This window comes from Battus philenor, unplaced genomic scaffold (genome assembly GCF_028537555.1).
Source record: "Battus philenor isolate CCGP_79_NKW_IND1 unplaced genomic scaffold, ilBatPhil1.0.hap1 SCAF_11, whole genome shotgun sequence".
Lineage (NCBI taxonomy): Eukaryota > Metazoa > Arthropoda > Insecta > Lepidoptera > Papilionidae > Battus > Battus philenor.
Window position 1 is genome coordinate 12,244,041 of NW_027181673.1, and position 144,179 is coordinate 12,388,219.

General features: G+C 33.5%; 1 protein-coding gene across 1 annotated transcript; it reads right to left on the reverse strand.

Annotated features, from left to right (window-relative positions):
* Positions 1-9,617: 9,617 nt before the first annotated feature.
* On the reverse strand, positions 9,618-110,506 carry DAAM (disheveled-associated activator of morphogenesis-like protein). The gene is made up of 21 exons (XM_068771675.1): positions 110,324-110,506; positions 97,868-98,013; positions 64,306-64,464; positions 46,544-46,672; positions 24,887-25,051; positions 23,336-23,554; positions 22,291-22,431; positions 21,172-21,400; positions 20,719-20,946; positions 19,789-19,928; positions 19,102-19,251; positions 18,410-18,544; positions 17,936-18,010; positions 17,050-17,373; positions 16,659-16,798; positions 15,712-15,873; positions 14,726-14,905; positions 13,851-13,974; positions 13,257-13,493; positions 11,718-11,900; positions 9,618-11,140 (listed from the first exon to the last, which is right to left on the reverse strand). Exons 2-21 carry the CDS (start codon positions 97,913-97,915, stop codon positions 10,832-10,834), a joined length of 3,477 nt encoding a protein of 1,158 aa, XP_068627776.1. The 5' UTR covers positions 97,916-98,013; positions 110,324-110,506; the 3' UTR covers positions 9,618-10,831.
* Positions 110,507-144,179: the final 33,673 nt, after the last annotated feature.

Genomic DNA, 144,179 nt, shown 5'->3' on the forward strand with positions numbered 1-144,179 from the left:
GATCACCGCTTTTACTCATTTTGCCTGTTTTATTATTGAAAAGTTAGTCACAATATTCGTTATTAAAAACTGGAGCAGGATAAATTCTTAAAGAAAACCATTAATGTACATAAAGAACTATTTAGGATATATATTAAATAAAATAAACAAAAGACAATGATCGAACCTTAGCTCGGTAAGTTATTATTATATTATATACGCAATAGTATATTTATCATCATCATCTTTAACTGTGGTTCAACCGCTGCTGGATATAGACCTTCGCATTAATTCAAAAAGACCGGTTGGAAGTGGCCTGTATCCGGCGTCTTCCGAATACCTTAACAAGGTTGTATGACTACCGGACGTCTAACGCAGACCTAACCTGTCCGTGGTCTCCATTCGGAAACCTCAATGTCCCAGCAACCATTATTTCTATATGCTATGTGGCCCGCCTGCTGCTACTTCACTTGCCAATCTGCTTCGCGAAGTAAGTCTTTTGTTGGGTATAAATAACAACGTATCGATGACATATACAGTCTTGTCGAATTACCTGCTGGTGTATGTGCATATTTAAAAATTAAAGGGTATAGATGCTTACACATATGTTATATCACCATCATTATCATGTCCGCGCTTACACATATGCTATATCACTATCAACATCATATCCACCACTACCACACTCAAAGATCGCCACGAAGACCGGTTTTGTGCTGCTGGCATCAATCAATTTCCTGCAACCTTAACCATAGTTAACCATACCATACCGTCAGTCTACCTGGTGCAGAACCTTTCCACCTAAACGGCTGACGGCTGCACGATGGGCATACCCCGCCCATCACCACTTCAGATGAGTAATTCTCCGAGCTTCGTCGATGACCGTGGTTATTCTACAGATCTTCTCATTTCTGACTCGAACTCCGAGATGCTCCGAGCATAGGCTCTCTCCGAGTTCTAGTTCAAGTTTGACTACTCTCCGAGGTCTATCCATCTCCATTGAATTGAAGTATACATGAAACGTAATAAATAATAATATAGAAACAACAATTTTCATGAAAATATATAACAATATTTCACATGAATTGATATTAAACTCTGTAATAATTTATCAGTCTTCTGTGTAGCGGCCACGTGCGTATATTGAATAATGCAGACGTATCCATCCGTTCGACCGGCGTTGTCTAAACAACGTGTTTTTATTATATTTTTCTTCTTATAACAAATATTGTTTTATTTCTGTTGTAGAATATATCTATCGCGCTTGTATTTTATTAACTTCCTCTTTGTTTGAATTCCGAATTCAATATACGCAATCTAATTTCGTAATTTATAATGTAAGAATACAGTTTTGATATAGGTATAGAAGCTTTAAAACGATGAATGTAGAGCTCAGCGAAAAGCTTAAAACCTTTTCACCTATTTCCAATCATTCTGTATAAAGTGATCACTCTGAAATATACAACATTTATATATTTTTTTCTTTTGGAATGCGATGTATTGAGTTTGGGATAGAGTATACCATATATTAATTGACAGCAAATGGACTATAAATTCACATCTTTGAATTTTTCACACCTATAAATAATCACCTTGTATGAAGAATATAAAGGGTACGTTATTATCAAGTCAATATACGTGCGATAGGCTTCGCTTTGAAATATTGAACAAAAATTTTCCTTAAAATATTTAGAATATATATACGGTATATATATATATGTATATATGTTACGTCTACAATCACGTAGCAGTCTTTTCATATGAAAAGTTAATCATTTTCTGCCTAGTTGCTTTTTAACGTTTACAAAATTTAATGAAAGATCTCACGGCGTGAACGTTTTATTAAATCGTTTATTTGCCGGAAATTATTAATGTGTTTAACATATTTTGATGGTTATTATTAAAAATTGATTATTAAGGTTAGACGAATATTTATCAAATAAGTTAATTATAACCATCAAAATTATGTATGAGATGTCAGTAAATCTGTCATTACTCTGCAAAAGACATAATTGGGTCTATTTCTCTGACATTCCTTTTAATTATATGACACTTTATATAAGGGGGAACCGGAAAGTAAAGTCGCTTTAATAATTTAAATTTATATTTCTAATCAACAATATATTTAGCTTCGTTATCATCAACCTTTTGCCAGCTAGTATATAACGTCTTAAAAGAACGACACTACCAAATGACTATCAAATATCGACATCCGCAGAAACGACACTACTTTCCGGTTCTCCTAATATTTCAGTCATTTAACTTGTATATTTTGATTTGTCCTCTAAATAAATAACTTCTGATTACTGTCACGTAAAGTTGGTGTCATTGAACATCAAGTCGCAAAGCATGATCATTATAATATTGCAGTTTAAGAAAACATATAAATAAATAGACAGTTTTTACACCATACCATAAAATGAACTGCTAGGTCGTTTTACTTCAAAATTTTAAAAAAATATGTCATGAGCTCTCTTAATACTATCCCTAGCTATAGACCCATTACAGTAGCTTTATGTTATCGAATTATCTAGAATCATTTATTTCGCCGTTGACGGAGCGTGTAATGGAAATAAGAATGGTCATGGTTACTTACGTAAGTTAAATATATTAAATGGTAATATAGCTCTACATATTCGCTATTTCATCATTATATATAGGTCTTTAGCTAACCGCATCAAGCCTCTTCCATTGATTTTGACCATGTCGGTTCATCTAGTGAGGGGCCCACCCACACCGCGTCTACCGGCCGTGGACGGCTTCGCCGCGGCCGAGAACCTTTGAGCCACAACAGCTGAAATAAGATAATACATATTCAAATAAATTTATGATTTGGTAATTACTTTATTCTTTCTAGATTAAATGAATATTCCGTATCTACAGACCGATGTGGCTAAGACAACCATGGTCAAAATATTAAATTTAAAAACACGTAATATTTTTAAAAGCAAGGTATATCGTTAAGCATATTATAAGCACTTTGCACGATCATTATCACTTCAGCAATAAGTAGACCAACAGTGGTCATAGGTCTCCCTCTTAAATAGCCACTTGCTCGATATTAAGTCATATTTGTATAATCTTTAAACGTAAAGAAAAGACAGAAAGGGCAGGCTCAATGTTTCTTGGACATTCTCTGTCAATCTAGTGAGGAAATATTATTATAAATAAATAAAACATAAAAAAATTATTTAATAGTAAAGATTAGCTAAAGCAAGCTTCTCCTGGTTAAATAAAATAAATAATAAAAAAGGACTACACTAAAGGACGAAAATTTACAGAATTCTATGGATATTGTAATGCACTTTTTAACTATATATACAACGAGATCGAGGGATAAGTGCTTATCGGTTTTAATACATAACTTTTGCAACGAGCCGCGGACTCGGCTGGACTGGCGATCGACAGAGTGCCCTGTAACGCTTCCATTCTGCACGACCATCTGAAAAACCGTTACTCGGACATCTGTACTAAAACTAATAATGTCCTACAATACTTACGTCCTTCAGTACGTCTAAAAATAAGTACACGCACTTGCTGAAAAGCACGTCAACAAGAGTCCTGCCAACGTAAGGTATACAAATAGTAATAATAATCTTTATTGAGTACGATAACATAATAGAGAGAAACAGTTACAATTGTTTATGGCTAATAAAATATGAACAGCGATAGATAACAGAGAATTGCGATCGTATATCTCAGGTTCGATTTTCAGGACTGTACTCTGATGTTATGTCTTATTCACACTTTGTTCATTAAACTTACCACTGCTCACAAACACGTTTTCAGAGAACGGGCAGCAGCATCCTTTGCGTACCATAATTCCTCACTGTCCAAACAGCCTACCAACAGTGGTGATTATAATTTATCCCCCCCTATGTAGATATCTTTGGTGGAGGCCTTTCTCTTGCAGTCGACGTCTATAGGCTTAAACGTTGACGAATAAAACATGATTAAATTACTCCGAACATGTTTATTCAGTGCTATGTCATTTAGTAAAATAGATTTTAGATGTAAAGATCCCTAATTGACACACAGAAATGTTAAATGATCTTTAATTTTCTTCAGATATGTTGTCTACGCTAAATTTAATTGTTATCACAATATCTGAATTATAACCAAATTCATTCACATACTCGCTTAAAAATTTTTTGATTAAATATTAGGAAATTTTCAGTTGGACTCTGAAGATTTTATTAGATAATATTACATCACATAGGATTTAATAATACATTTATTTGCAAGTAATAAACCAACTTACAGGTAAATATAGCTTGCATAAAATAGTATAATCACATTCTTACTTAATCTAGGTTTATCTTAATTAACAATTACAAAGATTTTTCAATAAAATAGATAGCACATCTCATACTGAAATAAATAGAGACAAAGTAGTTCCAAAATTATTCAGTTTGTTCAAAAGAATTTTTACAATTATTTTTATCAATATTACGTAAATGTTTGCAGATATTTTTTAAATTCACTGTCAATAGACTTAGGCAAAAAGACTTGCATGTAGTCATAACGATTTCGTACGCTTAGTAAAAACCTTTTAAAATTAAAATAACTAAGCAAAGGAATAAAGGATAGAATAACTGTTGTGTTCCAACAAAAACCTAAATCGTTCAGTTTAATGAGAAGTATAACCTAAATTAAAGCAGTATATAATAAAAAGGGTTTTTCTATTTTCTTAATCATTATTCTGTGTTTACACGTTTATTTAATTTATTCTCTATTTAATGTACAATAAATTCAAAGGGCTTTATTGTTTTTTGTTTCAGAGTTCAAAGACAAAAGTAATACATAATCTAGTTGTTCCTAATATTAACGAATATAAATTACATTTGTCTTAAAAAAGATTACTTTATAACAAAGGAATAACTGCGTAGTTACCACTATATGCTTTGAGCATACACGTTATGAACACGCCTGAATCACAATCATTACCAATCTCTCAGATATTTATAGGATCCTTTTTGGAAGCGGAATGTATAGCGTATTTCGTTGACTTTAATAGGATCGTCCGTCAGCCTTCTGTGTAGACATTTACATCCATAGCCAATACTCCAGGACCTTAAGGCTCCAGTGGTCACATGTTCTACGTGCCTTGGGGCACACTGCCATTTCAACTTGCCAAATCCTGATTTTGAAAAAAAAAGAAAAATTTTGAAAATTGAGTATGGAAGACTACATGTCTTGTGTGTGTTGTGTGTTACATACGTAATGCCATGCAACCCGGTATCAATATTCAAGGCACGGGAACGCGAGGCGATAACCGCTGATGCAGCACTACGTGATCGGAAATATTGTTATGAGAAATAGATTTCAAAGAAGACACTATTTTCATACTTCGAAGTGTAAAGTTACATTAATAAATATATAAGTTTAATTTGTAATTTATTCTTACTAGAATAATTGTAAGTAAATTGGTTCATTTGATTCCTTTGGTTGTAGCGATCGTAATATAGGTATAAATAATGACCACTACACAAAGAGAGTAACAAAAAAGTATTTTATCAGCATAAAGCTTTAAAGAAAATGTTATCGACACGTTCACTCATTTCAAGCCTTTACATGTATAACTAATCGCCTTGTATGTATCCTAGATAGCCGGATTCATTTCGCTTTAATTTCGCATTCATTAAAGCGAAAAGGGCGAGCGAATAATAATTATATTAAACAACCTCACGTACAGTATTGAGAATAAAACAAACGGATTTTACTCCGAAATAATGAGCGAGAATCCGAACTACACGGATCTTTTATTATTTCATTTGAAAACATTCAACTTCATATGAGTATTTTCAAACGAAATAGAAATAATGAATTGAATATGAACGCTGAATTGCAACGTACATTTTATAATTTATTTTATTATTTTCCGTGTATTACAACATACACAATTATTGATAACTATTAATAATATATATAATCTGGCCTTTAATACTGTTATAATAAATAATAAACAAAATATTACTTTTGAATTTGTAATCTAACATTTTTAATATTTTAATACGCTGTAAAATATTTTGTGATATTAAAATAGAGTGTATAAAGAGAAATGAATCGCTGTGATTAAATTATATGAAGTAGGTATGTTGCCGAATACAATTTTTAAAATCGTTCATACGTTTGTTATTAGTCAAATATTTATGTACTGAAGTATAGATAGGTACAATGACACCTCGCCTGTTTATGACTGAAAAGAATCTGGCCGTCCAAGTAGTGGTCAAACGAAAAAGACTGTCAAAGCAAAATATTTTATTTTGAAAGATAAAGATAGCACCTAAAACCATGTCATGTATTTAAAAAGATGCTTTAGTACTTGCAGACTTTAGGAAATGCACTGGTGGTTTCTTAATTGATAATTTAAAAAAGAATAAGTTAGTAAAATCAAAACAACTACTTTACTGCAAAGAGAGGATCCAGAAAAATGTTACGGTAAAAAATATTTTATAACTGGCCAATATTTCAACAATGAAAATGACCGAATTTATTGTGAAAACTCTGAAGAAGCTTCCTAATTAGTCAACAGAGTAGAACGTGGCTATAATCCGATTTCAGTGATGTTTCGGTGGGGTATTAACTATGAAGGAGTGACTGCGCCATATTTTTGTATAACAACACCATGTTCAATAACCAAGAATGGTCTTTCAACAAGTCTCGGTGCCGGGTCATAAAGCTCGATCCACATAATCTTAGTGAGAAACCAACGTTCTGGACTTTATCGGAGCTGACGATTGGTCGTTATCTAGTCCGAATCGTAATCTACTGGATTGGATCCACTGGAGATTTCAGGTCAGTATTAGGCAGTAGGCTTGCTCTTTGCCTTGATAATTTGGAGTCCCTAAAACAATCCATATTAGATTAGCAGTGAAGAATTTTCCCGTGGAAAGGGTTCGTGCTGCTATTCATAACTTCAGTGTCAACATTTAAAAGATTTTATTGCAGCCAATGGAGACCACTTCAAATAAGCTTTATATGTATTTAACAGTTTTATATTAATTTATTAAACTGACAAACTATAACAGTACTAAATGTTACTAATAATTAAAAATTGTTTTTTTTTTTAGTTCTAAAGAGTTAGTATCTTATTAAAAGATGTTTGTAACACTTTATCAATTTATTTAACACACGAACAAATTTTTATTAGCGCTTGAGTGCGAGCAAAAAGGACGTGCATTCGTCGTAGGACTCTGGGGCGTAATGTGCTCTGCGACCGAGTGAAAGCGGGCAATAGAACAAAGGCGCAAAAGAAACAAAAGAAACAAAAGTAACAAAAGGTCTGCGCCCGCGTCACCGGTGCGTGCATGTGCCCGCTGCACTAATTCGGCACACTAAGTTCGCCCGTCGGCTACGCTCGCCCACAAAATCTTACACCTATTATTCATTCAGACATCACATCAGTGTATATGCGACTCCCACAGTTCGAATGCATGCATATAAATAATCAAAAGCAAGATTTTTTGTGTGAAAAAACACTGTTTAAACAATATATACATATCTCTTTTTCATAATCATAAAAGTTAAACTTTACATCAAATATATTATATAACGTATTTGTATGTTGTTAGTTGTACGTATAATACAAGTGCTATTGCTTATTAAATTCCAGTCTAAAAAATTCCGCGAAAAATAAGAAATCCCTTTATTTGTTATTCAGTAAATATTTGACATGAAATATTGTGCGCAGCTTAAACATACATTCACTAAAGATTTTATTATAAACTTGTTATTAAATTTCTTATTAATTTCTAATAGTTAAATTGCAATTGATATTCAAACTAAGGAAATAATATTATTTAATGTTTAACGTACTATACGTTACGTAACCAATAATGATTTTTTGTGATTAGATTGGCAGTAGCTTATACATCGTAATGGTCCCACAGCTGGGACAATAAACGTCTGAGAGAGAAATCGAGAGAGATGGTACGAGACTCAACTCGTGTCATCACCATTCCAGCCGTAAGACATCATCTACTGAACATATATTTATATATTTCCAGTTGGACAGCATTGATCTTTAATCCAGTGATATGTCGGTTTATTTAGGATGTTCCTCCCCTAGCGCTTTCTGAAGTGGTAACAATGTTATTTGTATAAATTCTCTTATAGAAACTGTTTGATGTGTGGATAGGCCCTCTTGGACACCTCCGAATAACAAATCTAACCTCGAAGTCCATAGAAACATCATGAAGCCTCCACCTAAGCCAAAAACGTTGACGGCCTCATAAATAATGTACCAGCTCTATATGAAGGTACCCTCGAGGTATACGAAGCCCTCACGTCTATTAGCTGCAGAGTTTATGCAAAGCACCGACAGAACCTTAAACGCGGTGTCGATTTAAATATCAACAATTAAACATTGAACTTGTTAGTTAAAAAATTCCTTTAATGTTATGAGCGAACTCGTACATGTCTATATATAACATATATATACATATATATAGACATGTCCGAGTTGATTTTTATTTTTGATTTGGTAACTCTTATATTCACTTTATATTCAACTTCTACAGTGGTTCGGAGTATTCCACCGATGCATCTTTATATACACTTTACAGCAAGCCACGGCCATGGAAACTTAAAAAAAAGCATTCTCTAAGGAACAGCATAGCAGTACATTTCAAACAAAAAGATCATTTCAGTTACGATAAAGGCCATCTCTTCTCCTAAAATGTTAAATGAAACAACATTTTTATTTTATTGCTTTATTTTAAATAGGGTCTATGTATTACGTTACGCCAATTACAATAATATACTATAGGCTTAGGCAATACTGAACAAAACAATAAAATTTACACATGAAAAACGTTCCATAGTTACGTTATTTGAATAAATAATTATCTTATTCCTGTTTCCACGTCCCGGTAACAGATTTGATCGTACTAAACTTATATTTACAATTAAAAAATAATGTATACACAAAACTGATATTAATCTCAAGGACATAAGATTCAAATTTATTCGATACAAATAATTACAGTACAAAACTTGGTCATGTAAATATATCCAAAAGAGGAACGACCTCCTCGTCGATTACAAAGGGTCTACAAAATCACTTTAACCTGATACGCAAGGTAACTTCAATTCCCATACAAAACATTTGTCAAACTTCCATTTGTGCCTCAATAGCGTTTAGTAATAAAAAGCGTTTATATTGGAGCCAAGGTATGTTCCAACATTGGAAGACATTTGCGCATCAAATAAAAAAACCGATTCAAACTATTCACTGTAAGTTGCTTCTTCTTTTCTACCAATAGACGCCCACCGCTGGGCAAAAACTTCCCCTAAAGATCGTCACGATGAGCAGTTCTGCGCTGCCCGCATCCAGCGACTTGCTACCCACGCCGCGGCTCGACTCGTGGTCACCACTCGAGAACCTTTCGGCCCTCACGACCATCGGTTGTACCAGCGATGTGCCCCGCCCACTGCCACTTACACACACACACTGCCACATACGTGCAGTTCTTTAAGCTACGTCGGTAACCTTGATTCTTCTGCGGATCTCTTCATTTCTCATTTTATCTCGCAGCGAAAGTCCGAGCATAGCTCCTCATTACACTGGTGACCATGAGCCTTCTTATAAGACCCACCGTTAGAGACCACGTCCCGGATTCAAAAGTTATCACTGGTCAAAGACTTGCGTCTTCAGACAAGTATTTACTATTGAGGCATAAATCTGAAACTGTCAATTCCAGAATTCCAAAACGTTCAATTTAGAGCCTTATTTCCATACGCTTTAAGTATAGTAAATTACGCTTACATTGGTGCATTATGCGAGTACAAAATCCGTGAAAAACCTAATTAAATGTTAGGTGAGTAAATGTCGGTAGATGGCGTTCATTTCTATTGTTACATACTATAGATGAATTCGAAATTATTTCTGCCAACCATTTCAATTGTTTTTTTTTTATTTCAATACTGTATAAATCAAGTGATATCTAATTATATTTTGTATGCATATTCCCTTAAAACATTTTTGTAAGATCATTATGTTCTAGAAAACTCTACAGGAATTACTATGAATAAATTTGATTCATTTCTATGTTTTTGTAATTAGAACATCAAAATCAACATGGAGAATTCAATGTAAATGATATTCCAGCCCCACGGAATATTTAATCTTATTGTTTAATACACAAAGTGAAAATTGGACTAAAACCCAGTCTTCTGCTTTTCAGTCAATATTAAATGTTAAAATTTAGGCATTACATGAATACAAAATGCGCAAACTTTAAAATATTCGTTGTTTATCAACTAAAATTCTTTTTCAAAAGTTCAATTTTTACTTTTTACGTAAATCTTCCAAAATGGCCGGTCAAAAATCTATAAAATTAATAGAAACTTCAGACAAAAGCAGTCAACGTATCTAACTACTTATCTTTTAATTTTTCACGAGATATATTTCAATCTATCATCTAACCTACATATTAATAAATTGTATTTTGATTCGCACAACTCCCACTGCTGATATTATGAACTATCTCATGATTTTTTCTTGGATGAGAGAAATTCAGAGAAGTTCAAAAAGCAAACATTAAATTTTCAGTCAAATGATTCGCTTAATTATACAAATAGAGTTCAAATTCAGATAACACTGACTATCGTCATATAAGATTTATTACAAATGAATAGATTCATAAAACAATCGACGCACAACTAACGTTATCGACACTAAAGTCGACTAATGCACCAAACGACACTAAACTTGTTTGCACGCCTCTAATCCCCTACATATTGTGACTCACGAACTTCGCTATTGATTACTGGTAAATATCACTCGTTTGACTAATTTCCAATTCACTCTGTTATTTACAAAAAATTCCGGATTCAATTCCGCAATGAATCAATTCTTCTGTCTTTCTCTCGAATCCTCTCGACACACTCCTCTCGGAGGGGAATCGCGTCCTTTGTGAGCTTTGGTGGTCTTCCGTGACCTCTTGAACTTCGCCACGTCGTCTCCGAAGACATCACCAGTCCGCAACGCGGATATCAGGTCGTCGAACTCTCCTTTCTGTCCATTAGTGAGGGTGCTATCACGGGAGCCGTCGCCATTTTGATGGCCGTTGCAATCCGCGTTCGACTTGCCCAGAGATTTGCCCACGGAGCTCAGTAAACTTGACGCCTGTTTACGTTCCATCGTTCGCTTCTTGAGCTGTTAACGAGGAAGAAAAATTATGAATATGTTTTCTTAAATATCCTCCTCTTTTAGTATCTCAAGAATTTGAATGTTCTTTAAATACACGTTAATTACATTATGTTATTATATAATATTAATTTAATAAATACTTAGTTTTTAAAACGTTTTGGCCGCCTTTATTTTATTGCATTAATGATAGTTTTTAGACTGGAAGATGAGAGAAGTAAATTGATATGAGTTAAAAAAAAACACATTATAGCTCTTTTAGGTATAAAAAATGACAAAATATTTTTTGTTGTTTTTGAGCATACTAAAAATTACCAAAAATAGATTAAATTACACTCACAAAAGGCAATGGGGGCCACGCGAAGCGGCTGTTATGGTGTGCAATATGTATAATAAGTTTTTAATTTTATGTCCAATGTGTAGCGGTGGACATCTAAAGGCTTAAATAATTATGATGTTATTCAGTGCATAATTATTTTTGATTTTGGGGTAACCAACAGCTTGTCTAGCGTAAGGTTAAAGCACACCTTGTGTGTGTGGGTATGTAGAAACTTCGAGTTTAAACTAGAGGAGTTACAAGCGTTACCTCTTGCTCGTGTCGGGTCCTCCTCTCCTCGTCGTCGCGTCGGCGTCGGGCAGCGTCGCACTCAGCCCGTGCCTCGGCCAGTTGCCCCAGGAACGCGTCCATGGCGCCGAACAGCTGTTCTGGAGACGCACTAGGCTCCTCTCCGAACGCATGAGCGCATGCCTCCAACCGGTTCTTCATATCCTGCTCACAAATTTTATATTACATTATATATTACACTAGTTGTGAATAAGAGCATATTTTGGCAAACAAAATTTGATACTGATTTTAAGTTAGTAAATACGTGTGAGAAATCTTATTGGGCTAAGAAAGATAATTAAGAGTGGTAATTTTTTTTTTTTGCTTTATATAAAAGTTAATATTAGGTAGTCTTATGGTAATAATTTAGCACAAAATAACCCTAAAATGTATATAATTAATACGAGTAGTAGAGTTTTGGCCATTATGTGGTAGAGGTAAAGACTGAAACGATTCTTAGAAAATAATGATACATAATATTAGTAAAGTAATGAGATGCACTTGGAATCTACTGTATGACGGGTAACGTTTCTTAGTCTCTCAGGCGAAATTATCTCAATTCTTTGAAATATATTGTACTATTTAGCGATCCTGTTTCTAGAATGTATACAGCTAACATAAAGCAATCGAATGATAGTTGATGCATGAGATGGTATGGTATGGTCACCAAGGATCACCCGGAAGAGGTGCTTTTCGTCACGCTAGTTCACGCCCGCCATAAAGTGGCAGGGACTTTCTATATTTGAATTTTTTTTTCATCAGACCTCTTTATTTGTTATTATATTTTGTTTCTTTTCTTTCATCAATGGTGCTTACGAACTTCTGGTATAATTGCTACTGAGAGTTCAGTATACTTTTAAGAAACTAACTATAGATATTGCACTCTTAATTACTAGATTAAATTCAATATAAAATCAATACACTGCTTTCTTAACAAAATAACACTTTCGCGCGACCTTTACAGCATTCATTGAACCATGTGCCCACGACACTAACGCCGCTATTTATAAATCGATGTACCGGCTACTACTTTTTCTAAAATTCATCATTAACATTATATCAACCGAACGCCCACGTGACTAACTTTCCAAAGTTAATCTACATCAATTACCATCTGCACAAGTACTTTCACCTCAACAATTAATTTTAATTATTGCTTCAACATAAATCCAAAGCAATTTCGTATGTGTTACTTTATTAATTTACGCCTATGTGTACAAATTCAGAGGGGGGTTTAGAGCATGGATGCACAGACTGCGGCCCGTCGGTCGAATATTGGTGGCCCGCCGACAGCAAAAATAATACTCTCGTACATTCGAAAAATATTGAATTCTATTCCAGAATAAAACCAAAAAAATTTAATTATCCATACTTCTGGCGGCCGGCTCGCCATCAGTTCATGATTTGCCCGAGTGGCCTATATGCTTAATAAGTCTGTGCAACCATGGTTTAGAGGATTACTTTTCGCCCAGGATGGTCTACAGTTAGACCAAGCCTAGGTGTAGGTGGTGATGGGTGTACCTGGAAGAGATCTTCGAGCTGCGTGAAGGCGCAGGAGGCGTGCGCGTGGAAGTCGCGCATGACGGGCACGAAAGCGTCGAGCGGCGGACCGCGGCCCGCGTGGAACTCCAGCTCGCGCGCCACTTCGCGCAACCCGCTGCGCAGCGCGCCCACGTCGCGAGCCAACTGCTCCACGCACACCTTGCCCGCCGCGCGCACGTGAGGCAGGTCCTCCTCCAGCAGCAGCACGTCGCGGAACTGCCCCCGCACAAACATACAATCATATATTTAACACGTAACAGTTGAAAACTACGGTGAAATTGAAACCTTTTGATTTGTGATTGCTTATCAAGGTAAAAGTTTTAAACAGATAAATGTATAACTTTTCTTCGACCGAATTCTCATTGCGGCCCTGAAGCTTGCAGCTTGCTTAAGTTTAAGCTATTTCTTATTAATCTTTTAAATAAAGGTATACACAATAAAAAAAAACCTTTAATGCAAGGGCCAGTAGATCTAAAAATTTCAACAGATTTATTCAGACTTACTTTAAGATTAAAGTAATGCATGCCATATTTCTCAAAAATATAGATTTATTTATAGAGAGATTAAGTTCACCTGTGTCTCCAGCAACTCGACAAGGAAGTGGAGCAGTGTTGTGTTACGCGTGACGCTTGACTTGGTGTCGGCCAGCTTGTTGAGTGACGTCAGCCGAAAACCTGACGCGTTGCCCCGAGCGCCGCTACACACATGCACATGATTTAATTGTAAATAACTAAATGATTAAACATAAAGTAAACAACTTACCACAACTTAATGGTCAAAAAAATTTAAAAGTTCATAGAAAAACATTCAAAACATTGGATAAGAACTAAATAATCGGCAAAACCAATGTACGAAGTTCACTTAAATGAAAATGTTATAAATTTTTAGTTTAGCTTTCTTTAAGAATAATAATAATATTATCACCAAAATTTGTATTAGTAGAAGCTTGTAATTATCAAATTTCATTTTAGTTTACCTTGAAATTGAACTTGTCAGATTATAAGTCATTAAATATTAAATAAATAAGTAAATAAAGATTACACAAGCATCTCAAGCCAAGCGAAGCAATCTGGCAAGTTTAGATTACAGAAAATTTTAAATGAAATTCAATAATTATAAACTTGCATCGATAAAAACTTTTTTGTTAATATTATTAAAGACAACTTTTCAGTGTTATTTCATACCACAAAAACGTTACTAATTTTATGAAATATGTGTATTTTTTATTAAAAAACCTTCGGTGACATTACACGGACGAACTCGGGAAATTAGAAGCTTAGAGTTGTCGGTAAAAGGGCGGCGTGTGACACCACTGTACAAGGCTTTTCAAAACTCAGAAATATAAAGCCTGTATAACTATGGAAGCGGAGACTTGCATGTTTGGCCACAACTCCCCCCTCTAAACTATTAAAAAGAAAAAGAGTGCAAATGAAGTGTGAGGAGCTCACCGGTTCATGTAGTTGCCGAGTGCGAGCACGATCTCTAGCAAGGCGCGCAGGCGCCGCGAGCGGGTCATGTCCCGGGCAGCCCGCAGCACAACGGAAGCACGACTGGTGGCCTCAGCCGCAGCGCCGGCGAACTTCTTCTTGAACAGCAGCGTGCGTACGCGCTGGGAGTAATGTGGAATTCTAGACGACAAAAAACCATATTACTTCGACCCAATATCTTATACCTGGAAGCTCAACGTAGGACATCCACAAAGTGGTCACATGATCTTGTTCAGGGTTCAGAACTACCCTGGGTGCAAGCTTTTTTCATTTCATACTGGTCTTGTTAGAATAAGGAATGACAAGTATCTAGCAGGGAACATCTTATGGTTGAAATAATAATCATGAATGTTAATCTATATTTACATAGTTGTACATCTACTCAAATCGATTTCGAAAATATATTATATTATTAGATAACTTATAAAAGTTATCTAATAATATAATATATCTCTTATTGTTATAAAACAATAGGAGAAACACAAAAATATCGCCTCTATTAACAACCTATTTTTATTTTTGCTCCAGTGATATCAAAAGAAGTTTTAATATGAAAATCTTTTAAACCAAATTGAAAACATACAAAATACATTTTTTACATTCATACACGTACTATAAAAGAACTTTTATAACGATTTAGGTTAAATTTTATCGCCTATATAAATTTTATTTTCAAGTCATCCTCGAATTCAAGCTGTAATGACAAATATATTAAGTGCATGCATTTGTGTAGCATATATGTTGATAATTATTTCTATTATTTTGTAAAACAATTATATATCTGTTCGCATTATATGAATAGAAACTACATATCTATCCATACATATTGGTTTTTTTCACCCAATCAACCAAATAATTTACACAAGTTAAAAACCAGTATAGTAAATTAGTTTATTATAAGTACATTCTATTACTAGAATATTATTCTATTTTAAAACGATAATAACTTGGATATTTCGTAGAGAAATCTATCAGCTCGCGCCATATTCTCCAGCTCGTCCTGGTGTTCCTCCAGCAGAGCGGCTTCTTCAGCACTGGGCGTGAACTTCAGCAGCTGTTCCACCATATCAATCGGCAGCTGTTCGTCTTTGTCCATTTTCAAGATCGCTCTGCAAGATATTTAAAACATCTATGTAATGTATTCAAATCAGTTACAATTTGTTTCATTATTTTTATGAAAAAAAACTTGAGTTCATAAAAATAAATATAATTCATAGTGGGATTATTTTAGCTATGCTTAAAATGAATAGCAAGAAATTAAATCAAGAAAAATTTAATTTGAATAATGAAAAGATAATTGGATGGAAATTAAAAGGAGTAATATATATAGTATAATACATTTATACGAGCTTTTAAAATGCAAAAAAGCATCATATTTAAATGTAAGATAGTAAGCGCTCTTGACCCCGTATACAAGACTAAGTGATTACGTAACGCAAAATTATATTACGATTATTACATGTTTTTCTGAGCCAAAACTTGACAGCGCCTTAACCGAAAATTAGACGAATATTTTATTTTCAATATTTATGTCACCGTTTTTGTTGTCAAGAAAGATTCTTATCATAAGATAAAAATAGAAATTATGGGAGGAAAACAGTAAAAAATATTTTTTGTCAAATAATGAACAGAGTAAAAATGAAAGTCAATTAAACCAAAATAATAAAATTATTAGGCTTATTTTTGGTAAAGGTATTACAATGAAAATATCAGATTATTATTAAAATCCTGCTCAAGAAATAGGAAACATACAAACAATAGTTTATATTCTTTGTTATGACGATAAATAGTATAAATGCTATGTATAATCGTAATGTATACATAATAATAAATAGTGGAGCAAGGTTTAATTGTTGTTTACATATCTGTCTTCTGTGTACTAACGAACACTCACCGACAAATCTCTTCGTCAGTCATTTTCAGCTTGGATAGCAAGATGGTACAGTTCTGTGCCCGACGCCCGTCAATCACGGTAAGGATCTTGGTGCGCGGTTTGGCACCCAGCTGCCTCAGATCTTCGACAGATCCATCATTCTGAAATTAACGTGATGGTCAGAAAAAATCAAGAATTATAGTGATTACTTTAAATGTCATACTTAGTTAATTTTTAAGATACGTTTACATTACATTTTAATCTATCAATATGAAATATTAACTTTAACAAAAAAACAAGCCATTATTGTCTCCTGTCTTAACAATGCAAAATTACAAAGCTTATAAGTATAACAAGAGTTTTTTTTATTAAAATTATCACTTTACTCATGTTGTACAAAAATATCTCTCACCTGTACACCGTTCTTCTGGTATGCGCAGAACATTTTGTCGATGGAATGTAAGTCGATGGCCGTGTAGAGCCTGGTATCATCCAGCTCCTGCCATATCGTGCCGTGGAGTTTCGAATCAGGTAGTTTACTCCAGTTGAAGCTCTTCAAGGGGTTACCCGGAGTGGGCACGTGTTTCTTCGGACGTGGTGCAGGAGTTGGTGTGGAGGGGATGGGTGCAGACGGCGGTGGTGGGGCCGGAGGAGCGGGGGGTGGTCGTATGGACGGTGGAGGGGGAGGTGGTGGAGCTCCGCATGATTCTATCACCGCGCTCTTCAGATTGCTCACCTGAGGAAGATTTTAATCACATGTTCAGCAAATCCACATATTAATATTTGTTCTATACGGCGATGATCTTTGAGGTAATAAGTAAAGAGGGTTTATGATATAAAGAACGTATGCATATAAATAACCACTTTCTATATCTTTCGTAGTATGCTAGGCACATAGAATTTGACAACGACATAATTCGATTGCTTTTAAATTAATATCAGTTAAATTATATATCCTTCATTTTTACGTTTAAACATAAACATATATAATATAATATAATACATTATAATCTATACCAAATTCTGCCAATCTAAAAAGTCCGCCAATACTAATTGTTTTACCTACGTCAATAATATAGGTAACTTGGTCGTTGTTGCTAGATAAAACAAGGAAATACAATATAAAGGTTGTAACACGGCCAGTGGATCAAACTTGTTAATCATTGTACAGATAAGAAAACAATGTCATATAAACAGCTCGTCGTCGATGTAATATGTTTTAAGACACATAAAACTTACAAGAATGAAAAAACTATAAAAGGAAATGTTTTCATTCTATTAAGAACACTTTTAATTACCTTCGCATCATCAGGTATGCTGCCTTCACTGACTAGTTTTTCAAACCTGGCTCTCTCCGTCCTCTCGTGGTTTAGCTGCAAATTTAATTTCAGTCAAGCTATAGCCATGGTGTAAGGTGACATATAAGCACAGATCATGACCAAATTTGTTTATATTTTTATTAGGGCTCACCAACTTAAATATTTACTGTCGCCATGTTTAAACATAATTTAAAGAATATAACTAAAACAGTATATATTGCAGAAAAAGGCTATATGTGCAATTTTTTTTTTTTTTTTGAAAACGAGTGAAAGAAACTTTTGTATGCGTAAATGACTACATATAGATTCGTGTAACCCACTCATGCTCGTTGGAAGACGCTGTAAGTCGATAGTTTCCGACCAGTCCTATAGAAAGCCTATGAGTTAGATCTATGTCCTTTTAAGAAATAAAAAGCCCTCAAACATCGTATAACCGCATCGTCCACATTGTACCTGTTGCTCCAGCTGGTTGGCTCTCTCCGTCCACTCCATATGTGCGGCTGTCTCTCTCTCCAACCTCTCCTTCATTCTCTTCACGACTCCCTCCAATTCCTCTCTCTCTTGCGACTGCTCGTCCAATTGCTTCTCCTGTAGGTTAGCGTTAACATGCGCATGGGGTGAAGAATGAGTTAGGTGCAGGTTTATCTCTGATATCATTAATTAAGTTTTGGAACTACATATGTTAGAATTTTGGACTCTGTTATTTATCGAATGTTATTATTTGTAAGTTTTTAATATAAACTGGCTTAATATAACCAATATTTTTCTAAAAATTTTAACTATTCACTAAAATTAAAAAATAGGCGTGATGGGAGAAAATTATTGAATCGTGTATATATACTATATATTTCAAAAGAGAAATTTCACAATAAAAATGTGTCTTTATGTTAACGATTTAAAAATAATGTACTAAAGTGTAAACAACAAAATTTTGAATTAATGTTTTATTTGCCATGAGAATGGTGTAGTGAATATCAATCAGTAAACCACATCCGAAATAATAATAAAAAAATCGTAAATGTATCATTACTGTTATTTTATTTTATCTAAAGCATATTATTAATTTTATAACTGGCCACCTCGATTGCGTTACTGTGCGACCCCAGCCACAGCTGCCACGTGGAACAGAAAATCAAATATATTACCTTCTTGGCCAGTTCGGTAGCCAAATCCACATTCTCCCTTTCCAGGTTCTCTGCCTTAGTTCTGGCCGCGACCAGTTCCTCTTCCTTGGCCAGAAGATGCACGATCTCGCCGACATTGATTTCCAGTGGAGCGATGTCGGGATCATACACCTGTAAATGTTATTATGATTCATTAAAACTGTCATTAAATCTTTTTATAACAGAATAAAGGATTATTTGAAACTATCTGTTATAAAAATATAACTACTTGTCTTTTGTCTTCTAGTACTTTAAAACACACGCACCGACTTTTACTACACTATATACATATATATATATATATATATATATATATATATATATATATATCTCCTAGATATACATGTTTTTATTATCTTCTAAAAATGTACAGTTCTTCTCTAAGAAAAGTGGGTTAACTTTCATCCACATTTAAACGCTTTTTTTTTAAAAGGAGATAATCCCCAGACGCGCCCACTTTTAATTTTTCTTCTCTCATCTATACTAAGCGACTTGATGATACAAAAATATAAATTTTTTACGAAGTCCATCAATTAAAGACATCTTAAACTTCAGCATCGCATTGGGTTGCACACCTTGGGTAACCAGTTTAACAAAAAATGTACATGTTTGAAAAACTGTTACAACGTGAAGTGTTTATTTACAGAAATTATAGAGCTTGATGTATACCTTGGTATTGTCAGAGGCATCGTCCTTGAGGCTGCCCTGGTCGCTGGCGGCACGGCTTCCAGCGGCCGACTGCTGGAGGACCAGCTGCTGCACTACGCGGTCCAGGAGAAGCCAGTGCTGCGAGTGTGGATTGTATTCCACTGAAAATATTTAATAGATAAAGTTTTTTAATACAAGGAAAAACTCGCGTGGAAAATGATAGGTAACCTAATGGGTGTAAAAACTTTCATTCGATCAGTCGAAAACTAGGAGGTAGTCGAAGAATAGAACCGTAGAAACAATATCTATATTCTCTGAATTAGAGAGTCTTTAAACAATTATATGTTAAAAAAGAAGATTCGGGACTTAATGGCGGAAGAATTGACGTAATTATCTTCGTTATACTCTTTACTTACTTTATTACGTATTATTTTATTATATATTATTATAGGAAAACTTAATAATACATCCACTGCTGGACAGAGAGCTTCTCCGTAAATTTGCAATAGCAACAGCCTGAAGCGTCTTCCAACGATCTTGACAATATCTTCCGCCCCCCATTGTATCCCCCTGCTGCCATCTGTTTAGAAATTTGTGTCCCCAATTCCACTCCAACTTGCCAAATTGCTGGGCTCTACCGATTACTTTAATTCTTCTACGGATCTCCTCGTGCCTGATTCGATTTCGTAGAGATATGAAAGAGAAAATTTGTAAAAAAAAAGCCATCTCTACGACACTATGAGGGACTATGAGCTCGTCAGAAGGCGCTGGACGCAGGCTGCTTATAACCGGACCAATAGGAAAGTTATGATATAGGCCAATGTCAATCATTACAGTGAACCTACAAGGGCTAAAGGCCGGTCAATGTGTGGATCTTTGGGGGAGGCCTGTATCTTGCAGTAGGCGTTTATAGGCCGATATATTGATGACGAGTGGTGTGTATGTACTCACGAGGCAAAAGTAGCATGTGCTGCAGCAGCGAGAGCAGGTGCGGGTAGGCGGCCGTGTGGCCGAGCTTCCGTCGCAGCAGCTCGAACATGGCGGCTGCGCTCTTCGTGTCCACGTGCTGCTTGTCGAACCGCCGCGCCAGCTCGCGCTCGTCCTCGCTGCGCACCATCTCGAAGAACTCGATGTGCCGGTCGAGGGTTTCGTTCTCGTATTTGCGTAGTTTCTCGATCACTGAATAAAACAACAAATAAGTGACCTTCACTCTAAAACTTATAGGACATTCAAAAATCAACTATCAATTAAAACAAATCTATGATGACACTATTGTTGTATATGTTGTTCAAGGTATACACATTGAATGGCCCAAAATCCGGAGGACGCTCCGACAAAGAGTATCAACCCACATCACCGAATTATAGCTAATTATTGTTCAAATCGTAATTTTCGTAAGCTCACCAGGTTGTATCCCCAGCATGAGCAACTCGTATCGGAGATGCAGACGGAACTCAAGGCTGTCTTCCCCTGGGCCGTAGTTCAGAACTGCGTTTACAAAGGACATAATGGCCGTTTTGAGGCCCAGGTCGTCACGGTATGCGCCCGTACTGCGGTCCAGCTCGTTGACAATGCCTTGGAAGCGTGCTCGCTCACCAGCATACTTCTGGTAGTGGACCATTGCTTCTAATACCTGCAATAAGAATTTATGTTCAAAACTACTTTTATTTACTTGCCTATAATACAAAATAATTTATTTTCATAAAAGAATTAACATATTAATAACTTCTAAAAAACTAATGATCATATGATCTCAGAAAAAACTAATGATTCATATTAAAGTAATAAAAATATTCCTTTTAACGTATTAGGGAGTCTGAAATTGAGGTATTATAAAAATTGATATCGTTTTGATGTGTAAGCAAGCAAGCAGATGTCGGTTTTTATTTGTGTTATCTCTGATGATGCTTTCCCCGGGGGCTTTTGCAGCTTCATCTAAATTGAGTTCGCGGACTTAATAAATAAACTACAAAAGAAATCCCACGCCCCGATTCACACAATACCAGTGAAATACACCTATTACTTTATTGTATACACTTTTTCAAAACATTATAAAATGTTTGAACCTATAGTATCGACTCTATATTTATCATAGACTTGATGTGAGAAACCAGTCTGTGAATTTCGTATAATTATATGATAGAGCTTTGGCTCTATCACATAATTATCATATTACTTTGGTAATACATTAAACAGGATTTTGCTAGACAGAAATATTATGCCATTTTGTACAAGATATGCAAATTATGTGGGTATACATAATTGCTATTTTAATTTCACAGGCGTTAAGTCATTATGTGCATCAAGATAGTTTTTTTCTGGCTAGTCGAGTCATAATATTATCACAACAAAATCTTTAAATTTAGAATGCTGGTCACAAAAGATGATTGTTAATTATTTATTTAGATTCTTTTTTGGAACAATTATGACCCGATTAGGTATATAAAAGACCAAAACTTTACAAATTTTGAACTATTTACAAGTACGTACAAACCAATATGTTCACAAAACTTTATTGCTTACCTTCTTATGACCGCCGGGCACAAGGCACACAGCGCCTAGTATCTCGAGGGCGGCGACTTTGGTCTTCACGTTCTCCGTGTCCAGGGACTGCGCGATCAGGTCGATGCTGGTGGGGTGGGCCAACACGTGCGCGCGTCCCGTCTGTAATGCATGATGTTATTCAAGCACAAGCTGCTCAGCCGTAGCTGTTAAACTACGATATACTTTTTTAATTATGTCAGGAACATTTTATAAACTAAGTAATCCAACAGACTTCGCCCAGTCAAAAGTTGATGGCCTGAGCAATTCATTAAAGTCCATAAGTGACAACTTCCAAAGGACATATTAAGATAAAGGACAACGTTATTTCCTTGTCGCAGTCAAAGAGTAAAAAAAATAAGTAAAACATATTTCAATTACGAGTAGATTAATTTACATATCGATTTAATGTATTATAATGTGAATGTGTTTTCTGTTTTTGTAATTAACCTTTAATAATAATTTATTTTCACTTATTATAAAATTACACCATATCTTTTATTCATTACATGTTTTTATATATTTTTATTTATTATTGGTTTGTTTAAACCAAAAAAGGCATGTTAGGTTGCACGCCTTATTTGGTTATGATCGTCGCCAAAAGTTTATCAGCTAGTAACTAGTATTTTAATTTACTTCGTGGTAAGAAAAGTTTGTTTTTATTAAAGCCTTCGATATTTTCCCATTTTTGATACAAAAAGAAGCCAATAAATTTGATGTGCTTCTTATAGGCTGCATGTAAAATATAATATCACTTTTATCAAAACTCTAAAGGCAATCTGTATTTAAAATTCCTATCGATTGAGTGAGAGAGAACTCAGTTCTTGATAGTATACAATAAGAGGTAACATGTTTCCACCGAAGTCCTTCTAATTCCAGTTTTACGAATTGTACTTAGCTGATTATTGAACTAAAATATTCACCCAGTAAGAGCTTACATGACCCACGCACACAGCTTCGTCAAAATTAAGACGTAATACAAACTCCAAATACAAAATATTAATTAGGATAGTACAGAAAATCTTACAGAATTGTTCATGAGTGCTTTGATGCCGGCGATTAGGTTGTGCCTGGTGAGCGCTTCGTCCCTGGGCGCTCGCTGCAGCGCCTCGAGCAGTGCTGTAAGGCCTCCCTGTTTGATGAAGCGGAGGACAAAGCTGTGTGCTCTCGTCCGGAGCGCTGTCTTCAAGCCGTCAACTAGCGCACACGCTTCTGCTGGAGTGACGCTTTCCGCCGAAGCAAACGCCTGTAATATAAAAATAAATGCATACAGAAGTCTAAACAACTCTTGCATTTTCAAAGGTCCTTTCGCTCCTTGCCGTGCCTAATTGCTCAACGATATGAACACTTTTTTTTTCCGAAATATTGGCATTTCTCTTACTGCTTTTGTAGTCCACTACTATTCAATTTTTTACCTAGATTTAACAATCGACACGTGATGTCTACGTTTGGCCCGACGGTCTATTCACGAGCCTAGCTCAAGCCATATTCATATTTTTGCCAAAATTCTCTTTACTAGTCGGACTCCTTAAAGCACGACAAGGGAATAAGAATCCATTAGATAGGCAATGAGAACCTTTGAGACATAATGCTCAACCCGTATTAAATGACAGCCCAAACCAAGGTTCTCAGGGATCAGGTTACTTCATGAAGCATTTGGCTAAGCGATTTAAAAACTCAGCAAACTCCTAATAAAGAGTACGTAGCGACTCTAATCGAGAAACCTAAGTCCTCGAGTTTTGCTAACTAAAACAAGATTTAGACGCACATGCACGCTCTACCATTTCTAACCCGCAGAATCTTTAAAGAACAATGTGGCAAGGATGATCGTCCACTACAAAAAATAAGTATAAAATGGTGTATGGTTACAATATGATAAACACCAATTTCCACAACCGGAACGAAAACATGTGACATTTGTTTATATCCACGGGATTTATTTGATTTTTTAGATTATGTCGTAGGTCAAAAAGAGTTTGAGAAAAGACTTGTAAAAAACACACCATTACGTCAATATTCTAATATACCCTTGTTTTCATAACTTAAATATTCGAATCTAGAATAATCCATTTAAATTTGATTATTTCGGTCATTAGAGCAATGACCCGTGAGTTTAGTTTAAGAGACTTATCCTTAATATTGTCGCAAGTTATTTAATTATTTTTTGATAATACAAAAATATTAATGAAAAAAGTGTGAGGTCCGAACATGACGAAAATGCAGCTCTTTTCGTTTTTTGTTAGTTTTTTTTTTGTTTTTCTGCCATATGTGAGGCGGGGATGTTACATTTCGGGTATAGATAATTTTTCAGTTTTTTTATCCTGCTTCTTTCTTTACTTACAAATTCTTTCACACACTTTCCTCATCTACATTCCTGGTTACCTTAGCTTCTTATATCACAGCACAGTTTTTTTATATTTTGTATCAATTATTTTTCGTAGTTACCTATAGTTTACCTCACTCTTTTCTTACATTAATCTTTTTTAATCCTTAGTTTTGTTCTTGTCGATTGTATTTTGTACGTAGCTTGCAGAACCTAAGGACACCGGTTTTGTTACATGTAGTGTATAAGACTTACATCAGCGATCTCTCCAAGGGCCTTGATGTACTCCTCGACTTGAGGAGCATTGGCGAGGGGCGGAGCGCCTGGCGGCGGTCGGCGGCTGCAGTAGATCTGCCATTTTTTCGCAGCCGGAAGCTCCATCATGGCCGCCTTGTTTACTGCTGTCAGGTCCAACTCTTCCTGTAAAATAAGTGAATTGATCAACAAACTGTTCCACATTCCGTACACTTCCATTGCTCTTTCCGATGAGCAGCCACAGTATGGTCGATTGTTATTGAAATAAAACGTATCACTAAATCATGGCATATTTTACACTACTGCAGACATTTTTTAATTAATTGTTTATCTTTTTCATGTTCTATATTAGTGTTGCTCAATTAATTTTTTTTAATTACAGTTTTGAATGTGTAAGTGTGCGTGTTATTATTGTGTGAAATAAAAGTTTATCTATGTATTTATCATAATTCTTTTTATATTTCCTTCATAACTATCGAACCTAACTATCTTGAAACGCTTTGCCGGAATTGACGATGACTTGTTTCCGTACTAATCATTTATTAACTCTCCACAGGTAATAAAAAAAGAGTTCAGTTATAGATTTGACTCGATTAAACAAGAACTGAAAGATTTGTTAAGATCCTCGGAAGACGCTGGATGAAGGCCGCTTCTAACTGGTCCTATTGGAAATCTATAGAAGACTACTACATTCAGGACTGTTAGTTCTGCGGCTGACCATACGAATGATCATCCACATGGTCAGCCGCATTTCGTCGGTGGTTATTGATGCCTGATGAAACATCCAGTTGTCTGTGGGTCCGTCTTATACTTGATAGAGAAATACGCGGCCATTATAAAAACATTATTATAACACGCGATTGTTGCCTTAAAACCGCAGCATTTCTATTAGAATCGAGATGGACTTCGCTATTAAAGCAATGTTTTTTTTTTCTTTCAATTTTTATCAAGTTTAGTAAATGGTACTTTTACTTGCTGCGAATCTATTTCAGTGTAATATATAATGAGCTAAAGACTAAATCAAATTATACGACTTACAAGAATATCGATTAAGATAATTTAAAAACTTTAATAGATGCTTAAACTCGCATTGAATCTCGACTCAAATAATTAGTCCTTGGGAGCATTCACCCAAATTCTCAACCGAAATCACCAAATAGGAATATGAGTTCGGTGGAATCGGCGCTTAAAAGTGATTAAAAAATGTAACTCTAAAATACCGCGCCTTATCTCCAGTCAAATCGGCCGCCCAGTAGGTCGGGCGACCGAGATGCATAGAAACCCTATAAGGAATAAATCGGAAACGGGTAAGTTATGCGGACATACTGCGCAAAAACGTACCGCAAGGTTGCAGGTGCCAGTTGGTTAGTATTTACTCTGTGTTACATATTAATACTGGACATACAACTTTTTCATCTTCGAGAGTATTATATCGGTTTACTTCACTATGATTAAATAACAGATTAACCATATAACTATTCGTAAGTTCTTTACCTATTTTTTTATTTGAAAAGTAATAAACTTACTCAAGACTCTTTTTTAAGTTAAAAAGATATTTATGAGCCAGGCAACAGCAACCGGCCAAGCGGAGGTTCAGCCCTCTCGGGCGCCTTTGTGGCGGAAGGCTAAGCGGGTATTATCGGCGAGTGACAACTCAAGCTGCGATCCCCTCTCGGGGGCCCTTGAGCTTAATCAGTCCATGGAGCGTTTACAGAAGTGATCTAAGAGCTAGGCGACCTCCAGATCGGATAAAATAGTAGTATAAAGCGGCCTGAGTCAAGGCTGGCCTAGCAGCCCTAGATCTTCGCTACTATGGCCTCGGCTAGAAGTCTCAGGGCATACGCACTCTGCGCCCTGCTACTTCACACAAGCGGAATCTGCAAATGCCGTTTGGGCAGCAGTGTTAGTCCAGGTATAAAAAGTCATTGGCCCCGTCAAAAAATATGGTGCTATATAAGGTTTTATAAATCAAAACCCTTCTCATCGTCACGTCATCTCTCGTTACTTGAAACTTGAGATGAGTGCCGTCATTAACGTAACAATAACATTTAGTTATAGCGTGCTGAGCTCTTTGTCATTGAGGTTTGGCAGTTAATATAAACGACGCTATGATATCTTTCTTTTAGCTTGTAGGGTTTAAATAAAGACCGGTGCAAGATAGGCCTTATCTACTTAATTAGCTTTAAAACAAACTTTACAACAAAATTTTAAGTTGTCTTCGACCACATACTATGATTGCTTGGAAGTGATTGCCTCTAATGATAAAACTGCCGATTGTACTGTTTACAAAGAAAAATCTTTCACATGTACATTTACAAGAAAGGCTAATAAATATCAGTAAACATACATTAAATTGTAATTAAAAAAAATAAAGTAGATTCAAAGAGTTAAAGGATTACCGTGCTATTATTTAATTCCAGTAATCGTAACACGATCTCTCCAAGTAAAAAAAAGACTAAAAATAAGTTCATACTCCAAGTCTTCATATATTGATAACTACTGCGCCTTAATAAAAAGCTAAAGCATAGAACAATTGAACCGTATTGTAAATGCTTCACCCAAAAAAATATAAACGAAGAAATGTTTTTAGTGCAGTAAGCTATGAATGGTTACAAGTAGCGAACTGTGAATCTAATAGATACGACAGCACCCGAGAGAAAGCTGGCTGTCCTGAACACGAGCCTAAGAATACGCCGCAACCCGTCGCGAGCGCGTGGACAATACTTTATGGCACTTTCGACAGGAGAAATCGTTGCGATTAAAACCTATTACCGCAAATAAAGATAAGAATTATCAAACCTAATTAGTGTCTGCTATACAACATAATATTATACTTAATCCATTTATAGCTATTTTATTTATTTTATCCATAAAGAGAAGAACATACAGGTTATTATAAAATTATTAGCTGATCCCGCAAACGTTGTTTTGCAAAAAAAAAATAAAGTCTTTAAATAACAAATGTAAGATAAGGGTTGATCGTAGAGGGGTGAAAATTTAGGTTTGTATGTATTTTTGTATGCTGTATCATAATATAATAAAAACCAAAAAAATTGTCTAAAAAATTAAAAATAAAATTTAGGGGTGGATCACCCTTATCACTTAGGGGTATGGAAAATAGATAGTAGCCGATTCTCAGACATACTGAATACGCATGTAAAATTTGGTAAAAATCGGTCAAGCCGTTTCGGAGGAGTTCAAGTTCGAAAACCGTGACACGAGAATTTTATAATATATTAGAAGATATCAAGCGTTTGTAACAATGGTAGGCAACAAAGAATATACTCGTATTATACGATGTCAAACTAAGTTCAGATATCACAATCTTCGTTCAACACCTTGACGCACCTTTACTGTATTCGTAAGACAAGGTATATATCATAAAACGATGATACGGATGCGTTTATATTGGTGGAAAAATTAAAAGAACAACACTGATGTGTAACTGATTAGAAATTGAAATTTTTTTAGCACTTTGGCATCAGATAAAACGGAATTATATTAAAAGTTATTTGCGCATTTTAAATAAACTAGTGCACATGCAAGCACAACGTTGAATTTCTTTAATTTTGATAATGCTCATATATGTTATTCCTTTCACTTGCATATAAAATTAATAAGCTTTAGCCTTTTATTTGCTGCATTAAAGAATTCATTTGGAATGATACCTAGCTACTATCGTTTCCCAACAGTAATTACAATCGCACATTAATTATTTAAATGAACCCAACACTTTCGTGAACTACAGTTTAGTTTTGTATGAAACTCATCATATAATAAACCATCTGAAATATTAGCATAGACAATAATTAACATTTCACTATTTTAATCTTAATTAATGTTACTAATTTTCAAGCAAATGTTTTGTTTTAGTCTCGTCTTGCTACTTTATTTTCGAGTACGTTTATTTTTTTACTAAAGTTTCCATTTACAGTATCTAATGAAATGTCGCTTGATGCGGAGTCTGCATCACGCTCGCTCAATGAACTGCCGCATTGTGAGATGACATTGAGATACTTCCGCGTAACTTCACGACACATTCTTCTGTCGCCAACGCAATACACATAGTGTATTATATCCAATGTTAGCCCTTTTTATATTCCTACTATTGTACATGATCCGGTTTTTACAGTACTATAATCCCTAACTAGCGGCAAATACATATATCTATTTATATATGTACACCAGCAGTACATATTAGTTAAGAGTAAATTAAAAGTGCGAATATTATCGACGAGCGACTGCCCAAGCTGTAATCCCCACAGATCAGACCACATCGAATCCAGATAATTTGAAGAGAGAAGTGATCACACGTAAGGGGAAACATTTATAATTCTTTTAATTCTTCCTATGATACTTCCTCCGGTGCGCTGCTTAAATATACTTAATAGAGATTAAAAATCTGTTATGGAAACAGTGAATTATTAAGTTGGTTTCTAAAAACTACGAACTGCGAAACATATCGATATCGTAATGCTGATTGGTAATATCACGAATTTTGAATTTTCCTTCGTAGAATATGTTGGTTTTTAAATTAAATTCAAGTTCATACTTCCAGCAATATTTTCTAATACCGTTTCGGTAATCGTGAGTTTATAGTATTTCACATAGTTACATTCTAATGAAGATCGAAAATACATCCTTCACATACTTCCTCCGACAGCGTCTTGCAACAGATCGACAACCAGCAAAAAATATTTCTAGACAACTTTACTAACTTAATCCTCGCACAGTGTTTGACCCCTTCACGTTTTCTAACGTAAGAGTAGCAACGATCTATTTTCTTTTACGATTCGCAAGCTGTAGATTTCCTCAATAAATGAAATCACATTCTGCATAATTGAGCAATGACTAAGGCCAGAATTGTGTCGGAATCAATAAAAATTCATAACAAAATGTGCAATTGAAAACTAAATTATAACACACAGTACTGACTTTACTCTTCCTTCGCAATACAATCTATTCTTCTCTGTAAGGCTCTCCTCCTCAATATTAGGACGATCAAGGATAATTGCACATTTATAGTGAAAAAGCTTGGACGTAGATTGCAAAAATCATACGTGGTGATTTCCAGCACCGCGCAGTCTCACCCTTGGCCTATCAGATCATCAGATCTTAAGAGTTTGGAGTAGACCACGATGTGGTCTTAGAGGCCATTAGTTTGGCGTGCTAAGTACCCACTGCTTCTTTAATTTGCCTATCCGCTGGTCTATGACAGTTACATTCATACGGTATAAGTTATATTTAAGTAGGTATTAATATAAGCATCATTTTATATACTTTACATTCTTATTTTTGTTATTTATTTTACAATTAAATAAATATATTACATTACACATCGTAAATACATTTACGTAAGGTTTTCAGTTACTTTTTCAATCAAATAATTATTTATTTATTTTCTCCACTTCTCAAATGGTTTAATAGAAAGAGAATGCCTTCACTGAAATCTCCATTGGACAAAAAGTGTGAAATAAATAAACAAATCACATACAGTACTTAAAAGCGAAAGCATGTATATGTTAAATGTAATTTGCAGCAAAGTATAAAAAACGACCATTAGACTTTGGAAAAAAAAACTTTGCAGCTACCGGACATCCGCTAAACAATTCGTTCAATTAAATCTTTCAAATTGGTACTCTTACATCAATAATGATTTATTAAAGAGTTCTTCGGCTATTTGTGTGAACAAAAGAACGTAACGTATCATTTACATACAAACAAAAAATATGAATTCAATTATAAAAAACACTTTCATTTCTATTCTTACACAAATTGTTGTGCAGCTGGGACCGCAAAGGTGTAGCAGTGACATTGCTAATTAAAGTGACTGCTCGATTAGTTAGACCGCACGTGTGGCGCCACAGTGCCGCAGTGATGTGGTTAGCCTGGCGCTGATCGGTTAGTTCGTTCTTCACATGGTACAAATATTTAAGTAAAAAAAATTACCATCTATTGATATCAATATGAAGTATATACTTTTTATAATAAATAAAATAAAGACTAATAAAGAATGTCAACACGAGACACGTGAAGTTTTTTTTCATCAATAGATGGCGCTCCATGCATTTTACTTCGCGCCATCGCCATCTGTATTCCTTCACAGGGACATCTTACTGTGTGAGGAGTAGATCTTAAATTAATTACTCTCACTTAGATAGTAATACTTTATTTGTTGGTCATTCAAATGGGGATGTCTTAATTGCTTGTACATACTACTACTAGTATAAAAAATATCACTCCTAGTATCTCTGACTATTAGCGGAGGAATCTCCGTGCCTCACCCTGCTTCATTTATTCATGTCCATCTATAGAGGCTCACCACCTCCGCCAAAAATCGCTACAATGACTGGTCTTATGCTTCATGCATCCATTGTAGTGGGAGGGCTGAAGAAGTTTTCTGCCTACCTCTAAAATAAAATAAACTCTCTACTTGTTAACTGTGACAAAAAAAATAACTTTTAAATATAGTGTAATTCTTCTGTTGCGACTTTGATTAGAAGATACATGAGAACACTGTTTTAATTAAAGTTTGATTGTAGTGTATAAGCTAGTGCCCGAAAACCTTTAATGGATATTAAAAAGACCAAAGTATTTATGACAGACCAGTGAGTAAATAATATGGAACGTTTTAAGGACAATAATGACACGATTTTAATATGGACATTCTTTCTTGATTCCAGAATTCATCGTAGGAACTACTTAATACATACTTAATTAGTTATTTGTAGTAAATAGAAAAAGAGGTATATCCGTGTTATGACTTTGTGCTGACAAAAATATTTTCTTCTATTCCGAATGACGTTGTTACGCGGGTATCTTGAATAGAACACAGCCTACATTACGTAGCGACCTCGCGACAAATATGCGAATTAGCCGCATATCAGGGCACCATTTAGTTGTAATTGACGTAATTAGCTCAGATATGTATATCGCGATGCCAGCATAACGCGGGCGCAACTTAGAAAATAGTTTCACAAGAAAAGCACTACATGCTTAACTTAAATTCTATACGAGCTGTTATTTTATTAAGAAACTCAGAAAACTTTGCTCTTTTTTACGCTAGCAGGGCCTAATTTTATGACAAGTGCTATCACAAAAAGCACTGTAAGCATGTAATTTGTAACAAAAATTTCGCATCAAAATCTATGCTCATTGACAGTGACTACCGAAAAATCATAAGACAGTCTCCGTACCGGTTGGAACATGAAATAAAATAACCCACCATAGCTAAACTGTTCTCTATTCTAATCACAGTGAAAATTGTTCATCCACAGACATAAGCGCTGCTATAATACCTGCTAGGATTTATCAATAGATCTATCGACTCAAAGCCTCGAAGAGAAAGATCCGTATCAAATAGCTGCAGTCCGTCTTCCAAATTTCTACGCTTAGTAAACACAAAGAAAATATCACATAGTAATCTAACCACTCTGGACATAAAAATTAAGTCTGTAATTTATATGATATGTTACTAGCAAACCTATCCAAAACATCCTCTTTTCATGCTAGAAATATCAAGGGTTTACCACGACAGAGCAAAACTACTTAGAGCTTTATTATAGAATATTCACTTATAATAACACCTTGTGAACAGTTCTCTCACTCAGTCATCTCACTTTATAGCTGTGGTTCTCCCAAATCAAAACATAGCTTTCATGACACATATAGAACATAGATAGTCTCTATCATGAGGTTTCTTCTATAATGATCTCATGACAATCCGAAAAGCAAACATTTAGAATCAGATTGCTAAATGTGATTCGTGTGACATCCAGCTCTTGCGTTAAATATAAATATATATAGTCCGCCAAAACTACCTAAGAGTTAGTAGGTTCCCCATTCAGTTACGTAACGAACGTATTGGCCGGAGCCTAGATTTCTAAAACAATTATCAAGGTTAGTTATTGTGAAGAAGTTTAAAGTACCTATACCGCTCTCTCCTTTAATTCTGTGACGTTGTAAATGCCAAAGGTCAAACATTATTTCTATATTATTAAAAGCAAAAACATCTAGAATGCAGTAAAGGCGCAATAAATCTATTCTTCGAACTGACAAGAATTCTCATTCGTGTATTCGCATTGAACATTTTATGTGTTACTGAAATTGAGTAAGCACGCATCAGTCAGCTTTCTATCCAGCGGACTTGTTAAGTCGCTACGGTGTATCATTATTGCTTTCGCCGGAGATCTGTGCCTAGAAATCCTGAGAAATTAATACCATCAAATATCTGTACGGTAGTTAATAGACGCGCCTGACCAGTTCTGTGGAGACCGCTCTCTGTAAGGGTTAAGGCTGCATTGCACTAACGGTTACATGATATTTTTTTAGAGAAACATGGGAAGTCTTGTTAATTTCTATTGCATCATGTTTATCGGGAAATACCTTTTAATGTGGATTTTTGTGAATACGATCAAAATAAATTCATTCATTCATTCATTAATTCATTCTTTCAATTATCTACTCATTCGTTCATCCATTCGTTCATTCATTCATTCATTCATTCACGTCAGTTGGGAAACATCCACTGTAAGCCATAGGCCTCCAGCAAAGATCACCACAAAAGCTGGTCTTGTGCTGCTCGCATCCAGCTACTCGCCACTTGGTTACTTTACTCTCTACTCTTTACTCTTTACTCGTGGTTGCGTACCCACTCCCATAAAATAAGACAAAATTGTAAAGAAAAAATTCTATGCAAAAGTTAAAAAAAATTAACTTTGTCAACTTTTTTTAACTCTTAACTATATTTTACATTAAAAACATTTCACAATAGAATTATCAATAATCCATAAATTATTATTTAAGATTTTAAGGTTTAACCCATATAAACTTTACCATATACTACTATATCATATACCATATACTACTATACAGACTATACCATATAAACTATATAGAAGTAGAATCGATGGACGAAATCGAAGCCTTCTATTATAAGTCTTACTTTGACTTTGGCCTATCGTTACTATAAGTATTATGTACTGAAACTTGATATTAAAAATATAAGTGAAAATTTTTAATAAAAATTTTCACTTAGGCTTCATAGCACATGAAAATATAAAAGCAGACAAATTGTCTATAAGCATTCACTCTACCCATCTACTGGTAAAAAAAAACTTATAAAAATAAAATAAAATCCTAAAACGCTCAGTGCATACACCGCCTACACCGGTTTCATGAAAGTTACCGCAAGATGAAGCACGTCAGAAGAGGCAGGCGTCACCCAAAGCGGTCGCAATTTACGTAGCGCGCAGGGCGAGAGAAACCAGCGCGGAAATTAAAGTCTAGGGCACTTAATACGTCTCAAGGTTTTACTATCGCGTTTGATTACGTTGTGGATGTCTGCGAAATATTGCGATATGTTTTCCAACTACAACTTCATCGCCCTCATTATCTACTACTATGTCATACTTCTTATTCTATTACTTTTGATTATATGCAAATGGGAAGTTATTGAATGCAAGATGATTGGTTGTAGGGTAAGTCTTTTACATATATTTTCAATTACCCTGTATAAAGTAATCACTCTGAAATATGTTACGTAACTTTTTTTTTTTCTATTATAATGCACCAGATCAACATTATCACGTCAGTTGTATTTCATGAAAATATTGTAAATCGGGTAAAGACGAAAAAGCAAAAATTCGCGGTATAAGACATACATTACTTTACATGTTTTTGTTAATTACTATAGAATGATCAAACCCTTGGCTGATGGCATAACAGTTGTAATAAATAAACAATAAACACCCATACTATACCATAATAAATAAACAATAAACAACCATAAACAACAAACGAAACTACTTCAACAAGGCAAGTAAAATGTTTGTGATTTTTTTCTTAATCAAAATTTAAAGGCTTATGATTTCATTTGACATTAATATTAATACAAGGTTTAACTTCCAGATGAGACATACACACAGGAATTTAACTGTGGTCAAAACTCAATCGCGAATGTTGCATTCACCACAAATCCATCTGGTTTCGAACTCTAGAATCGTATTCGTGAGTCTAACGTCCTCACAGACCGACAAGTAGTGCAAGCAGCCGAGTTATGTGGAAAATGTATCAGCGCCAGATCGACAGAGATCGTGACTACTGCGAGGCCGAGCATAAATATTAACTCATTAGGAGCGGCGCATTACGCAGCCCCGGGTCGGGCCTGACCATCGCCATTCGAATTAAAGTGAAGCCTTCGTACGCATTTTTCTAGTGGATATCAACTGTCACTTACGATCCATAGTAGCTGTGTCTTTATAATCAGGCAATTTTTACGTGCCAAGAAAAAGAGAAGCAAGATAACTTTCGTATGAGTATAATTCGTATAAGCGAGATATGAGTATGCAATATAAATAATTACGACAAATTTATGCGTAAAATTACGATTTTAAAAACTGGACATTGTTGGCGATGTTAAAAACAAACAAGATAATGATTAAAATAATAATAATAATTAGTTCAACTTACTTTTAGGTAGTTAACAATTTAAGTTAATAAATAGTTTAAGTGCCTTCGTGAACTATGTAACAAGCAAAAACGTGAGCAATAATTTTTTTTTTCGGAAATATTAAATGTAACAAAAACAAAGGCTCGGACCCTATTATCTGTGCAATACAGATCCTAATAATTATAATTTTTAAAATATTTTTGTTAAAGTATTCGTTATCGTCTACACTGCCAGTTTAAATTAGAAAAGCTTTCCGAGTTCAATTATTTAGGCGCTCAATTTGTGAATTATCAAATTTTGGGCAGAAATAAATCCTACATATTTCAAGCATCGCCCTAATGGATTGAAATTTCTTTTTTTATAAGAAGGTTTCTCTCCTAAATTTCAATGTTGTATGCATGTTTATTTTAAAACTTGTCGAAAACTTTAGTTACAATCAAATATATTACTAGTTTAACCTTATAGCCTGAGGTGTGTTTGTTTAGAACATTAAAAGAGATCATGAAAATATGACAGATGAACTAAAGTACGACAGTGATTTAGTCAAGCTACACCGACGAGAAGTAATCAATTGGAATAGTTCACAGCGGCAGGTTGATAAATGTTACCATCAAGTCACGAACTAGTCGCCAACCGGATTCTGTTCCTTACATTCTTATGCCCGTTGCGGCAAATGTGGAGGATTAGTATCATATAAATATAATAAATTAATTATAGTACAATGTAATAAAAACACAAATAACTATATCTCTTACTGAAAATCAGCGTTGCAGTATGGGTTAAGCTATACTGCAGTAGATAGCTGAGTAAAGATCCTTTCTGCCGATATTACTTTTAATCTAAGCCAAGCCTTATAATCTTTATGAGTCATATAATTTAAAGGCGGCTATGGTACCACTGCCCCTCCGCGAAAACTGTAATTGACTCTAAGGCAAACAGATCTCCTAACGAAAATTATGCATAAAAAATTAAACATTTTCTTTTATTTTAACTGGTGATAATGCAAGAAATAAAGAAGGCTACATTTCGAACATAGAATGAATAATGTAATAGGAACAACATTTTACAAAATATAAATAATGCAATGAAACATCATTTTGACAAAAATACAGAATGAAATCAATCGAACTTGACCTCAGTCGAGCGTTGCATTGCCTATTAAAATACTTTCGCGCACGCGGTGCTTGATGTTGTGCGCGTGAGAAAACTATTACATTTGATATATCCCCGTTTTACTTTTTCGACCCTGATAGCATCCTAATTTCTCTATTTATTACTTCACATAAAAACTGCATGATATTTAATTAAAATTATTTCTTAGTAACATGATAATAATGGCTGTAATTGTTTCGATAAAATCTTAGAGTAAAGCACGGGTTTGGTATCTAAATACAATCGACAATTTCCCCGGGGGTAACGCAAAGGCGATATACGATAGAGAGGTAACGGAGAACATTAATACTGAAGTGTGTGACTATGACGTGATGTATACTGACTTTTGACATGCAAACACCATTAAGAAAATTAACGATTATTAATGTGCAATGCCTCATTCTTGCTATGTCTATATAGATATGTTTATATAGATTATTTTTATATAGATTTGATAAATATATAAAGAAGCAATTCCTAACCTGTAGTAAGCATTCCTGTATGTTGAAATGAACTTTATATTCAAATTAATTCCCGCATAGAATCATCAGCAATAACCACTTGTATAGGTCATGAGAAGAATGAGAGAAATGTCTAATTTTACACATAAACTTTGAATCTGTGAAATCCTTCAATTTGAAACCATGAGGGTTCCAAACGTGCCTTCGCCTGAGAAGAGCCACCAACAAACTCAGACGGAGTTATCTTTTTCATAATATTCTTAATACAAAAGTAGAGCAATTTTTAAAGGAAAAAAAGATTTATTCTTGACTTACAATTATTACTAGATCATCAAATTACCGACATTATTAAAATTATAACAAGCACATGTTGCTTGTGGAGCAAGATATTATAATAAAGAAAAGAGCCAACAATTGGAACAGCTACGTACTGCAGCACAGCTTAACTACAACGCTTATTTTCAGTAAAAGACACTCTGAATTAAAGAATTGGAGAGAGAGAAAATGAATATAAATTAACATTAAATTTAAAAAATACAAGAAAATAAATAGAAAACAAATACAATTAATTATACGAGTTTCGCCACAGGATGGTAAGTTCAAGTTAAAAATACAAATAACAAACGTATGATATGGTAATTCTGAACTTATAATAAATAATGGTAAATAAAATCAGTCCTCATTCTGATGCTTAGTTATTACTTAAATATAAGTAATAACATACTAAGGCGCTAAATTAAATGTAGTTAATTGTTAACGCATTGTTTTCCTAAAACGCGCTGAAATATGACCAATTCACTGTCATTTCAAATAGCTCATCAGCTGAGCTATGTTGGCTACATCTATAAATTTCCTCATTCCTGATTCTATTTTATGGATAAAGCACTATCCGTGTCTTGTCATCAACTGTGGGCTTGCCAGTGAAGCCTAAAGTAAGTAAAGCCAAAGAGTACACAAAGGTCTAAGGCAATAGTCACACTGCATTGAGAAAGCAATAATTTCATTATACTAGTGATATTCAATTTATGTTTTTAAATTAACCTGACACTGTAAATTTCAAAATAGCATTTAATACAGAAACAATTACAAAGAAAGAAAGAAAAGTTAACGGTGTTTTATGATTCGTGTCATCGTATCCTATCGACAATAAATAATCGATTATGCTCGCGTTTACCTGCTGGCGTGTCGTTGGCTGTAGATAATTCACTAAGAGGTCTCGTAACAACCATGGCAAGGTCTACCAGTGGACTTAATGATGCTTACACAAAATCCATTAATATTAAACGTCTAAACTGATACCACGGATCGGCAAGCGCGACGGTAGATATCCCGCCCAAATGGTTAAGGTAGCAAGACCCTGGATGTAAGGCGTTTCCATCAGGTACTAGTGGAAATTGATGTCGTCCACTGCAAGACATAGGCCCCCTGGTTAAATGATCATGGCATAGGATGAAGAAGTTACGACTGTAAGTGTAAGTAAAACTGGATAGTAGTTATGAGTAGAAGCGATACTAGGAAAATTTTAATGTATAATAGTAAACGTAACAAAACGCAAAGACCTATCTTTATCGGTAATGCTCATAGAGGAATTGTGATAAAAAAAAATTAATCTTCTTAAATCCAACAGGAGTTCTCAACCTTATCTTTATAAAAGAAATTCAAATTCATTTTTATTACGAGCAATTTTTAAACATTTTATTTAAATCAACAAAATCGGGTTTGGTGTCCAACAAATAAACGTTCTTTTAATAAGAAAATAAAATAATTCATGTGCTCCATAAAGTAATTGTTTAGATATAAATATAAAACTCTCACTACGTAATAACAGGGGGAAATTTCTGTAAATTATTTTTGAAAAACCAAAAATTTCAACAAAACTACTATTGTGTCAGTTTGTAACATAGTAGAAATAAATTAAGAATCGAACGCTAGTCATGTTACGAATTACATTTGGTGTACGATTGCCGATCATTGCACGTCGAATCCTGAAATGTGAAAGTGACCGGAGATTACTGCTGACTTTGCTGTATTTAGCTGCAAATCACTTATACAAACAGCTATGTCATCCTCAGCCACGACACTTATGCGTCGATGTACTTAAATTGATTTGACATGATCATGAATTACAAAAACAAATATACTAATATAAATTTATATTTAAATTTGTAAGACACGTAGTGTTTTAAAAGTTAATACATTTGGACTCTGCTGTTTTAGGGACAGATGTGAGTGTCGTTAGGGATGTAAAGAAAACCAATCCTATACATTCAATTGTCAGTCCGTTTTGACCCCGCTTACCACGAGAATTACCCAAATTTAACTGCATCAGTTTTGTGTATATCGTAAAGTGCATCATAACATACACGTAATGTATTCGTTTGTGTAAATTTATTCTTTAAAGACAGCCTTAGGGACCATTAACAAACTAACTTTACAAAGATTGATCAATGAGAGATTTTAATTATCTACATTTCCAAGTAACAACCATCAATCGAATTTAATGATTACTGTGAATATAGGTTTTGTAATTCAGTTCAGGGTTCAGTTAAGTTGAACTATTATGACGTTTACCTTATTTTATACCACTTCTTTAATCTTTTAATGGTTTTTCTTATATTCAACTAACAGCGTTTTGATAAATTCAAACGCTCCAGTGGTTCAAGAGACAACTGTCTGTACTGCTATTGCGTAGTTATTTTTACTGCCAATAAAAAAGTTTTTTTTTAAAACTTTCATACAGGCATAGACGTGGGAATGGCAAGCTACTACAGGCGGGGTACGGTTTCGGTCGAAAATGCACTAAATTTCACAATAATGATTATAATACAACGCTGCTAATGTTTGTACATATTGTTTAAAAGCTAGGAATTTAACCCGTTTGTCTCGAAAAAAATATCTTATATATGGATGCTCTAAAAAGAAAATTTAGTATTTGTGCTATTCGCAAATGCGTCTTCGGTAATACAAAATGTACATAAGAATGTAAAAGACAATTAAGAAAAATATCGATGTACTTAAGTACTACAAATAAAGTTACGCTTATTAGACCTTTCTCAAGGTTTCATAAAATTAGTAAGTCTTGTAAGCAACCACGTATTGTATTCTAATACCCTTCCATTCAATGTCTCCTTATTATTGTTACTGTAATTAAATCTGAAATGAATTGCTTTTTCTTTCTTAATCACTATTAAGAATATTGCAAGTGACCACAGATGAAAAGACTGTACAGGTTTATTGTGAACTTTGCGCAGGTCTGAACGCGTTTCGAATGCTTTTTAGATATTTATAAGGGAGCCTACTCCAATTCTAGTTTATTAGAAATTGGACATTTCTGTTATTCTTCCCATTACGTACATAATTCACTGTAAATGATCCTATGTGGATAATAACATAAATAAATAAATAAACATAAAGTTTCAAGCCGAAAGATATTACGTTTAAAAAGTCTTCTATCGGTGTGAAGTAACTTAAGTTATCGTCATTCTCAATGCCTTGACGATATCAAGTGTCAACACGGTGCGTGCACAAAGTCTATAAATAACGCGCTCGTACAAAGCCCTTCGGTCGTAATGCTTACATTATCTTATCAAGCCTGTCGTGTAACTTGACGATAACTTGAGGCGCCGTCGCGATTAGGTCATACAGTCATCCACTGACCTCTCAAAGGACCTTGATACTTTCCCTAGAACCTTCAACACTAATGATCCGAGGTGTGGAGTAGGTTCAATACCGGTATCGTTAATGGATATGTTACAATTCGACTAAATATCGTTGGCAGTTAAAACATCAATAATAATAGTGCTATCATAATCTTAGCCATACGATGTTCACAGCTGGCCATATAGAAGATGCTTACATCTTTCGTCTTCCGACGACATTAATAAAGTCGTCTGTCCATCTTGTGGGAGGACATCTTATGCAACTCTTGTCGGTCCGCGGTCTAAACTATAAAACTACAAAGTCTCGGCAGCTACATGCGGTATATATATATATATATATATATATATATATATATATATATATAGAGAGAGAGAGAGAGAGAGAGAGAGAGAGAGAGAAGGAGCGAGCATAGAATATATATATATATATATTCTACGCTCTGTATGGCCTAGCATTAGCATTGCAACTTTAACTTTATTTCGTCTACAGATTTTTTAATCACTGACTTGGACATTTATACCTATATTTTGAAATATTAAAAAACTAACTTTTTAATTTACACTTTCCTGCCAACTATACAACTTATCCTGCCTTCGAAACCATTACGTCATTAAAAAAAGGTTTAAAAGATCTGTAAAATAAAGCGAAAGAAACAATTAACACTCGAGATAATACCACCAAATTTGTAAACAGACACCCGTCCAAAAAAAACTGACGTGTGTGTTTACATCATAAATCGCCTCATTAGTTCGCGTCCAGCACGCGAGCGACTAATCTGCCATCACCGTCACATCACCGGGTGAAAGTGAAAACACGTTGCGTAACATCCGTCCGTCCATCAATCCGAATTAACATCATAATATCTCAAATGCAATCTATCAACGTCCGCTTTTATGTTCAGTACGTTTACACAGTTTCAGGTTCTATTCCTACATGATAAGGCTCAAAATGGCAGAGCCCGTGTAAATTATATATAAATTATTGGACTACTGTTTAAAACCGGTACAATGGTATTGTACTGGCCGCAATCTTGATAATTTCTCTCCTAGCGGTTTGAACTGAATGCTATTAGAAGGAATAACACCGCGCAACAGTAATCTAAAGTTTATTGCAACAGTCTGATAATATTTTCTTTGTAGACATACACACAATTCCTTAACACTGAAAAGCCTGTAACTTAGAATATACTCGTATAACCAAAACGCATTCAAAATCACTAGATTGATGTGTAAAATATTTTTTTTCAAGAAATTCTGTCATTATGTACATAATCTTTTTCGATATTTAAATTTATAAGGTTATCGAAAAATTAGGTACATTGTTGTTTGTTCTGTTCGGATTTGCATATAAAACTTACATGTGTGCTTGTAATGTTAATAAAAACAACAAAGTGTGCCTTTGTCAAATAGAGTCCTACTTATTACACTACATAAACACTAGGCTTCCTGATAAACGTCAAATAAGTAGTGACGACATACAGGAATAAGTCCAAAGTAACTTTTTTTTTACATTCCGCACCTTGAGTTTATCAGGTTTAATTACGCGTGAAATTCAATAATTATCTATGTTAATATCTACGGCAACCCCCTCATTAAAACTATGAAGTCACTACAAGTCTTTATTTTTTACAATGATTACGCAACTTTTTATCATTTCAAACACGTGTGTGATAGAACGTATTCATTGAAATTCTCTCCTGTTTGAAATAAACGTTATTAGAAGAATCAATAATAAATAATCGCTGTTATCACTAGTAACATTGAATCTTACTAAACAGGTTGATTGATTATGGATGTAAAGCTTTAAATGATTGAATCTATACCTTGTCAACCAACAGAAAGTTTTAAAGGTATTACACGTATTTTCAATCACCATGTGTATAAAGTGATCACTCCGAAACATGTTATATAATTTTTTTTCTATAAAAATACGGCAGGCTAATAATTTCGGACAGTACAAAGATTGCTGGGACAAATAGCATTTTATTTATATAATATTATTACGTTTCTTGAACTAAATTTTCGGATATGGTTTATCTTACAATAATTAACCGGAAAAGAACTACATATTAACCCTTTTAAGATGTTTATATCTATTTCCAATATATATATATAAAGTGATCACTGCGAATTAATTGGAATGCAGCAGTCCAATATTTTTCGGGTAGAAACTATCGATTGTTTGATTAGATATACTATACAATAATTAATAGCAAATAATTTTTTTATTTACCACTTTCAAGTACAAATCAAGTACAATAATACATTTACCACTTTCGCCCTGTAGTGGTAAAGAGTATAGTAATATAGAATTCCACCAATAAGTGGATATCGTAATGACTATTCGCACACTAGCTAAATAAATGAGAACAAGAAAAGCAGTTATTTTCTTCCAGTAACATAAATGAATTATCGATATCGAGTGACTACTTAAAACGGGACAACACTAACAGCTGTGTCGTGTGAAGCTACAACGACAAAGTCCCAAATAAAGCAGAAGACACGTGTTAATGTAATGCGTTCGCGCAGATGATTTCTCGTGATATCAATTTACGCATTTCCAGGTTACGTATATGAACAGAATCATTCCTAGATGACATCGAAAAACTTTGATTTATAATTAATTTATACGTTGAATTAAGGTTGACAATGTTACGTAAACTACGATTGAATTTTTAAATGAAATTATTTAAATGTTATAGTTGTTCCAAAATAAATGCGTTCTGACGAAGATTACGTAAATAGTTCTGCTATTTATAAGTATATAATACTTCCCTTGACTTTTAACATTTTAAAAGTTTCATCATCATCATCATCATTCCTGCCGTGTCACGTCCTCCGTAGGACTGTTATAGATATGATAGGAAGCGACCGCTTGGAAACGACTTTAACTTATTTTTATAAAAAAAAAAAACGACAGCTAACAAAATAAAAATAATTCTGGTGTTATTGGCTTGGATTTGGTATTACTATAATAAATCTAACAAGAAGAAATGCGTAGGTTTATTTGTTAACAGATCTCGTAGATTAATAAACCTACACATAAACCTGCATAGCCTAGCAGATTTGCAAGTTGAAGCGACAGCGGCATAGCATGCAGAAAATACTACGCCTGGAGTCTTAAGTGCTGGAGTGAAGATCTACAAGCGCAGCATAAGATGTTCATCCAACGTAAGAAGATGATTTTGTTAAGATCGTTAGTGATTCAGATCGCTTCCAATCGGTCTTATTGCAAATCTATTGTCGAGGAACACGACCGGTAGTGGGCGTTTTACGGCAGAAAAAACAATGAACAAAATTAAGGCGATTTTTAAAAAAGACAAGATGTATACCGCACATGGAAAAATTACCAGTTTCATTAACTCGTCTTCTTGAATATTACGTCAATATTACCGTATTATTATTTACGTTAATATCGCGTATTTTATACACAAAAAATTAACGTAAATAAAAAATTATAATTCAATATTTTCGAGTAGATACATTAAAATTGTAAACATTCTACATAGATTATGAAAAGCTGTACAAAGACAAATTAAAAGTAATTAATAACTGTGCAATTTTCTCTAAAGCAAGAAATGCACGTTTCAAAGAGCGAGTTTTCACTCTCGTTTGATTTACATTCTCACTAAGACTCGTTTATTATCACTACATACAACACGCAATTCCATGTGAACGCCCTTGAAGGCTAGCTACGTATGCGGTCAGATTAGCAGTATTCATAACATTTACATGGATTTATACGAACTTTTTTGAACACTAATTAGTTCCCTTTATAAAAAAAAGCATTCAATACATGAAGCCGTTTCTATTAACGCCGTATAACGCTTTAGATAAGATATTCAAATTCTGTTTTACAACAAAGAAACTTGAAAATAATTATTATACTAAACGACTATATTAAAACAATATTTAAAGATTTCCTTGTATAATATGACAAAATAAAAAATATCATAATGTAATTTATAAATAAAATAATTGAAGCTTGTCTCTAAAAGCAATGTGCTGCTTGTTGGCTAATTAACCTATCCCTAGATATGAGGCTTATATCGTTGGCGTTTATTCTTCTAGATTGTTAAATCATTTTTTGTTTCTTTATGATATGCTTTAATATAAAAAACTTTATAGTTTATTTTACAATTACATGACTTCATATACATGTAATGCTTTATAAATAGATTTCCTTCTGAGAATTAATTTAGTTTTATTTATTTATGTATCTTTATCTTTATTCTTGTTTATTTTCTTCTCTACCATTAATCGGAAACCCTTCAGGGGCAAAGGCCTCCTTTGGCTTTTTCCTGACGTCTCAACCTATAGCTTTCTATCTCTATGCACTTCCTACCGTTGCTTTTATATCTTCTAACTTACTTTTTCTCCCTCTATTCCTTTTGCCTTTTGGTCCTTTTCCTATATTCGTCCTCAACGTTAAATTTTTGTCTGTATATTAAAATTTCAGAATTTGAATGTCAGATTGTAATAAACAAAGATCGATATTATGTTACGAATTATATCTGAATTTTTTCAAAACCACTTAGAATACTTAGCTCTTACAAAAAATAATTATAAATTATATTAGACAGACGCCCGCGGATTCTATTGTATTTGAACTAATTAAAGTATTTAACTGTGAGAAGATTTTGTGAAAGAGCGTAGAAACTTAGTTATGCAAGTTCACGCAGACGTTGGAAATCGTAGGAATTAAATGTGAATTCTGACACCTTTATGACGTTGACATTCCATCGATGGTCACACCTGTTCTTTCTTATATAATTCCATTATAAATGGATGTCAAATATTATTCGTCGTGATAAATGTAAACATCTTGTTTTCTTATTACATAAACGACTGACAACCACGTTTGTAATTTTTGTTTGTAATTTTTTTTAAATTATAATATCTATTTAAACAGTTTTCTTACAAATTGTGTAATGGCAGACCTAATGCTTTGTAGGCATGTTTACCTGTCAACACAAGGTAGTGTACAGATAAGTATTAGGCAGATGTGTAATGTTACAGAAAAATATCTATTTATTTAATAATTTATTCCATATATACATGATAAATGCTATAATTATTATCTAAATACTAATAAAGACATATTAATGAGATGTTATAATATATACATAAATTGCACATAATCGCACACAATATATACATACACTTTTTTTAGTCTAGCCATAAATACCATGATAAAATAAAATAAACCAAATATTACTTTTGATTTTGGAATATGTCATTTTTATATAGTTTTCGCGGCAATAAATTTTAAAATATTTTGTGATATTGAAATTAAATGAGTGAGTGATGAGTGCATTACATAAAGTAGGTAGTAAATACAATCTTTAAAACCTTCCACACGTTTGGTATTAGTCATATGTTTGTGTACCAGGCTATTGGTAGGTACAATCAGACCCCCTATGTTTGTGACAGAAAAATATCTGGCCGACGGTGGTCAATTTTAGAGAGTAAGGCTTACTCTAAACGCCATGATAATTTGGAGTCTCTAAAAAATCCATATGATCGATAGAAAAGAATTTTTCCATGTAAGAGTACGTGCACCTGTAGATCACTGGTCTCAACTTTTAAGATATTAGTATATTGCAGCCAATGGTATTAAACTAACACACTATAAAAATAATAAATGTTACACACAATAAAAAAATGTATTTTTTTCTTTGTAACGATATTAATGGCAAGGCTAAGTATAATTTTTAATTAGAATAAAATGACGACTATTCTTCTGCCAATAAATCTAGAACCTTCTTTATAAATATGTAAAAGTTTGCAATTATAAGATCATTGTGACTTTTAGATTCCCTTCTCCTTGTGCAACTTTCTGAATCTTGCCATTCTTTCATAGTTGAATTCTTCTGGCAATATTTATCTTGGACTTTGTATAAGCATATTAACAATAAACAAAGGTTAAACTTACCACCAGCTCTGCGAACTTGGCGTCCAGCTCGTCTTGGGGCGGCATGGGATGCGTGGGGGTGACAGCTTGAAGCGCCAAACCTCCCTCGCCGCCCACCACACAGTACGTGATCTCCGGGGGCTCATCATTCTGTAAGCAAAGATATACGGTTATAAACACACTGTTATTTTCACGACGAAACCTTTAAGTAACAATAAAAACAATAAATAAAAATCAAAAGGAACTAAGAAAAACGCAGAGGTTAAAAGGGCTAATGAACAGTCTCCTACTCGTTGAAATGACACGATTACAATAGCGTGCAACATCACCGTGCACGATGCCTTAAAACTTTGTTAAAAAAGAAATGCTTCAGAAAAAATGATAGCTAAGACTGACATATTCGGCCACGACTCTCATAAGAAGATAGAGGTAAAAAATGATTTGCCAAAGGCATAAGAACGTAACTAAACCGAAACAAATGAAGGGAATTAAAAAGACATACGTCATAAAACGATCATGAATGACGAGGGTTCTGACAGTTCATATATTCGTATTTTCACAGAAGAATTTTTTTAATGTTTAATGTAATTGTTTTCGTACAAGGTTTAAATTATATATATGGTTAATAGCTAATAGAAAAGAAATGGTGTGTTTTTTAATAAACTAGATCCGCCTGTTATATTAGCAGAGGATGAGAACCAAGATTTACACCTTTTATCCATAATAAACATCACAAATTACTTCGTTCTCTTACATTAGGTGAGACTGTAATATCAACTTGCTGACATAGACTAACAAAAAGACATTGACAATAGCTTAGATGCTTGTGTCTTGTGGCAATTTAACAAGTATAATATAAGCATGCTAAGCTAATAAAAAGGACGTTATAAATAGTTTATTAATAATTTTAATTGGCTTAAAAATTAAGTAAGTTGGTTTGTATATATGTATGTTTTGTCTATATGTACACATTAACTACCAGTTATTTACACTTCTACTGTTTCCATACTATGGTTGACTGAAAGAAATTGCCTCATGTGATAAGACCGCCCATTATACTTTTTTCTTTACTATTATGCAACTGTGTATATTTTTTTAGCGTGTACCATAAAGTATATTAACTTAACCTACATCATACGTAATTTTAATCTGATTTTTTCTACTTTAATGTTATGATATGTTTAATTCTTATATTATTTTCTATAAGCATAATTTTTGACAAAGATTTTCGTTAAAAATCACTGAGATACGCTGTATTATCACTTATAACACATCCCTCATGATATTTCTGTGAAACAAAAATTACTTTTTGTATATAAAAATCAGAATTATATGCAATATGTTACATGCTGACGGTACTTATGAAAAACTTCCTGCAAATCTGCACACAATGATAATAATATTCAGCGCTTTGTAACAAATATGTACGTATAAAGGCAATCACAATCGAGTTTCGGAACGAGACAAAAAAAAATTCTCATGAATCATGGGTACTGATAACATGCGGTAAATATATTTCGCGGAAATGTTACTACATAAATCATCGTCGGCGGTCACTTATTCCATGTTTATAGCTTGAAAATGTTAAAAGACTTCATAATCTCTTCATATACACATATGTTCATAATGAACCAGCCATTTCGGAATCCACTTCCTTCCAAATTTAGTTTTCGTGAATCGTGAAAATTATTTAAAATAATTTACGTTTGGATTAATTAAAATGCAAAATTGTATAATCTTGTAAAAAAAATCATTTATTCGATTATAGCTAACAAGTGAGATATACATTCAACATACTATCAACCTGTATAAAGTGATTACTCTTAATTATGTTACATTAATTTATTTTTTCCATTTAAATGCAGCAAACCAATAACTTATTGCTGTGCATAGTGTGCAGATACGGATAGTAGAAAATAAAATAATTAATATTAAAAACAAAAATTAATTAATTTTAATTAGTAGAAATCCTTATTTTGAAAACACTTCTTACTATATTATCATTGAGTCATTTATTAATTTTTGAAATCTTTATTTTTGGATATGGTACACCATATTGTAATTGAATGAAAACAAACTATACAGCAACTCATTTAAGGCTTTTACAGCTATATCCAAGCACCCGGATATTCTAATTTCGTTTTAGACTTATTTATGTTACAAGATCTATTGTCGTCATCGTTTCTGTCGATAGACGCCCACTACAAAGTATAGGCCTCCCCCAAAAATATCTATGGAGATTTACCATAATCGCAACGCTTGGCAAGGGGGGGTGGCGATCGCAGTGTGGTATTACGGTTTGCAGAGACCGCTGATACACATCCTGTGGAATCTTCTTTGTAAATAGTGGAAACCTTATATAATTAATGCATAAAGTGTGAATTATCTAAGATCCTATCCCGAGGATCGATCCCGCGACCTACGATCACAAGTCTCAGTCCTCTACCACTGAGCTATCACTACTCACGTAATCTATAGTAAAAAATAATTGCTAGATAAAAACCTAGGATTAAATAATTTCTTACAGCACTTGAATAATCTAACACGTTTAAAGAATGCGTCATTAATTATATCCACGGAAATCCTGAATTGTATTCGCACGGCTAAAAACTATATTAAATGTTTTTTTCTTCGAATTCAACAAACAGTATATTTTTACATATTTACTTATTTGCAGCGAACAGACATAAAGCGTAAAAGTAATTTACACATAATCACTCACGATACACACAGTGCCGCGAGCAGAGCAAGTTTTACGTGTAAATTGCGAATTTAAAAAGCAATTACATTCATAAGAGAAGTCAAGTCCTTATAAGGAAATGCGATGACTGATGCAATGAGAAAAGAAATCAGTGAACAGACAGATGTCTGTTGAACGGAAGAGTTCGGTAACTGTTAAGTCAGTAAGATTTCAGATTTACCTTATAAAATTCATTCAGTCCTTGATTTAACATATAATACTCAAACTATTAGCTAGTGGTAGCCATGCGGTAGAGAACTGAGGTTTGCGATCGTAGGTCGCGTGTTTGATTCCCGGGATACAATATTATATAATTGACATTTTGTGCGTTGATTGTACAAGGTTGCCATAGTTCACAAAAAAGTTCCCAGAGGATCAACAACAGCCTTCGTCCTTCGTCCTTGCCTGCCATAATTATGTACAATACATCCCCCCATGGATATCTTCTAGTGAAGGCCTATACTTTGCAGTGGGCGTCTATGAAACGAAGACTCATTCTAATGTTTTCTTTTTTTTCCCACTATCATGAACTGATGTTATTTGGCAATGTACACCTTCGGGTATGAGGTACGTAAATCTTGTCACAAATTCTCAGCTCGAAGGCATCTTCAGCAACCTCTGCTCTTAATTGCAATGGATCAGATTTTCTTTCAACTTCTACGAGAAAATATTACAATCGGACGTTAACATTGTGTAAGATACATTTGGTTTCTACAGGCGGTATAATGGCGTATTGTGTCAATAATAAAAATCATCATCGCACACTCGAAGGAAATCGATTAAAAATGCAAATACATAACTTACGATCTTCTTAAACCTTTATACGTATTTCCAATCATCATGTATAAAGTGATCATTCCCAAAAAAAATCCATTAATTTATTTTATCTATAGGAATGCCACAGGTCAATCTTTGACAGTACAGTCTGCAGAAACATATAGAGAACAGTGATTAATTTTAATATGTACTGATCCGAAATTTATGGACGCTTATCATTACACATTACATACACTATACACACAATATATACATTACATTATACATTACACTGCGTATTATTTCTAAAAAATTAATTTTTCGCTAAGTGATACATTAATTGACAATTACCACTCTTTTAAAACTTTTACACCTGCATATAACCAATCATGCTGCAAATATATATACACATAATGTAAGTAAAAAATAACGTTGTTCCTTACACGAAGGCTCGATAATAAAGTCTCACATGTTGTAAAAGCATTAAGTATACTATTATCATGTACTTGCGGTGCATGTTTTGTAGTTTAATATGCATGTGAATGAATAGTCCATGTTAACAATAATTTAAATTATTCACAAACAACACATGATTAAAATGACATCGCTTTCAAAATACTTATGTTAAAACCGTCGTTTAAAACTTCATTACAAGTAATAAACAAACTGGCACATAAAAGTGAAATATTAGCCTAACACGTATGTAAGTTCCTAATTTCTTAGGGAAAACCTTTTATTTCTATCTAATTTCAGCCGGTTGAATATATTTTACAATTCTTCGTAATTTCTTTTCGCGCTTTTTGTCTAAAAAGCGCAGTGCAGAAGGTCGCTAAGGCCTAATGGTTCTAGAGAGTAGTTGCAAGCGCAATGAAGGACGACCACACAAGGTGGATAGACGTTAGTGTTTGCAAGACGTCGAGTATAGCCCGCTTTCAACGGATCTTAATAGAAATCTATATAGGAGACATATACCTAGCAGTGGGCGTCAAAAATGGTAATAATGATGATGACTTATTATACAATTATAAACCCGTGCAACACCAACAGTATCGCAGCACATATCTCGATAGCATCAGTACGTCTTCTAAGTCCTTTCCTTTATACTCAAAAACAAACCAACTAAGCCTTCCTATTATAGAGTTCCAACAAACATTACGAGGAGCTGTGTACTGAACTATATTGTTAGTCAATTACACATCGATTTACGCAACCGGTTCTACTTTCTTTTCGATAATTGTACAGTCACGTACGACAGTTGAATTTTTTTTTCTGATAGTGATCCCGATAAAATTTCCTCAACATGACAACAAACCGTGCATAAGACACTATAAATAGTGGTTTAGATACATAAGTGACTGGATTATTTATTCGAATAATACACAAACGGTTTTTTGACATATTCACTATAAAACTTTATGGGTTTTAAACCTTTATTTCATTTTATAAGTTATCAATTTTTAATTCAAAATATTTATTGCGAAATGACTTTTTTGGACCGGACTCTTACTGCTTCCCAAATGGCATTGTAACTTATTTAAATAAAAATGTTTTGCACATACGTCTTCAACGTGTATATATTTCGTTATCGTACATGTTTTGGCCTAAGTAATTAATAAGCCCTAGAAATAAAATTAAATAGATATGCATTAAGTATAAATATAAATAACTTAGAATGACAACAAATCCATTAACATAAAAGATTCGAATTACGACTAACATATGTCCTAGTTAAGAATAGTAAAGTATAAATTACTGTTATGTTTGCGACTGTACTACATGCACTAGATCACGTGTGTTACAAGCATTAAAGGGGCCATTCAGTTTTTAGTCACTTTTTTATTCGACAATTCATTATATAATTGCAGATAAATTCAGTTTTTAGTTATTTTTTTTCTATGAGGAAGCGCGTTACAAGTTTACGCGCTCACTCGTCATTTGTTTGGGCTTGCGCGAGTAGCATTAAAGCATAACATTCTATCTATATTGCACAAAGTTCTAGAAGTATGTAATACAATAAATTCCTTACTAGCATTACTCTGTAACCTATAGACCATATAAACAGTTATAGATTATTTCCCTCATTTTAGAAACTTAACAATCAATATTTACATGACAGAGTAATATTTTACTCATTTACTTATTATTAATCGTAATAAATTTAAAGGTATATTTGAAAGATTTCTGCGACAATGATAACAGAAAATAATTCACATATGTAATGACATTGTGATGATTTGTAATAATAACATTACAAACTAGAAATAAGTATATGGAGTCGGCAAGTGTAATACGAACACAAGCGCCGACAGATTGGACGCCGCGCCTCACGCACAAACAAACGTCTCGCAAAACCATTAAACGTTCCACAGGGTTGATAACCCGAGATTAAACGAATCTTTTTAACAGCAAAAAAAAAACAATTAAGGAGAGTTCTTTCTCTTAAAAAAGACTAATTGACCGAAGACAAATGGAGGGCATTAGCAATAGATTCTCTGTGATAGCCGGACATATGCAGTTGGTGCTTCATAAGAATTTCATTCTTCAACAATGTATGTCATGCCCAATCTTGCGGCTGTACGTTCCCCAACTTGTAGCTTCAGTCAAGAAAATGAACTCATTCATGTTGGACATGGAGTTCTGGTGCTGATGTCGATGTTGTTTGAGATGAAAGTGAGTGGCTAGTAACGTGATGTACTTCAATTACATGTCATGCAGAATCGATGATGTTGAGACTGTTTTATAATTACTTTGTTCTGTCGCCTCTAATGGTCATTGAGGTATAACATTGAACCAGGTCTTAAATAGGAACATAACCACATTGCCGTCTAAATTAAATATTTATGCGCTTTTATGACTGCTGCATATTGGGGGACAGTACAGGATTCTGCCCCTATGTGAATTTGCCTGTCTTGCGATTTCTCCCTTTACAGTACAGATTTACAAGTAGTTCAGCAGTTCGCCAGACACAAACTCTGGAACATTTGTGATTAAGCGCAGCACTTTATTTTGGAATAGGTTGACGATTTCTAGATTAGAGTAGGATAGCTTGCATGCCATATGCCCCATGCTGGATTTGGTATTCCGAAAAAACACTTGACTAATGAAAAATCTGCGAGAGAGTAATATCTTTAAGGATAAGTAACTCGTTGTGGTGACATTTGTGATTGCGAGGAACTTCAGGCGTTACTCGAAGTTCGCAAACTTGGTGTTAATTAAATTATTAATCTCTCTTCACTTAATGTATGATTGTTCGCAACCAGGTTGCCTATTGGGCGATAACATGTATATCTTCAAGGGTCGTCGCTACAAAATACTGTACTAAGGACATTAGTAAAAGGGGTTACAAAAAAACAACACTACTGAGTTTGTGGACTGTCTGATCAAATAGCGTTTGAAGCTCTCGTAGATATAGGCTGAAATATCAAGAGAAGCTTAATTTTACACTATTTTCTCTCAAATTGAAATCTTCTGGATATTTCTTTTGACCTACAGTAGTGATCCAAAATGGATAACATTACAATATGAATAAAAAAGTAGCTGCGTACCAAACCTTCTCTCAGAGACAAAAAACAAGGTTATAGTCTACTACAAGATCACAGCGATGATTGTGTTTAACCAAAGCAAACACTGCTCTGGATTATAAAGTAATGAATGAATAAATACCTTAACAGTAATGAGCCTTGGGAGTCTCAGGTATAAACAATTCAAAATGATTATACAGTAACAAACACGTAAATAGAACTAACTAGAAACTGCTTACGTAGTTAAAGAATGTGTTGAGGAAAACCCAATAGAATTGAATGTGCACGTAAATGGAATAACCTTGCACCCCGAGCACCTACATTGCAGCGACAAAAATAATATCCACAGAGCTGATCAAACATGCATTATCTTGCACGCAATGAATGTGCAAACACAATAATGAGTTCATTAACGGCCATAATATTTAAACAGAGAACAATGGAATATTTAATTGTGTAAATTGTGATGAAGGATTGTTATAAAATAACTAAAACTTTACCTTACGCTCTTGGAACGCGACTGATACATCACATTATGTAAAATCTTCATAACACTTTTTTTTACAATTTTAATTATTCAAAATTGTTAATTCAGTGAAAATTCCGATAATATTATGGATAGCCCCATTGACCTATTCGAATAAAAGCTAAAATAATAATAACACCTTCTGTATAAAAATACAGAATATTTGCAATGCATTTATGCATAGATTTTTAGTTAAAGACTGTCTCTTCTAGCGTTCTCTATCTAAGCATATTCGTTTAAGATATTTTTTTATCTTTTTCTGATATACCAAGTACTAACTGCCAACCCTAGTGATCGACGACACAATATTTTCGTCGATGACTTCACCGGGAGGACATCCCGACAGAGTTGTTTTATCGATGCACTTTGTGTATATTCCTCAAAGCTATATTTCGACCGCATCGTAAACAGAATCAGACGTATATTTTTAAGAAACTCCCTTCCCCTTCTTAAAGCGTCACCTGACGTAAATATAGATCCATTAAAACAGTTGGCTCGTGTTTTATATCGCCGGAAAAGTCAATAAAATTTTAATTACATTTGATTCATAGGTTTGTAGAGTTACATCTAACCAGTAAGAGTTTATAGAGATACGACAAAATGCCCTTTGAACTGTAATTGTGGCAATTAATTATTCGCTTTATGGAGCCACTATCTTACACATCGCGGAAGACACGGTCAAGGAGATATCATATACAACGCGTACAGTAACTTACACATACGGAACAGTGTAATGAATAATATTTATTATCGGTAGCAGTTTTATTAATAACAAAAAAACCTCAGAGGTACATAAGCCCTGTCCTGTTCACATTATCATAGCTTACGTAATTCTAGAGGCATTTCCTTACTGTCACAGTTAATATTTTAAACACGAATATATCCAGCACATCCATCATCTTATTTTTTTACAACCAACGTAATAACTAAAATCGATAGAGGAGGTAACTTACTGGATTCTTCACTTTGGTGCTTTTAATCTTTATTGAAAATAAGCCTTTTCCGCCCTTTTTCTTCGTGTTCGGACTCATCATAATCCTTTTGCTGCAGAACTGGGTAAGTTAAACGGACTTTACATCGTAATATAAGTCATTACGCACTTTAAATAAACGCACTTTACACAAAAATATATTAAAAACACACCAACTTCTATTTTTTTTTAACACTAATGAGAAAGTCAAATGACACTCGAGTGCGCATAGACGATTAAAAGTAGGTGTATTATGAAGTAAACTCGACCGGTGAGTTATTCAATTAGGCGAGCCGTAAGTGGGCGCCGAGCGATGCGTCTCAATCAGTGGGCCGGCCCGCGGCCGTCTGACCGCGGCCCTGCTGCCCACCGACCATTGTCCGCTTCTAATTAGATTAACAATTAAATAGAAGATAATTTATTGACGCTTCAGTTATGAATAGCTCTGGAATTCATTGTTCAAGAGACGTCAACATAAACGATTAGATTCTTTCGTTCACTACACAGGCGGATCGAAGTACCAACGTCTTGAGTTAAACAAATTATGTCATATTAACTATTCACTACAGTTTGTAAAATAAAATTAGTCACTTCTATTGATTATATTAATAGAAGTCATTTGTGTAAGCGATCAAAAAAAAAACAGAGTGTGTCGCCGGCTCATTTGAAGAGAGTGAGTTTTAATTTGAATGATGTCATCAAAGGGCTCAATTTGATTCTAATCCTTTTCATATTTAGTTCTTCTGATGTTATTTTCATAACGTACATATGATGTCACTATAGATGTTCTACAACTGATAATTCAAAGAAAAGCATTTGTTTGAAAACATTTATATTTTTTATCAGAATTCTCCACTTCTGTACAAAAAAGTCCTGAAGTCTCTTAAATAGGAAAATTAAAATGTGACTAAATGTTGAATAGATTTCAAGACAAAATGTCTTAATGTAATAATTGAATTTCTATTGTAAAGACTAAAACGCGACAATTTCATTTACGTAATCTGCGTGTGATAGACATAAAAGTGGCTAACTGCTTGAAAAAAAACTATTTTTTGTGGTTAACCAAAATATGCTCTGTTACCTGATTCCAGAGTGTCTTTGATTCATGGGACTCATGTACATCAAAATGACTACATTTCATATAAAGACTTAGGCAGAAATGTTATTATGTAATAACATAATAACGATAAGTGTCTAAACAGAGCGTTTCGTGTTATATCTTCTCGACAAACGTATAACGTAAAGTGATCTCTTGTAACTCGATGAACTGCTCGGTCGGCAAATTAATTGCTAATGTGTGTTGGGTTCACACGTGAAGGTATGTCTCGCTTTTTTAACTTGTGTCAAACAATAATTTTTTTTGTAACCGCTGGCGTAGTATAGCTTGCAATCATTATGTGCAAGCTATCCATACAATGAATCAATATCAATCCAAAAGCAGGACCGTCAATATAATCAAACCAAAACGTATATTAAAAATAAATTGAGGGTACAGGCATATTATTTAATAAACGAATATATAAATGACAAGAACCCTTGGAAATGATGTCGCTTAGTTGTTTTCATTTAGGCTGTATCTAACAAAGTGTATGTGCGTAAATATGTATTGTTAAACTTTTTTACGTCATCGTTGTGCAATTTCTTCTTACTTCTGCTCCACAACTATAACAGTTTGCGAAGCAGAGTAGTCGAAAATAAAACATATTTAAAAAAAAATCAACAAGATATGTGATAAAAGTTCCAATTTTGAATAAAAGAGTTTTATTTTTTAATGTCATTATGACAATCTTCGGAAGACGCCTATGCCTTGAGCTGCCTCTGTCGGTTGAATAAATTAATATTATATAATATTAATAAATTAATATAATATTATGAACTAATTATATAATCGTGTCAACCTTGATCTCGTAATATCAGACCTTAAACATAGTGACTTCAAATTTAGCTCTGAAAGGATCTTTTTAACAAAAATACTCGTTCTACAAGAAAACACAAAATTATGAAGTTAAAAATTTGTTGTGCAAAAGAATTTTAAAACACAAAATTTTAAAATGTGACATCTCTTATATTTATAAGATTAAAACATATATTTATTATAACATACATTGCACGATCGTTACGCTTTTAAAATTCTTTTCAAATAAAACCAATTCAACCGTATCTAAAACATTAAAATAAATTACACAATATTTCTTCCGAGTTTCGACGCAAAAATCGACCACCTCTGACCTATTCTAAATGCCAGAGCATTTTAAAGCGAAACAAAATTTCTCAAGCCTCCTTTATTATCATAATGATAATAGTCAAGGTTAACAGTATATACTATTGTAGGTCATGAAATAAATTTCCATTGTAACAGAGTACACATCCCGATATTAATAAAATATTAGGTACAGAAATAAGATACAAAAATGTTTACATTAGGGTATAATAATATATATAATTTGATAAATGATACACGTTAATCTATTCAGTAAACTTAGCATGTGCTTTTTGATTTCAAATACTGTAACACAACGATAAAAGTATTTTTCTTTAACCTAGTCGTAGGGCTATAAAATGCACTCAGATAGTTTTTTTAAAAAAACGGTAATGCTTTTTCTCCTTGTATTTATAGACTCCGCAAGTTTTATAGAGCAGGGTGCCAAAGACGCTTAGCCTCGTTGAAGCCTGCGGGAGCCTCCTCGGGGGCTTCGGTCCGTTACATGGAATTATTACCGCATTACGACAGTAAAGAGCGGTAGTAGCCCAACGGTCCTAGGTCGCGGGTTCAATTTACGGGCCACAATCTTATATAGTTCACACTTTATGCCTTAATCATATAGAATTGCCACTGCTTACAATCAAGTTTTCAAAGGATGGGCTGCAGCTGCCTCTGCGTACCATAAGACCACACTGTTTTACCAATTCGCCTGCCATGCGTGGCGATTATGGTATATCTCCCTATAGATATCTTCGGAGAAAGTACTATGCCTTGCAGTGCGTATCTATGGGCCAAAACGACGAGTACTTTTTCTTTTGACATTTACAGATTCCGTGCCCAAACCTTGTATAAGCTTGCGAAGCCTCCACGGAGGCCTCGGTCCATTACACAGAAGACAGCAATTAATTATTCAGCCGAACTCAACTTGACTTTAGTCCCTTTATGGTAAAAATACACATTTTGCATACAACATTATAATATCCTAACTTTATCTCTAATCCTTTGTACACATTTTCCGCTTTAAATTAAATTTTGACATTGACGTAATATGTGACAATGAGACAATCGAAGCACATATTTACATTTTCATTCACCATTAAACCGTACGAATTAATCAATGTACAATAGTTTATAAAGCAAACATTCAACATAACAATGTGGTTCCCACATCAAAATATTATATGAGAACTTGTCACTAAAAGCTTAATTCGAAAAGCACTCAATGAAAAGCAAACATTGATGCACGTGACAAACCCCTTCGGTCTTTATTTGTTTTGTTTAAAGCACAATTGATTTTAAATTTGAGGTCCCATTGTTTATGCAATGTACGTTTATTTTGCATCGTGCTCTTGTTAAATAGAAGGACGTTAGTCGTGGGGGAGGATCGGAGTACACGGAGGGGACATTGCAGACAACTTCATTCGAGAGTGCTAAAAACTCTAAAAATAATATAGGATAATTGGTTACAGATTTAAAAGACTTAAGAGTGAATGTAAAGCTCATATCAACAAAAAGCTTAAAGCTTTTATACTTTTCTCCAAATCAACCCGTACTAAGTATTAGTTGACAGAAAAAGAGTTTTAAAAGCTGTGAAGCAAGTGGGCTATTATTAAGCTCTTTGACGGCTGCTAAAAAACTGTGTACTGGTTCAAGGGGCTTAAAATCTATGTGGTCAAATAGCAGTCGTCGATAGTAAGTTTCGCAAGATTTTATTTACTGATCTTAAAAAACAATTCACCATGGTGTCGAAAGGTTCTCTAACGGCGGTCACGACCCACGAGCCGAAAGACGCGGCATGAACAGAATCTCCAAAGGAAGTTGCTGAATGAGAGTAGCATCAGACCGGTCATCAAGGCGAATTTGAGCAAAGCTAATTCCTTGCAATGGACACCTACCGCTAATATGAGTGTGATGATGATACGTATACTATGAGGTAAGCGTTTTGCTAGCACCTCATGTATTTAAAAACTACTTCTTCTAAACACTTCTTCAAAGTAGTTATTTAACCATAAATATAAGATTATATTAGTTCTAGATAATGTACATTTGTTATTTAAATTTAAAAGCGAAAAGACATTCATTTCTTGACATTAAAAATAAATTATCTAATAACACCATCTTATTAAGCATTTTTTATTAATATGGAAGAATAAACTGTAACATTATTGCTAGGAAGTTGTAAAGGAAATGGTAAAACAATAAATATTAGCACGGTCGCGTAAACGATCTCTTCGATAAATATTTACGTACGACCTACATCGGGTTCTCCACTTGCTTTCCAATTCCATCCACTGTTTGCACCGTATCAGTAGACGGCAATGTATAGCGAGCACGTGTCGTTTGTCCTCTTTACGAACATCACCACGACGTCGTCGCATTTGCATTAATCAATATTGAACAGTTTTATTCACTTTAATATCCTCTACGTGTCATCATAAATCAACCATGATCTCTTTAATTTTTATTTTATTTCGAAATCTATTTTGTGTTTGTAATTTTATTGTATAATAGAAAAAAAGCTGTAATTATTCTGCATTTTATACCATATAACATTCATTTACATACATTTTGATTCCTCAATGTTTTTCGTACCGACGTTGTACACTTTTCCTATTTAATTTCCTAAATGTTATAGTATTAAATGTAATAATATGTTTATTGTTACTACCCAACTGACTATCAGACTTAGTGCAATCTTTCAGTTGCAGGAGATCAAGCTGACTTATTTAAAATTAAATTAGCTTAGTGATGTTTCTACTAATGTTTATATGAAGATGTAACTTATAAATAGATACTCTCATTTTTGTCACTGGTCCTCGTTTCATCCCAGAAGCATAGGTCTTCTCCAAAGATATCCATGGTGGGGGTGGGATATAACATAAGCGATTTGGGGACCAAAGTGTGGTATTACAGTACGCAGAGGACGCTGTTGCACACCCTCTGGAAAATAGGCAATCCTATACAATTAATGTACGAAGTATGAATTATACAAGATTGTACCATGGAAATTGAACCAACCCAAGTCTCTGATCTTGGTCTTGTCACTGGTAGAACCAACTTGAATTAGCTTGGATGGACTGATTCACCTCGAGACATTCAGGCATTATATTTGCATTATTTAATGTTAACTTACAATAACTTTTTTTGGAGCAAACTTGTATTTACAGAAACATAAAAAATATAATAAAATTTAACTATTAAAATATATTATTTCAAACAAAGCTACATCGATATCAACTAATGATAAAGTACAACTCTATGTAGTTCACTGAATCGTATACCTCGCATGTAATCCCGTAATTATCCAAGCATCTTAACAACTTAACAATGAAGATTAAAACAACTTTACTATGAAAAGAAATTAAGAATTCCTTCATAAAACCGATATCCGAACGTGACCAGCGTTTATTAGCATTTTGTTACTGATGATTTTTCAGAACGACTTAAGATCACTGTAGGATCGACAAAAGTCAATATACGTAGCATTCTTAATTGCGATTGAAAAAGAAAATCTTTTAGTTTGTAAAGTCATACAAATACATTTGAAAATGTAAGTTTATTTTTGATTTGTAACTGCAAATTGAGTGAGTGTAGACACGTCCTTATAACTGTTTATGCTTTAAGAAACTGAAAGGTAGGCAAATGAACTCCAGTACTTCACATGCCAACGGTAAAAACTGAAGCGTAATAGTCCACTATGATGATGTATTTGCTTTTGCATTAAACATTCAACAGAACAATCGACTAAATTGAAGATACCTGTACCTAAAATATAAAGAACTTAATTGAGAAAAAGGACAGCAATTTTATGTAACGTCATATGTCGATTGCATCCAAGAGTATAGTACAAACCTAATAGGACAATCTTGGACAACTTTCTTGATCTTATGCATGATATTGCTATAATTCATTCGAGACAAATTAATTGCGTCTATCGTTTTGTAAGTGTATCGTAAGCCAAAAGAGACTTGTCTAATAGAAGTACTTCATATTCGAGATATTAAAAAATCAAATTCTAACAATAAATTTGTGTGTCACCTCGAAACTAGTCTCTCATCATCAGCCCCGTAATTGCATTCACTGCCGCGCTATTTCATTCGCTACTCTTTAATTGTCGCATCGTGTTGCCTGGATGGCTTTTTGCAAAAAAATATGTCAATGGTGGAACTATTGAAGTTGTCATTGACGCTGTACATTTTAAAAATTTAATTCTAATATACAACTGGATTATACCATCTGCTCGCTCTTACTAGATACGGATAAACCGGTACCTTTTATCTAAATAAGAAATTATGTTACAATTCGTAAAAACTGCTTATGAGTCGAATTTTTAATTTTAATGTTTTAAATTAGTAAATATTCGATTTTTAAAGCTTCAACGGACAAATTGCTATCACAAAACCGAAATTCACAATCCAAATTTTAGCATAGAAATAAATCGTGATTCAACTCTAATTCACTTCGAAAGTTGTGCAAATATTTGTTTGTACGAATAAAGATCTTGAGTTTGTTCCTGTTACTTTAATTTCTCGCATAGATCATGAAAAGTGACAAATTGTATTATAATATGGATAATCAAGGTGCTACTTCACCTCCCGGCGGGCAGGTGAAAGCAGCGTGCAAATCGAACCCGCAACCCGCAGAAACGCGACACCGGGTGTCTCCTTGCACTAGCATCTGGACACCTACATCGTTACGGTGAGCTAACATTGAGTTTATCGCGCATCTATTTGTATTAACAGTAATTCAAATTCAGTCAAATTGGTTTTATTGATAGAACATACTTTATTTTCGTAAAAACAATTTAATATAAAGTAATATGTCATTTCAAAATAAATATATAGACCTTAGCTTCCCATCGAAGACAATAAGCACATCTAGTCGCCACTAGAGCTTTCTATGAAGTTTTTCATGAACAAAACATTTTACATAGCCGACTAAAATGCTTATCCTATAGCGTAAATAAACATTTAAAAACGAAGATAATTACTTTTTAATTTGCGATTAAAATACCTAAAATTTAGGCTAACATCTAAAAATGCAATAATTTTCAAAATTAAGCGTTGAATATCTTTTTTAATCAACGGGCATTAGTTCATAAAAATTTGAGAACCTACAGTCTAGACAACAAAAAGACCTTAGTGTAACATTCTGTTAGTTACAAAAGATGTTGAAGTACAATGGTGTCAACAGAAGTTATACCGGATATTTATTCTTATCATTATCCTATTTTGGAGGGCTTGTAGAAATCACTTGTATACGCCCTGAGAAGAATCAAAGAAGAATAGAAATGCCTCATTTAGTAAATATCTGAATCAAATTGTACTACGCTATAATGTCATGCTTCAAGTTAATAAAAAATTAAGCTGCAAGGGTTCCAAACGCGCCGTGATCTGAGATGAACTTTCAAGAAACTCATTTTTTTTCTGTGATCACTTTCACAAGCATTCTTAATCCAGTAGTTACAGTAGATAATTTCTCAGATTTAATATCACTTAAAATAATTTAGCTCATAACAGAATTTTGTACGAGTTTTGTTTGATAAACATTTCAAATTTCTTACATGATAAAGCTGAAACATTACACGAGCGTGTATAGTTTCCCACAATGAGTTATAAATTTTATAGTCTAGAGAAAGATATTATAAGCATACCTTTACACCTAATAACCTAACCTTATGTACATTTTATTTAATCATATCCTCATCACATACTAGATGCATATCAGAATTGCCTAACTGGTATATTATTATAAATTCACGAAAAATATCAATCTGATAAATTAAACAAAAACGTTCTCTTGCAAAAATTTTAATGTATAATATTTTAAACGACTACATTTGTTTGTTGTTAATAACTAATACAAAAGTCAATACGTCTAATCAAAATATTCGACAATATTTATAAATATTAACTCACAATTAAAACGGAAAATGTGATAAATTAAATCTCTGTAATCAGCACGCCACGCCCAAAACTTAACGCCCTGCAATCACGCCAAAATTACATATTGAAACGATTGCGACATTCCACGGCGACATAAAACGTTCACAATTTAATCAAGGTTAAATAAATTAATTACTGTCCAAACAAAACCCACCGAGCACTAAACTGTAAAGTAATCAGCGGATTAAACTTTATAATTATCGCGGACACCGTTATCGTTGGTTATGCTGAACGCTCGTAATCACATTAATGCGAGAAATTAAATAATTGTAATTTTGTATTAGTTCAATAAACATTAATAGGTGCAGTGCATTGACTCTAAGGCCACGAGAAGTCTAACTGGTCATGTTAGGGGGAGATTTATGCCTTGCAGTGAGCGTCTATCGGCTGGCAATTGCCACTAACATATACTGAAATATATCATCCGTAAGATTAAGTTGAAATAAAAAAAAGCAATTACTTTTATTCTCATCCTAAAATAAAAAATTCCACAGACCTATTGTAAATAGGGATTGGCAAATTTAAATCGAAGTGGACGGGCCAAATAACGGCTTTAAGGTTCGGAAGTGGACAGTACAGATCGTCAAGTGCAGCGTAGGACGTCCATCCACAGGTGGACAGATATTTTAATGGTCATGGAAAGATGCTAGATGCAGGCCGCTTTTAACCAATCATATTGGAAATGTATGGAAAAATCCAGCAAAAGAAGCAGAAGAGGATGACCATCTCATTAATTCAAAAGCTTTAAAGTGGCTCATTTGCCAGCAAATTTTAAAGATTTTACAACTATTTCTAATTAACCAGTTTAAAGTGTTCATTCTGAAATATGTTACATGAATTTTTTTGTCTATTAGAATGCGACAGATTAATAATTTCTGACAGTACAAAGTCTGTAGGGATAAATTGTAAGCAATAAATTCCAGTAATCCTAATTTTTAAAATGTTCTTTACGCATAAGTTATTCAATATCTCTGACACCATTGATTTATGTATATGGTGTACGACAAATTTATTGACAGTAAATCAAGTATACATTCGCCCCGTTAAAAATTTTACAGCTTTGACAAAACTCACTTTATACAATTATGTGGGTATGTAAAGAATATGTATGTATGGTGTTACCTGGAAGCAGGGGCAGAGCGGCCAGCGCCTGCGCAGCGCGTGCGGCATCTTCTTGCGCGGCGGCTCGTGCTCCGCGGCCGGCTCGCCGCACGCCCAGCGCACGAGGCGCGCGCGAGCCGCCTCCGCAGCCTCCACGCTGCGCGACCACGAAGGAATGCCCTGCAAGAAAAACACCGCTTTATAAATTTGATCATATAAATTTAATTATAATTAACTACACTTTTATTCATTTATTTATATTATTGACGTGGTGGCTTATGATGGGCCTTATAAAAAGGCGTCCTTGTCACACAGCGAGCTAGATCAGATATAAGGCGATCCGCATATGAACCAATGACACCGACGTAGTGGAAGAATTGCTCGTCTGAAATAGCAGTGTGTGGGCCGTATCGCCGAAAGGTTCTCGAGCGGCGATCACGAGCCTGCAGACGTAGCGTGAGTTGATATAAAAAATAAACAATTGAATGGATAGATCCTCAAAAAATGGTACAAGTTAAATAAACAAAATAATCGAAGATATTAGAAGTTATACATTCTCAAAAATTTTATAAATCTTAAATACAATAATATTCCAACATCTGTCTACAGGATCTCCGAGTTCTTCGCAAACACCGTCAGAAAACCTGGCGCCGACTTCCTAAACTTATTGACACTAACGAAGTCGATGGTAGGAGACCTCAAGGGCGCGCTACTCAACAAATGAATGAATGAATGTTTTTTTTTGTGAACATACACATTGCGAAAAACCAGAATAAATGAAGAAACATCCTAATGGATAAGATCACTGCATGATTAAAGTCACAAACGCCAGCATTGGGGAAACGATGCAAAGAAGATTAAAATAATCTTAACAATCTTCGTAATTATAAATAATAGTACAGAAGTTTGTGAAGCCCTGATTTCTAAACTAGTATTCAAAAACTTTACTGTATTATATAAATTACTTCAATTGAAATTGTTAATAAATAATGCACTTGAAAATACATTTTTAATTCAACAACTTCACACAAGTGATTTCATCAATTGCTTTTATTTTATACATGAATGTGTAAACAACGATTATCTATCGTACATTGCTTTGATGTATGAAGTAAACAATGCAGAAGAATTCACGCCTCGAAAGCATTGCCCCATCTACGGTGATGTGCGCTCCCTATTGCGTAACCATACGTGAGAACGCAGCCAACAGAACCGCGCGCTCCCAATGACTTGATTGCGATTCATATATCGCAACGTGTTTCATATATCGATATAAATCTAATATATACATCACATACTGTTTTAAAATGAAGAAAAGAAACTTGTATAATTTAGATTCCACTTGCAATGATTTCCACATTCGTTTGACTTCTGCCGATTAAATGTTTTTAGCAACTGTCGATACCATCTATGTATAAATATAATGACTTAAATCTCACATATACGTTACTACTGTTTTTAAATTAAGTAAAGCAACTTGAAAAATTAAGATTCCGCTTGTAATGATTTCGACATTAATTTGACTTCTGTCGAATTAATGTCGCTAGCCACCGTCGCTACTATATTCATGTATAAATATAAAAGAAAAGATATATAAATTTAGGGATTGGAACCTGCCCACAAAAGAGTAAGGATGCCGGGAAAATTTTTAACTATCAGAATCTTAATATTAATTTATATTCTATCTCACTGTGTATAATTATTAATAGGTACATCCTTATCGTTTATAAAAAATATAATAATTTTTTTGTAAGACAGATATTACTCTTTTAAATTCCATATCTTTTACAATCCATTGAAAGATTGTCGCAATCAATCGCGGAATACGATAACACCTTAAATTTTGTATTATTGTCTGTGTTGTATTATTGAATTGTATCTATTTAGTTTATACATTCACTTTAGGTGGACAATAAAATTTTCAAATAAATAAATAAATACTTAACTAAAACAACTCAGTCCATTTAAGTTTAAAAGATTCTATTGCTATAAGCTAATATTATCTATTTTAGCCATAGATTTTTTGGTTATTTTAAATAAAAAACCCGTGTCCCACACACAGATTTAATTTTTCATTTAAATTAACTTTTGATTTACCTATCCGGGGTATAATCAAAAAATATCCAACTGTACCGGGAGCGGCTCGAGGTTGTTGCACCGTATGTTTAGGTGTGCAAGATGTGATGGCCACAGAAATAGAAGCACGCTGCAACGCGTTACGTACATTTGCATTATATCCTCATTAATTAACATTCTGACTTATGACGTTTTAATAATCGCTTTACGTAATAATATTTCTATAACGAACATCTTCGATCTATAATTTAAAACGCTTTAATTATTATCGCACAGATAAACAACAAAATAGTTTTAATAGGGTTCCCTAACAAGAACTCTTCGGAAAGACAAGGTTTTAATTGATGTATGGTTTGAAAACCACGATTCCGTATGCCGCCAGAACGTTAATTTTAATTCCAGTCAATAAAAATCGTTGTGGCGATAAAAGAAATAATCCGCCATTTTACCGAAAATTGTCGATATCAATTTTAATATGTTCTGGCGATAAACTTCACCTCCCCTATACCTTTACAATAGGACCAAAAGGATGTCTTTCGATGTCCTTAACAAAGTTGTCTGTCCGTCTCAAGGAAGTCATATGTAATTTTTCAGAAGAATCAAGTGATTTTAAGTGAAAACGTTTTTAATTTTTCCATATAAAAACGATTGAACAATATCTTATATAACAATCATCTAAAATTACATATTACACAATGTAAAAATAAATAATCGATTATATCAGACTACAAGGGAACTGTTGAAAAGAAAGCATATGAAAACGCAAGTCATGGCATAATCACTTTTTGCCTTCACACGGCAATGCACGTCACAAGCAAATTGCTGGATGCATGGAGGCGCTGACTTGTTATCAATTTAATTATTCTCTTCGTAACGAACGTCATTCCAACAACATATTGCGCAAGTAAGTTGACTGACACTTTAAAAACTTAAATACTTGTAAATATCAAGAAAACATTTAAATGAAAGGGCCCATTATCACTTTCTTTTCGTTACTTCTTTTAGTAGGGCCTTTGATTAAACTGTAAATATTTAAGCTTTAAAAAAGTAGAAGAAGAATAACAAACCATTTGTAATTGGTCTATTTTTGTAAGCTTTCTTTAAGATGAGGTAAAAGACGATATTAATTTGCTAAGTTTCGCATTTTCTTTACACTTTCATCAATTATATTATGATTCTAGACTACCCAGACAGACATTGTGCTGTCAAAGTTCATTGGCCTGTCGCGTTCAATACTAAAAAATAAATGGAGAGTATTAACTTAATTTATTGATTTAATGTCTTAATAATAAACAAGGTTACTTACTTACGAAAAATGTTTAAGCTGTTTTTTGCATTACACAATGTTTTTACTTAAAATTATTTAACACGTTATTTGGGTGACATCATATAATTTTACTCACAAATTTTTCCACATTTACTGCTTGACTAGAGAGTAAACAATATTCGTATTAATATATAAAAATCCGAGTTTTAAAAAAAAAGCTTTTTCTTAGCATATTATCATTACGTTATTTAATATTTTTAAAATAATTGATTTCTGCATAAGGTGTACTTAGTATTTATTCACAGCTTTAAAGTTTTACACCTATATTATTGTGCCTTTATATATTATATCTATATCGAAAATAGATGAACTTGATACATTAATTTTCTATAATTTAAATAAGAACAGAAAATGGCTCTTGTTAGTGACATCGCTTAACTATGTTAGAGCACCGATAAATTTGTACATCTTGATCCGTCGTTAAAAAACAACGGTAGGTGACTTAGTGAAGCGGACGGTCAGACAAGAATGTGCAGTGATCGACTTTCGACGGCCGGATGACATGACGTAACGTAGAACAGGAAATCCAACACAAGGTTCTAATGGCGATGGACGACTTTTTACTTGTTTACTTTGATGGGAAACATACGACTTAGTAGTTCCGTTCGGCTTAACGATCTGCGGTATGCGGGTGCGGTTGTGTCGGCGGTTACTTAAGAAAAATATGCGCAACGTGATGCGAAATAAGAATGACTGGAGAAACGTGTTATCCAAGGTAGAATGGGTCACGAATCATTATTTTTTAAATTCTTGTTTCTTCATGGAAGTACTCGAGAACATTACTACAAACGTAAACTATTATTGTATTGTAATTGCTGCACTAGGTTAAAGAATCCAGCTCAGCTGCACTTTCTAATGTTTAAAAATTGAAAATATTCTTAATTTTTCTAAACATGTAGCATGTATAAGTTATAACATGACAATAAGAAAGAAAGAAAATAAGAAACGTTTTAACTACCAGTGAAACAAAAAAAACCTTATTAGCTCTCGTGAAGAACTATATCTTTGTCGGTTACTACGTTTTCGTTTTTGCGTCAATATGTTACTATAATTATTGTACATTTGACATGTAATGTTTCCTATTCCAATTTAATATAACAGTGCGAGCGTTTAATAAATCAAAACACTCGAAACGCTTATATTAACTTTGACGTGTTGATTTCTATAATCCTAATTTTAGGTTCACGCCACACAACACCGGAAGCTATTGCTTGCTTTTATTACAGTTTGCGTTGTTAAACTGTAATAATGAATGTCTATTATAAATAAATAGCTAATGGTTTCTTTTATTGGAATTATTTAATTCAGTTTGAAACAGTCTATTACTTTAATACATTTATGATTTTTTTTGTTTACACACTATTATAAATGCAAATTAGAACCACGAGATCATATGCCTTGAAGCTATTTCTAAAGATTTCTATCCTTAAACAATTACACTAAGTTTCAATAATTTACAATTTAGTATGCAGCCACGATTGTGGAATGAGTTATCGAAGTTTGAAAGAAAGGTTCTACTTATAACTGAAAAATTGTACTTAAACTGTGTAGTTATATATATATATATATATATATATATATATATATATATATATATATATATATATATTATAATAGCATGTACATAATTTAACGATATTATATAAGATTTAGTGCGAAAATGTAAAAAATAATAATGACTATTTGTTTTTAGGTAAAAACAACAATTGTACTGACGTTTCAGCTTATAGATGCTCACTGCGAGGCATAAGGCCTCTCTCAATTATTTATCGATATTTATGGGGGGATGTACCATAATCGAAAAGCTTGGTACGCGAGTTGGTGACCACAGTGCGGTATTATGGTACGCAAAAGACTCTGCTACAGATCTTCTGGAATCTTGTTTGTGACCAATAGCAATCCTATATAATCAATGTACTGAAACTTCTGAACTGAAAAATCTTACTGAAAAATCCCAAGAATTGAAACCTCGACCTACAATCACAAATTTTGGTCTTGGGCTACCGTTGCTCACAAGGAAACAGAAAGCAAACTGTAAATAATTTTTTTTATGTAGTAATTCGAAAAGAAATGTTTTTTATTATTATTTCGATATTTGTGGAACCTGCGACCTACGATCACAAAGCCTAGTCCTCTACCGCTGGACTACCACCGCTCAATAATTGCACTGTCTTGTTCAAAATGGCATGAATCAATTGATATATTTAACAAACTACAGTTCAATTTAAATAAATATCTGTCTATCTCTATTTCCGTTATAAAGTCCTGAGCTACATTAGTTATGTTATTGTCTTGACTGTAATTTTGATCATATAATATAAATTTTACACGGCATTCGCTCATTTCAATCACAAAAGTGTTATCTATAATACACCCTACGTTAACGAAACTATTTTGATTTGAAATAATTCGCTGTCGGATTTAGTACAAGTGGATATTAGTATTTATTTAGTAGTAGATTTATTTTGCCAAAAAGTGCCTAGTATTTATATTCATCGGATTTCCAGCACATGCCGCTTAATGACAAAAGAAAATAGAACAGACGGTTCTTTAGTTCTTTGATAGATAAGTCCCTCTAATGGTTGTATGTAAAAACAGACGTATAACAATCAAATTTTTACAATCAACGCTTGCAATCGTTGACAGTGACTTTGTGAGCTAATCTCACGACCGCGTCGCGATACCAAAATGCACGCCCACCGAATGCCAGATCGTTCACGGCTCTGAACGTTTCAAAACAGCTTGCCGGTGCAAGCGTATTGTTCGATTGAACTTTGGCGCCGGCATTTAGTGAACTGTTGCAGTCGATTCGGATGTGAACACCATGATGTTATGTCGGAAATGGGACTTATTTTTTATTAAATCTAAACTGTATCACGATTATGCTTAAACTGCATTTTAGGCGATAGACATATTCATATATTTTACTTGAAGTCGCTTCCCATGCACTACAGTGCGATAAATATCTTGAGGTTTTTAAAACAATGTGCTGAATCAGCTTATCAAAAGATTCTGCAGTACATTTTTTGTACAAAAATCGTTATACTTAAACATCGCTATAATCTTAATTTTCAATTACTACTCATCTTAGTGTCTCGGGGTAAGTCAAGTGCGGTCTAGCTGATCTAAATTGGCAAGTTATTCTGTAACATACACTAAAAGTGTTTACTCGAGGGCCATAAATCTGGTTCACCCGGTACCTTCATACGCTGCATCGTCCCGATACCGAGACGCTTACTGGAGTTTCTGGACTACGCAAAGACAATAACACAAGCTACGTACACTGCACACCGTCATCGTCGCTATTCGATAAACAATCGGTATCGTAGAAAACCAGGTCGGATCGTATATCACAGGGTACGCCAATCACTTATCATACTAAATAGAAGAGTTACTGGAGTTTCCGCCATTTCTTCCAGTGCTTTCTAACTTTCCGAAGTGGTATTAGTTGTCAAGTTTCAACCCTCACGGCCGCCCTTGTTTTGGAATTCTAGGTAAATATTAGTGACAGCCCAAGGCCGCCTGCCAAGAGTCCCCTAGTAAGGGCCCTTGCGCCTAGTCACACCATGGACATGGCGCCCTCCCACTCCAGTATATTGTGTGAGCCGAGGCACCTCCGGGAACTCTCGTGCTACGCTACTTGAAAAGAGGTCTTAGGCTGCGCAGAATCTGCAAGTCATCGTGACAGTCGCGACAGTCCGGACCAAAGTTAAACGTTGGTCTTAAAATTACGCTAAGTTTCTACATTTATTACTACATTATTTCACAACATCAAAAACATTATATTTTCTTTTTAACAATGCTATCAATTAAAGCCGACATATCGTAATTATACATTTTCTAGCGATTAGTTGAAATATACAAATAGAAAAAAACATTTAACTACAATAACTAGATACTGCTATTTTAGGTGTTAGTATTTTTTTTTTTAGAAATTTTAAATACACAAATTTAGATCGACGCATAAATTTTAAGAAAAAGGTTATTAAATTTGCCTTTACGCACTTCATATATTCTTAAAATATTCAGATTATTTTCCACAAACAGTCTCCCAAAAATATTAAAACTTGCTGACCCTAGTCAGTCGGATATAATGTAAATGTGAGATAAACCACCAGTCCCCGACATTACCACCTGTTCACTTAACTAAACTATATTATTGTTCGTCAATTTTCCTTTACTCTATGAGAGCACATAAGCGAAGCAATCAGGAATAACAGTTCGAAAGTAGTTAACACTACCTTTAGTACAACAACTTCTGTAACCGAAACCTAATATATAGTATAATACTTGCAATAGAGTAACCAAAAAGTATAATATTATAAAATTAATCAAGATTTACCAATATGTGTACACAAAATTTTACAATCAAAATAATATAAATCAATGCATGTATTGCTTTGTTTCTGATAAACATCAATAGAGCTATAGAATGCTACCGAAACCGCTATACCACGCCATAGACATGCACGCGGCGGGACAGAGAGAAATATCGGCCACTCCATTTCGTCAGTCCGCCGTCAATTCAGCTGCAGTGGCAGTGGTTATAATCTTTTGTACTTAGCCCCCACCTAGTTGCGCTTTCCTAAGAAACAGTTCAGCGGTTTAGGTAACACTAGCTTTGATAACGAACTATACCAAATAGCCGCTATCAAACGTCAAAACATTATTTATTCAGATTACAAAGCGCCTTAAGTATTCTAATAATTATACTGTTATGTTGTAGGCTATAGTTATCCTTGTTCTCCACAACTATAACGCCTTGCGAAGCAAGGTAGAGTCAAAAATAAAATAGATAAAAAAAAATAAGTTGACGTTCAAAAAGAGTTCTGTTAAAAGTTCCAATGTGGAATAAATAAAATTTGTCTTATCTTATGTTGATTATCACAGTAATTAAGTGTACCGTAAAAAGCTTAAGGTTTTGAAATAGTTAAGCAACAACACATCGGATAAGGCAACGCGTTTGTTACAGTCATGAATGATAGGTAAACGCTCTACACAAAAGATAATATAAGAGATTTCCAAATATATGTAACATCACGAGGCTAAGGGACTTGAAATTTGGTAGGAATGTTTACTTTCACCAAGTGAAGGTCAAGTATGTACGAATTGTACGAAATGAAGTCGCAAGGACTTTGTTAAAATGTTCATTAATAAAATCCATCTTTTCATAACATAAGTATAAAACATGGGCCGGATTTTTGGCAGGTTAATAATTACTAACAATTAATTTCATGAAATTTAATTCACAAAAGGCAGTGAGGTCCATGTGAAGGGGGCGAAGGACAGCTATTATTTACTACAGCTTCCAGAGCCATTATTTATAGGTGTAAAAGCTTTTAAGGGGTTTGTAAGTATAGTTTATTTACTGTCAATTAACGAATGGAATACACTCTATTCTAAAACCATTGGTTTCTAAAGTAGAAAATACCGTAATGGTATAATATGTATTAAAATTAATTAATGTGTAGCATCTATCACTACAGAATTTAAGACTACTGAAAATATTAATATGTCGCATGCCAATAGAAGAAATATGTTAATTAAAAATCTCTTTATAGATGATGATTTGAGTAGGAAAATTTAAAGCTTTTCGCAGTTGAACTATATATATATATATATATATATATATATATATATATATATATATATATATATATATATATATATATATATATATATATATATATTTAGAGCTTTTACTCATTACCAATGCGATTTATACAACTTGTATATATTCTATTAAAAACTCATAGGTCAAACAGGTGAGCAATCAAGACGTCGAAGTACAGGCAAACAAATAGGAACAATAGTCCGTTGTAACTTTCTTGCGACCCTGACGGCAGTGTGTCACGGGGACACAGGGGCACGAAGGACGCACAGCGCATCGCTAATAACCGCTGCCGGGGAAAGTGAAACTTCGGTGCTTCACTGTCGTTGCCCGGGATTTTGCGACCTTGCGTTACACTTGTTTCTCATATTCATATCGATTCTACATTATTGTTTAATTATATCTTGTTTCATATATTAAATCAATTTATAACTGTAAAAAAACTCACACTATAAAAAAAAATTGGTAAACAAAAAGGTTTATGAGAATGTAAAAAAAGGAATGAGTATTCAAACAAACAACAAAACTAAATCTGACAAAAGATATTTATTTGTGATGTTTATAGTATGTTTAGCACACTTCTTATATTCGTCACTAATTTTACACATATTTTTGCTAATGATGGTAGACAAGCATTTATCTATAATTCCATCGTATAATAATAATTATATTTATTTAATATAGGTAACTTAGAAAAATACACAATGTTAGCAATAGAAATAAAAAAAAAGCTTGACATAACTTTCTCTAATACTTACTACTTATATAAAAAGGGCCCTTTTTCTCCTGACATTATGATCACCAAAGGTCTACTGTGATATCTCGAGAAGTTGGGTTGGCTTGAGCAAGGCTAACTCCGATGCAAAATGAACGCAGTGCCGCTTGGTTATAAAACATAACAAGACAAACTAGATATTATACTGGACTCACTTGGGCGGATCGCACATATGTACAATAAATTATATAAGTTAATAACTATAAATTGAAGGTGAAAAATGTGCAAAAAAAAGATGACGATAATGTAAAATCATCCATGCTTCAACTATTGACTAAAAGAGAAATGGGTGCCCGCTGTGTCTTAACGTCCGATGATGAAAATTTTACGGTAGACCTAGATTTGATTTGGTAGACCTGTGGCCTATATTTTAAAATCACATTCTTTTACTAAACCGGATTCTATAGTGCGTATTGCGAAGGATTTCTTTTGTTCAGTGTTTTATTTTGATACCAACTGCCTTCACAGATTTAGTACTGTCATAGTTGTTGACCAGACGCCATTCAAAATAAAAAATACGTATTCTAAGTTGATTACTTTGCTCAAAGATTTGATGTCTTAATAATAAACATCGATTATTAAGAAAATGTTTTTTATTTATTTCATAAATTACAAGAATTCAATTATGTGACTCGTTAAAATGAATTGGTTCTTATTGTAATGCTTTATAGTATGCACCATTCTTTGGTTTATTTTATTATTAGTTCTTTCTATTCGATGAACGTTAAATATTTAATATCTAAGAACAGTTATCCGAATGTATACTATGGTTTTTCTAGAAAAAATTGTGTCATGTCACGACAATGTAATATATCTCTTTTTTTTTCATATTTTCAAGCCATTCGCGCATTTTGCGCGTTAGAAAACTTAATTCAGATTTTTTTTTAGAAAGCATTTATTTTCCGGAGTTTCCGTTACGTTTATTTACATGATGATTAGTTATAAGTGTATAAGCTTTATGTGGGTGGATTTAAAGCTAATTTTAATCATTCAGTATAAAGTCATAACTTTGAAATATGTTACATTATATTTTTTTTCTATTGTAAAACTACAGAAGTTACATTTTCTGGCAGTACAAATGTTTGCAGGGACAGAAAGTAAACAATAATTACTTTTATTTTGTAGTAATTCAAATTTTAAAGCCGCCTTTTTAAATTCATTATCATTAATATACTTTTGAAACTAATGATTTTTTATATAGGGTGTACCAAATATTCCTTGGTTTTACAAGGCATTACTGCTTTAGACATTAATTGCATTTTTGTCATAAAATATGATTTATGCAGTCTAACCCGCAACAAGATAATTTTGTTCAATTTAATCAATTTAAATTCCGTTTGTATCCTTGACATTATAAGACATGATTATGTCAGCGGTCATTTGCAATGGATTGTTGCAAAATATTTAGCATGGATAACAAACATTATAACTAAAATAATCGTAAAATTATCTTGTCGCCTGTATTAAGTTTTTGGTATGTAATTAAATAGTTAAATTTGTAATCGTATCTATTTATTTATTCTTTATTGTATATGTAGGCACTTGGGGAAAATATGGCAATACTTTTGGAAATTCATCAAGATGGCGACCAATGAAACAGTCTATTCAAGGCAATCCGGGGGCTACTAAAGCTCTTCTGATGTGCTTTGGAGAACGTTGCAAATGTAGTAACTATTTGTAAAAGAATTATTATTAGTAGAACAAAATTGTTCCGTATTCGTTAATCCACTTATTAATTGTGCGCATGAGAACAGATATAGCTAAGTAAATTGGGGTAACAGTAAATTGGGGCTAAAAGCATCACACATGACATAAATCAAATGAAATAAACAAAAGATTAGGTACAAAGGACGATCTTATCCCAAATGACGATTTCTTCCATAAAACGAGGTGTACCAACACCGTTTAAAATTTAGTAATTTATGGAGAAGAATGTGGTCGGTGAACGTAATTGGTAATAAATTGCAAAGAAGCCTTCTTAGCACTGCTAGCATCGTACCCGACTTCTTTCTATAACGCGATACCTCGCGATATAAATAACGACTGTTATCAAAGTGTTGAAATTAAGTTAAAACAAGACGATTATTAACACAGACGGTATAAGGAAAAGATTTGTGTTACGAAAGATAGTTTTGACTAAACAGGAAATGGAAGCCGATATAAATTATGATCTTTTAACCCACTTCGTGTCAAATGCTGATAATTTTTCAAATAAATTTCCATAATTATCAAATGACGAATTCATTGGATTTCAAAACCCATGTTACATGGTTACTAAATAACAGCTGCGTGTGTTCTTTACATTATCTCGTATTTTATTTATTTTTTCAAAGGTAGAAATTTTCCATTTACACGTAGAAGTAGCAGCAAAAATCATCAGTAGACAAGTGTACTAAAAATGTTCCTAACCTAATATCTATATATCAAAACAACCTAAGAATTAAAACTTAACAATTATTTACAATCTAAAAGTCATTCTCGTCGGAAAATAAAGTTAATACAATTTTGTTTAAAAAGCGACTAATTTTAATTCTCATAAAATTGTTAGTACTTTTATAGAATTTACTGCCGCCAAATCAACCATATAACAAGTACAATATAATATTTAATTTAATAATAACAAAAACATTTTACGCTGGGAAAAACCAGAACAAACAGGCTTTTCATTCCGACACTGAAATAAAACGGCCAACGAACCACATGTCAGTCTGTCTGTTGTAAATTCCTTTCAACAACACGCCCTTTTAAAGACAACACCCCTTCGAAACATACTACAAATACTCCTTCGATTTCTAAATACTATACTAACCGGAGAGCCCCTTCGTTTGAACGATAAACAATTTCTGTTCACTTTCATTACAAGCTCAAAAAATGTGCGAATCTAGTTTGGCAGCGCAAATAGCGCAATGGAATGCTAGCAGTAAAGCGTTATCGCCGTGAACCGCGATCTCTCGCTGAAAGCAGAGCCGCGTATGCATTATTCATGTCACATGCACGCGTGCACTACATTAGGGCTGTCGTGTAAGGGAAATGTATGACGCGACTTCGTGGCGGAATATCATTATTCTAATAAAAATTTAATGCAAAAAAACTAGTCACAAGCCGGAATACTTATATGTACGATCCATGTAATTTGTACGTGTACTTAATTGGAAATAGATGTTTCTTTTTGTGTTTCAAAAGTCTTTTCGGATAAGTTTTACCGTATTTTTCGAAATCTCACTTTTCTAGACATTTCACAAAATGATGTCTTTAAAACAGCTTTTTTTTTCTTATCAAAATATTCTTACTAAAATTAATTATTACTTTAACTAAACATTATTTGCTTATTCTTTTCATAAAGCATGTATATCAATAAAAGTGCATACACTTGATGAATGGTTGAATTTCGAACAAATATCTCAAGTAAATGTATTAAATAAAATATTTTTAAACTACGCTGTTATTTACACTTGGCCTAGAGGTTTAAAATGGTTTTTCCTCGCATTCTTTCGGAAACGTTAATCATAAAACCTTAAAAAACTATACAGGATGTATATAAAAGTAGCGTTAAATAATTAATAACAAAACAATAGAAGAAAAACGCTTTTTGAAAGCGTATTCATACAAAATTTTATTCAAACATTTCTCTTAAATTACACGATGAGTTAAAGTGAAAAACATATTTGTCGGAGTAAAATCCTCAAGAGGGTTTTTTAGACAGCGATATATCATTAACATAATTTTGTTAACTGATCACACACTTGCAATAAATTTTCGATTTTTTTTTAAAACTGACTAATAGCATAAAAATGTCTTCGGCGGTTTAAGCGACAACTCTCTCACTCTCTCACTCTGTTTTAACCCCCAAGAATTATTACAAATATTCGTTTACTCTCAATATTTTTTTAATCAAACAATTTCACTAATTAATGATTAAATTGATCCTAACAATTGTAACTATTTAGACATAGGTTTCAATGAACTCAAATACTACAATGTTTAAGTATTCGTTTTGAATACAAAATATTTAGAATAGAATAAACTTTGACTACATTCTTTCGTCAAAGATATCACGCAACATTATCAACAAAATCTGACAGTTGATTAATCGCTCGTCTCTAAATTCAGATAAACATGCTAAAACTCAAACACGTTAATCAAATAATCATTTATTATATACTAGTTGACTTGACAGGCGTTGTCTTAGCTATGAATAATCAATTCAAGCCTTAATAAAAATATGTTATTTCAATGACATTTTGTTTATAGTATTTTCTGATATGCAAATAAATAATGCCGATTCTTTCACGGGAACAGGTAACATAGAATTGGCCTTACGAAAGACGTGGATATTTTAAATTGATGTTACAAACATTCCACGAATGCCTTCAGAATTTACTTACCGATATTTCTAATAGAAGCCACACTGGTAATTGTATTTAATTCAGAAACACCTTTCACATAATAATAGCGAACTTAAGAAAGATTAATTAAGTCGATAAAGTACTTCAAGAGCGTGATTTTCAAAACTTATTTGAGTAGTGACAGTTATTTAGTCACATATCTTTTACATTTCTAATGGTAGACCGAAAGTTTGATACTTTACAAACCGTGAAGATGCTATTGGTGGACCATCAGTCCCAAAATATCAACAAAACTGGATAAATCCTCAATAGATCTATATAGTTAATTATAGTCTATACTTGGTCGCCTTCAACGGAATGAGATTGCTAAAAACTATATCGTTATTTAAGTAACCATCTCTTAATTTACAAATTATGATTTGCAGCCCTGAACTGGACCTAAACAATTCGGAAAGGAGACATGTACATTCGTACAGTAACAAATCTAATGTTGGCCGTGAGCAGGATGCGTCGAGGTCACTTGCGACACTTTACACTTCTGAATGAATCCACTTCGCGCATTTACATAGTACAACAATATTGTAAAGTAACGGCGCACGCCGCTGCCAACCTATTTGAGACTTGTGGAGGAGGCTTAAGTCCAACATTGGGCGTCATACGGCTGAAATAATAGACTATCACAGCATATTTATTCCTCTACAGTTTACTTAATAAAACTTTAACCATCTATCTATATGCTTTAATATTTGCTGTTTAAGTAATCACAAAGGCAGTTCCGTATAATAAAATTTACATTAAAGTGTTAAATATGTATATTGCGTAATTCATTAATTCGTTAGTTTTTATTAACATATTTATAATTGACCTTAAAATTATGTTTCTTCCGAATTTAAACTAAGGAGTCTTCATTCAAATTTATAATACAAATTGGAATAAAAAGGTATTCGACTACGATTGAATTGCGAAAAAACAAGCCCTTGTAGCGTTGACTTTAATTTAAACCGGCGTTCGAATTTCAATTCAGACACCAAAGAATGATTTTACATAAAAGTATTGTGGCCGTAGTCTCCAGCGATACGGAGCGTGAATGCTACATCATCATCTTGGTTGGAACGGTGCTTGGAGTATTGCTTACATACCCATAGCTTAGTGCTACCGAAACCACTGTACCGTGCCTTAGGTATGCGCGCGGCAAGACAGGAAGGAGCGTTGGCCATCAATGCTAACAGCGGTATATACTGCGAATATACCTAAGGCGTGGTACAGCGGTTTCGGTAACTCTGTTATGCAAGGATTACAACTTAGATTATGATTCATAAGAATTCCCCTTTTAGCTCCTCGAGTAGTTCAGGCAATTTTCGTACCAGGAATTCATCAAAGACAGTAAGGATAAAAGAAAATGTACTCGAAAAGTGATTGAAATCATATTTTTTTAGTTTAATTTATGTTAATCTTTACGCAAACTTACTACTGTCATAATCGACTTAATGGATGAACTCTATCTTGTGAATATGTCAATATATTCCTTAGTTTAAAAACTATATTATTTGATTAATAAATACCAATGTTAGAGTTCATTGCTCCCACTACTATTACGGTTACATATCAGTAGGCTTAGAAAGCCTTACAAAGACATCGACAACTTTTACCACACAAATCACTCATTCAATCAGCCAACACTATACCAAGTGTCAGACAAAAACAAGTTGCACCGGTTGGCGCGACAGGAGATTACATCGACAAACAAATGTTTTTTATCGATAAAAAAGCGGTTACGCACGCGACCGGAAATGCTCCGGATCTTGTCGATAGTTACATCACTATCCACTTATACTGACCTCAATTAGCATATAATTAATTGTCTATTGCTTACATTTAAATAGCTGAGTGAACGCTTTCCATAATTTTTATATAAAAACAAATCATTTTTTTTATATTAACCATTAGTAGTATCCCAAATTTCATATTCAAAGTAATGCTTTATATTTATGAGACCTAGTTTAGTAAAGCAAGAATTATACACAATACATATTAAACACAATATACTAAAACCTATCAAAGTAAAAAACAGACATAAGAAAAATTATAATGAACACAAGATTAAGTCTAGAAAAAAATCTCCAAAACTCATTATACATTTCTCTAGCGCCCATAAAAAAGTAACTCATTTTGGATTATGGGAACGTCAGGGAATTCTCGAAGATATAAAGGCATTTTTTGGCAGAAAATCCGTTGTACAAGCCGCAGGAATTTTACGAATAGTGCGAGGTCGTTAAAGTATTATTATATTGAAATAATGATAATAATAGAATATAGATAGCTTCGCTTGTTTATTAATTCCAACCTACATCAAGCAAATAAAAAAGTACATGGAACAATTATTAAACCAAAATTGCCCATGTGTACACAAAACGGAAAAATGTACGAGAGGCCTGATAAAAAGGGGGGCAAATAGAGAAAAAAACACCTTGCATCTACCCCCTTGTAGAACTGGAGCACCTTTCGTTCCCACCGGAACACTATATGGTCCAAAGAAGTAATTGATATAATTAAATGAAAATTTATCAGTAATAGAAAAGATTTTATGCGAGTTATATAATAGGAAAGCGGTACGGTCCTATTGTAAATCTATGGGAGAGATCTATATTCAGCCACCTTACTACGGCTGCAATAATTACGATACAGGAAATTTGCAATACTAAGACTAAATTAAATGTTGTTTGTCATAGAGTCGTATACATACATAAAATGGTACATACCTATTTATAAACATTATAACAGAAATGCAAAACGGAACTGTAAAATTTCTACTCACAAGTAAACAATAATACAATGTTGATTATGCGTGCGTTCAACTTTTACTTTCCCACCTCGTAAAGTCAAGGAGAACCCATGATGTCTAAAGTCAAGACCTATAGAATCAACCGACTCCAAACAAAGGTCAAATGTATACGCTTTATCGAATTTAAATGAATACTGCAAAAGAGAAAACTTGTGACGTACACATCTATAGATTTTTTTAATAAATTAACTAGATTCAAGCTTAATTAAATTTACCTGTTTTTAAAGACGACTAGTTTTTATTTATAGACTTAATTACTCAAAATGTTATTTAAAAATTAACGTTAATATTATAAGACATTTTTTTCCTTGAAGACATTTTTTAATAGAATATGTAAGACATACAGTATTATATATCTTCTTCTTGTCAGAGTGGTCATGATCATGCTCTGGTTTATTCTGGTGTCCCCCCTGCTTTTGCTATGCGTCACCACATTGCACGGTGTTTGGCGGAGTGAGGGCATTCATGTACTGCCTTATTATTGAAAGTTTTGATGATGTCCGTCTCTTTGAAAAGTTCACAATATCGCTTGCCTTGTACTATTTCTTGCACCACCAAACATTCCACTGAGTCCTTATTACGGGTGATATATTCAAAGAGCTTGTATATATACACATTTTAAATAGTAATATTTCATTGACAAAAGAGAACTTCGTATACTTCATCAAATTTTATTTCGCAGATCATATCATAAACCAATATATTTTGATATTCCTTACGTAAATATTTTATGACTTATGTTTAAAAGAATTTTCTTAAGCAGATAATAATGAAAATTTTATTTATAAACCCTTTATACATTCAAATTATATAAATATTTAAAAAAAAAACTTTTCAATGTTAGACAAACGAGTTTTTATTTAAATTATAATCAAGGAAGCTACACTTCCTCGACTTTGGATATCATTCGTTCTACTTGTATTCCATGTAATACTAATATACGGGATGTTGTTTTGCCCGTAATCATGTTAACTTTGTATCTAATGATTATGGCAAAAGTGAAACTTAGACGAAGATAAGTTTAATTAGTATTGACCCTCCTTTCGGGTATCATTTCATCAAATCCGTTCTTAGCTAATCTCTACCCGGAAAACAAATATTTTTCCTAAATTTCAAGTCTTTAAGCCTTATGGATCCAGAGTTATTGTGATAAATTAATACATAGAAGGTAATCTCTTATACTAAAAGTGAAACTTAGACAAAGATAAGTTAAATTAGTGTTGGCGCTCCTTTCGGGCATTATTTCATCAAATCCGTTCTTAGCTGATCTCTACCCGGAAAAACAAATATTTTTCCTAAATTTCAAGTCTTTAAGCCTTATGGATCCAGAGTTATTGTGATGAGTTAATACATAGAAGGTTAATAATATAATCTATTATACTTATGTATTATTCAATATTATAAGCTATTGGATAGTGTTCCCATACTTATCATAAAGTATGAGCTTAAAACACAACAAGTCCGGGAGCGATATTCGCGCGTTTACACGCAGCTGAGCTGTCGCATTGTTCGCTAAACGAGCCTTTGTAACATTAAACGTCGCAGTGAATTTTAACAACAATTTTAAATTTCCGACCACTGCTCCTCCTAGACAATGCTGCATAGAAAATCGCTCTATTAGAATAAATACGATATACATGATAATGCTTGTAATAATTAAGCCTTATAATTCTAAATACAAGTGAGACGCTCCCACGTACAGGTTTATTTCTCTAATTTGAATATAAAAATGTTTATTATTGTTAAAGAAAACAGGCTATATAAGCTATATGAGAGATTTATCTTTTCAAAAATTTCATCATCATCTCATTTTAGCTATGTGACGTCAATAGCTTGAAATTGACAATCTCAATATTTCCAATAGAACCTGATGAAAGCAGCCTGCATCCAGCGTCTTTCAATGACCTAAATAATGTCATCTGGTCACCTAGTGGGCGAACGTTCTAGGTTACACTCGCCTACCATGGTCTCCATTCCAGAACTTTAAGGCTCCAGCGGCTATCTTTCCTTCGGGGTATGTAACATATTGACTGCCAATACAAATTGCTATGTCTGTTACTCTATGTGTGTTACTTTCATTAGTTTTGAGCATTTGACCTTACAGATGCTTTTAATAACTATTTCAATATTTTTTATTTTAGTTACACAGTTCAAGTAAAATTTATAATTTAAATTAATACGAAGATAACTTACGAAATAAAACAAATTTCCGACGAATCATTTCAGCAGAGTTGTTTTATTTTTATTCAATAACGCTCTTCTTAAATTAAAATTAGAACTTATGATCGGACTTGACCGATTTCAAATAACTTCTACAATCTATTATACGTTGTATCTTATGAACACCACTTGGACGTCCTTTGTTGATTTAAAAATGTTTTTAAAGAGAACCGTGAGTCAATGGGAATGCCAAGTATGTACGTTTGAAAAAAAATCAACTCAAATTATATTGTGTACCTTTATATTTACTTTGATATTAAATTGATTTTTTCATCATACGAGTACTGTGTAATCATCGAAAATGAATGCCTCATTAATTTTATAATACATATTTTATCACTTAGTGTCAACATTGGACTCTTACGAAACTTGAATTAACCTGTTCGCACTTGACCCGTTTGAATTGAAAACATTATTTAACAGGTGTTTAGTAATACGCACATCGTATACATCGGCTTCATTGATGTAGGGTCAAAGCGCAACACGAGGGGCGTAAGTGCTCAGCGCTTGTCAATTGAATGCGGGCTTGTGGTAGGTCACGGTCGACGTTACCTATTCAATTAATAACCTACCATCCTACTTGTAATATATTTTCAACGCACCCCTTTTTAATTCAGTCAATGTTTTTTTACTAAAGGTTATAACTAACGTTTTCATCATCATCATCGACCACCGCAAGGCTTAGGCCTCCCTAAAGACCGGTCTTCGGCTGCTCACTTCTAGATACTTCCCGTGACCTTAACTATATCGTCAGTTCTCCTAATGGATGGCTTGCCGGCGCTGCGTCTACCTACACGTAGTTACCACGTTCCTACTTTGTCATTCAATAACGGATCTTAAGATCTGATATGAAATATTTGTTAAAAAATTATTACGTTTAATTTCTACATCCATCTGTATAATACCTCCATTTAATAAATATGAACCTTGATCTAAATCTGCACAGTTCAGATGCAATTCTGTTGCGTAGTTTAGATCATAAAACCTTGTGTACCACCATCCTATGATTTGAATAATGCTTGTTTTATACAACTTCTGTATCATAAGTACACGAAATCGTAGTATTTTTACTACAATTGCATTTTGGTCAATTATTAGTTTGAACCAACATTTTTAGCTATCACAAATGCAAACTGTGGAGAAGTTATTTCTTTCATAAAACATAATAAATCTTTAGTAACATCTGAACCGATTTCACGACATGTGTCTCAAGAATTTTAATTTAGTGCGAGTTGGTCAATTACGTGGAAATTTTTATAACAAATTAAATGTGAAATGTTTTATGGATATTTATTTGAACTATGACCCGCCTAACTAATGCAATTGCTTCATCCGTCCATGCTCGTAGGGGCCAATTCGAATCAATCCTAACGCGAGATGATAAAAATCAACATTTTATGGTCGCTAATTAATTATTTCCTAAGCGATTCGTTAACTGTCGTAATGAATAAAATTTTGTAAATAAATATTCAACATGTTATGCTCATAGTTCTTAAATTTTATGTAATTGGGTGTTCATAACTCTGCTACCGCGGTGTCGCCATGATATCGATAAATCGTTATTTACGTCAGTTTTGACGTGATTAGGTTATGGTAGGTTAATGGCGTTGACCTTTGTTGTAAAGCAATCGTTGTTGGGCAAGCCGGATGGTTTATGATCTGTGATTTTAATGCAACGGCTGATGAAATGGTTGCAGCTCTTGGTAGTTTTTTATCACCAGACTTATACGGCCAAGTGGTATTTGCAGATACCGAAGGGTTCAGAGGGCGCTTAACCTAAGGGCTTGTTTTAATGTAGCTCAGCTCGAGAGCTCACAAAGAAGCATCGACTGGAGCCGTTACATATCACTCTCTAGTTTCTATTAGATATCGACGCTGTTAGCCTTGTGGGGCTGTTACAGCTCCGTCGGTCACAGGTCCGCAAACTAAAATTTCTAAAATTGTCGATAAATCCGTCAATTGTAATATTTTACATACCATTATGAAACTATGTATATATTTTTTCTAGCATGTACGAAATTAAAACTAAAATTTACTAGTTCTACCCGTTCTCGTGTAGTGTATAGGATGTTATGTGGCGCGTCTGCTTGACTCGGATACACTATTTCTTTGTCTCTCCAGGTTGTGTTTGGGGAGCAATACTCGTTTCGTAGCTGTTGCATTCATTTTGCGCTAGTTTTTATAATTCTCGGTTATGAAATTGCTTTCTTTCTTAGGTCTCTTCTGGCGGCCCTTTTGCATTGCCGTGTTTAGTCCGGGCGTATACTTCTAATTTAACGGATTCTTTTTTTTTTGGGTATATATACTTTCGTATATTCCATTAAAGTATAAGTTGTCACTTTTTTATCTTCGATGAACATTGGTAATAACAAATTATACAGGTGTTACATTAGTTACGCAGTATATTTTGTTAACCAAAGTTATAAAAATGTGAATGACCTTGTCTACTACACTATATAATAATTTGATTTAACTTTAATATTCGTGAAATCCGAACACCGATCACTATCAACTAACTAACATCTAAAAGAATTATTGAGAAAAAAACAATTAATCAAGTAATTTAAAAAAATAGATGAATGAAAAATAAATTCGCTTAATTTTGAATATTTAAATTCAACATACATATTTTGTGTTTTAATTTTTAATGTCTTATAAATACGTATTCAATTACGGCTTGCAAAACATGACGCAGACGATCAAATAGCCTGACCAACCACCTTTGAGCTATAGCATAACTAATTATTTGATATGCACAAGTAAATTAAAAGATCTACTTTCACAAAACAGTTAAAGGTCCACCGGCCCTTGTAACAGACGAACCCCAACGGAGCTTTGACGAGCAGGTTATGAAAATATCAGTGATCGATTCCAGTTTTCTCTGTTTTACATAAGTACATTAATATTTACATCACAGACGACAGCTATAGAGCTACATTCCATCAAAAGTGAAAACCAGAATATAAATGAGAAATAAAAGTAAAAATCGGGTTTCGTATCTATAACAAAAAAGGCAATACGTATAATTCATTTTCACTCGCATGTACTCGTATTACCAGTACAGAATAAAAATATATTGTCTTTATTACTCCACTTTAAAACAGAACAGTTATTGTTATAAAATATTACGAAGCATTAATTTTAAATGTAAACAAAAACTCATAACGTTCATTTTAAAAATGGAACATTGTTAATAGGCTTAAATATAAAAAGTTATTAAAAGTTCCATTTTTAAATTACCAATCGCGCTATTCGCAACGCTTTATTTAATAAACACGACAGTAAATCTTCACCATATGCATTGTAGCAATTAAATAAACGATACACGAACAGGAACAATGATCGACCGTTTAAAAACAAATAACATTATAAGCGATACTATAGACAATGGAAATAAATTTAAATTCAGTCTTTCGAAATTGTACATACATCATTTGAATATTCATCTTCTCAATTATAGCAACAAACATCGTAGGATATCCTGATCGTGTGAATATTACCTCAACAGCTTTTTTTATTTTGTTTTTTATAATCCATAACGAACCTTGCGTTGTGTTGTTATACATATTTCCTTAATAGACTAAACACAATAATGTCAGGAAAAGCTTGGACAAAAAAAATTTTATTAAGTAAAAATTTTATTAAGTAAAAATAGAAATTTTTTCAGATTTCATTTTCAAATGTTATTGATATATTTATTTACGAATACGTAAATTATTAGAAAATATCTAATATTAATTGTCTTATATGCTTAATTAGCAAGCCGATTCTGGCCGGTCTTATTGGACATCGAAGGTAGAGGCATATGCCCAGCAGTAGATGATATTATGAAGGTACTGAGTTTACAACCTCCGCTTATTTTTAAGTTAATATTACTTAATTATACTTATTAAAATCTTTTGTCTAAATAAATCCGTAACCGTGGCCTGGAATATTACGGAGATATTAAAACGAAAATGTCATGTATACGGAAGTTATAATAGTATTAGACAAAAGTTATACAAAAGAAGCAACGAAATGATTTATAGAAAGTAATCTGTCTGACGATCTTTGATTTAAATGTATTCTTCATGAGAACATAATACACAACAACGAAAACCGGAACCATTGTCACGAACTAATTGACGCTAACTAAACAGCAACAGAAAATGCAAACAAAGTACGGCACACAGTCATCTATAAGTAAACATTCATTCCGTACTTCATTGTGCCCAATGTTTACACGTGGAAAACAAATCAACAAACATTTACGTGCTGGAGATGAATGTACATCGCCAGATTCGTTAAATACTTTAATAATCATCATCATTTCAGCAAGAGGAAGTCCATTGCTGGGCATAGAATCATAGATATACAATAAGACCTATTGGATCGATCTGCATTGTAGGGTAGGACCTCACCTTGCAGGTAAAATTCCTACGCTACGCTTGCCAGCCCGTGATCTGCGCACTAGAATCTTAAGGCTTCCGCTGTCATATGTTCTATATTTTACATGGCCTGCACACAGTCCACATCAACTTACTAATCCGCTGGACTAATTCGACTACTTTCTTCTTATGTATTATCATCCCATTCCTGATTTGATCTTGTAACAAAATCTCAAACATAGCGATCAAGATATTTTTTAATAAGATATTGATTAAGCTACTGTATGCCAATGGCGCCCGAAATGTGAGACCGTATTCCATTCTTTGCATAGAGCGATATTGAAAGTAATGATGTAGGTACAACATAGTTTTTACTAAAACATAAATTATGCAAAGTAAAAACTGTATTTAAAACAACCTGACAGAACAAAAGCGGTCAGGAAGTAAAACAATATTACAAAATATTATAAATACTTACATTGTAATATGATATTTAATTAACTGTTTATATTTATTACGTTCTTATTATGAACCTAATTAAAAAAATATTTTTAATCGAATCACACATTTCACAAGACAAGATATTATTATACACACGTGTAATTATCAATGTTTCGTAAAACTAACCATCCATTTTCATTTTCCATTAATTCGTCGAAATATAAACCTGTTTTACATATCTCTTTATTTTATAATTAGCTCTGAGTTTCCTGAAAATAATTACACGTAAATGTATATGTTTAAACATGAAGCGCATTGTTCGATGCAATCAAATATGTGATTAGAATATAGTGGTAAAGTGCTTGCGGATTGCGTTAAAAATTAATTACGCTATTAAATGCAACCCGCACCCGCATGGCTGGCTCGAGCGGGGAAATGACAACACTCCATTACCGCGAGAAGGCCTCACCGCGTAACTGGGGCATTGGTTAGCACATCAATCATCTCGAGTTTAAGTGACCGTGATACTATAAGTATCAATATTTTAACATTTCAATGTCGACGGCGAGTTTTGATCTTTGTACGATGGATTTAGCTTTGTAATGTATCTAATTGTCTCTCTTGGGACCTTGAATCTCCTCTTCAAGAGGGAATACGGGCTTATATCAATGCAGATTTGTAGATGTCACATATCTTAGGAGTTTTACCGCAACGATGTTCTGATTATTTAAAGTTTTTGTTCTTAGTTATGAACAGTTTCTATATGATATAATTCTTATCGTATCTTCTAAAACATGAAATGTAGATGCCATAGTGGCGTTCAGAAAAGTTATAAATGTTTCTGGGACAGTCTGATGAGGCCATTTTAGTAATACGGTTAACTGAGGGGATATCTATCTAGAAAGGACACTTTGATCGTCTCCCCATAGTTGCCTTTTTATTTTATTCTTCTATTGTACTCATTTCTTAGCGAAAACAATTATTATTCTTAAACGTTACGATATACCTTTTACGATATCGTGAAATATCTTACATACACATCTACATAAATATTTACAAATATACAAATCATTGCATCGAGGCTCACCATTTTGAAATTTTAGAACGGCTCTTCAGCCTCTCTATCCAAGGTGCTCTTGAAATGGATCATAGTTATATCGCACACTACTGTTGTCCAGAAAATAAAAGTCGAGACGACACCTACTTGATGATCTTTCACAAATAAAACTTCCACAAAGATAATCTCTGTGAGTAAATGTGACTATCTAACAAGCCGGTGTTAATACGAAATTTGTATTTGCTTTACTTTTCTAGATTAAAAAACCATCACAATCACATTTGATGCTTGGAGAAATAGAGGTGTAGATTTATTTATTATATTAATCCATTGTTGAAGACATAAGACACATAAAATTTTACTGAAGATGTAGTAACTACAAATGAAAAAAGGGCTAATTTTAAGACTTTTAATATATGCCTATAACATTTAATTTGAAAATCGAAAGATCATTCGTCCATAAGTGTCTATACGTGAAACGTAATAAACTTTCTAAAGCAATTTAAACTGTTTATGACCCACATAAACCTCAGACAAAAGAGGTCAGTGGAACGAAATCAATATCCAATTTACTCTACAGTTTGCAAGACCCGCCCTTTTAAACCTCTGGAGAGAGTCTATTCAAGGGAGGGTTAAGGAAACGAGGTCAAGTGCTCTTCGCATAATGCATCTGACAGGCTGCTCACCTGTCGATACTTACGATATTTTCTATTCTACTCATACAATTCTTGTAGTTTTCTATGTACTTACATTAGTTATTGAATTACTTTCTATATCATTTACATTAATTTTACGTACTAGTATTTACCATACCGCATTCAATAACTGCTACACGGAAGAAATATTTGAGATATTTAATGAAAGCTATATTTTAAAAAAGTAAAGTAACTTTGAGATATTCACTTAAGCTGTTTATATAGTTTATTTGTATATTTAAACAAAACCTGAAAAATAGCCTGTTGTTGGGTGTATTTGAACGAAGATTATGGGAGCAACGGTTAACATTTTATTGGCCAAATTGTCAACCTCCGCTGTCCATTAAATAACCTCGTCGGTCAAACTGCTTCCGTGGACTGAACTACTAACGTGGCAATATCTAACTGAACTAGAAGGGAGATAAAGACACAAACTGTGAAAAATCGAAATAAAAATTTTGATATGGAAATGTATGTAAAAGATAATGAAATAATGGTTAAAAAATGTTACTTAAATAAATCTAAAAGTATTAAAATCAAAAATAAAAACTTTGAATACTTACAGTATTCTAGAGGGAAACCGCAGAAAGAGAGGCGATGTGTCAAAGGTGACAATGTATGGAAAGGAATGGAAGAAAATGAGAAGATCAAACGAGAAATGAATGAAAGATCTTAAGAAGGACAAAAGAACGAGAGAAGATAACAAAAAAATGTGACAAATCTATTTTAAAAATGTCCCTGCTTAAACATAACAGAGTACAAGGGGTCTCAGAAAACGAGGTCCATATTAAAAATATAGCTACCGGGCACTAATGATATAACCGCACATCTGACCACGGGTGGATGTCGCTGCCATGGATGAGCAAATTTCTTAAAAACAATCGCAGTTATTTTCCTAACTTAAAAGCGAATACAAACCGAAATAACTCTGCAAAATCGTTTATTACACTATGAACTTCGTTATGCCTAAAATTGACCTCAGTTTGCCTTAAATTTCAGTAATTAAGAAAGCAAAAAATAACCTTCTTGGAGCAGTATGGCTAGCTGTTGAGATTTACGTACTACCGAATAATGTTTATTGACTAAGCAGTCTTGTGATACGAAGGTTTAATTAGTAAGATTACTACTAGTCATCATCATTCAAATCATGGGGTATGATTTGAATGATGAAAGAATGAATGATGAAAGAATGAATGAATGATGAATGAATGAATGAAGTGAATATAGCAGATATTAGTTCGGCAACGACGATGCGGATTAATTGGCAGGCTAGCGACAGTTTTTATTTAGCATCGTGCGAGTCAAAAGCAATTATTTGCTACTAATTTTAAAATAAATAAATAATTATTTGTGTTTATGTCATTAAACTCAATAAAACCAACTTGATTTGTAAGGAACTGTGTACTCCTTTGTCATAAACTTACTCGCGAAGCTTCGGAATTAACCGGCAATAAAATTTAAAAATTTTATTAGTTAAAAATACTACTACAGTGTATACGATAGAAATACCAGTGTTCACAAAAAATTTAGTTTGATAGCAAAAAAAGTTTGTTGTTTGTTCTTCGGCGACCGGGACGCATTTGAAACGAAAGCTTTATTTTAAATTGTAGGATGTCATTATTCGAGAAATATACGAATATTGTTTTCCTACATTTTTTTAATTAGCAGAAAACTAAACTTTAAATAGAAATGAGAGGAGTATTATAAAGTGTACACCAAACAGTAAATTTTATAAAAAAAGAAACTGTTGAGTTTCTGGCAGCCTCTTTTTAGCCGAGCCGGTAGTAACTTACTTATGGACTGACTGCATTGACCTTTTTATAATAATAAAAATAGTTGACAATTCAAATTGATTGGAAATGCTTACATAAAGATATTTTGAATTTGAATAAATAAAAATAGTTTTAGGACTACATATAACAGTATGGTATATAACGACATGATAGTGAGCATTGAAGCCGTGACATTTTGTAGACATAAAATTTAAACAGGCCGTCACAAGTCGCAGAAGGTGAGGCTCAAAGCAGAGCATGTAATGTGGCCTGTCAAAACAAGCCATCAGGCAGGCGACGCGGCGTGGGCGTCTCGCACGAGCGCGCCGTCCGGATTGACACAATAATGGCACCGGTGTTCATTTGCTTATAATTAACAACGGCATTACTGCATTACTGCCGCTTATTACATTTTGGTATGGAGAGCACGGACATGAAAGCGCAGCGTAGGATGTCCATATACAAGACTAAGGAAGACTGTTATCAGACGGTCCTGATGGAAATCTCTGGCAGACGCCAATATTCAAAGATCTAATTCAAAATCAAAATGCTATTTATTCGTATTTTCGAATCTTCAATCGACATAAAATGTCGGCATTGTTGTCCCTACAGGAAGTTAACCGACTCGGAAGTTTTCTACCGAGAAAAGCCGGCGAGAAAGTCAACAGTTTACAAATATAGTTATATATTGACAATAATTAGCTTCCAGAAAGAGCATCAACAACCTTTGATTCCACAACTTCAACATTTAATTTCAAAGTTAAATCGAGATAAAAACTTTCTCCAAAAAATCAGAACAAGAAAAGTGTAAAACATAGATTGTGCGTTTTTTTTCTTATTCAGCACACATTTAAAAAGAAACATTGAAGATTTAGTGCGCTCTTTGTACCAATCGTTTAGTATTCAAATCAATATTCATTTTGCGTCCGCATTCTTTTATTGTTTTAGACTCACTTCTTGACCTGCGCACACAAAGCAAACGATCATATCGATTTTATTAATTAAAGAATAAAACTCTCAATCTCTCTACGTATCAAAATATTCAATATTTAAAAATGATATGGAAATATGTTGACACTACTAAAAAAAGAACATTCAACCTTTGACAAATTTAATTTATTCCACACTAGCTGCTACTACAACTTCGTAACGTCAAAACTGATCACTGTGTTGCAGTTCAATATAAAAATAAAGCTAACTTCAAAGTGACCACTTTTTAATTGATTTTGTCTTAACTACAAACAAGGTTTATTTACAAATAAGAGTTTTTTATTTTGTACATCTTAGTTTATATTCTCTTTGAATAGTACATGACATTGTTGATTTGTTGTCTTGAAGACCGTTTGATATGAGACCGCTCTTTCTAGTCTGTCCTAATGATGTAAAAAGAGTAATTTAACAAAAATAATTAGTAAAACACGTTTACGGATTAATGAAATTATTTCTGTTTTAAATAATGATGACATTGCTGTCCAAAATGGCTTCTAGTTTGCTGCCGTATCACTTTCGTGGAAAATGACCAGAGATAAAATTCCTTTTCGCTTCCCACCGTCTAGACAAGCTGGTCGTGTTAACGATACGGCTTAGGTTATCAGCTAACGCGATGCCGTGAGCAGGTCTACCTGTTCACTCAAGCCTGACTTACGGATAACATGACATGTTTATATTAAATTAATTACAGTACTAACACTGCCCCATTTAGTTCAATAAATATATGTCTTCAATAAATAAAAAAAAAACATATGGCTACGTATAATTATGTGGTTACAATCTGTGCTTAAAACTTAATAAGTGACATGAATTATTTATAAAAAAAAAACACATTTTCCCTTTGATTTATAGAATTGACTACCCTTAATGAAGAAAGTTTAGAGTTAATAATAAATAAACATTGGGAATGATGCATAAATAACGCATTAATGTATTTATTTACTCTTTTGTAATGGCGTATGTAGTATAAGCATTGTCAACAAGTCAACCCAAAGAAGCAGTTTTACCGTAACATTAACATGAATTTATTTTGTGTTCTCTAGGTTTCATATGACTATAACAAAATCCATCTTTAATACATGTATCAACTATTAACTACTTAATACGGTATGGTGAATCAACGTAATAGTTTATAATCGCTTAGCATATATATGACCATATAAATGTTGATTGCTTATAGGTTACTTGTAGCTTAAAGCTTCAAAGGGGTAATTGTACAGCTCAAAAATCAGGAAAAATTTCACGTCTATTTCTAATCATACTTTATAAAGTGATAGCTCTGAAATAGGTTTAATTCATATTTTTTTCTATTGGACTACGACTGGCCCGCACCTTTCGACAGTACGAAGTCTGCAGGGACAGACTGTAAATAATGATTAATTATAATACATAGTTATAAAAAAATTTATAACTTCTCACTACTCACTATTTTCTAATATATTTTACGACACATTTCTGTCTTGAGTTTCTGTCTCTGAGTCTTTTTTCATAATTTTTGGTATACTTACACTAAAAATCTTTATTATATTACGCAAAATTAAGTTTTATATAATCATCCAATAAATGGAAAACATCATAGCAATTATTTGTAAATATCTCCTTTTTTCCGCATATCAGACATTTTTAGCAAACATTTCCTCTCAGCAGACCCTTTTTTTACCACTCGATTCCCCTACAAAAAAAGTATAGAAATGACCTTGGCAAAAAAAAAAACGAAAATAAAAGTTAAGTAAGACATTTTTTATGTACCACTCTTAAGTTATATACGATATACACTGCATAATATGTACTTTCTCTATAGTATTATACATAATCAAAAGCATTATTCAAACACACACCACACACTTAACAAACACATACAAACATACAACCTCCGAAAAAAAAAACAAAGCAGAGGATAGTATATTTGACAGTGTGCAAATATACTATCCTCTGCTTTGTTTTTTTTTTCTTGTTTTATGTATACTCTCGTTTTTTTTTATTAATGATGGCGTTTACTTCCTAATTGGCTTAGTTTACCTAATAATGTTTATATTTTGTTACGTACCAGCTCGTCAGCTGTAAAGGTCCTTGGAATAAATAAGCAAAATAAATATCGCAACCAAAGAGATCAAAAAGGCAATATATGTATAATGGCATGTAATTAACAATTACTATCACTGCGTACTACTTTGACCTTCAATTGCAAATTGTAACATACGTAAATAATAACATTTATCAAATAAACAGCAAAGGTCGTTCAAGTCGAACATTGGTTTCGACTTTGGGCGACCACATCGATCTTCATGGGCGACGTACTCTCACTGGTCTTGGACAAGTTATAATACCAAGCACGTACATACAAGCACCCACTTACCATGCGGATATAGCAGGTGTGCGTTGCAAACGAGAACATACCCCGAAAACAAGTGCGCTATGGACAAAAATGTATGTCAATACATCAACGTCATTTGGCTTTGCTTTAGATAATATCTATTAACTTTTCGTCAATGTATTTAACTTTAATAAATTTAATTTTTTACTAATAAGTATTAATATTCAAAACTTTGCTCTAATTATCCCACTTTTATAATAAAAACTTCTTACCTAGTTATTTATTTTAAATAAAGTATCAAAAACCATCGTCATTAGTTAAGAATAAAATTTTAAAAATTTTGGGGGATGCCAAGTGGGCATTTATTGGTTTAAGAGAAGAAGAGAAACAATATAATAATAGGTTGGAAACTGCGCATTATTTGAAATGAAAGTAAATTGGTTCATTTTATTTTTATGCAAAATGTTTGAATTATTTATTTAACGCTGCAAAGTTTAAAGACTTTATATCAATTCACCTCAAGCTTGTAAAGAATGTAGAGATCACACTAAATTGTCAACCACGTTAGTGTAAAAACCACGCAAAATTGATGAACAATTGATTATATTCTAAAAAAGTTTGAATTTCAAAAGTCGATCTTCCGGAAATTTTATAAAATCAAGAGTAATTTTATTAAATTAATGATTTGTTAGGGAATCAAAGATAATTTTAATTATCTTAATTATAACAATTTTTTATATTTACTTGTCAATATTAAGAAAAAGTTAAACATTCCCAATACTAGAGTACGAGATGGCCGATTGCCACGTTCCATACACAGATGTTTTACTCTTTAATAACATTTAAAATATTAATAAACTAAAATTAAGTTTTGTATACACCTACGTGATATAAACTTTTCCTTTCTTTTTTAAAAAATCATAAACTCTCTTGCTTATAATAATACATGTCAACTATGTCATATTATTAACCTTTCGTTAAATATTTACTTTCCCGTGATTAAAATCTCATCACGTAAAATCGTAAGCTAAAATGGAGATGTGATTTCGCTTTTACACAACTTAATCCGTGAAAGAATTCGAGAAATGTCTCTCTTGATTATTTGCCAAAACCTAAAGCAATAAAAATGAAAACAAGAGTATAAGTATCTCCTTTTACGGGAATTTAAGATTTAAGGAAAAAAATTAAAATTTCCACTTTATACGAACGACATTTTTACACGTAACATGGTATAAAATTAAAAAGGTAAACTTAAATCTATTTTCTAGTCGTCCTTTTTATTAGTCGAGGTGTTTAAGCTTAAGGAAATTCGAAAAACCCTTTTAGGAACATGACCTGGAGGAACATGATCATAATCATCGTTTTAGTCATAAGAGGTCCACACGTGGACATAGCCCCCCCCCCCTCTCCTCTTTTACGTAGACAATAAAGCCATCTATGCCGCTTAACTTAAAATGTAGTACTCCAACGAAAAGTAGTGATTTTTACTTAGGCATGTTAAACTAAGTGGACTAAAAGAAAAATAATCGTTTAAGAGCGACGTAAACAGCGGACTGAGAGATAAAAATCCACATTTCACTTTCTGAAACCATAAATCGGAATTCAAATGGGTCTATGCAAATTGGCAACAATAAAATAAAGAATTTTATTGAATAGTTTAAATTAACCTTGGTTTTAATCGTCGTGCACGGCAAGCGGTTTTACAAACTTTCGCCGATCGGAATTATTGACGGGTGTTTGAATGTACCGTGTCCATATTCAGAGAACCTTGACAGTGAAGACGCCGGCGGTGGTGTTTTATGCCGCATCGGATGAGGCAGCAGTTTCGAAAGTTACAGTAATTAAACATAGAAATACTTTACGTACAAACACAACGTCTTACATCCGGCAGACAATTGCATCTGTAAGACGTAAGAATCCATATTTGCCGGACGTAGGCTTAAAATAATAAAATGTTCCTATTTACAAGAATAACTATTTACTTTTAAAACTAAAAAAGTTTGATATTTAATTAAAATTAAAAAAAAATGTGTACGACATTTATTTCTTACGTAAATAAACAACCAATCAGGTCAATGCCACTTCTTAAATTATCTCAACTTAATTGCGTTAACTTATTATCGATACTTGCTTTATTAGGCTTGCTTTAAAACATTGTTTTAAATTATATTGATTTATCTAAAACAAGTAAATAATATAGATATTTACTAACGTGCGTCAGCAACCAAGTCTCTTCTGCAGAGGTTATTGAACCTTAACGTTCGTTTATAAAATACATTTGAATGTTTTTTTTCTATAAAACAAAACCTAAAGCTTTGATCTAAATACAAATACGCCATAACCCATTCTTCTTCATTTGTCGCATCTTACAAGTCGTCAAAGATAAGTTTAGAAGTTGCTTTTATATATAAAGCGTAATAAAATTGGTTGACCCTCGCAGAAGAGTTTGTTGTTGTCATATCCAAAAGTCGAACTAAACGGTTTGACAGCTCATTTTTGGTGATAGCCGCCAAGATTTGGAACGACCTGCCTGGGTCAATTTTTCTGATAAGCTGAACTCTGGAGCCTTTTAGAGTAGAGTGAACAGGTTTCTTTTGGATGGGCGTGTACCACCTTCGTCTTCATCTACACTTTCCATCAGGTGAGATGAAAGACAAACGAAAAGGTAACTAACACAAGTAATAATATTTGAAATGTAACGATAATTATTATTCTATTAAAACGTAGTATGTAATGAAATATCAACTTACCACATTGATCTTCCCGAGGATGTGAGTGATTTGATCCTTGCTGCACATTTTGATATTTTAAATATTTGTTTCGCAAAATCGTCACATTTTATAGTTCTTCATTGTCACTTTTTAATTTTTGTATATCGTTAAAATTCACGGTGCATCTAAAATTTAAACATTCGTTATCTTTTCTTGAGGTTTATTTATGTCTTATTGTCGCCGACTATATTGCTTGTTGACTCACATTTATATAGATTTCCGATTTAGCAAAAGATAATTATTGTTACAAAATGAATGTTGCTAAAATTTAAAAAAAAATGTAGGTAAGTTAATGAATGCGAATGGGCAGATAAAAGTTTCTGTTTTTAGTTTATAGAGAAAAGAAATCATCATTTAACACTCGTTAGAGTGAGATTACGTTATCTCCAGCAAATGTAACTTTCCATAAAAATACTTTTGACTAATAGTGGTGGAATCGTCCAGCGTGTAAACCTGATAGAAAACGGTCACAATGACCTTTGTCAATTATTTACTTGCCACATTTTTTTACAATCTCACATTTTTGTCGTACAATACACAATGCAATTCTATAATTATGATAAAATAACCTTTTCACCGCGGAACACAAAATTAGCATTGGTGTATTTGATATTTTAAGGTCAGGCACCTTGGTTATGACCAAGTCCTAACTAATCCGAAATAATAAAACACGAAGATATTTAATTTTTAATACCACTGTAATAGGTGTTTTTATATTATGTTTATCTAGCTAATATTAAAATTTAGCACAGCGTTGTTAATTTCGCCGAACAACGCTGGCTGCAGGCCGCACCGACCGGTCCTATTGGATATATATGGGGAAGGTCCATAGGGCAGCAGTGGACGTCACCTAACAAGTTCTAACTTTTTTAATTTTGTCTCTTTATCATTATCATTTCAGCTCTCTCTCTCTCTCTCTCTTTCTCTCTCTCTCTTTCTCTCTCTCTTTCTCTCTCTCTCTCCACCAAAGATAGCCGCGATGACGTTTTGCGTTGCCCGTATGTACGTGTATGAGGCGATTACCCCGCCTTTCACTGTCATAATAAATATAATAATAACATTTGAAAAAACAAGTAAACTAGGAAATATCTATAACGATACACACTACAAGTATTTCAAATCGACACGGAGCAAGGTAATGACGCAAAGCGACACAAACAAATTGGGCCGTAAAAGAAAGCGCACGCTACCGATACGAGATATGAATAAAGATACGATCGAGTAAGTGAACCGCTAGTAATTATAAACTCATAATGAGAATTACGAAACACAAGTGCGACATTCAGATGTTAATGCAGCCTCACTTCGATATCATTACGTACTTAATTATAATTTCGATGCAATTATATTTATGATTGTATGTTGAATAAAACTTTGAATTTGTTAAACGACTCGTTGTTGTTGAAACAAATTTATGAAGAATGCATTTATTATTTTGCACCATTTTTTTTTATACTTCTCATTTTAGAATTTACCAATCTTACTAAATGACTGAATTATATACAGAAAAATAACTCGTATAAATCCTGAAACACAGCTAACACAAAACGCTTTAATAAATTTGATTGTATTGTAAAAAAGCCAAAACTATGATATATCAGATTTTAACCAACATTTAATTTAGCAGAGGCCAAAGAATGAGAGAATATAAATTTATGATCTTATCACGTTACTATATATGAACAAGATCTATAGAGAGAAGAATGTACACGCGTATTTGTTCAACAAGATAGCAACCAAAAACATTTTCTACTCTTTAACCTATTGCGTCATGCTTAAGGGTTAAAATAGAGGTTCTATTTTAACCCTTAAGAGTAGTTAAAGGGAATCAAATAGCTCATTAACAATTTATTTACGTGTACGTTACATATGAACTACAGAATTTTCGAATAATCAAAATAGATATCAGCAGGGTTAGTGTATCTTTTAATCTGATTAACCTCAAAAAGTTTCATTACGTCAACAGCGAGGGATTGGATTAATCTAATTTCACGTAATTTAATTGCGATGAATATCATTGAAATATTATACTTTGGCCGCTGGAAGAAGCTTGCAACGATTATATTATACAAAATTAAACAGTTCCTTTACATACTACTACTACATTTTTAGTCAAATTAATGGAAATGAATATAAATTTCAACTCCTTAAATATTGGAACTGGATAGGCCACACGCTCCAAAGGGACCCTGATCACATACCGATGCAAGCCCAGAATGGAATCCTCAAAGAAAGCGAAGACGTGGCCGCAAGCAAACCTGGCGGCCGACGATCACTGCACAAGTGAAGGCAGTTGGAATGACGCGGAGCGAAGTATAGCGCGAGGCTCAAAACCGTTCGTGATTGCGACGTACTGTGGACGCCCTCTGCCCCATTTTGGGGACACAGGAATAAATGATAAAATATTATTTATTTTTTGATTTTGAGGTACTATTTTCGTTTCATGAACAAAGAGAAAAGAAAGATGTCAAAAACAGATACCGGTCTTATAATGACGTCCTTTATACTGAACTATTGTCATAACAGAGGGCGCTGTTACTCATCTACCGTGTCAAAATGTTGACATGCGTCAGAACAGTAAGTTATGCCTGACCTTCATCTTACAAAAATATATTAACCTTTCATTTCAGGCTGTTATTCTACTTATATACTGACTCATCACCATATCTCTGGAACCATAAGACTCAGAGACTTATAATTTGGTAGGAATATTCTTTTTTTCCGGGTAGAGGTCAGTATAGAATGGAATTTTGATTTTTGAATTTCGAAATTCTTTCTGCAAGGGGTTGAGGGAGCGTTCAATGAGTTCGATGGAGTATAGCTTCTTTATAAATCAAATATAATAGTTGTAAAAGTAACATATAATAGTGGTAAAAACCATAAAACAAAGGAAAAACGTAATTAACATATAGATATATGAAACAATAAACATTCATTCTACAATTACGAAATAGATGCATACAATTAAATGAATACAACAGTTAATGTAAGAGGAAAGATTCAAGAGGCACAAACTGGGTCGCAACAATAGAAGAGAGGCCAAGGGTAGCTACATACAGAAGACGCGATGCCCGTGAACTACTGCGAGTTGAAGATGCCATTTCAATTATAAATAAAGCGACATTAAGCTAATCAATACTCTATTCAAATTCAATAAACTAGACAGCCGCAATCTTGTTTTTAATCTATGAAATGACAGCACAAGGAGTTCAATTGTTTATCATACTTGCCTACCACGCATACCTACACGCCACAGAGTATTTTGAAATGCGAAATCTTGGACGTTACCACTATTGCTATTTGTGCTAGCCAAATCGGAACTTAAGATGGTTCATCTAGATAGTGCTGTTATTTTATTACAGTAATCTAAGTAGTAGTAGTAAGTAAAATATCAATTGTTGTTATTAATTTTAAGATATTACTCGATAACGGTTATTTAAACTGAACGATATTTATCGAATAAATAACATTTTAAAAGCATATATTTCTAACGTTTAGGACATAAATTAGTCTACTCCGACGTTTATAATAATTAATATATTTGAAAAGGTAGCAAATTCTCCGCAATAAAATTCTGGCATTGCCTTAAATTATAAACCGTTAATCGTTATATTTTTATTACCGAGTTGTCAAACCAAAACATATTTAAATTAAATGGCTAACTTAAAAAACATTAAAAAATTTAGGACGCTGTGCTCGTATATAATATTAGTACATTAATATATCATAAAACTTTATATTCATTTATATTTATGGAACTAAATAAATTTATGTGTAAATATGATTAAAACTACACTTTTACCACTTTTCTTCTTTGTGTACTGGAATTTTTCAGTAAATTAACCTAAAATGATGGCTAAAACCTCAAATAACGAAGAAATATATCTGAGGGGTTGTATTCCCATCAATCAGCCAGATCAGATCCCCTCGATACTTTAAACAGATTGATTCAGATTGCATTCGATCACAATGCCCGAGACAGGAATAAGAGGCGCAACATACTGGACATGAAGATTACTCCCTGTCTGATCACGATCCTGAGCTATGAAGATAACCATGCGTGGCGGAAGACGATACATGATGAATATGACATGATCGGACCAAAATACTTTTACAATACAATTAGTATAAATACACTTAGCACATCCATGGACGAAAGTTACCAGTATTTTTTGTTTAAATTTAGAATTCAAATATTTATTATACAAATAGATCAAACTGGAATAAGTTATATTAAAGTGACAAGCACAAATCAGAAAATTTTATGCCATCAAAGAATAATATAACAGACAGTATATTAAGAACTTCTTAATAATTTTTTTAACTTTTTAAAATACGAAATATGAATTAAAGTTAAATCCAGTTAGAAACACTATTGATACGAAACCATATTAGTGTGTTCGATACCAAAACATTAGTAAACTGGATTACATCGCGTCTGATATTTAAGTGACCTTTAGAGTGCCGAAAAATCCGTAATTCGTTCGAACAAAAAAAGCGAAATCCTGTTAAAAACGTCTGCTATGGAATATATAGACAGAATCACAACGGTTTACGTTTACTCGTCTAGACAACCTGTCGCGGATGCGCGGTGTGGATTGATCTCACAACAGATGTTACGCAACGCGGTGAATTATCGAGCATTCCGATACAATCTACTAGGCTACAATTTCTCTTTCAACAGCCAACTGTTTTAGCTTAAGAAGCTGTATGAAGAGAATAGATCGAACTCTAGCTAACAGATACGATAAATCTTTGAACTCATTTAAATTAATTTTAATGATGTAACATGTTAAAATAAAATAATATTAAAAAATAAGGCTATTTATCGGTATATACTTGTACAATGTTAACCTAATTGTTATTGATTATAAATTGAGATCATATGAAGCAGGTTCAAACAATACGTAGAATTAAGAAGTATTAGAATTAATATTCAAATTCCCTTAGTTACGCCATAACACAACACTTAAAATTTTTTATCGAATTTATTCATGTTCTCTTTACAAGTTTCGTAACACTTCGTAAGATTCTTAAATGAAAAAATTATATATAATTATTAATAAATTTACGCTTTTGACAGTTGGATATAAAATCGGGCGTACACGCGCTACTTATTCAGATTGTTTTTTTCTACCAGCTGCACCGATGTTTTATTCATTCATCCGTGTCAGTTGATAGACGGTAAGTGTTTATCGAACACAATATAAAATTATTTTTTTCACATTTAATTATTACTACAGTGAACATTCTGGTAAATACAACGTTAATTTTTTCCATCGGAATGCGACATGCCAATAACTTCTGACATTATAAAGTCTGTCGGGATAAATAGAAATCCTATGAATATAAGAGAAGTAGATGTAAGAGTAAGATTACGATACGTATCCTATGTATAAAGTGAAGCTTATATCTGACAATGGGAACATTAGACATTTATACTTATATATTTTCATTGAGAGGTCGTCGAGCTCACAGATCCCTTGGACGCTCCATAGACTTTCCAAGTGCAGGGGAGTTTGAGACACTAGACCGTAAGCCTAACACTTAAGTACGTGTAAACATCCGTACATAGTTTTATATAAATATCGTCAATCTTTGCTTTTTATAATGTCAGAAAAGAACCAATATTTAGCCACTTCCGCACATGCAGTGGTAGTCAGAGTCAGAGTCACTGCTCTGTGTTCGACACTAATCGGTGTAACATAACTCCTGAAGATGCCCCATGGAGGGGTGAAACATGTGTTGTGTGATTTGACGGTGGCAGTTGTGTAATTCGCATTGTTTGCCGCATACGCATTTATCAGCGGGTTGGCGGGCGGTGCGCTTTGTTGCACGACTACCACTGCATGTGCGGAAGTGGCTAAATATTGGTCCTTTTCTTACTTAGGATGGACTTTTGCAAGGTTACGCCTGATTCCATAAAATTTTTATAATGTCCACACGGTGTTTGAAAATTGACACCAAGTTCTTGTAACTCATCATGATACGGGAAGAATTCAAACCAACCAATTTCATGGGTTTTCGGCCGTGTATTTACCAACTGATAGATTACTTTCACTAGTTAATAAAACTATTAATCATACTCTTTCGCAGCGCGCTTTGCTCCGACCCGTTTCACTTTCTTATGTAATTTTTTCATCCACTTTTTTTATTTCTTAATCGAGCGGAATGGTTTGTCATGCCGAGGTTCTTAACCTCTACAATTAAAAAAATACATTAACAACACGTTACTCAACTAACCGTGTTTAATGTTGTTTCAAACGCGAGTACTATTTATACACTACAAGTGTATTACATAGGCTGACTTGTTATAGGTATCAACGCTTCAAAGGGATGAATGAATCGCAAAAAGCAAAAATCTTTAGAGTTTTTGCACCACACACATCAATCACCCTGCATAAAGTAATCACTTTGACACACACACTGCAAGGAAGGACAGTAAACAGTAAGTAATTTTAATATGTAATCCGAATTTCGGTGAAACGCTTTTTCTCACTATACCATCATTATAATATTTATTATTTCTGAATCTATTGATTTTAGGAGAGGATGCACAAATTTATTGACAGCAAAGGTGCTATACATTCACCATTTTTAAACGTAATAGCGTTCAATATGTAGTAACTAGAAATAATTTTTTTAAATATAGTTAGTTGGAATAAATTATACTCCTTTTGGTTACAAAGACTATACTTAAATTAGTTTAAGTGGATATAAATTTAAATCGTTTATATTTACGACGATATCCTTCACGAGTCCATCTCAATTACCGACGCAGTAAACAAAACCAGTAACGGAGGAGGTTAGAACCGCCTCGGGAGATGAGAGATCAGCCCGCTTTCACTGCTGCCGCTTGTATAATTAACGCTATTGTTATGGCCATAATAACGGCCACATTCAACTTATAGTCGGATGTAAATTTTACTTCTACACTTTGAACAGTTAATGGTTAATTGAAGAATTTAATACACACCATACGCTTGTCTGAATTGTTAGAAATTTTGATAACAACCAACTTTAATATTAAAAATATACATTACCAACATTAGTACTATACGTTCATTCATTCACCGAACAAAGATCTTTCTTAATGTCTTCTACGCCAACAATATTCGATTACTTATCTATATCAATAATTACTAAAGTGATTGAGACCGACATCCCAGAGATCCATGGAAGACTCGACGGAGGTCAACATAGGTGTGGTAAAAAATTAGGGATCATAAATTCGTAAACCGAGGTACACGAAAGTGTACCCGGTTTCGACAGTGAAGTATATCTTATATATATTCTATTTGCTTAACTTCATGTATCAAAGTAAACAAAAATATTTTAAGAATCTCAGTAACTAACAAAGACTCGCTCAATCAGTGAATTAATCCTCAATGTTTTTTTACTTATCAATCGCCTCGCAGCGAATTTCTATACCCAGATCTCGATTTTGTGAACATAGTAATTGCTTGGTATGCGTCTTATGAGCTGTTATAACCCTATTAAATAAAGTTATACGTTTATTTATCCATTTTTCCCTTTATACCTTTACACTGCGTCAGTGCTTATAATTTTTGAACGATTACCTCGTCATCTTTTCAGCCCATTGACGTCCCTTCAAAGCATAGGACTCCCCCAAAGATATATATGGGGGGATATACTATAATCGCCACATTTAGTAGGCAAGTTGGCGATCGCACTATGGTTATATTATACGCAAAGCACACTGTTGCCTATCCTCGGGGAACTTTATTGTAAGCAGTGGCAATCCTAATTAATTAATGCACAAAGTGTGAATTACATAAGATTGTATCTCGAGACCTATGGTCGCAAGTCTCACTCCTTACCGCTGGACTGCCACTGCTCGATTAGAGAGAATACCTATAACGCACGATCACGTGCAAATTATTCTCCGTGACGGATTATAAATTTCGCGCCGAGTCAAAATTTTGCACCAATATTGGGAAAGGCGAAAACCGCACGCCGCGCCGGTTACAAAAGTGCGGTTACGACACGTGCACGCAAGTCCGATGCGGCGGATTTCTTACTGGACGATTAGACTTTGTTTTTTCACAAACCATAACAATGACTTTAATGTCTTGATACTCAGCTATTGCTCGTACAAGACATTCAGCTAATAAACTCTGCGACTGATTGTAACAACATGGAGAAACGTTGGCATAATTAATTCTTGTCCTTGTCTAACAAAGTTATAAATGTATATATCAATCACAATTAGATACAATCCAATTCCTATGTAAGTTCCATTACTTAAACATCCACAAAAATAATAATAAATTTTGAAATAAACATGAAAGTTTCGTGGCCTAACAATGGAAATACATACACTGATTAATAATACTCTTAATTAAATTAAATATTTGATTCTGGTATTAAACTGGTGTTTAGTATCGTCAAATATTCAACATCAATCAAGATTAGGGAATACCAATACCATAACGCAACCTATGGCAAAACGTTGCGTTCTAGCCACAGGGTTGCCAACCGAAATGATTTCTGCGTTCATATTTTACGAAAGAGCTTGCACTATCGACTGAAACTAAATTACAAATCCTTAATTTTACATGAAAAAATGACTCTTTTGTTTATCACCAGTGACCTCGAAATTATCTTTATCACGTAAAGCGTCTTCATAACAACATATGCAAATATTATTATTGCCTTAATACAGTCACGACTTTAATACAAAAATTTAACTATAAAAGTCGTAAAAAAGTGTACGTATAATCTTAAGGAGTGGTAGCTTAACGGTAGAGGACTGAGACTTGCGATCATAGATCGTAGGTTCGATTCCCAACGCTGCTCCCTGCGTACCATAATACCATACTATGATCACCAACCCGCCTGCCGAACGTGGCGATTATGGTATATCCCCCCATAGATATATTTGGGATGCGCATCAATGTGCTGAAGCGATATATCACAAAATATTTTTGAATTGTGTTAAAGGCATTATTTTTCGTATGATTTATTTAATAATACCTATCGTTATCTTAAAAATAAATATCAAAGGGTAATCGAAATAAGCAATACTTGTAAACAGAGCCCAATTACATTTTGTTAATAACTTTCTATCTATTATGCATAAATTATAATTAATATTTAATATAAGAAATAGTTTCATGATTTTATATATTGAAATAATTGATAAATAAGTCACAGATTTAATTATTTCTTTTTTTAAATTTATACATATTCAGATATCGTATTATTATTCTTGTATATTTTTTCTGCACTGTGAGCAATTTTTAAATTAACTAATTTTTTTATCAATCGATTACCCGTGATTGTATTTGCACTATATTTATTCATTTGAAATCCAATTAACTTCGTATATTTTACTAATCAGATTTATGTTATTGTTATTATTATTATGAAATTGTGATTAAGCTATATTCGTTTTTAATGATGGTACTCACAGTCTTGATCGCTGTGGAGGTTTAAAAAAATAAATGTTTTTAGAATTTAGGCGACCGCGGATTTGAAGTCTTAAAGAAATACACTTTAAGAGTTTTTTATTCATAACATGTAACGATGGTCATCGGAGAACATGAAGACGGTTACACTAACCATTACTAATATTTGAACATAATTCGGTTCGATACAGTACACTATTGGTTGCAGGCGTACCAAACGGTGGCGAAATTCAGTATTTGTGCAACTTCGTCGGCAACCCATCCTTGAAATCACACAACGGACGCACTATCTATTGTGGATTACTAAGCTATTTATATTCAAATGAAACGATATTTTGATCTATAGGGTTCTTTTAAAACTCTTTGTTACTCTGCAGATATTAAAATCAATGATATTTAGTTATAACAAAACAAGTATACATGCCACACAGCTACTGAAACAATAAATTTATTGCATATCATATTCTTCTTCTTCGCTTCGTGGCCAAGCACGCATGCATTTTTTACCATTTTTTTCCATACCGTTTTATTTTGCGAAAGTTTTAAGGAGCCGTACACAGTGGTGTTGCTCGCTTTTAATATTGCGTCAGTCCATCAAGCATTTGAGCGCCCTCTGATTCTTTTACTCCCCAAATTGCCGACGACTATAAGCTTCTCTAGATCGTCCGAGTCCCTTTGTGCAATGTGGCCTAAATAACAGGGTATTCTGCGCAAGTAGATTGTGGATTTATCATATGATATTACCCAACTGTTATTTTTAATTGGGTACCGGGATCTGCGATTTAATACCACTTAAGTAAGAAAAGGACCAATATTTAGCCACTTCCGCACATGCAGTGGTAGTCGTGCAATGAAATGCACCGCCCGCCAGTCCGCTGATAAATGCGTATGCGGCAAACAATGCGAATCACACAACCGCCACCACAACGCCAAACACAGAGTTGGCACTAATCGGTGTAACATAACTCCTGAAGATTCCCCGTGAAGGGGTGAAACACGTGTTGAGTAATTTGGTTATCAGCGGGCTGGCGGGCGGTGCATTTCATTGCACGACTACCACTACATGTGCGGAAGTGGCTAAATATTGGTCCTTTTCTTACTTAGGATGGACTTCCGCGAGGTAACGCCTGATTCCATTAAATATTTAATACCACTTGATTATTAAATTCGGGCAGAATTTCGGGCAGAAAATCGGGCGTTTATCGTGCGACATGATAATAATAATAATACAACTACACAGTGAAAAAATATATATATATAAATTCTGATATTTTAACAAATATTTTGTTACTGAAATCTGAGTACATTGCTACTTAAAAGATCAGACAATTAACTCGTCTTATATAAACAACTATCCGGCTCGAGTTAAGCTTCAAATCCGCTTAAAACATGCGCTAAGCCAGCTTCAGCTCTAATACACCGCTTGACGTATAAGACGGTATAGCAATCATATAGATACGCATTAAACAAAGAGCAATATCTACCTTCACTTTTGTCTTTTGTAAGCAAACGTGCACCTACAGAGCCATTTATGATTATTTGCAGTCTTATCTTTTATTGAAAATAAACGTAATAACAAAACAAATAATAAGGTAATTATCTGTTAGTCGAATGTCGCTAAAACAAATAAAAACTTAATTTTAACAATAATTTCATAGAGAAAAAATACGAAAGGTTTTTATTTATATATAAGTTGAACGTTTATATTATTTACATTTAATGTATGGTACACCCTATTCAAACATTAATGGTTTCAGCAATTATCAACAACGTAATGACAATCTAGAAAGAAAATGCGTTTTTAAGATTAGAATTTCTACTTTCGGGCTAATTATTGTTTACTATCTTTCCCTGCGGACTTTGTACTGGCGGGAGTTATTACCCTGCCGTATTCCAATAGACAAAGAAAAGTAATGTTTGAAAATTAATGATTTTAAACAGGTTTAAAAAGTTTATAACTTTTTGCTGACAAATGAGAAAAAAATTCAAGTTTATAAAACATTTAAATATGTATTATGAACGATTCTTTCTTCCGCCCGCATAAAGGAAAAGTAGCAATAATAATAAAATTTCACATACAAAATAAAAATCGTCACAGATTGATAAAAAATCTCTCTGATAAAATGAAATTAAGAAAATTGTTACACCTTGTGCGCAGTAAAAGTAGAAAAAGAAATGAAATTTTAGAAACACCAAAATAATGAAAAGCGATAACAATTGATCGATTGCACGCTGCTCATCTTATCAGATGGACAGACCGCACCGACATCAGTTTACAACGTTAATTTCCGAGACAATACAAATATTCGTATTTGTTTATAAACGGAAACTTTTAAGTTCCATATAAGAAAACGGTATACAAAAAGCATTCACATGAGCAGTTTTAGATATACATATATTTTGACAGACAAACAGCGATAGATACATTATTCACAAAAATATCAGATTTACCTAAATATTATGTACCTTTCTATAAAAATAATATTATTATAATAATGAATTGAATACTAATGTAAAATACTTTGGTATTTATTAAGACGAAAGTTCAAAGGTTAATAACGTGCTCTGTGTGCAAGTATTTTTGAATCGTTTTTCGTTATTTTAAGTTTAACAAGAAAAACAATTATTAGAAAAATTATATTTGTTTTTTTAAACAATCGGCTTGTGTAAAAACATTATTTAAAAATTATAAATTTAATGAAATTCATATTTAGCTTTAACGAGCTTACGGCTCCTCTATCTTCAGGTATTTTTATAATGTTAGAAATAAGTAATGAGAAAAAAGAAGTGCGTCTAAATACATATTAGAATAAAAATATTTTAAGCTTAAATTTAATCTTAGCACGTCCAGAAACAATAATTAATAAATTTACGTTAAAGCATCTCGTTCTTACTTTAAATCACCGGTACATAAATATTAACCGCAATAAAATCCCTTAAAATCTGTTTTTATTATTTTCTCATAAATCTAATGTGCCAAAGATAATTTAATTTTGTTACCCACCCTTGTAATTTTCATTAAATACCTTTTTTAAATATCACAATAAATAACACAATTAAACCCCAAGAAAAAATATTGTCATACACCGTGTCACACTGTCAACATAATTCACTGTGAATTTAAAATATAAACGTATCGCAGTGTAGAAAAGTACGAACAGAATGAAGGCGCGTTCACCGCGAGTGCCGCCAGGTAACTGCCGCAAGCCGCGGCCGTGCGTTTTCGATTTTCGAACGTATCGACCCGCCGACGACCTACCCCGGTACTGCACCGGCCAGACAGACATTTCGATGCTTTTAGTGCATCATTTTTAAAAAATTAACATTATTGCATTCTTTTAAAATCCATAATTAAATATGTGTCATAAAATATCATATTTACCAATCAGTAGGGCCAGTATAGGAGGTTACTCTCCAATACCATGCTTTGGCCCTCATGACCCCGACTGCGTCTGGTGGCAGAGGCCTTAATTGGTCATGGTCTTTGTAACAAAAATCTGTTTACTTTAGGCACAAAAGGACTAGACTGCTCACGTACTACTTCAACGTACAAGGATAGCATTCTACAGGGCTACCTATCTCGGATCACCGAGATGCTTCCACCAGATCGCTTGAAATTAAGCGTCTGCTGGGATTTCTCGAGGGGTTGGGTTGGCTTAAGTAAGGTTTACCCCGATGTAAAATGAACGCAGTATACCTTGGTTGCGGAGACCAGCTCGCAGAGATAAAAGACAAGATATTACATTATTCTCGGGCTTAGAATCACTGAAAATTCACTTATAAAAAATAGAGACAAACACTGGACAAATACGAGAAATAAAAATAAGCGCGTAACACCTAAATTTTGTCTTCAGCAAGTTATTTAATTTATGAGTATGGGTATAGGCATATATAATAAAGTTTCACGAGATATCTTCCACCTTTCGTTTCTTAGTTTTAAAACTAAAATTAAAAGCTAATTATTAAATGAGTCTTATAGCCTTTAATAGTTTTTAGTTGATTGATTGTGTGGTACTTGGTTTGTTGATTCATTTACAAGATTAATATTATAATGTACACAGAAAAAAAAAGTTTATTGCCGGCTCTTCTCAACGGATCAGCGTTCCGGCCGGCGGTAGTTTACTACTTATAATGTTAAATAAAATAATCGACGATTCAAAAGCGCATATTAATGCCTACTGTAATAAAGATATTTTGAATTTTTAAAAATTTACAGTAACCAATTGTTTACGTCTAGAAAAGAATATTAGAATAGTCTATTAGAGACTAGAATCACGCATAGTTGTCTATAAAAGAATAATTTAAAACTAATTTTATAAAGCCTGAATTAATTTTAAGCAAAAACTTGAAAGAAAAAATATAATAATCATACGTATAAATCCGCTGGCTTTACTCATAGTAAATGAATACAAGGCAGTAAGTCCGCCATTACACATATCATGTAAAAAGATTAAATAAATGATTAAAGTAATTTATATTTGTTAATGAGATAATCACAATAACACGGTAGAGGACAAATCAGTAGTTCTTTAAGAATATTAACTTCATTACGAACAACCGTTCTAACCTCTAGTCCAAAAGACAATTCGACTTTACTACGTAATTAGATTACATATTAAAATACGAAAATATAATCTTCAAACTTGCCTACAATTCCGCTAATAAACACGTAAACGTCAGGCTCTATGTAATAGTGGTTAGAGAAATTTGTTTATATATTGCTGAAATTTACAATATAATAATTCATTGATTTAATTCATTCGCAAATTTTTCAACTGTGAAGTTTTCGCTGCTTATTATTAGTAGTAAACATATTTTTTTATTTATTCTTTTCATAAAAAAAACCATAAAACACCGTAATATTTTATTTAAACATTTTATGTCAAAGACAAAAATATTTTACGTAATATATCAATATAATAGTCCTTTTATATATATATAAAATAATAGATATATTATGTAAATAATTAATAATATAACTAAAAAAAATCTACATTTGAATTTACCAATTTGTCTATGCCCAATTACAAAATACAGATTAAAAACAAATACGTCAATATATTTCACTCAACTGGCTAACTGCTACTAAAATGTAAAAAAAAAAAAACAAAACAAAAACGGCGACACAACGCCAGGTCGATGTCAAAGTCGGTCAGCGGTGTCACGGCACGCCTGGGAAAATGTAAAAAAACAAGTATCATCACTTACCGTTCGCTGGATCGAAGCTTGTCTATTTTTAAGTCAGCCGGCCATAAAACAACTTCAATTCTTACTCACCTGGAACAGAAGCGTGAAAAACAAGTTCAAAACGAATGCAAATAAAATGTTATTTTAATTTTTATTGTATGAAATTAAACATTTTTCATAAAGATTACAATAGAAATAATTATAAGATAAAACATTGTACAAAACAATATGTATTTGAAATCTAAGGGTACTTAAAATGTAATATACTACAGAAAAAAATTGACTGTCGGTAAAAATCCTATATATGTATTAAAAACTATTAATTAATAAACTATACAATTGTTAAAGATGTGGATTATTAATAAATTTTTGATAAAAACAAAACATGAATACTAGTATTATTTATGACACGAAAGGACAGTATTCCCCAAATAATCGAGAGTAAATCAAGTTCCATAAAAAAAAAAGATGAACATGAAGGATTTATTACAACTGTATTAAGGGTATTTTCAAAGTGACCATAAAAAGTTTGTTGAATTCTCGTTTCAATGATTAGCTTTGAATCGTTCAAACAAATTTCTACATGTTGCTTCCGATGGAAAACGATCACCATGAGCTTCTACAAGCATTCGACGATCTTCAGTTGCATTTTACAATCATGATTTCCTATTGCAAAATTTTCTGTTTTAAATTTATTACATAAAAAATATGTTGTTTTTACGACGACTTTTTGTACTCTTTTTTAATATTTTGAACAGATATCAGACGAACCTATCTAAACTAAAATTGAGTTGACCATTATTTTTTATTGTACAGCCAAATCTACTATGTAACCGTTGACTTCATAACTGTAGAACTGGTAAAAGGATGGCATTATAAGGGAGCATTCTTAAAATATTCTTATAAATAAATAAATAAGTTTAAGGGCTCCTTGCGAACCTCGTCTCAAACTTACGAGTATTTATATATACGTTATATCGCGTCGAACTCTTAGGTTTCTTGGAAACGGTTCATGGATCAAGGGCTAAGGCCCTAAAGAGGGAAAATAAACTATCTCTGCCTTCTTGTATATATAGTCATCTTTTAAAACGCGGCTGTCTAGTGCACGATGCTTAACCGTTTAAGAACTATCGTCAATGAAATAAATATTTCTACGCTTCCTTTTACATCATACTAGCTGTCCCCCGCCCGCATTGCGAGCATTTTCAGTTTTTAAACATGACTTAGACTTTGACATACATGTCACTTAATTATTAAATCGACCTGTATATACTTGTTAATTGAATATAAATGTAAAAGCTTTAAACTAGTGAATGTGTACCTCACTTGCTGTTAATTATTATAAGGTATATACAATCTAAAAATCATTAAAAAAATATTTTCTAAATTCAAATTACTACGTATTAAAATTAATTATTATTAGCTATCTGTTCCTAGACTGTACTGCCACAAGTGATTTGTTTGCCGCTTCCTATCTACCGGTGCTTTCGGAAATGTATCGGGGTAGCCTATGTATTGCAGTGGACTTTCTACGACTGAAATGATAATGGTGATGATGGTACAATATTTAACATAATAATGACAACCTCTTTTGACATAAAGGTTTAGTTTTAACATGGTTGTAGGTATTTCGCTTTCGAAAATGTATAGCCGACAGAAGGATAATATGTCCCTGCCTATGCATTCGTAGCTAACGCAGTAGTTCATTATGCTTTGTGCGCGGTAGTGCCCATTGACGGATCAAGTGGTGGCTGGGAAGCCTTTCAATATATTACGCTGGAACGTAAGGATAAGAGCTGTCTGGGAGAAAATTACGGGGTATTGCCTCAAAGAGGAATCTACATTATACGGTTTGCAAATTACATACCGTTGTTAAGTTTTAAGACCAATTCTACAGAGGATTTCTATTAAAATTATTAGTACGTGTGTACAGTATTATTATTTATAGGTGTAAACACTTAAAAGTGGTGAATATATTCCACATTTTTTGTAAATGACAGTAATTTTGTATGAATTCCAATTATTTTGTATGCAGTGATCACTTTCAAATATGTTAGATTAATTAATTTTTCTATTGTAATGCGACCACATAAACATTTATACCTTTAAAGCTTTTACACTTATAACTTATCACCTTGTATATATAATAACATGACATTAAAAGTGCATTGAAATGTGGACCGAAGACATAGTTAAGATCGTGAAATATCGCTGGATGCGGGCAGAATAAGACCGGTGATCTTAGCGTATTGTGGAAGACTTATTGCCTTGCAGTGGGCGTCTATCGACTGAAAAGGAGGAAAGTATATTATTATTACTTAAATACACAATAATTACATTTTTCTACGACTAGTACTTGACTAGACTAGCGTAGATCCAATATTATAAAGCTAGGGTATGTTCGCATGTAGTTAAGATACATTCAGAATCAATCTTTAAATAAAAACGTAAATGATATCGTCTGCGTAATTAATAAAAGAATTTCACTTTATGTTGAAAAACCAACGTCTACATTTCGTTTAATCAAGCCATCAAAGCTGATGGCGCGCGAGATAACCTCGTATAGTTACCAGTTCACGTTTATTTGTGGCTTGTTAACGCAGTCCATTGATAAGTATTTAGTATTGTTAATTTATTACCCTGGAACGCCTCGCCCGATGCGGTTAAGAAAGCGCGAAACTGGCACAAAAGTTGTTTCGATTAAATATACAGGATGATTAGTTGTAGTTGTAAGTGGCAAATGTATAGCTCATTTGCCAGTTGAACGCTTTAAAGTTTTTACATCTTTTTCCAATGATTCTACAATATACTTAATACAAGAAAAACAAATATACTAAAATATCATGCACTTATTTATTCCTTTTATTAGAATACGACAGGCCAATAAATTCTGGCAGTAAAGTTTTCTGGAACAGATACAGTAATCAATAATTAATTTTAACATTTAACATCCAAATTTTAGTAATGCTTTTTATTACTACAATATTATTTATTATTTAAGAAATACATGAATTTTGATTAGTTGTACCATACATGAAAAGACAGTAGACGAGCTACACATTAACCCCTTTTATAGTTTTACATCTAAAACTAACCATACCGACTTATCATATATATTCACTGATTTTTGCTAAGACGATGTTCTCGAAAATCTTATATTAATATTTATACTCTGTTTGTTTTCTTGTGGCAATCTATTTAAACTATGAAATAACTTCACCAACAATGGTGTATATTTATATATATATATATATATATATATATATATATATAATGTAACAACGATACTGCGTAGATTTATAAAGTATGTTAAGCGGTATGGGTTTTTCTCCTAACACTTGAACAAAGACTAATGGAATTCAAAATATATGACGTATTGATTTTATCCCAGAAACTTTACTAGCTATTGGATGTTTTTATATCACGCGTTTTAGCTGTCGATATATAGTAATATGAACATCAACACCACACTTAAATTTTGCAACCTATTATAAAGAGGAAGGGAAAAGAATAAAATTTAGTATCTATCGCAACATATAACCACTTCGGATCTAATTTGTGATTGTATATTACTGTCAAAACTTACAACTTATGTAATGTTGACACTATTACTGTCATTAAAAAAAATTGGGTAATATTTTACTGTGACGGGACGCCACTTTCGTCGCCTCCAAATATTCGTTACGTACACAGATATCACGGAAGAACGGGAGCCTTTCAATCAAGATAAGATAGCGCTGCTCTCAGACGGGAGATAGTAATCACGGCCTCCGGTGTTGCCGCGCACAACGTCGGAACTCATATACATACAGCAATATAAACTAGACATTCTCCAACTAAATATTGTCAGTGTATCACCAATAGTTCACTCTCAAATTTTGAATACTTTTGGTGATGTTATTAGAAAAAAAGGCGACTCCGTGAAATACAAATATGTTCAAAGTGAATGGTTTAATATTCAAACTTTAAATCAACCGATTAAAACTCAAAATATTTTTATTCAATTCAACATTTACACACGCTATTGAAATATGTTAACTAAGGCTCGGAATGCTGATTGTCTGAGTAGAGCCAGCCAGAAACTCAACAGTTGCTCTTTTTGATTTACAAATCGAGTGCCAGCCTCCAGGAAATTGAATCAGTATCTATGCGTGCAAAGTACCACAATGAATGAGAAATCTGGGGGCTGTGCTATATCTTTCATTATCATGACTAATCTCTCGCCAGAACACGGCTAGAAAGTGTGTCACCGATTAACAGCAGGCCAAAAAATAAATAAGTAAATCTTTGTAATCGTCATCACCCCGGCCGTAAGACGTCGACTAGACGTAGGCTTCAGCTATAGATTTTCTATAAGACCCGTTGCAAGCGACCTGAATGCGACTGTCTTCCTACGATTTTAATGTCGTCATTTGTCCGCCTTGTTAATGGATGTCCTTTGCTGCGGTTGCCGGTCCATGGTCTCCACTTCAGAACCTTGAGGCCTCTACGTGGCCTTCCCGCTGCCACTTTAACTTACCAATCTGCAGGGCTAAATAACTTCCTTCAATTACGGCTCTCCTTATTTTTTACTCTATCTTGTAGAGAAATCCCGAGCCTAACCTTCTCCAAGATTTATTGTTGGTCAAAACTTAATTGGTGGTTATAAACTTTATATACTCTACTCTTTTAGTATTATATTTAACCACTCAATTTAAGTGTCCTTTTTTAATCGTTTACTATGATAAACTTTATGGTCTTATAACATATATCTGTATATACACATGAAGTAAAATAAAAAAAGATAATCAGGACATTCAACGTACGGCATCATTTATGAAATGAACGTACGTTACGAACTAGATTAAAAATAAAAAGTATCTCATCTGTTTCGTTGCATACAGCTGTCGATTTCGTGGAAGTGGAACGGTGTATACAATGTACGAGTATTTAGATTATGATCCGTGGTTCACAGGAAATGTGTGTTTTGATCTCGCTTTCACTTGCGAAGGAGTCGCTGGGCGGTTATCAAAATACATCTATGCTCAACGACAATAAGAAGCTCTCTATATCGCTGCATGACTTCACTTCTGTAAGTCATTACACAGAATAAAAATAAGGATTTTCATTCGTTTTCTTAGAGACATTTCTATTTATATTTGCTTTACATACTTATAATATTTATCTTGCCTATTAAGTTACAACGCCTATATATTTGTAAAATAATATTGGCCCTGCTATCACTGTTGTTAAAACAGGCTTAGTCCCATAGTTTCACCATATAAGAGTGTCGAAATATAAAAAAAATATTTCTCGTACTACCATTACAATTTACTTACTATTTGATTATTTTCGTTTTAAATTATAAATTAACAATGTAAAATCTATCCAAGATGCTTTATATAATGTTGTATCTTTTAAAAGTTTCCTGTTTATCAGCATTCTATGGATCGCCACTATAACGGATCGGTGCATGCTTCGAGCGACTTTCCGCGACTTTATCTATGTATTGGGTCCATCTAGTGGAGGGCCCAACCACGCCCTTCTATCGGCTCGCCACTCGAGAACATTTCAGCCCCAACGGCCATTATAAGAAGTACAATTTACAGCTTTCTAGGCTTCTAAATCGATAGCGAACATGACCGTCAATCGTATCAGTCCTTTACAATAAGCTAACGACTGTTTACACATATAAAAGTTAATTAAGACTCGTACCGTGCAATGTCATTCCTAACACGAGAACGTCGCAGGTAATCGAATACGGGACGGGGCTTAATCCAAGTCTATCGCATTATATAAATCCACTTAGCCGAACGAGTTCAATCACACGCTCGCGCTGAATCGGACGGTAGCGGGCGTTTCTTCGCGCGCCTGTGAATCAACGGATGTAAAATTAAAAGTCAGGGCTGTCAATCACAGGGATTTAGAAGTATAATTTTTGAAAAAATCCTTTAATATTTTGACGGCGACAAGAACTTACTGTTAGAAATTATAGACTTCATCAAGACAGTTATTATATGTATCATAGTTTCACATATATAATTGCTGTATTATTGTTGACTGTTAGATAATACATTTAGCGTTAAATTCAACTGTATTCTTAATATTTTTTCTCACATTAGAGATACACATAAGATTCTATACAGTAACTAAGAAATGAGCATTCATTATATTAAACCTTTTACAACTATTTCCAACCAATCAGGATATTAAAAAAATCGTGATTTAATCTCGACATCTTACTTTACTAATTACTTTGATACAATTTAAAATGACATAGATCAATGAAATGAAAGCTACTAATTAGCATAAAAATAATATCCATTTGTAAAAACAATATTAATAATTTAAACGATTGCCCTAAAAATTATCAAAGAAATGCACACCGAACGAGATGCAACCCTAAACTAACAACCGTACCGCCTCTGATTGAATTCGCTGACAACCCGGGCGGAGCCGTTCGGTATCATATCAGATATTACATTTGTATGGCCCAAGCCATACAAATAAGCGGCCAGTTAGTTAGTTTTATACACGCGATAATCTTGGGTTGCTCCAAATTAATTTGGTATTACAAGTATCATTTCGTGAACAGTTTGCTTATAGGTGTAAAAACGTTTAAGTAGTTAATATGTCAACTCTTAATCACTCTGTTTAAAATGATCACCCTGAAAACTTCTAGTAATAGTCTACAGGGACGGATAATAAACAATAATTTATTTTAATATACAGAAATCCGAATTTTAAAAACGCTTTTCCTTACTGTATTATCATTACTTTTTTAATGTTTTGAAACTATTAATTTTCTATAGGGTGTACAATAATTTAATTGTCAGCAAATGAGATATATATTCACAGCTTTTTCACCTTTAACCAATACCACCACAATACACATATTTTGTACAAAAATAAGATAAAAGCATTGCACCATTGTTTGGTCTGTGAAACAATCGTCCTGTGTAAATTAAAAAAAAATTGGGTTACCAAAGTTTTACCCAAACGCATATGCTAACTTTCATCATTATCATTTTAATCAAAGATTTCCAACAGGATTTGTTGGAAGCGTCCTACATCTAGCGACATCCGATGACCTTGTGGATAAACGGTCTATTAATTTTACCGTTTACAAATATCTGTGTTTGTCAAATGTGATTTTGTTTTTTATCTATTTCGCCCTTAACATATTCCTAGTATTTATAATACAATAAACTTATAATTCTCATCTTTAGAAATTAGTAAAATGATTTTTTTACCCAATCTGATATCTTATAACTTACATTTAAGTAAACAACTTCAAATAGTCTTAAATAAAGGTTTCTCACAAATCTAGGCTGCGATATCTATTTACAACAACTACAACTTACTTTCTATTAATTTATTATTTAACTAGACTTTCAAACTATATAACGTACCTTCAAATTAATTAATAAGTAAATATAATAAGTGATACTCTGCTAATGATGATGGTCTTCCGTATTTTTAGGACATTTGACAAAGAAACTTTTTTATTCGATGCAATAGGTTGATAGCTAATAAAAAAAATACTTTCCAATTTATTGAGACCGCCAACGAATTGGGACAATGTGTTCCACACAAAGCAAGTGACAAGTAATTCCGATTAAAAACCCTTTCTCATTTGGCCACAACATCAGCTATTGTTCGTACGACAAAGACAGTTTTTATAAATGGTGTTACAAAAAGTGAATACTTTTAATTTACAGAACAAAATAGAAGTAAAATGTTGTCAGCGGATAAAACAGGCGCGCTGAGGGGAAGACAATGAAAATCGAGCGGTCTAAAGAGACGAAATTTACAATTCAAACTGCAAACTTTTCACAAACATTTATTGAACCAACGAAAGTAACTTGGCACGACAAAATGGAAACGAGTTAAGACACCCGATTCTGCAATGAGTGAAATTGTACTTTATATTTTCTTAGGAATAATTATTGTTTTTAACGCCTCAAACATGGTATAACCACTTTCACGGATAAATAACGCACTTATAGCTCAAGGACTTATTGGTAACAGATTATAAACGGTGAATAGAAGCCAGATGTTAATAAAAAACAATTTAACAAAATATACAGATATAATATGAGAAGAGTGTTTACTGGATGTTATGTATAATATACATAGTCAACCAAATCAACCAGCCATCTACCGTCTGTTTTGCATGGCTCGTAAAGCCTTTGCCAGTATAATTTCATAAAATCTGATTTAAAAATTCTGACAAGTTTTATTTCTAGAAGAGCTATAGTTTGATAATAAGCATTTAAAGAACGCCTCTTTGACCTCCTTGCGGGTGGAATTTCATTCGTTCTTAGCTCATTTCTTCCTGGCAAAATTAATATTGTTATCAAATTTTAACTACACAAGCCTCATGGTTCCTGAAATATTGTGATGAGTACCACAACGGTAGAAAAACCTTACATACTCACATAAATATATATATTTATTTATTATAATAATAACTAGCTTCCTACTGTTTACACTTATTCAAGAGACTACAAATTAAGTAGGCGATATACATTAACAAACGAACTAACAAAGAAAAACTATCTCTTACAGGCTAGATTGCAAAGGAGGCTATATTAGATGCAAAATTACGCATTTCTAATCTTAAGATGATTACCTTGTTACAATATAAAAACCGATTTAATACACAAAAGTTAATATCGACATTTAACTTACTTTTTTAAAAAGTTCAAGTGCGGCCCTGAAATCCCTTATTTACAAACATTACATATTACATTGACAATAGATACAAACAACAATGAAAAAATGTACAAAGTAGCGTCGTTTCTGTGCACTAATTACTACCCTGCACGAGGGTCCCCGACAAGGGTGGGGAGCGGTAGAAAACGAGCCGCCTGTCTGCAATTCTACTCATACTCATTCAGAAGTATTCGTCTGTGATTCTGACATTAGATTTTCTCCTCAAAATAAAGTAGAATACCATAGAAGAGCTGGAATTCTATCTATTGAAATTTCGTTAAATTTAGTTAATATATCTATTTAAGTGAATTATTATTTTTGGTCGATGAGATAAACATATCATCTTTCGTGGTTATGAGGACACGAATAAATAATAAAATATCAACAGATCTCCCGTTTCTTCTTTTTAAATCTCAAATTAAAAATATGATAGGAGATAAATCTTTTTATTGCGTCCAAGACTTTAAATTCGAATAGTGTGGAACCTGGTTTGTTGATTCATTTACATGATTGATATTATAATATACACATGAAAAAAAATGTTTAATGTCATTTAAAAGAGCAACTGTTGAGGTACTTCTCAACAGATCAGCGTTTCGAGCCGGTGCTAGCTTACTACTTATGCTGTTAAAATAACCAACGGTTCAAAATTGCATGTAAATGCTGCCTTAAATAAAAATACTTTAGATTTGAATTTGAAACTCTTTTGAATACATACACTCCAGCCTTTTGAATTTTAAACTAGATTTATTGTGAGCTTTTCAAATTATTTCAAGATAATTCTGTAGTATTATCAGTGACTTTACTATAATAAAAAACCTTCCAAAGTTCGTACAAAGGTGCTAATTTTATGGAGCTTAATAACTCACTATATAACTTACATAACTTAATAAAGCAGGTATAACAATTCTCCAGATCTGGCGAGCTATCATCAGAACTCATGCTAGATATAATGTTAAATTCGTAGGAGCGCCCTCAACGATAACGATGGGTGGAACTATAAACCAGGCGTAAGCTTATGCGTACAAATTGCATTACTTAAACACAGCCTCCTATCGCAGCCGCATAACACTTATTATCCAAATCAAAAGTAATTGCCTCACACTAATTAAGCAGGTGTAAGGATCATTTATAAATATTTATTTAATCGTATCAAATATTGACCGTGTTTTGATTATAATTCTATGACAATGGAAGTGACCCAGCGGCGAGCGACGCCTCGACGGTGGGTGAAAGTAAATCGATAACAATAATCACATCGGCATATGCAACGTGACCAATGCTAGTGTTGTTATAAAGTATACACGGACCACACACAAGTACATACATCGATAATATTTTTTAAAACCTCAAAGTGACAAGACAAACATGATGGTAAGCGATACGGGCTGCCCACAACAGTGCGGTATAGCCGGAAATTTAAGCGCCGCGTAAATTCTCAACCTACATTACTTACTGTTTACCTTTGAAAGAAACAGCCTTAAGCCAATGAAAAAAAATGCAGTTATTATAAACCACAAGCGTAACAGCTCTGGACGAGGCAAGAAAGATTACTTTATGAAAGATTAATCAAAGCAGAAATCAATTAACATTAGGTTGATAATAATTATCTGTTAAACTCTAATTGCCTTTTAGTATTTGGAAAGTTTGTCTCGGAACAGCTAATCACTGATTAACCCATAATTAAACCTTATGGTATCATTTTACGTCAACAAATGTTATTTATATCTGTTTGTTACAAAAATATTTAAAGGAAAAATATTTTACTTATTGCTTCAAGTGTACTTATGTTTAATGTAGCGCTTAAACTTATCAAAAATATACTAATCAATAATAAATGTAGTTCGAACGACAGAATACAACCGCAACCTAAATCATGTTACACTACGAATACAAATTGATTGTCCATAATTAAAATTTTAAGAGGCGTAAATCTTCATACCGATTTAAAATTTATAATTTACTATTAAAAGTATTTATACCCGGCGATTGAGTTTTACGAATGAAAACTATCATCACTTGTCATCGATTGGAATCGGAGTCGAACGTTAGTCTATAACAAATAAAAAAACAATTCGCAGTAGAAAGAATAGCAGTAACATTAGCTTTGTAATATTTCAAATGCAAAGGTAAGCATTATTTTAAATAAAGGGTATCGAGGTGTAAATAAAAAGGTGGTTGTTGACTTAAGTTCAATTAAGTTAAAATAAAGCTAGAACGCTAGACTGGGGAGCTAGAATGAATTATTCTACTACTGCGAAAAGGATATTGTGAAAGTGACTACAAAAAAATTTCGTCTAAGTTTATTGCGGGCTCATTTTAGATCACGCCGGGCGTAGGTTCCAAACCCTAGCCGGTTTAGAACCTATTCCCGGCTCTCATTTAAAGTTAAAAGGTGTCATTATAGGATAGTTCAATTTAATGCCAATATCTCTCAAGTTGGGCTCTTCCGGCATTTTTCTCGTCCGCTTTTCTAAATTCCATCTAAAAGTAGGGTGGCCTTCACCTGGGACAAATTCCCATACACCATACACCCATGTAACCGGCTCGCGTTTCGTAATACGTCTACAAATAAAATAAAATATGAATCATAAAATACGGAGATATAAATAAAATACAAGTAATGTAAATAAATTGACAAACGAAGATAAAATGTAATAACCTGTATTGAATAAACATAACAAATAATAACACAAAAAATAAAGCATAAATAAAGCTAAAAACGGAAGAATGTGACAATCAGCTGAACCTGTGATATTTGATGAACGAGGTGAAAGAAGAGAGGCGATACATGAAAACATGTAGAGTAATGCTAGAGAAATATAGAAGGAAAGAACGAGAAAGTTAGATCATATAACTAATAAAAGAAAAATAAATAAATAGATAAGTCTGTGAAAAGAATTATTAAAAAAAGAAAGAGCAAATGCCTTGTCCCAATATCAGTTAGGGGAGTACCAAAGGTCCCCAATAACGGGAGCCACAAATAAAGGTCTACAACGGATGTAAGCCAGGACGTCTAAGCATAGCTATTTGCCTCGCTCGCTATGTAAGTTTTATCGCAATACCAACCCGACGGTCGACCATTTTCACATACACATTTTGTAATCGGACTCAACACGGCTTGTGCCAACGAACCTGCGATTTTAATAACTTTAATCATAATTCATTGGCGTACAATAAAAATTTCTTTTTTTTAATTTATCGTCCGCACACACGCGTCTCGGGTACACAGGGTGCAGCGCTCTACGCCGGCAATATTTTCACGTGAGCCCATAACAAAGTACAGCCCAGATAACCACAAAAGGCGTGACCGTGATTTCGACACGCGCTCATCGCGGTTATTGTATTGTGCGTTATTAATAACGATATACTTACACTGGAAGCGCCTCAATACACATTACACTTTAGAATTAAACTAAATGCTTAGTTGACATATTAAATTTTATTCATTTGGTTACAGACATACCATAACACCTTTAAAGGGGTGAACATATTTCATCTATCTCCAATCACCCTGTACAAATTGATCACTCTTAAATATGTTACATTAATTTGTTGAAGTAATGTAACGTGCTCATAACATCTAACATTCCAGACACTACAGTCTGCAGGAACATAAGGTAAACAATAATGAATTTTAATGTACAGTAATCCGGATTTGGAAAACACTTTTGCTATTTTATCACTACGTTAATTACTACTTAAATTATTGTTTTATGAATAAGATCATCCTTTTATATTAATTGATTGCAAATGAGCTATACATTGCCCGCTTTAAGCCAATAATTCTGTATTTAGGTTGGTACATGAGTTTTACGTTAACAAGGATATTAGACGTGCGTACTATATTTTCCTTCACTCCAATTATCCAATCACAAGATTAGCCCGTTCGTAGTCTTTCAACTTAGAGAAAACATTTAATTACATATAATTAGTTCAGGTTCCTCAACTTTTCATACAGGAATAATAAATTATCGCTGATGTTCATGTTACAACTATTTCAACTTTATCGTAAAATTCAAATGAACATGTCCTTTTCATAACTCGATGATAATTATCAGATTTTAAATATTATAACACTGATAAACCTACCCTTTATTTACTAAAAGGATAATGCATTTACCTCACCGCGTCCATTAGGCATCTGGTACAGTTCCCACGTGCTTCGTCTAAGCGCTACAAACACATTAAGTCGCTTCCAGTTTCCCGCATGACTGTATGATGTCGGCACGTTGCACTAATGTGGGTGCACCATGCCGTGAAACCCATGAGTGCAGGCTGTTAACCCAATTGAGATGTATATGGAATAGTCATAGCCTTTGTGCGGCCGACTCTATGGTGGTCCTACTTTTATCTATGGTTTGACAGCCAGAAGTTTTCACCTACAATCAATCGAATGTATCTTGAAGAGTTCACACGTAACAATGACTCTAACAATAGATCTTACGACCAATATTAGATGAATTTGATACCGATAAATGTAGGAATTGATAAACAAGCTAATTAAATTGCATATCGTAAATATTGACTCGAAAAAAAAACGTATTTAAAAAAATACGAAAATAAATGAAGCACATAATCAGCGCATCGTGGGACGTCCAGCAATAAGGAAAAGAGACGACCTTGTAAAGACGGTGGAAGGACTATTTATTATCTACTATCAGTATTTGAACTCAAAAGTAGTAGCTGAAGATACCGAGGGCCACAAAAATCAACACATTGAACCTCTCACTGGTCATCTTAATCCGCTCGCTTTTGTATAAGTCTGATTGCAGATGAAAACAAGACAAAAAGTCTACGAAACTGTACCATTCAAAAAACTATTATAAACGGCATTGTCAAATATAAAATATTTAAAAACCCCCTAACAGGCATTGAATACATATAACACAGACTTTATTAATAAAAACCCGACGTCGCATATTTTTTAAAATATTATACTTTGTCCTTTGTTAAAAGAAAATGTTTTATTTTAATATTCATCAACATCATTATTATTTTAGCCATAGGACATCCACTGATCGACATTGGTCTCTCATATATATATATTTCTAATAGGCCTGTACGTAAGCGGCCGGCATAAAAAGTCTTCCAATGGCCCTAACAAGGTCCTTTGTCCACCTTGTCGATGGACATCCCAGGTTTCATTCGCCGTTCCGTGGTCACCATTCCAGAACCTTAAGGCTCTAGCGGCCATGTGTTCTGCGCTTAATAGGGTCTGACCTATGCTACTTCAATTTGCTAATCCGAAGTGCTTTTCCGGTTACTTACACAAATTTTCTTAGAACACTCTTAAATAAGCCTACATAAAATGTGTGGGGATGAAAGCCGTTGTTTTTTTAAGGCTTCCGTTTTTGGGGACCCTCCGTACTTCGACTATCAAGAGTACATAGTGACAAATTTTAACAATAGTAATTTCTTGACTGTAACTTCTTTTTTACATCCGCAACTTTCTTTCTAGGATGGAAATCTTAATATCATATATTCGTTCCTCTTTTGTTTATCATAAATTCTTCTATACCATTTCATTCTTTGTATTCCTTTCATACCCTACCCCACATATGTCGCCCTCCTTCACCGAATAACTAGGTGCAAAATTTTGACTTTTTAAATAATTTTTACTACTTTTACTTTCTTTATAGAATGTTGTTTTAAGCGAATATAACACTCTCGTCAATATGTAACTTCTCTTGCGATATCGTGGCTAGTGTAAAGTGGATTTTAATAATTTTTTAGCAGCCACTGAGGTCAACATTTTCTCTTAGCCGTTTCAACATGACTAAGAGTCGTAACTAAGCATATCAGTCTACGCTAACATTTTTCACCTGGCTCTCTTGTTTTCTGAAAGTTTTATAATCCTGTGCACAGTTGTTTTTCACACTTTTGTAACTGCGGCAGACCCGCGAATAGGTAATCGATCTCTAGTCCTTGCACGTTTTACATTACCGGCAGCTATAAGCTTGTCAAAAATTTCTTTGCAATGAAGAACTTGACGATCGATAGCAAAAGCACTACTCGAGCAGAAGTACTTGACGAGTCTACGAAAGCAAATAGTGGATACATAGATCTGATACTGAAATCCTACATAACGGTAAATATTACATCAGCTCTCATAGACCCATAATAACATATCCCAGTAATGTTTCAAAGAAGTTTTGTTAAAAGCCGACAGAGAAGGCAATTTCGGCGTGGAGCCTACTTTAATTGGAATATTATGCCAAAGTCACGAAAACCATTACAAATATCGAGTCGCAGCAAGCCGGGCCTTTGGGAACGCGCACACACCGGACAATGGGTCATTTACGATTGTGGTCGAAGAAAAAAGTAAATGGACATATTTCGTTAACGGGTAAGCCTTAGGTTCATTTTATTCTTTTATACAATTATACTTACGTAATAGTGTACACTAAGAATATTTGAAACGTTAATCTAAGTTTTGTCGTAATCTGTCACGACCTGTCCATATTTTACTTTAGTAATCACACAAAAATGTTTTTTATTAATTTTATTTTGTATCGCTAGGGTGTTTTATTTACGTGTTTTTTTTCGCGTTTATTGAGCGCAAACAGTCGGTAGAGGAATTGCTGCTATTTGATACGGATCTTTCTTTTCCCAGCTGTGAGTAACGACAGCGTTATATCATATACAATTTTTCTTATGTGTAAATACAATTATAATTTATGAAGTTTTATAAACTATATATTCATTTCTAAAATATTCCATTTAAAGTCGCTGTCCCAACTACAGGCGGTTAAACACCTTAGGTTTAAGACAAGGTGTCGGGTCATCAGAATATTTTGCAGTAGATTTTTCCTCGAGGATGTCCGGTAAGTTGGACAGTGGTAATCAAGCTTTTCGCAAAGTATCACGTAGTTACGTCTTTTGAATACGAATCGGGAACAGTGTCTGAGTATGTGTACAAGCGTCTGTACAGTGGAGCCTTTACATAGACAGGCATCGTTGTCAATTGTTTTAAAACGGTGCAAATACTGCTTGCAGTATCCGTGCCCGCTTGGCAGTTGTGTGTGATGGAAAGATGTATTGGTAAGTTTGCACAGTTTAGAGTCGTATGATGTATCGACCTTGAGTAAAACTTTCGCTTAGCTTGTTCGGCGCGGATCCGCTCTTCACGAAATTCACTGGGAAGAAAGCATACGACGGTGCAGCGGCGCTCATAGCTGCCAAATCTACGAGGCATTGTTACCGACAACCCTTGCATGGCTTTTACGTAGCAGACGTGTCTTTACGAAAATAATTAGGTATTAAGCAGGAATAGATGAAGCGGTACTGAACAGACCACACAACGCGCAAAAAAGGTGGCTATTGAATGCTTATGGTTCTGGAGTGAAAGCCACGATTCGGCAGACGCAGAATAGTAAGTCCACCGAGGTGGACACATGACCTTGATAAAGTCGTCTGAAGACACTGAACGCAAACCGTCCCCAACCGGTTCTATTATCTATAGCGGAGGCCTTCACTTGACATAATATATAGTGGACGTCCTATGTTTGGAAAGATGGAATAGATATAATCGCTGGAATAAAAAATATGTAACTCTGTTGAATAACTACTGAATATTTTTTACATAAAAAACGATATTTTTGAAAATAATATAATTTTTCCAATTAAATCATGAATTTTATAGAAAAATATTCATCGTTTTATTGCTAAAGGAAAGTGCAACGTTTAGCAATAATGTACGATATTTGACAGATTCTTTAATAAAAAAAATAAGTTAACCACATTTTGACAAAACAGCGAATCTAGTTCATTGACTACATAACGTGCTTAATTTGGAAGTTCTTCGAAAACCTTTGTATGGACTGAAAAAAATGAGATGCTCATTTACGTGAATTAACGCGATCAGGTGACTTTTGTGACGTTTAGAAAATTGGATTTTCTGGAACAAGCGTCAAAAACTCAATATATACATGAAGGTTCGCATGATTGTGCTTAAAAATTATATTTTACGTTTTTATCCAAATGATAACATTTTTCATTGAATTCATTCGCAATGTCTTCTATATTTCTGAATTTATACGTATTTGTCAAACAATGTCAGCAAACAATCACAATTGCGAAAAGATGAGCACGCAACGAACCGATAAGAAGTAATTTGCGCAAACCGGTGCGGTGTCGCTACATGCACAATTTGCGCCACAACCTGCAACGTTTCTGAAGAAGCCTAAGGGGCTTTTTTTTTCATCAAAAGTCACGGAACATGCATAGACATATGTATTGAATCACCACGATATCTCTGCGCCCATAAGGCTTAAATACTTGAAATATTTGTAAGAATAATCTTTACACCGAGAAGAGGGTACACTTCAGTACGGATTTTAACATATTTCACTCGTAAGAAGGGTTGAGAGAGCATTCATTAGGATCGCAAAGCTGGCGGAAGATAGCTGGTATAAAATACATCCATAGAGTAAACGATTTTGATTACAGCGTACCAAATTTTCATAATTATGCGAGCTTATTGAGAAATTACAAAATGCAACAAAAAATTTTTTATGTACATTTATTTTTTCTTGACACAGATGACGATTTCTTTAACCTTTTCTATTTAAAATTACTGCTTACGAAATAAATATTAATAAGTTGATTTTGTTTAATTAAGGCATAAGGACGCGGGCAGCGCAGGACCGGTCAACGTCTTTGGGGGAGGCCTATTGCCTTGCAATGGGCGTCCATCGGCTGAAAAGAAAAAGAAATAAATATTTAAGAAGCAATACCGGTCATTGCGGCTATCTATGAGGAAAGTCTATACCTTGCACTAGTCGTCTATTCGTTGACACGATCATGTTGAATTTAATGTTATTATTAACGGTAGGTATATTTCTTATTGTATCAATTAGCCGTTCAGCGAAAATAAATCTTACAATTTCCAAATTATCACTAGTCTATAACTGTCTTAATACAGCAAGTAATTTCGTTTTTAAGCTGTAGTCATTGTCCAGTTAACAAAATTACATCGACAAATAAGTTTATAGCATTACGTAAATACCAAAAAACAGCAGTAAAGTCATAAAATTAAATACCTATTAACTTTACGATAGTCGTGCGCGAACGATTTCGGTGCAATTATTTTATTTTTATTGTAACAGAATATTTAAAGTGTTTTTAATTCCGCATAGCAGCGGGCGGAGGGATTTCTATCTTCGAATACCACGGTAGATTAAAATTAAAAATGTATAAGTTTCTCGGCCATTACTACCACATTTGGATGCCGGTGGAATCTTCCCAACACTTCCGCGTACTATTTTAAATCCTACGTAAATAAGCTGGTACAATGTGGAGACAGTTGCTGCTAGCAAGCAATATTTAAACATTTAATAATGGGTTCCGTGTATAAATAAGTAACAAAATATTACAGAAATAAATAACCATTACTACAAGTTGTAAAATTTATTGCATACAATTTTTTTACTATTTAATCTAATACATTAATTTCACATGAAGTCTAATCACTGACAAAACTAGCTATTACCATTTACATAATTTAAAATAATTAGAAATTTTTTTTTAACAACAGTTGTAAAAAATCTCATGTAATTTTTCACAAGGAACCCTAAAATCTATTTGAAGCTGTACTAACGAGGGTGCCGACACGCGCGTAGACCGACCCGAATAAGTGCCTATTCACACGCAAATAATATCGCAAGCAATTACATCCTGATGAACATAATGAGGGAAATTCAAACGTTCGTAAATCAGCAAAATAAATATGTAGTTTTTATAACAACATATTGTTGAAATCTTAAGTAATGGTTTGATTTTGTATTCCGTCGAATTATGTTCATCATGTGACAAATGCAAAAAATAACCTGTACATAACGCGCGTCGAAAGTACGTTAAAAATAGTGTGAAAAGTCTTAAGCCAGTGCGTCTATCGTAAAGCCGTGTCTTGACGGATGAAACTTTAAATGGATTCGGACAAATTGCCTACGAATGTATTTCGAGATAGAAAAACAAACAACTTACTGAGTCACATCACAGATATGCCTATAGATATTAAAATATAGATTCATTGTGGTACTAACTTTTTGTCGAATTATTATATTTGCGTCATTTTATTAACGAACCTTGCAAAACATTTTTGGGTTTTTAGAAACATTTTGTAATCAGAAAAAGTAAGTTTATTAAGGAAATCATTAGTTTTAAAATTGTTCTTAAATATGTTGCAGTAATGTTCATTAACCTTAACATTTCACCTGTAGAACATACAAAACTGGACATAGGCCTACCTCCAGCGTCTTTCGACGACCTAAACAAGGTTGTCTGTCTACCTTATGAGTCTCCCCTCTAGAACTCCAAGGTCCAAAACCGCTGGACTCTTTTACTTTTGTTCGTCAAATCATCTCATTTCTGATTCGATATGCAGTGACGTTGTTCCAAAGATATAAATACAAAACTTCATTCACCTACAAGCGGTAAGTAAAAGTGTAAAAGGACATGTAATTCATTGATAACGGCCATAAAGCCAAATATGGTCGACTTTCGTTTCCCATATGGTCGCAAAATTTCATGTCTGACTATAAAATAAATAGCCGCTGGTACAGCGCAGAGTTTAAGTGGCTTCGATGAAACTTAAAACTGCGCTTCTTTCTTATTATATCACAGCCGTTTGCCTTTTTCTTTTCGAATGCTTTTGCGATGATGCAGATCCACCAAAAATAGTTTCCAACCAACATTGGACATCTTACATAAGAGGTATGCAGACAATCGCGATGAAGCAACAGTTAAGAAAATTATCTAAGAATTTTTTCTAGTGTTTTCAAAATTTATGAATAATTTCAATTTAAATAGACAAGTGTAATTACGATAATAAATGATTAAAGGGAATCGTTTCACATTCTTTTATATCGATATCACTGTCTTCTTGTCAGATAAAAAAAAATGTAGTAATAAAATGTATAGTTTACTTCTGTGTACACAAAAAAATTTGCACGAAAAATTGCTAAAAATTTGCTCTCTCTATAAAACAGCTTCACTTTTCCGACCAGCGAACACAGCGCAGAACGTTAGCCCACATGGCGGACAAACGAGCTTGTAATGTTCTTTGGATGCAAGACACTTTAACTGTGCTATTTGGAAGGCCTATGCCTATGATTGTAATATTAGGGTCTAAGGAAGACACATTATTCTTCGGTTTCTTTCTTTTTGCCAATTCCTTTAGATTGATATAGGCTGTTAATTTTTCCTAATCTGTTGGATGTAATTATTCTGGTTCTCCTCTTCAAACTTATGCTTTTCATAAGCTTAAACTACTCTATTTTCCAAAGACTGTAGGAACGCTACCATTTCTATTTTTCAGTACATTAAGTTCCGGTAAAAATAAATGTTTATGGAATTTCTCGTAAACCTTCTAAAGGTTAGAGTTTTGCTCCATAATAAATTAACCGCAGAGCCAGTTCGATACTTAAACAGTTAATTAATACATTGAACATGGCGAGCATCACATCCGTCGCTAGCAGTTTACAGGCTACTGGCCGTCCCTCGCACTGCCGGAAGTTTTACTTGCACGGAAGCAAAATATCGAGTTACTTGCGTCTTAGAAACTAATGAGCATATTGCAGCTACTTACACGAGCATCCGACAAGTACACGTTCTTCACTTTACTAATTTAGTATCTATTCAAAATTAAACATGCCTAGATAAAATAAATTTATTCGTGAAATGTGTTGCTATGCGTACACTTGATAACGGCTCGACCAATTCCGCCTTACCCATGTACGTCAAATCACCATTTACGTGCGTTAAGGCACAAAGATTTGTATGGAAAATTTGTAACACTTAAAAAAAATAAAACACATCCAACTATCTAACATTTGAGGTCAAAAAAAATTAAAAAGAATCGTGAAGCATTCGATTGAAATGAAGAATGAAAATATAATCATATTACTAGTAAGTTTGCATCATTATTTCAGCTATATAATGACCACGGCTGGCAGGACGCCCTCATAAATTTTACGAGAAAAAACCTAAAAACTTTTAATGAATATTCTAATAAAATTTAAGTCTGGTTAAAACACGTGCAACGTATTACGTCACTTGAAATACATAATTTAAAATTTTAAAAGTTGTGTATACATACGTGGGTTTCAAAGACTACATAAAACGTGCACGGAAAATAAAGCCATGTATAAACAAACTGACTGGCAGTTCATTTTCCTCTTTCCACGTCCACTAATTGACATTTGAAAGTTGTGAGACTTACTCCGATTTGGGTTAGTATTCGATATACTTTCTTGCGTGTTCCAATCGTAAATTTTTATGTGCATTCTTGATCATTTAACTGAATTTTAGAGAACTGTAGAATAGAATTGAAGTTGTGGGCAACTTTCAAATACGAATGCGTTTACGTATAAACGGGTAAGACGTCTCGGGCGTTCTGAATTCGATTTAAGTTGAATGTCGTTGTAAAGCGTGGCCGATATCGGTTATGCCCTTTCTCCGCTCGGCATTACGTCGGCCGTGTATCGAACACTTGTTTTATTGCTCACTTAGTATCCAATTTGCTGTAAAACGCCGGACCGTTGTCATTATTCTGCGCTAAAAGGTATGGTCTCACTTTAGCAATACGACTTTAAGGATGTCGTTTAGAGGACATTACACGAGCGACGTGCCTTTATAATTATAAGTTATCGGCTACAGAAATTAGCACTTACCTATACTTTAACATTGGAATACGCGTAACACCAATAGTAATTGAGAGAAATGCCTTATAAAATAAAATTATTTCAATTTCGTTAGTTAATTTGAACATATTTCCGAGACATAAAAATACAATTCCACGATAACTAATGTTAATTATGGTAACATATGATCGCTTCTCTAGTACCGGAAAAGGTATTAATGCACCTTTTTACTTTGCTGATATATTTATTATAGTAGCAGTAGTAGAAGATCAAAAAATTGTAAAATAGAAAATTAGGAATATGAACATTTAGTTTTTTAACTACCTTTAATTGAATTTCTGCAGTCAGATTATTATTCTTAATACAAACATAATATACACCCGTAAAAATATATTCAAGTTATGAGTTCACAATGAATAAACAAAAAACGCTTTATCGTTTCCGAAATAAAATCGATGTTTTAAAAAGAAATTTTTATTTTGCATTATTTCGGTGCTTATTAAATGTTATTCTCAAATATCAATGCATTTAAGTTAACATGTATATAGTTCTCTTTAGAGAACTTTTCAATATCATCACATCAGACGATAGACTGCAAGACATAGGTCCCCTCCAAAGATCGCCACGACGAGCCGTCTTGCGTTGTCCGCATTTAGCTACTTCCTGTGACCTTAACTAAGTCGCCGGTCCCCCTAATAGAGCTGTTTCCGGTGTTCTCTGATTATTATTTTTTTTTTATTTTACCCGTCGAAACTTTAAGGCATTCAAAATTTTCTTTTAGTAACTACGTAACACACGCGCCAGTCCTTTTGACAACGAACCTTGCTGCTCTCTCGCAATATGCCAGCATTCGTTCAACCTAAACAAAGTCATTTGTATCGAGCTATTACAAAAGTTCTACATAAAAGTTTTATAACAACAAAACTCTGGTAAATGTTAGAATAACTAAGAGACTACGTAAATTTGTAAAAGAAATATTTATTTAAAAAGGTAAGTAATAATAAGTAACGATTTAACCTTTTTAGGTAAAAGAAAACCTTGATATCATTTAAGGCTAGTACCTCTAATACATATTAATTATACATGAGATTACAGGCGTAAGACCTTTAAGTGTAAATGTATAGACAATTTGTTTGTGAAATGATGTATGGTACACTAAATCCAAAAATCAACGGTTCCAAAAATAATACACGTAATAATAGAGTATACTGTATAGATAGCGTAAGTACATATTATAATTAACCATTTGTTATAATCTCATACTGCAGATTTTGAACTGCCAGAATTTATTGACTGATCGCATTTAAATAAAAATATTTTAGAGAAAAATTAACATATTTCAAAGTCATTACTTTATACACGTTGATATGAAATTGTGATAGTTATGTAAAAGCTGTAGAGTTTACAAATGAGCTATGTTTGCACTTCTTTAGAGCTTATACACCTATAATCAATCACCCAGATAATCTGAAGATAAAAATACATACAAGCTTACGTTACGTCAATAAGTCATACATAGTACTAGGCCAATAATGAAGAACCAACATTAGTTTGCTTAATGCCGAACACAAAACGTCGCGGTCCGGCCGCTTTCGCCGCGCCTCGACACGACACTCCACTTAGCCGACGCCTGCCCTCGCTTCCGACTGAATATTTCACTGGCAGCTTTGAAAGGGAACGTTGGAAGAGAGCTAGGGTACTCTTCACAAAGGAGCATGCTTATTTTACACGACTCGCTTTGCTGCTCGCAGCACGTGTACAGAGGATGTAGACGCATTTCTCTGACCGTTCACATGCTTTAACCCTTAAATGCATCTTGTTTCCAAATGTATACATACCACGTTTCTTTTTTTTTTTAATTCGTGTGGTATGTGTTTCCGAACGCACTTCGACGACCATACATAATAAATATATTGAGTGTCAAAAAAGAAATTATGCAAGTTTCGGCGGCAAATCTATTTTTTTTTTAATATCTATTATATTTGTAATTATTAAATACCTACCAGGAAACATTTTTTTCAGGCAATAAGAAACCATGCATTTAAGGGTTAATACTTTCTACGTTTGTAAAGTGGACAGTAATTACAGTTGCGAAAAATAAACATTTTAATAGACAACACGGAGTCATTAAAACGTCTTTATCTCTTCTCTTCCAAAAATAAGCCTCTCCTAAAGATATTTATGAGGGGATTTACCATAACCGCCACGCTTGGCGGGCGGTTTAGCGATCGCAATATGGTATTATGGTACGCAGAGGACGCTGTTACGAGCAGTGGCAGCTCTCTTTGATTATTGCACGAAGTATTATAACCCACATACAATTGCAAGTCTCAGTTTTCTACCGCTAGATTACCATTGCTCAAAAAAAAAACGCTTATGTATAACTTTATTAATACTTCACACTACATATACATTCAAAATACTACTTGCAAGTCGTTTCTAATCGGTCCTACTGGAAATCTATGTGGGAAGTTTTAAACAAGTAATGGACGTCTTATCGCTGTAATAAAGATAATGATGAATATTTAAAATGTGTTTCACTACGTAGTTTAGAAGCCATATTATGTTCAAATTCCATCATTGTTTCAGCCCTGTATATGAACTTCCATTGCTAAACATAAACCCGTTTTTTAGCATACTGCATTTTTCGACAACCTCAACAAGGTCGTATGCACACTGTTTGTGAACATCCTACGCTGCACTTGCCGCTCCGTAGTCTCCAGTTCAGAACTTGTTTAACATCATAAACAATAAAAAATTAGCTTCGTTTTTATGTTTCATGCTATCTGTTGTCTTACGAAAACTTACGCAGGCGATATCTTTTTGTTCGACATTTTACTATTCGAAAAAAAGGCCAATATTTTTTACGTCATAATTCATTTCGCAAATGAAACTTTAGAAAAATTATTACAGCTTATCAATATCAAACAAACCCAGTCTATGATTATTGCTTTTGTAGGCAGACCTTACCAATTAAATCATATAAACGCCCCAGTATTACAATATCGTGATTTCCGTACAACGTAACTGTTACAGTACATGCGCTGTCATAAAATAGCGCACGCACTTTCCGATAAAATGAATTCGTTCAAAGAAAAATGATGGCATGTCTAACTTATCGCTTCCGAACGTTTCCGCGAGAAGGGGCTGACTAATGAAGCGGAATGAATTACAATCCAAACACTGGCGTGACTCGTTTGTTAAACATATGCGTGTTACTGATTTTACGTCGGATATTTGCGAAAGGTACTTACCGATGTCTTTTCTTTTGCGTGGATTACGTACACATAGGCAAGTAATCCTCACGATCTTCGTATACGCTACACAAACTTATATTATTCTTACCGAAGATTGCGTTCACTACATATATCGGTATTATTGTATTTCCCATTGACAACACTGTGAAACAACTAATCTATTTCTTTTAAATTTCAAAAAGGTCTTAAATAAGCATGCTGACTGTCAAATGTAAATGATCCTTGCTTTGTTCCATTTTAAAGAACCTACCAACTTTTTCTTTGATGTCTTGCTTGTTGCTTGTGTTCTCTTGCTTGAGGCTTTCTGAATGATAAGGCAGCTTTGTGGTATATTACAGTCTTAATATATATATAAATATATATATATATAAATATATATAAATATATATATAGAATTTCTAGTTATGAGTAATATAAGAATTTATGTAAATTGTGAAATTCATGTTCAGCCCACATAGCTAAAATAAAAACGAAAAACAAAACTAATATTTTTTTTAAATTCCACACATACTAACTCTCGGCGCATAGATGGTGTATTATAATTACTTTGGTAATAGGGGATTGTAGATATGATATCATATTTTTTACTCAGTTTCAAAACCTCATGTTCTAAGAAAGAACAAAACCGTAGGCAAATCTAAGTGCCTTCTTTGTACAACAGTGAACGTTCTATGACTAAAATGTTCGTGATGTTTTACAAAATTCCGCTTCGTCACAATGACTTATCGATAGGTGAATACTCGAACGTTACTTTCTATTGTTTTAAAAAACTTTGGCAACCAAACTCACAATATATATAACACAAAGACTTACAATATATATAAATAAAGCAAATCTAGACATGTATTAATGCTTCAGATAGATAGTCAAGGAGACTAAATCTGTATGAACGCTAACGTATAATTTTGCAGTCGCATCGAGGGTGCCTAATCATTCAAATTAGCGCATGATCTCCATAAGGAATGCTGACCTGGTGGGCTGACGCCGATTGCCTAACGAATCTAATAGCTCTGCGAACTGTTCATAAACATTTTGACAAACCTATCGCGCCATCTTATCGCAATCGATGCGTATGTCGCTTTGCGTTTATTGTATAATTATTCTAATCTATCTTACTTGCTTATACTAACTCTAAGAGATTTGCAAAAGGGTGCAGCAGTTTTGACTTATTTACCACAGTTTTAAATATTGAAAACGATGTATTTAATCATTCTTATTTTAAAAGTTAACAAATCCTTCATTGGCCTCAGTGTATGCATTCAAGAGTTTTTCAAATTCAAATTCAAAACATTTATATTCAAGTAGGCATTTACATGCGCATTTAAATAGTGAATTATTTTAACACCATAAATAGTAAACTACCACCTGCTCGGAACGCTGATCCGTTGAGAAGGCTAGAAACTCAACATTTGTTCTTCTAAATAAAATCTAACAAGTTTTTTCTCATAACCATATAACAAACCCTATTCATATACATTTTTTTAAACTAAAAAACCCTTGAATGCTATAATAAGAATTATTTTACAACATATTTTTAAATTTAGATTTAAAAATAAGAAAGACAATTATTTTTTTAATCTAACGATTGCAATTTTTAACTTATAGAATTGAATTACAAATGAAACTGTAGCTAGTCTGCCATTCTACAATTTTTAACACGAATAGGAAACAAAAACTAAGACAAAAAACACAATTCTAAGTTTAATAAATCTTTGATTAATAGAGATTCATCGAAATTACATTTCTTCATCAATAGTTGTAACAACTAGTTTATGTCTGTCTATTTTTAATAAAATAAACTTTTATACCACTGTTACTACGATTTTGTTTTCAATTATATTTAAGTTCCAACATCATTATCACTTATTTTTCAGCCATAGGCCGTCTATAGCAGGAAAAAGGCCTACCCCATAGATTTCCAAAAGTACTGGTCGGAAGCGACTTGCAACTAACGTCTTCCGAAGACATTAATCCATATTGTGGCTATACGTCTTACGCTCCGCTTGCTGCTCCGTTGTTTCCAATCTTTTAATTCTTAGAATAATAAAAGAAAATCAAAAAATTACATACATACGACGGAGAACTTTATAATAACATTCGTTTGACTATATTTATAATACAGATATGTAAATCTTAAGGTTAACCAATGCAATAAGGGAATAAGATAAACAAAAAAATAAATAATAAATTGCAGCTTCGCGAAGCGCGAGTAAAAGAACGTCACAGGCAAAGTTGCCACAGAATTTTTTTACAGTAAATTTCACTTTGCAAATACGTTCTACGGATAAACGTTACAGTTGTACACTAGAGGCCTTACGAAACTTGGTCCATTAATACTTGTTAACAATTTGTGCTAATTGAAACCAAATAGGCGGACTGGAGTATCGGTTTCGTTAAGCAAGAAATTACCATAATCTATTTTCAGAGCATAAATCGCACCCGTGGATGTCTTGCGCGAGGAAATAAATGAACGTGACATTCAATTACATAATGTTCTTGTTTCTATTTATTTGCAACTTGATTTTATGTAAACTTGGAAGTCAACCTACAAGATCCTCTGACTTATGTTATGGCTCCACAGTACATACCTCTACATATACAAAGAATTTGCTGCAGTCATTTGATGTACTGACCCGGCACATTCATATAACCAAAGGCATTCAACGAACTATAGCGCTTAGGCAGCAACTTCAAGTAAAATATAAGGAATATTGTATGGAATTTAGTAATAGTGGTGTACTGTAATTTTATTTATATATATAAAAAATATAAAATGTAATTTTATTTATATTAACTGTAGTTACTGCTATCCGAAAGAAAAATTATATGAAATCAAGACTGTTGTGTCACACGTAGCTGGGAGAAGATAGGTCGAAAAAGACCCAAAAAGGAGGCCAAAAATTGGTTACAATAATATTAATTGTTTTCATTTTACTTTCATTTTAAATGTTTATAACCCTACTAAAATTTTTATGTTGTTATCGTGGTAACGTTATGGATGTTATATATGTGTTATATATATGTGACTGCTGATATGCTAGCCCATGCGCATTGAATGAAGTTTCACAATTTGCAAAAATTTTCTCGTATTACTTCTAAATTTCGATTATTAAGTCTAATTTAACGAATATATAAATATATAGTATACGTTAAAAAAACGTATAACTTATGCCCAGCAGAGCCGTTCTACCATCATGTTTACGGGATATTCCTAAGTGCTTAAAGGTTATATTAAAAAAATAAAATTCAGAATATATATAAGGCACTTTTGAATCGTCGAATATCTAATCTATCCTAAGTTTGGAACGCCGATATGTTGAGAACAGCCGGCCAGAAACTACAGTTGCTTTTTTAAATAAAATTTAACAATTTTTAGCTCTAAGCAATATATATATGTACGGCTAAATTTTTCTTTAAAATGTCTAGAACATTGCAAGTGCAAATTCGATTCATATTATTTCAACTATCGATAAAATAATAGTCTTTTTTAACTCTTGAAACATTTCAGCCGTAAGACGTCCGCCGTTGAACATAGGCCTCCATATATTTCCCATAAAAAGCGGCCTGCATTTTTCGAAGACCTACAAGATAGCGATAGCAGTGTTAGAATTATAACATGGAATAACGATCAAAGGCGTTAACGAACTCGTAATAACTTTGTAGTGAATGCACCGCGGGGGACAGATTACGACGTATAGTGGCCGGGGCGACTACTGTCATTATAAGCCCAGCGGGCACGCTCACCATAATAACTTCATTTAACTTAACGATCGAAAAACTTATAAAACTAGCGAACTTATTGATCTACAACAGAGTAAGATCATGGATAACAGGACGACGTGACAAGCGAAGACATGTTTTATTTCAATCTTGACAGTTTTTCTATTATTTTCGTTTTTTATATTATTTACGTTCTCGTCTTTTTTGCGATCCCGTCTTTTTTCTTCTCAATGTTATTTATTCGTATTTTTTTTCCTCAAATGCATTTATTACTTTAAATTTTTTCCTAATCCTTTGTTTCATCACCTCATTTTCGTCGCCTTCCCGTCAGAAAACAACTTGTTCCGTTTTGCTATACTTTTATTTCTTTGTTAGCATTTATCTATATAATTTAAATTTAATTTTCCTATTTTCACACTACATTTATCACAGTTTTAAGAATTTGACAGTACTTTAGAACATATACTATAATGATGCAACATTTTTTGTCTCATGGGGAAACGCTACATATCCTTCTGTCGAAAAGGCAACCACCGGAGTTCTTTACTTTGACACTTTTTATCAAAGAGACATAAAATTCCTTTCGCTTAGTAGAATTTAGCTAAGAATGACTACATTCCACCTGCACAGGGTTGACAGAACGTTCATTAAGTTGGAGATGCGGGCGAGCGACGTTTACACAGTAATTCGTCTAGTCAAGCACCAATATGAACAGTGCAACTAATCAATACTGGGTAATATTAATATTTGCTTACGGCTTAGTCGTGGCTTCCGGATTATCTGTTCCAGTGTATTTTTTGCGGATATATTTTCACGGATATTGCTTTACAAAATCTGATATTACATAGTATAGCTGAAGAGTTATTCCATTCCATCATTCTTGGAATTCGGCTGAAAAGTGATGGAGACTGCAACAAAAGGAAACCAGACCAAGAAATAGAAAAAAGAGTAAGACTTGCAAAAGTAAAAACATAAATTAAAATAATTTATAGTTTATTTAAGGCATAGGGAAAAAGAATTAAGAGTAGAAGTAGAAGAGTAGGGTTATTAGAATAAGTAGTAAGAAAGTAAAAGAAAACGAAGGTAAAGAAATAAAATAAATATAAGGATTCTGTGATAATTAAAGTAAAAAACTGTGATCTAGGAATGTAGATGAAGGAAGTAAGGAGAAGCAAGAAAAAAGATCTGCAAGCGAAGAATCGCAGATCAAGTGAAGCGTAAAAGGAATGAATAAAAGATTATGTAAAGGATAAGGGAGAATGTAGTATATAAATTGAAAAACTCATTTTACCCGAAATTATAACGGCCCTGCCTCACACAAGGCAGGGGAAACGAGAGGCCCCTAAACATGGGGGTCATATAAAACAAAAAAAATACATAAAACACCACTTTGTGTGTCAGATAAAGACAATTTCTCATCTTTATTAGACAATTTGCTAGTCAAAAACATAATATTCCGTTAACGCCGCCTAATTTGAACGCATAAAGCCGCCGACACGTACGTACGTATTTTTTGACCTCATCTGCGCAGTTTGTTACTTTTTTGACACGTCCATCCGTCTGACGATTTTCGATGGGTGATTCGATACGACGATTATTTGGTCGAATGTAAACACACGACTTAAAGTGTTTGCCTTGCCGACCTCCTTGTTTAATTAAACCCACATAGCTATACATAACGTGTTCTTCAATTATTTTATTTCTATAATAGATAAATTTTTAATTTAATAAAATGTATATAAATACGCTTTTGCTACAGATTTACCTTTTTTTATCCTTTATAGGCGAATCATTTGACCTCTGTTGCGCCTGACCTTAAGCTATGTCGAGGTTTATGATGGTACATGCTTACCTAGAACAAACATATTCAGTCTAGTCTTAAAGATTCCTAAGTTAAACTTGTCTGAAAACAAATACGCTGAAAAAATCTTTCACTCCTTGGCTGTTCGCACTATAAAAATATTAGCGAAACGCTTAGTGCGGGTGTAAGGAATTTCAACCATGTACGGATTGTTTTGTTGTTCGAAGGAAAAAAGGATAAGGGGATATTATTTGGTATAATTCCGCTGCACTCTCCAAAATGCAATTCAAACAATTACATAAATATTATCTTTATAGTGTGTTCAAATAATAATTATATATAAAATTGTTACAATACACATCTAAAAAAGTTTTGTGTGTGCTCAAAAATACATTCTCCTTCGAAATATGGACACAAGTATTTTATATTTAATAGTGTTTTAATATTTAATATTAAATAGGAACCATACTCACTTTATACAAATGTAAGAAAAACTGATGCTTTGATAAAAATCTGAAGTAATACTTACACGACACTATTTAGAATTTATTTAAGACTCTCTATCAGTTTTGCATATATGGAACTCGTTAAACTTATTTGAACATGTACAAAATATCTTTGAAGGCGTTCCTAAATGAAGTTTCATATTTTTGGAAATTTCTATTATAACTCCTATGCTCTTAAATTGATAGCCGATGAGGTTTAAGGTTCTGGAGTGGAGATCACAGACCAAGTAGCTCAGCGTGGGACATCCACTCACAAGTAGGATAGATGACCTTGGTATAGTCATCAGGAAACGCCGGACACAGACAAACGCTTCCAAACGATCTTGTTAAAAAAGAGCGGATGCCTTTGTCCAGCGGTAGAAGTTCTGCGGGTATCATTATGGTAATTATTGGAAACTGAGTTGAATTTAAATTCTAAAAATCTATCTATAAGATCGCCGTACATAAAATTTTCTAAAATTATTGCAGAGACAATAACGAGGTCCACTCTTTCCTTTAATTCATGTATTAAACCTCCCAACAGCTGTGCGTGTCTGATCGGCCACAATCTATCACTCCGCGGGGCCCTGTCCCAGTGAAAGCGGCTTGAAGATATATTTAATTGCTGTTTAATAGTCTATAAATTGATCGAATCGATGTTTGAATAAATCCGATTTATTACATAATTTGATTATAACGCTTTAATGAATAAAAGATCTACTATTATCAACGCTAAAAAAAGGTCTATACCATAGTATTTATATATAGTAAAAATAACAAATTTTTTTTATGTAAAATATTTGCACCAATTTTTATTTCGTGCATTTAGAGTTATATGCTATATAGTAAAAGAGCCTTAATTACAGGAAAAATTATAATGTCCAAAAATGTACAGGTTAAATAATAAATAACATTATTCTCTTTAGGCTATATAAAAAACAAACGTAATACGTATAATGCACGTGTACATAGTTTTCCTTCTTCTTCTTTTTAGTTAAAAGGTCGTATTTGTCCTTCGCTGCCCGCATCCAGCAAACTCCCGCGACCTTACCTATATGGTCGGTCCCAC

What these genes read in the sequence shown, in the direction of transcription:
- DAAM (XM_068771675.1), bottom strand. Translation starts at nt 97,915, where the DNA reads ATGTGCAGCAAGGATCAAATCACTCACATCCTCGGGAAGATCAATGTG. An exon ending in GCATACCTGATGATGCGAAG is followed by an intron (nt 17,374 to 17,935) that starts GTAATTAAAAGT and finishes AATCTTCCTCAG; the next exon opens with GTGAGCAATCTGAAGAGCGC. An exon ending in GGACCCGACACGAGCAAGAG is followed by an intron (nt 11,141 to 11,717) that starts GTAACGCTTGTA and finishes CCTCGTTAACAG; the next exon opens with CTCAAGAAGCGAACGATGGA.